The sequence below is a fragment of the Mauremys mutica genome, chromosome 2 (genome assembly GCF_020497125.1).
Source record: "Mauremys mutica isolate MM-2020 ecotype Southern chromosome 2, ASM2049712v1, whole genome shotgun sequence".
In the NCBI taxonomy this organism is placed as follows: domain Eukaryota; kingdom Metazoa; phylum Chordata; order Testudines; family Geoemydidae; genus Mauremys; species Mauremys mutica.
Window position 1 is genome coordinate 70,124,749 of NC_059073.1, and position 144,179 is coordinate 70,268,927.

At 42.6% G+C, this 144,179-nt stretch overlaps 2 protein-coding genes and 1 pseudogene across 3 annotated transcripts; 1 reads left to right on the top strand and 2 right to left on the bottom strand.

Moving 5' to 3' along the window:
• Nucleotides 1-1,362: 1,362 nt before the first annotated feature.
• TGS1 (trimethylguanosine synthase 1) lies at nt 1,363-48,872 on the bottom strand. The gene is made up of 13 exons (XM_045006352.1): nt 48,654-48,872; nt 40,858-40,922; nt 39,117-39,295; nt 35,923-36,784; nt 33,620-33,740; nt 32,772-32,858; nt 31,734-31,908; nt 27,741-28,086; nt 26,258-26,440; nt 25,082-25,225; nt 22,826-23,042; nt 20,814-20,892; nt 1,363-1,680 (listed from the first exon to the last, which is right to left on the bottom strand). Exons 1-13 carry the CDS (start codon nt 48,752-48,754, stop codon nt 1,564-1,566), a joined length of 2,676 nt encoding a protein of 891 aa, XP_044862287.1. The 5' UTR covers nt 48,755-48,872; the 3' UTR covers nt 1,363-1,563.
• A 1,715-nt stretch (nt 48,873-50,587) lies between these two features.
• On the bottom strand, nt 50,588-69,415 carry LOC123364323 (annotated as a pseudogene).
• Nucleotides 69,416-96,794: 27,379 nt separating this feature from the next.
• LOC123364524 (transmembrane protein 68-like) lies at nt 96,795-141,900 on the top strand. Of its 2 annotated transcripts, XM_045006731.1 has the most exons (6): nt 96,795-97,110; nt 115,056-115,220; nt 121,739-121,932; nt 129,184-129,244; nt 129,716-129,855; nt 141,370-141,900. In XM_045006731.1, the coding sequence occupies exons 1-6, from the start codon at nt 96,795-96,797 to the stop codon at nt 141,472-141,474; spliced, it is 981 nt and encodes a 326-aa protein (XP_044862666.1). In that variant the 3' UTR covers nt 141,475-141,900. The 2 variants fall into 2 exon arrangements, with proteins under 2 accessions (XP_044862666.1, XP_044862667.1); XM_045006732.1 differs by lacking the exon at nt 96,795-97,110 and having other exon boundaries at nt 114,822-115,220.
• Nucleotides 141,901-144,179: the final 2,279 nt, after the last annotated feature.

Below are 144,179 nucleotides of genomic sequence, written 5' to 3' on the forward strand. Positions count from 1 at the left end.
TCCCCAGCAAGGTCCCCTTGGGGTCTCTCGGGAAAGATACTGTTGTTCAAGAATCAACTCCTCAGAGATTCTACCCCTTTCTACTGTACGGGGGCCACATGGGTCTGCATTTCCCCTAGAGGCCTGAGTTAGGTATATCAATAGAGATCCCGGAGGTCTGATATAGGAAGTGGTAGCAAGGAGAGGGAGTTGGGCCCAAAGGCCCCTTACCACACTTCCTGGCATTGGCAGTGTCCCATGGGGTGTCCAGTGCCCTCCATCTACAGTCTGAGGGAAGGGGGAGTAGATGGATGAGCTCAACAGAATGTGGCTGCAGGTGTGGTCTATAGGGACTCAGGTGCAATCTTCTATCGGGCACACTGCCCTTCTGGATTCTCCCCCCTCAGAGATGGGGGAGGGGAGTTGCTTGCCTTGGATCCAGTTCATTTCCAATCCTGATTGCCTCTTTCCCTTCCCACGGCAGAGGGCCAAGCCAAGCCAACCCTACCTGGTTTGGGACCACACTCTGCCCACAGAGCCAGGTGAGTTCCCCAATGAGACATTCAATAAGGGGGAGTAAGACACAGACCTTTCCTTATGCTTATGGCTTTTCTCTCTGAAGCCTGCAGGGGCCCCAGCCACTGCAAACACCTCAGAAGGGGAAGCAGGCAAACGCAGCCCTGGGACACAACAGTGAGTCACACTGCTAGTTAGAAATTTGAAATAAAGTTTGGAATTTCCTTCAGAAAGGTTCTGCAGCAGCAAGGGCTGAGTGAACAACCGGCCGCTGGGAAGGCAAATAGACTGGAGGGAATTTCAGGGGGAAGGCTATTGCCCTGCTGCCAGGGACTGACAAATCTGGTCCTGCCCACAAGCCTCAAGCAGATTGAAGTACCCCTGGTAACAAGTCTGTGGACCCTAGCATGATGAACAATGACCACATAAATGTTTTCTAGCTGAACTGAGAGCTGCTTAACTCTGACTTTCGTAAGTCTTTGGTAGGGTTTCCCATATAGTAGCTTATTATGTTTAATTATTTAAGCATGGACTATAGATCTTTATACATTTTTTTTTCAGAGAAACTCCATTTTCATTATTTGTTTCTGGAATTAGTTTGTACTAAGTATTAGATATCTCTCAATTTGTTCTGAATATTATGCAGGGTTGGAAAATTGATAAGCACAAAAATACCTAATATAAAATATAATTTAGGTTCTGCATGCATATTTGAACAGAGCCTTGAACTCCTCTTAGACTGGTATTGTGACATGTATCATTCTGAAGGCAGCTTTCCCTAGATTTACAATAAGATCTTTGATAATGAAAACTACTAAAGTTTTATTTTGTTATTTTAATTAAAGAAATGCATCAATGTCAAAAATCTTATTATAAAAGTATTTTATTGACTTATTTGCAATGAACAGGATGAAAACATATTTCTCTAAACAAAAAATGAAAGGAGAAAAAAATTAGAAGAAATTTAACCAAAGCCAACAATTAGAGACAAAGTGAAATCAAGTCTATATTATTAGGAAGCCTAGAACACCATGATCCATTTCTTAGTTGGGTATATATGCACTGAGTTCAAGATGCATCTCGTCTGATTAGGTCACCAAAATAAACAGTTATTGTCTTCAATTTATTATTGAGAAAATTTTGTTCTATTTCAACTTGACCTCCTGGCCCAGCTAAGGAAGCAACCTAAAAAGAATAAAAACAAATAAAAACAGAAAAACAAGCAATTTCAAAGCATGTCTTTCATTCATCTCACATAACCAAACATCATCAAAAGTGTTTTCTTTGCTACTATTAAAACGGGGACACATTCCTCAGTAACACTGAAAAATTTCCCCCTAAATATTTAAAGGTAATAAAAAAAAAAAGTAATAATTGGAGATATACCAATCTCCTAGAACTGGAAGGGACCTTGAAAGGTCATCAAGTCCAGCCCCCTGCCTTCACTAGCAGGACCAGTTTTTGCCCCAGATCCCTAAGCGGCCCCCTCAAGGATTGAACTCACAACCCTGGGTTTAGCAGGCCAATGCTCAAACCACTGAGCTATCCCTCCCCCCTTCATAAACAACAAACAAACAAACAACAAAACAATGGCTGATTAGTGTCTATGTGCCATTTGTTCCTCTGAAAAATCTCCCCCCTTCATAGCTATTAGAACAGTAGGACGACATATGTGGAAAAATGCCTGCTATTGTTTCACACTTCAGTGTTTTTAAATAACAGGTTACCATAAATGTTAATTCTGGGGTACAGGACCCTCAGTGTTTTGAGAGCACTGCAGTTTGTCCATCTCACTTGAAGCAAACAGCAACAGGAAGGCACCAAAATGCCAGACAGTCCCAAAATTTTATAGAGTATGAGAGCTAAATCTTAAGAATCAAGGAAAGGATGAAAGATTGCACAGGAGTTGACTGCTCAAGAAAAAATATGGGATGAGAAAAATGTGCCACAAAAAAACCCTTGACTAGACACTATTTTTTTTTTTACTTTAAAGTCTCACACAATGTTTAGAATAAAACAGCTAGCAAACTGACTGGCTGCTGTTGAATGTTCCAGATAGAAATCCTGGTCCCATTAAAGTCAATGGCAAAATGTCTACTGAATCTACTGATGTTCAGTTACTATGCTTTGTACATCCTTAATGCTCCACTAATTTTAAAGGAATATTTACAGGACAGTAGCAAAGAGAACTTGCTGCAGCAGGTGCTCTCATTCTATGACTATAGCATTCAGTAATAGTGTTCTTCCTACTTCATATTTACAGTATGCAGTACCATTGTGCCAAGTGTGAGCAATAGGAAATACTTGTTTATTACAGCAGTACATCTGATGGACTACCACAAGAAGGAAAGAAAAAATATAGGGAAGGTAACTGAAAATGTATCTTTAAAGAAAAAAAAGAAAAGGTATCCCTGAAGACCCTGATCTGGCAATGTGCATGGGCAGGCAGTTGTGCCGATACAGGGCCTCCTGATTTCAATGCGGTTCCACACATGTGCTGCAGTCTGCCTGCAGCTGTTAAACGACTGGGTAGCACCCAATATGATAAATTGATACACTTTACTGTCTTTGCCTCAGTTTTGCATTCAAATTGCTCCCAAGAAAGCAAAGGTACAAAGTGATTCTATGCTGACTAAAATGTTAGGGTCATGGACTGCAAGCCTGCAGTAGATTTTAACTGACCTTTAGACCAAGAAGTCCATGGTAGCAGCTGCTAAAATGCAAAGTTAAGTATGCACTGTTACCTCTTCTATACTCCTTTGAGATTTATACATGAGTTTATATTTAAATATGCTGAACTTCCTCTTATTTTTGTATTAGTAAAAAAACAGCTACTGTAATGGAGAGGAAATAACATTAATTTAAATTCTACTTTGAACTTTTTTATGCAAATCAATAATTACCACATATTAATCTGAAACAGATATTTATTTTCTTACTTACAGCAGCAGACAAGAACAAAAGCATTAAAAGCTTTTTCATCCCCCAGTTTAATGTTAAAAAGAAAAAACACTGTTCCTGTCAAAATGCAACCTAACACTTAGGCAAAAAAGCAGAAGCTGACCGAAGTATTTATAAATAGCATAAGAATCTGAATTTGGCAAGTGATCAGGAATGTTAAATGTTCTGACTTATTTTTTCTTACTTGAAGTTTTAGTGGCAAAGTTGTTAACATCTGAGGGCAAAACAAATGTAAGGATGTTAGTTTTGTGCTACTCTTCTTTAAGAATTCTGTATGAGAAAAAGCAGTAGTAATCCCTTCAAAAGTGTTGGAATACGTATGTTTTGTAATTAGATTTGTTTAAGTTATTACATCAATATTTTGAAAGAGACTACTCAGTATGAGAGCAGGTACCTACACAATGCCAGAAAAAAGGCATTTCAATATTATTTCAACACACTTAGGAATACAATTTGCAGCATGAAATGTTTCTGTGCATTACTAATGAATTCCTGCTAAGCAACAGAAGCATTTAATAAAAATGTTTGATAAAGACAAAAAAGGGACCGATTTCCTTAATTTTTCCAGCTTCCTAGTAAGCCAAATGGAAACTACACAACAGTGTATAAATACAAAGAAAAATAAAATGTTGGACTTAGCTGAAATGCAGGCAGGGGCGGCTCCAGGACCCAGCACACCAAGCGCGTGCTTGGGGCGGCATGCTGCGGGGGGTGCTCTGCTGGTCGCCGGGAGGGCGGCTCCGGTGGACCTCCTGCAGGCGTGCCTGTGGAGGGTCCGCTGGTCCCGCTGGTCCACCGGAGCCGCCCTCCCGGCGACCAGCAGAGCGCCCCCCGCGGCGTGCCACCGTGCTTGGGGCGGCGAAATGGCTAGAGCCGCCCCTGAACGCAGGACATAAGCGTTGAAGAAAGGTGGCACGTACTGAATCACATTTGAACAATTACACTGTGTGTGGCTATTTATAGTTTCATACTATTAGATCCAGAATGAGTATAGTTACAATTTCAGTCAATCACTAAAAATACTTAAACAAAATGTGACAAGATTCCTTGAAGCCAATTAAATATACAAGTATAAACAATATAGGAGCAGCAAAGAATCCTGTGGCACCTTATAGACTAACAGACGTTTTGCAGCATGAGCTTTCGTGGGTGAATACCCACTTCTTCGGATGCAAGCCTTGCATCCGAAGAAGTGGGTATTCACCCACGAAAGCTCATGCTGCAAAACGTCTGTTAGTCTATAAGGTGCCACAGGATTCTTTGCTGCTTCTACAGAACCAGACTAACATGGCTACCCCTCTCTGATACTAAACAATATAGGAAAATTAAACAAAATGTAGTATAAAAGTCTCAAGATTCCAGAATGTCATGAACTACACAGGTTGTCTGCTCAAATCCCACCCACACTCTATGCTAATTCCTCAACCTTCTTTTTGTTGAGGGGAGGTCCACAGAAACAAACAGAATTCAGTACAGAAGTGCTGCTCACTCATATGGAACAACCTGCATGTGGGAAAAAAAATCTAAGAACATTTTCCGATTATGTTGATGTACAAATTACTCGAGATCTAATTACATAAAAGATACTTGCTGGCAATTCTAATTAGCAGGGTTCAATGAACCCTGACAGTTATAGAGGGGGAAAAACCCCAGCATTACACAAGACTAACTACACACTAATTGACAAATGCTTTTAAAAACTACAATCACTGCCTTCCTCGATCCGTATTCCCTCCTTTGTTATTTCCAAACATTCTGTTCTTTCATCTCCCATTATTCTTAGAAATATCAACATGCACCTCCCATTCTTAGTAAAATTATTAAAAAAAAAACAAAAAACCCCACCAAAAACCCCACAATTTTTTGACATTCTCCTTTGTACTCCAGTTACATTTTAAATAAAATATAAGGGGATGTGAAAAAGGAAATATGAGCACAAAATTAGATCTGGATGGCTACGTGATCTTAGAAAATGATTACAAATTATGGATCTTTTTAGGTTAGCAATTAAGGTAATGTGCAAAGTTACTATATATGCTGAAAGTATCTGATCCAGCATGGAATGTTTCTCTGTCCTCTTCTTTTTCTCCTACTTTCTTCAGACCTGAATTCCTTAAAGCAGCTAATCTAGGCATCAATTTCCTCCACTAGCTGGACTTACAATGAATAGACTCCCCTAAAATGTTCAACTTCTTTGATTGCTCACACTGCCATTTTGCTTTCTCTAAAGAATCAGTCTTACAACAGTGCTGTAGCACCCATGTCACTTTATACAATATGCAGACAGAAAATTAAAATTAATATTCTAACAACCTAGAAGCTAACAAAAATCCTAACCTGTTAAGGAAAGATAATATTCTTTAAATGCTTTGGGCTTTACACAGAATACAATGAAGTTCCAAATACCCGCTATCCTTGCAGGCAGCATTTTTCATGTAAATACTTTAAAGACTCAATGAAGAATGACAACTATGTATGGAAACCCCTCAAAACTCTGGTGTTATTTAAAAACTGAGATAAGCCCAAACCAAAATCCAAGATCCAAGCACCTTGAATTTTAGCAAGTCTGAAATCCAGAACTGATCCTGTGATTCTTTCTATTTTGTCTTGAGTCTTCATTAAATACTAGAGAAGCTGAGTTTGTTTTATAGATGAGATGCATTTTAAAAGCGAAGTATAGTAAGTATTGTTATCTGGCAAAATCTATGAATCTAAGTTCTTCTCCTGTGCCAATCACTGCACATTCAAATTAACATAAGATCTCACTGTCTCTCACTCTTTGCCTTTAACTATTTGGAAGGGAAGTTAAAAGAAATATATCTCTATATAGATCAGAGGGTCAGGCTTTGCTATGTCTTAGTCTTGGACCTTGTCTAAAAAGCAATGCTAACCAAAGGGATCAGCAGCAGTTTTAAGGACCAACTCCTCACAAAGCTACAGAGATAGAAATGAATGTCATACAACATCTGAAAGCTGGATTCAGCTACACAACATTCTTTTCTATGCCTTGTAGGTTATGAGATAAACTATAATCAAATCTCATGCTTCAGGGGGTTGTCTGCAGGGGTCAGGAAGGAATTTTTTTTCCCAACGCATAACTAGCTAGATGTGTTCTGGTTTATTTTTTCTCCCCTTCCTCTGAAGCATCAGAGGTTGGCCACAGCTGAAGACAGGTCACCGTATAGGATGGACCCGTGCTCTTGAGGTGTTCAGAAATACCTCTTTCTAGATGCCTGGATGGTGCGTCTTGCTTACATAGATTGCCAGATTTAGGTTGGGAAGGACTAGCAGGACCCTTGGGAGTTTCTCCTCCTTCCCCTGCATTGTGGGGTGTGGTTTGCCTGCTGGGATCATGCAGACATATCTCACCTAATCAATTTCCTGTCATTACAGGGACCTCAAGCATTGGTGATACTTTAGTCTGTCCTGTTCTCTGCCAGTTGAGTCTTCTGAGGACTGAAATTCTTATTCTAAAAAAAGCCTTTGGGCTTAATATAGGGGTATATGGAGGAAATGTAATGGCTTGTGATATACTGAGGATCATACAAAATGATCTGATGGTCCTTTCTAGACGTAAACTCTATGGAAAAATATTCTATGAAAAAATGCAGTGGGTGCATGCCTAGAATTTGATACTTCATGCTTTAGACGTTAATGTTGCCATGGAAAATGTGGATTAAAATGCTGTGGACAGCTACAGTCTTGGCTTATGCCTGTAAAGAAATCCTGCTTTCACTGCACGTTTAATGAAACAGAATTGGATTTTGTTTTGCACAAGACTTTAGCTGACATCCCTGGGCAGTTTGCCTAAATCTTTCCCTTAAATTCAGAGGGAACTCCCGTGCAGCCACTGAGTAATAACTTATCTGCAGCCATCTTAGAAACCATCATCCTTACAATTTTTGTCATGCTGTTCCGGTTATTATTCCAAACATGAGTATTTTGTTGGCTCTGTCAGCTTTACATAATTATGATTCATTTGGCCAACAAGTCACCAATTAATAGCTCCCCTTCCAGTAAAGTCTCTTGTGTTCATTTTTCCTCACCTTATCCAATTGCTTGTGAAGTTTAATTTTTTTTTATAAAGGAGAGTTAAAGAGAAATGAGATTTGCTCAAGTGCTAAAAGCTGAAGCACAAGTCATTAGATGTTACCCAAAAAACAGAAGTAGCACTGCTCCTTTTCTTCTGTAGTATTAAACTAATATGCTGTACTAAAAAAAAAAAAAAAAAAGCAGCTGAAGAGAAGAATTTTTGATGAATATTTTTGTGGCAACTAACAGGAAAAGACCTTTCCTCTTAATTAAAAAAAAAAAAAGCTTCAGTTTATGGAAGCCAAAGTTCTATTAAAATATCATTGGGAAGCCACTGATATAGAAATTAAACTAGACTCTCGCTTCATGCTTAAAAGCAAAAGTCCACCCCGCTCTTGATGAATATTTTACACCACTATTTTTTAGTTACTTCAGTATTTACTGATAAACTGCTGGTGCAAATATCTTACAATGTAAATAGTGAACAGCAAGTTAAAAAGCTTCAGAAGATCTTTAGTGGACAATATTTAATCATCAGCACAAAGGCAACATACCTGACACCCTTCAGAACCCCAGGAAAGAGTTACATTCTGGCCTCCCAATTTAACGTATACGCATTTTCCCTCTGAAACCACGTTTACTCAATTTACAGAGAGATTTGTCTCTGTCTCGAACCCACTTTGATTCTCAAATTAGTTTTTACTAGTCCTTTTTGTTTGAACAATACAAGACATTTTATCTGTAGTTACTATGGACAGGTTTTAACAATATCACTATATCCTGTATTGCCTAGTCTTAATAGATCAAATAGAAGCTCAATACTATCTTGATTGATTTGGCTTATTAGGATAATATAAAGGTGAAAGGCCTCATCTGAAAATTTGTGCATCCTGCTGCTTTTGCAAGAGAACAAGCCACCTAATTTTATTTTTTCAAACCAAATAAGAAGCCTCTCGGGATGTAGAAGAATCACTCTAATCTTTGCAAAAACTTTCATGAAAAATATGTTTCTAGACCTAACACGATTGATCATAATGTCAATCACTTACAGAGTGTAACTCCACATAATTCACCACCTAATTATTATATATTATTTGTATTAACATAGCACCCAGGGGCCCCAATTATAGATCAAGACCCCCTTTGTGCTAGGTACTGTACAAACATGGAACAAAAAGATACTCTCTGCTCCATATGGCTTAATATCAAAATCTATTTTAAGTGAAAATATTTGAGTAATAACACTGGGAGATCTAGGCCTGTTCTGCACTACAAAGTTAGGTCGATGTAAGTCACCTTGTGTCAATATATTTATGCATGTGTCTATGTTCAAAATTTGCCTCTGGCTGACATAACCATCCCATAACAGAGAGACAATGAAAGCACCTCCCTGAGCAGCACAGAGCCAAGGTCAACCTACTTTGGTCAACGCAGTGTGAGTGTAGACTCTGCATTATTTAAAGCAGTAAAAGCAGCAAAGAGTCCTGTGGCACCTTATAGACCAGGGATGGGCAAACTATGGCCCGCGGGCCGGATCCGGCCCTTCAGGGCTTTGGATCCGGCCCGCGGGATTACCCCTGGTGGTGCTGCGAGCCCGGCGCTGCTCTCAGAAGCAGCCCCCGGGCTGGGAGGCAAAGGGCTCCATGTGCGCACGCAGAGCCCTCTGCCCCCCCACCCCACCCAGGGGCCGCAGCACTTCCTGGAGTGGCGTGGGGACAGGGCAGGCATGCAGGGAGCCTGCCCTGGCCCTGGTGTGCGCCACTGCCACCCCGGAGCCACTTTAGGTAAGCGGCACCGGGCTGGAGCTCAAACCCCTCCTGCCCCCCAACTTCCTGCCCTAAGCCCTCTGCCTGTACCTCGCACCCCTCCTGCACCCAACTCCCTGCCCTGAGCCCCTTTCTGCACTCCTGTGCATTCCAACCACCTGCCCTGAGCTCCCTGCTGCACCCTGCACCCCGTGCACCCCAACTCCCTGCCCTGAGCCCCATCCTGCACTCCGCACCCCTCCTGTACCCCAACCCCCTTCCCTGAGCCCCCTCTTACACTCTGCACCCCTTCTCTGCCCCAATCCCTTGTCCTGAGCCCCTTCCTCCACATCCCGCACTCCACCCGCCCTGCCCCGGCCCTGCATACAATTTCCTCACCCAGATGTGGCCCTCGCCCCAAAAAGTTTACCCACCCCTGTTATAGACTAACAGACTTATTGGAGCATGAGCTTTTGTGGGTGAATACCCACTTTGTCGGATCTCAAAGCCAGTTAAGACTGACTTGATGGCGAGACAGAGTGCTGAGATGTGATAGGTGGGTCAGCACTCTGATCACTGTGGTCTGAATTGGTTTCCCCAGTAATGGCTGATTGAATAAATAGCTAATCAGCAGGAGAGGCTAAGGAGGTAAGGAACTAATTAGACCTCAACAATTAGACCTGAACAACCCTGATAAAAGCCAAGAAGGAAGTGTTATGTGGCGGGAGGAGGACCTGGCTAGTTGAGTCTAGAATGAAGGCACTCCTTAGAGAGAGGGAGACCTCCTCTCCTTTTAGGGCCTTAGCAAAGAAGGGCTGAAAGAAGTAGAGGTTAAAACTGTTATGTTGCACTGAACTGGGGCTGGTGAATGGTTTTAGAATAAAATGCTGCCAACATACAAGAAGAAAGTGGGTCTGAGCAGTTTCTGGGGCATCAGGACAGAGCGTAGCTCTGTCACAGATGGGCAAAATCCACTTACTTCATTATTCCCTTCTAGACTGTAAGTTTTTCTCTGAAGATAGTGAAAGCTGGAGAGATGTTAAAGGAAACTACAGAGGGACCAAGGAGACCATAGAAGGAATGGGAGGGCACGAGGAGTTGCCAAGGAAGTAAGGAATTACAGCTAGATGTGGAAAATATCTGGATAAACTGTCTTTCTATACAGCTTAAAAGATAGCAAAGCTACACAAAGTTATTTGGGAAAATGGCTTTTGTATGGAAAATCTATCTGTGGCTTAACCTTTATGGAGGATTATACTATATTCATCCTTACAATCCTAACAGACGCATGCTGAGAAATCTTATCTCCTAACTACCAGCTAAAGAGCTCTAATAGAGAGCTCTGTGAAGCAATGTAATGGTTTAACATAAATCAGCATTTGTACACTGCTTTGAGGCTACCTTCACCCTCACACCCTTTGTAACAAAGAAGGTCAAAATGAGAAATCATTATTACTAAAGCTTTCTGAAAAGAATCCTGCTCCCTCTCTCACCCCTGTAAAATTTTCATTGGGGGTGGGGGAGAAGAAGAGAACCACTGTTGAAAAGAATCAGTGCAGATTACTTTAGAAGGCCAATGAAAGTTTGCTTGTTGGGAATAACAAGGGTGCTTTCATGGTTGCTAACCCAATTGTCATTAGTCTTGATAGTTAAAGATTGCAAATCACCTTTGCTGAAATAATGCGGAGTTGGTTGAATAAAATCCAATGATAGGGAGACAATTTACAGCAGGTTAATTACTGTATGCTGAGACCAAGATTTTCCAAAGGGACTAGTGATTTTGGGTACCCAATTTGAAACACCTTAAAGCAGTGATTCTCAGACCTATTTGATCATTCCTCCCTTCTCTGTGTCTGTAGTAGTTTACACCCTCCCTCCCCCACCATATAAGTACATATACAGATAAACAAAAAATCAACATGCAACTCTCACTAAATATTAAGAACAGTAAGGCATTGATTTAAACAGAGCCAACAATCCATTGTAACAAGAGGAAGAGCAAAACTGTGATTGTGGTCAATGCTTACAATTAAATGTGCTCACTACATCCTAGCAAACGGATTAATGTATAGATGGTAACAACCTTGTATAATGCTGTGCAAGCTTAATAGAAATCCATCAAAATGCACAGCCCCATCTAGAGTCAAATGCACAGCACCATCTGAGGACCTGATATGTCTGGACGAATCAGCTTTGCTAATTATTCATTGCTTTGGATAAAATGTGCACAGTACATTTCCCGCCCCCCCCCCCCCGGGGTAACACTTCTCATGCCCTCCCCCCCACAAATATATTCTGTGTCACCCCTCCCCGGGGTGGGGGCAGGGGCACAGTTGGAGAACCTTTGCCTTAAAGGGACCCAATTTTCGGAAGGTGAACGCTTAGCACTTTCTGAAAATCAGATTTCAAGATCTCAAGCTAAGCACCCAAAAACAGAGGCTCCCAAAAATAGATACTCTTGCAAAATTTGACCCAAATGATTTTAACCTGTGAAAACTGTTTACTGGACTAAGGGCACTTTGTAACAGTTGTTTTTAATTGTTTTACAATTGTATGCCCTATTTACAGAACTGAAAACAGACCGGGTTAGGAAATAAGGACAATTCATGGTAACGCATATTATAAACGGTCTTTTTACGAAGAAAAAAAAAAGAGTAAATATTCACTCATAACTACTAACTTTGAATGCAATTTGATGATTTCCAAATTTCAGAAGCTTCTTGGTAATTAGCCCCCAACAACACTGGTAAAAAAATCATATTAAGTTGATACTTGAATTGGAAAACCAATTTTACCACCTGTGGGTGATTGGCACTAGGTGTTCTCCCGTCGTTTTATTAAGCTATTCCAATTCTTTCTTTTTGCCAGGTTAAAAATCCTACACAGTTTTAATCAGAGGTGTCACATGCAGGATTTCAGTAGAATATATGAGGAGGGCCACTCCACAAAACCAATTTCATTTTTGCCATTTAATGATAGAATAGATGTCTCAGAGTTAACTTTTGTGTTGTTTAAAATAACACTGGACAGAAACCTCATGAATGTGTCATGTTAGGACCTAACCGTGATAAGTTCTCCTTCTAAGGCTATGTCTACATTACGCACCTTTTAGCAACACAGCTGTGCTGCTAGAAGTTGCACAGTGTAGCCACTCTTTTGTCAGTAAAATTTTTGTCATTCAGGGTGTGTACATTTTTTTCACACCCCTGAACGACAAAAGTTTAGCGATGAAAGCATCCAGTGTAGATGAAGCCTAAGAGTCAGATCATATATGGGCGTACCAGAAAGAACATCTTCTCCAACCTAGGTCAAACTCTTAGCAAAGGTATTAACAATCTGAGAGAAAGGAAAACAGGTCAATATTACTCCTGGGGGAATTCTGTGCATCTGCGGATGCGCAGAATTCATCTGTCTCGCATAATTTTGTTTCAGAGTAGCAGCCGTGTTAGTCTGTATCCGCAAAAAAAAAAAAAACAGGAGTACTTGTGGCACCTTAAAGACTAACAAATTTATTTTGTATTTTCCTGCATAAAAAACATTTTGCCTAAGAAGAGCTGCAGTTCCATCTTTTGCCCACCAGGCGGTGTTCATGCCGGCTGTTTTAGTGCCATAGTGGCCTCTGGTGGGTAAAAGGCAGAACTGCAGCACTTCTTAGGCAAAATGTATTTCATGTGGGAAAATACAAAATTCTATGCCTAGTGCTACAGAATTCCCCCAGGAGCAGAATTCATCACAGCACCCTACCCACAGATCCAAGTTAGGACAGAGTGGGGCACACAAGGCTGCTGGGTGGGTCACAGACTGGGATTCAGAATGCCAAGTGTGGGGGGGGGGGAAGGAGGGGGACGGGACGACACAAACTGGAGCATTGGCTCAGGAGTAGTGAGGTGACAGCATTAAGCCTGGGGATGGGGGAGGGGAGCAAACATGCCTGACTGAAGGGGAGAGGCTTGGGGTCAGCCAGGGTCTGCATGGGGCGGCTTCCTAACATTCTAACAATCCTATCTCCTCCCCCACTCCAAAGAAAAATCTCTCACCCACACCCAACACCCTCCAGGTTCACTCCTAGGCTCCTTCCCTCTCCCTCAGCTCCTCTGTTACCCCTGACTCCCACAAGCCTTTGCACTGCTTCTGACATGTGCAGGAAATACAGTTCTATATTGTAATTTAAATGAATTATACAAAGTTCTGTATTAATATACATAGTAAAGAATCTATTTGTAAAAAAAAACAAAAAAAAAAACAGAATCTTTTTTTTTGTCCGCATTGTTAGACATACTTGCTGACAGATATTTTGAAATAAATTAACAAAATAATTGTAACTCGCATGATTATATTGTGTTATTTTCCCAAATAGAATATGCAGAATTTTCAAATATAGTGTGCAGAATTTTAAATTCTTTTGGCACAGAATTCTCCCAGAAGTACAATATGCACAACAATATGCTCTTTCTCAGCAAGTATAAAAGGTTGCAACATTTCAAGAGAGAGTAGCAAAATCCCCTAAAGAAAAAACAAGCTATGAAAAGAGCCAGCACTACTATCTTAGGGGCAAGTTCTGCTCCCTCATCCTGATGGTTTTACTACTTGGTTTGAAAAAAACACTGTAAGTGAACAAGTCACCAGGAGAAGTCAGTGAGGTTCTTCAACTAGCTGAATGTTCACAGAGTTTCCACTGTGCTTGATTTTGGAAACTGTAAAACAGACAAAACAAATACTCTAAAGAGAACAAGGAAGTCTCTTTAAAGCTGTGACTCTAATCCTTTTCTTTAAACCTGTCTCTCCGGAAGAGTTTTTCCAGGTGAAATTTTGTGCTATGGTATGTAAACGTACAACTAGAAGCCAATTAAAGTGATCTCTCAATCCAAGCCTTGTTAAATCGTTTGATTGATAGTTTTGATACTTTGAAAATGTGAGTTCTGGACTTTTTTTTTTAAAGAGAGAAAATATACTCAGCGCATTAAAACCCTGAAGCAAGGAGATTCAGCATCATGCAGTATGTCACACATACAAAGAGTGTAGGGCTGTCAAATTATTCAAAAAATTTATCGCGATTAATCGCACTGTTAATAATAGAATACATTTATTTAAATATTTTTGGATGTTTCCTACATTTTCAAATATATTTATTTTAATTACAACACAGAATACAAAGTATACAGTGCTCACTTTATATTTATTTTTTATTACAAGTATTTGCACTGTAAAAAAACAAAAATAGTATTTTTTCAACTCACCTAATACAAGTACTGTAGTGCAATCTCTTTATCATGAAAGTTGAACTTAAAAATGTAGAATTATGTACAAAAAAACCCCTGCATTCAAAAATAAAACAATGTAAAACTTTAGAGCCTACAAGTCCACTCAGTCCTACTTCTTCAAGTTCAGCCAATTGCTCAGACAAACAAGTTTGTTTACATTTGCAGGAGATACTGCTGCCCTGAAAGTGAGAACAGGCATTCTCATGGCACTGTTGTAGCCGGAGTCACAAGATATTTACGTGCCACATGCGCTAAAGATTCATATGTCCCTTCATGCTTCAACCACCATTCCTTGGAACATAAGTCCATGCTGTCCTGCTCGATAACCATCCAAAGCAGTGTGGACCGACACATGTTCATTTTCATTATCTGAGTCAGATGTCACCAGCGGAATGCTGGTTTTCTTTTTTGGTGGTTCAGGTTCTGAAGTTTCCACATTAGAATGTTGTTCTTTTCAGACTTCTGAAAGCATGCTCCACACCTCGTCCCTCTTAGATTTTGGAAGGCACTTCAGATTCTTAAACCTTGGTTTGAGTGCTGTAGCTATCTTCAGAAATCTCACATTGGCACCTTCTTTGTGTTTTGTCAAATCTGCAGTTAAAGTGTTCTTAACATGAACAATGTGCTGGGTTATCATCCAAGACTGCTATAACATGAAATATATGGCAGAATGTGGGTAAAACAGAGCAGTGGACATACAGTTGTCCCCCCAAGAAGTTCAGTCACAAATGTAATTAACGCTTTTTTTTTTAAACGAGGAAGCATGTCCTCTGGAATGGTGGCTAAAGCATGAAGAGGCACAAATGTTTCACATATCTGGCACGTAAATACCTTGCAATGCCAGCTACAAAAGTCCCATGCAAAAGCCTGTTCTCACTTTCTGGTGACATTGCAAATAAGAAGAGGGAAGCATTATCTCCTGTAAATGTAAATAAACTTTTTTGTCTTAGCGATTGGTTGAACAAGAAGTGGACTGAGTGGACTTGTAGACTCTGAAGTTTTGAATTGTTTTGGTTTTGAGTACAGTTATGTAACAAACAAAAAAAATCTACATTTGTAAATTGCACTTTCACGACAAAGAGATTGCACTACAGTACTTAGATGAATTGAAAAATACTATTTCTTTTGTTTATCATTTTACAGTGCAAATATTTGTAAGCAAAAATAATATCCTCTTTGATTTCAATTACAACACAGAATACAATATGTATGAAGGGGTAGAAAAACATCCAAAATATTTAATAAATTTCAATTGGTATTCTACTGTTTAACAGTGTGATTAAAACTGCAATTAATCGTGATTAATTCTTTTGAGTTAATCGTACGAATTAATTGTGATTAATTGACAGCCCTAAAAGAGTGCTTAAAAACAAGGAAATTAAGATTTATAATTAGCACAAAAAGAAAGAACTTTTTTTAAAAAAAGGTTAAAACAGGTCTTTCATATTTTACTGGGGCAGTTCATCTTCAATTTGACCTAAAAATGCAACCCATGAAAAATTATTCTTGTAACAAGACCACAATCATAGGCAGGTAAATTTGATGGGATTTTAAAAAACCAAAAGAGTTTATTGTACATGTCTTTAACACTTTTCCCCATGTTTTATTAACATTACTGCTCCCTCTAGAGATAGAAGAATGAACTGAAGAGAAACAATTTGATTAACTGTACCTTACCAAGGGCGAGTCTACTCCACTAGTTTGTCAAACAACAAAGGTTATCTTCCACATATGCACATAGAATTAATACTGCTTATCAAATCTTCTCCACGTGCTGGCCATGTACAGCATAGCACAAATTGGCTTGGTACATTATGGATTTTTTTTTCTTCCTCTAGTTAATAAATAAAATAAACAAATAAAATAAGGAATTGGCCGCTCCTGTAGGCAAGATACCAGACTTGAAGGACCAATGACCTGATCCTGTATGACAAATCTCCCAAGAAGCTTTCTGCGGATGGGACTGCCTATTCAACTTCTTTTGCTTTTTTGTGTTTTGCCACCTTGTACACTCCAGCACTAAACAAATGTTATGTTATTTAAGTAATAGTGAGGGGAAGGAAGAATGAAAACTAAAAACAATTTGTTTGTTTTCTTATATCCTGAACAAAACATTCTAAAAAACCCCCTGCTGTTTACAAACTGGGATGGGCACAATTTTTCAGGAATAATCCTTCTGCATTAGTACTTACTATGACACTGTATGGAATATGGGTGACCATTGATATTATTGATACCAGTATTACAAAATTGCTATGAATCTTACAAGATATGCCATATGGTATCAGTGGCAAAGTTATAATGGGCTAAGTATGATAATCTTGTTTATATATATGTATCATCTTTGTATCATGAGTTATAATCGGCCTTCTGGCTGGGAAAGCATTATCTAAAGTTGTATCTGCATCTCAAACTTGTGCTGTGTTTCTGGGTGACACCCTCAGACAAACTGGCATCAGCACTATCTAGCCTGTTTGATGGCCCATCAAGGGCAATCAGTGGTACAATGAACCCATTGAGAGAAGCCTGGGGCTATGCCTGAGACAGCAGGACATGTTTGGACATGTCTGTGGACAGGGGACTCCCAAGAGCTTTTCCATGCCCATGTGCTGTAAGCTTGTGTTTGGGACAGAGGATATATCCTTTGCCATGTGGCTTATACAAAAAGGGAGCTGCATCACCTCCATTTTGTCTTCAATCCTGCTTCTCTGATTGCTTTGACCATTTAACTCCTCTCTTTTTGTTCTTTTCTTTTCTAATAAACCTTTGTTTTAGATACTAAAGGATTGGCTGGCAGAGTGGTACTCTGGGTAAGATCCAAACTAGTATTGATCTGGTAATGTGGCTGGCCCTCTGGTGATCAGAAGAACATTTTGTGTAGTTTTAAATACAGTTTAGAATAGAGTTTTAAATAACTTCTCACTTTACTAGACCTATTTGCTGACTGGGAGCCAGAGACTGGAATGCAATAAAGGGGGCTCTGTGATTTCTTTTTTTCTAGCTTCTTGGTAACCAGGAGCACACTTTGTGACTGATTGGTGAATCTAACGACAGTGTTAACCTGGTCTTTTTCTTCTCTATGTGGGTAACATGTCTTTTTCCTCTCTATGTGGGTAAGTTTTAGGAGAATCTATTCTCCTTTTTGCAGCCTGCCCCGCCCTTGGCATTTTCAGTGTGGGCTACCCTAGGCACCTCGGGTCCCACTTACCAAAGATCTTTTCACATTACAGACAGAGCTGGTAGTGATGCCTATAGTTGAGGGAGCCTAACACTATACAATTCCATTTTCAACTGCTCGTAAAACTCTGCCAAAGCTTAATTTTTCAGGCAGAAGTTTTCCATGCTTGCTCTTTGTCTCAAGGTGAATATTTTATTTTAAAGCAGTGGTTCTCGAACTAGGGCCACCGCTCGTTCAGGGAAAGCCCCTAGGGGAGCCGGGCTGGTTTGTTTACCTGCCGCGTCCGCAGGTTTGGCCAATCATGGCTCCCACTGGCCGCGGTTAGCTGCTTCAGGCCAATGGGGGCTGCAGGAAGCAGCGCAGGCCAAGAGACATGCTGGCCGCTCTTCCAGCAGCATCCATTGTCCTGGAGCGGTGAACCGCGGCCAGTGGGAGCTGCGATCGGCCAAACCTGTGGACACGGCAGGTAAACAAACTGGCCCAGCCCACCAGGGGCTTTCCATGAACGAGCGGCGGCCCAAGTTTGAGAACCACTGCTTTAAAGTTTCAGCTCAAATTGTTCAGCCACCATGCATCATAATAGTATAGGAGGATGTAGTTAAAAACTGTTCTACAGAAGGCATGCCTCATTCAATGCACAGGATGGACAGTAAATGAGACAGAGTTGTAAGAAGAGTATGAATGTTCTCTTGTGGTTAAGGCAGTAGAGTGAGACAGAAGAGGGCTGGGTTCTATTCCTGACTCTGCCCAAGGCTTCTTTTATGATTTATAGATTCCGAGGCCAGAAGGAATCATTGTGATCATCTAGTCTGACCTGGGTAACACAGGCTACAGGACTTCCATTAAACAATTCTTGTTTCAACTACACATATCTTTTAGTAAAACATCCAATCTTGATTTAAAATTTCCAGTGATGGAGAACTAACTTGACAAGATCTAACTGACAAAAATCTCTCTTTGATGAAATTACACGTTCGGTGGATAAATGTTATTGCACTGATGTAATAAACTTCTGCAAGTCATTTGACTTGGTATAGACTAAACTTAAATTCAGAAACTAGAATGCTACAAAATCAATATGGCACATATTAAATTGGTTAAAAATTGATTAACACGTCTCAAAATGTAGCTAAACGGAATTAACATCAAGCAGGTATTTTTCTAGTGGGGTCGTACAGGGATTGGTTTTTGGTGCAACACTACTTAACATTTTTATAAACGATTTGGAAAAAAACAAAACCACTGATAGTCTGCAGATGACAAAAGATTGCAGGAATGGTAAATAATGAACAAGACAGGTCACTGATACTCAGCAACCTGAATCACTTGGTAAATTGGGTGCACAACATGCATTCATTAGCGCCAAATGTTAGGTCTATATCAAGGGAAAAAAGAATGCAGGTCATATGTAAAAGATAGAGGACTTTATCCTGTGAAGCGGTGATTGAAAAAGACTTAGGGGATCATGGTGGATAATCAGCTGAACGTGAACTCCCAGTGTGATGTTATGATCAAAAGGGCTAATGTGAACCTGGGATGCGTAAACAGGGAAATATGGAGTAGGAGTAAAGACATTATATTATCTCTGTATTTGGCACTGGTATAACCACTATTGAAATCGTGTGTCCAATCTTGGTGTCCACAATTCATAGGGTGACCAGATAGCAAGTGTGAAAAATCAGGATGGGATAGGGGGTAATAGGAGCCTATATAAGAAGAAGACACAAAAATCGGGACTGTTCCTATAAAATTGTGACATCTGGTGACCCTAACAATTCAAGAAGGACGCTGAAAAACTGGAGAGGTTTCAGAGAAGAGCCACAAGAATGATTAAAGGATTGGAAAACACACTTTATAGTGATAAACTAAAATAGATTGAGATCCTTGAGTCTAACAACGAAAAAGAAGGTTAAAGGATGACTTGGCCAGTCTACAAGTATCTAAATAGGGAACAGAAATTTGATAACAAAGGGCTCTTCAATCTAGCAGACAAAGATATAAGAAGATCCAATGGCTGGAAGTTGAAGCTAGACACATTCAGACTGGAAATAAGGTGCACATTTCTAATAGTGATAATAATTAACCACTGGAAAGATTTACCAAGGACTGTGGTAGATTCTCCATCACTGGATATTTTTAAATCAAGATTGGATATTTTTTAGAAAATCTACTCTAGTTCAATCACAGCTATTGGACTTGAAACAGGAATTAATTCAGGAAGGTTCTACGGCCTGTGTTATGTAGGTGGTCAGGCTAGATCACAGTGGTCCTTTCTGGCCTTAATCTACAAAGTCTGCATAGATTAACGCATACTGTAAGTGGAGGAAATAAAACCAATCACTTGGAAGAGATACAATGCAGAACATCCACTATACCTATTTACCGAATGTTATTAGCATATCCCAACCAAAAGGGGTTATTTCACTTCTACTAATACTGACAATAACTGCTCCACTTTAGTAGGCTTCTTGATAGCCAATGAATTTCACATTGCACATGATGTAATTTTATACTGAAAATTCCTGTACTAAGTGTACACTGCTAGAACAAGTCTTTTGTTTATATGAATTTTTCATATCTCTGGATCATCTAGTCATTTATGTTCATGAGCTGCCTATATGTGAACAAGCAATTGTATAGGTAACTAATGTCAGCTCCGCTGATATTCTAGAGCCCAAAAACATTGTTTATTTTGTACATTACTTAAGATGCTACTCAAGTTGGTATTCCAGGATGTATAATGATTTTCTTCAGCTTTATGTACTGAAAATCTGAATACTGAGCTTTGTTATTCAACAACTCTCCTCAAGTCCATCGCTGGTTAAAGACACATGCTATAACCAGTTTGATTGATATGAAGATGCATTAGTTACACACCCTGCCAGAAACATAGGAGTTTGGAGGAGAGCGGCACACAAAATTGAGAGAGTAACGTATTGTTGTTCTAGAATGCAGTAAGGAAAAACAAACTGATATGAGTTATTCACTATCCAGTTTCCCAATATGTTAAGATACGCTGTAAAGGTAAAAGTTATTAACTATAGTCCTCTACTACAACAACTGATTCATTTGAATAAGGTTAAAAGATAAATTTATATCAGCAAAGTTGCTTCTGAAAGCTGCTTGTGAATGATAACTTACCTGGTCAATGTCAGCATTGCGTGGCAGGAAATACACAATGTTGTTTGTGATCTTCTGGGACAGCTTGAAAATTTCAAATGTAGAGGCCAGTAAAGGAAAAAAAAAGCTTGACATGGGTTCATTTGCTATGTTAGAATATCCCCCATCTAGTGATTAGAGACTTATTCTTCTAATTAGTCTATTGGTGCTACGCATTAGAACTCTTTTGAAATGTCAGACCTAGCACTACCAAAATGGATAAACTCCTCACATTCCATAAATTTGCCCAGATGTTATGAAGTGTTTCATGTGTCAGAGTTTCACTAAAATTGTTTCTTACAATGAATATAGTACCCGTTAAAACTGTCACACATTTTTCATTTGCTGGCTATTTTCTATCCCATATTCTGGCTTGATCCTTCTAATTAATCACACATATATAAAAGATTAATTGAAAGTTATACACACACACATATTCATGATCAAGTTACCAAGAGGCCACCAGGTTGCTACAAAATATCAATACAGAAATGATCCAGTAACAATAAGACTGTTTTGTGCTATTGATTGGCTTCCTAGGATACAGGCATCTGCTATGTTTTAGACAGTCTGGAAAACGATTCTAAGTAACTAGGATGTACTATTCATAAAACGATAAGAAAATAGGTAACTAACTCTGAAACACAGCCCATGTGTTTTTGTAGGTAATTTCTTGACTTAGGGAAAGTTTGTCTGGTTACATGAATTTATATTTTTATATGAAATATTTTAACACACTGGAAAGGAGCTCAAGCGTATTAGATGAATGTTTTATAAATAATTTATAAATGGGAAAAATGTTAGTAGAAATTCTAGCTTTTAAAATATTTTTTTCAATTTTGAACAAAATATCTTAAGTATATATGTACAGTTTATTTATATTTAATTAAAGATTGCCTGTATTTTTAAAAATCTGGCTATCATATCATCTAATGAACATGCAGATAATTAGGGTACCATGTTTGTTTGGGAGCTTTTTACTAGAATTTAGAAAGCTGATATATTTCTGTAGCTCACAGATGGGTCTTATCACATGCTTTATGTATTACTGCCTACATGAAAAAAAAGCTTGTTTGTCAAAAAGCTACCAAAAAATTACCAGTTGTTCCAAATTCAAGTCCCAGCCTGATATCGAAACAAAGCAAAATATTAAGAATATCTTGGTTTTATCATCAGCATGACAAAAGCCATTAATAGTGATGCACTGATTTAAAGACCTACCATAGTCTCATTAATTTTTTTGAAATAGAAGTCTGCTTTGCAGACAACTTTGCCTACTCTCGCCCACTCCAGTTTTTTTAAGTATATTTGCATGAAAAAAAAAGGCAACAGTTGTTTAGGAGTCTTCATATGTTCCTGCTGCTTAGTCCTCATTTGAATTCTTAAGGCCAAATCTTCTGGAGAAAAAGGAGAAAAAATCTGTCCCATAATCCTCTGGTTGCAACACCACAACTGATTAATGTGAAGATGATCATGTCACATAAGATTGTGGCCTCAAGAAAGAAAACAGAGGCAGGAAACATATGAAAAATCCTAAGCAACAAGATCATGTTTTCAAACAAATATACTTCATAGTTTTTTTTTAATTGAAAGAAGAAAAATCAAAAGCGATATCAACAATTGTTTTTGATAATTTTTGGAGACACGAGATCTAAACCCATCGCACACCGATCTTGAAGGTAGATGCTCCTGAGCATTAACTCCAGCTCTAACACTACTCTCTGCATGGGCAAGTCACTAAGGACCAAGTTTCGTAAGTGTGTCCACTAATTCTGAGCACCTCAATTTTTGGGTATCCAACATCACACATCTAAGGCCTGATTTTCAAGCGTGCTGTGCACCTGCAATTCCAAATCAAGTTCAAATGAGCCCAAAGTATCAACAGAACAAGACAGAATCAAAGAATCACACATTGTTTTATCCTGCTAAAAGAAGTGAAGCTCTTGTTAATGTGTGAGAGCTATTGCTGTGAACATATGACTTTGAAAGGATATCCATCAGGCGATATCATTGTTCTAACATCAAAGATTTCTGCTGTGGCATAGTCAGGACCCCCCCACGGAGGGCTGAGGAACACAACATCTGATTTTATATGAGAAGCCAGCAACATGAAGTCTCCACATATGAAGTCTATCTGATCAGCTACTCCATACACTTCTGCATTATTGCGGGCAAGACTGATCTTAACAGGGTCAATATCAATCGCAATCACTGAAAATAAGGTGAAAGGAAAAAGAATTAACACTATGAAACACAAGCTGACAAAGCCATTGGGCAGATGTCCATACTGCAAAACAAGATGTTCCTTCGATTAAGGTGCTATATTGTAGTTCTCTGAGGTGCATAACGCATTTATAAACCCACTAATTTTGTGTTCCCATTCGGGACTTCTATAACTTTTGTAATATACCAATAGCCAATTATCTCAATCTTGTTGCTAAAGCACACCAAGCTATATTTCCTCAAAGGGGCAAATTCTTACCCTCCAACACTGCAAAGCAGAGATTCCCAGACGCTGCAGAAACAGTAGAGTGTCATACTGCATGAAGGAGGGAAAGCAGGTGAGATCTGGGAAAGCTGGCTGTGGTTGTACATACCCTGCATGCTGTGAAGCACCGTTCTGCAATGACTCCCTGTGCATCCCTGAGCTGGGGTATTTGGAACTGTGCATCTGCTACTATGTTGATCTACCCACTCAACATTGGGCTGGAGCCCTGGTAGGTAATGCATTCTGGGAGGGCAAAGACTCCTTTCCTTGACATCAACAGAACCCCCTAGGATACATGGCTCAAACTCCTTGGCTGGCAGCTGATCTCACCCCAAGAATAAATGAAAGACAGGCTGCAAGAGATGACACTAATCAATAACTCTTCTGAAAAGTAAACTGAAACTATGTGCACCTGGTACAGCATGAGAGCTGTTATGATACAGTATAAACATTTACACAAAACTCAGTCACAAAATATAAAGGAAATAACTAAGTTTAGATGAAAAGAATAGTTACAGAAATAACTGAATGTGAACTGCCAAATTTAGCAGAGATCACATCATCACCTGCCTTCCCCAGAAAATATTCAGCACTAGAATATGAATCTATTTTACACCCATGAATGTTTAGAGAAAGATTCCATGGAGCACAATATTTAGTATTATATGTTTTCACTGAAGAAGTTGCTTTCACTCCATTAGTGCAGTAGCAATAAATTATCAATGTAAAAATACGCTTAGTTTAGATTAACATTACTTTGCAGCAACTGACTCAGCTGCACCAGCATGTGCTCCCATTATTGGCAGTATTTTATAGACCATATGTAATGTGCTTATAAGAGCCGTACAATTGCATACTGCATGGTTGTCATGGAAAAAAGAAGCTGTAAGCTGTTCTTCTGACACACACACTGCTGATTAGCTTAACTTTCTGTGCCTCACCAGAATCAGATCAACTGAATAAAAAAAACCTAAAAGATTCTTGGGGACTGTGGGATTATTAAACCTAATAAATGATTTCTTGAGAAAAACTATTCTTGGGAACATCTCTTATACACTGTTTTTCTTAACCTCTTGGAGTGAGGAGCATTTTCCTCCCAAATTCTTTTCATCTCTTTTTTGGTAGGGAAGACTAGATGGCACTTTTCTCAGAGCCAGTCAATCATGCCCCTTAGTTACTCATAGGTATTGTCCCAGGAAGTCTATTACAAGCTGGACCTAACTTCCACAGCAAATTCTTTAGATTTTGCACCACTCTGATGTGGGAGACTGGAAATTTTGCAGCAGCTTCATTCAAATTAAAAATTAAGGGTCTTCATTAATTTGTATTATTCATTTTTATTTTAATCTGTACTGTAGCCCCTGTGTTATTTATTTGTATATTAAATTATCCCAGCCCAATCCCTACAGAGCTATGGGAGTCTACTTGGGATTGGGATATACACATCATAAAGATTAGCTATTTTACTAAAACACGTGATAAATAAAATAACTTTGAATAATGCAACAAGTGATCATCTTTGGCTAAAATAAATTGATTAAAATACGTATGGCAGAAATACAAGAGCAGCCCTGTTTTTTTCAAATATATAAACAAAAAGGTTGACATGCTTATGCTGGAGTAAAAAAATTCATCAATAGTACATATTGCAGTAGAACATAATGAATAAGGTAAAACACATGTAGAAAGCCTGTATCAAGACTACTGGCAGAGAGACCAGGGGATGGGGTGGGGAAATCACTATATACAAACAGATGATTACCTCTTTTTGATGCCAAGGCAAACTGAATAGCATTTCCTCCAACTCCACAGAACGCATCCACTACTATATCACAGTTGAAGGACTGCCTGACACGGCTTGCAATATGCTTAGCAATCTTCTCAGGTGTAACAGAAAACCAACCCTCTGATGGAGGCAGTGTGGGAAGGGATGGAAAGAAAATTAGTCAATTGTTTCCAAAATCAATCATTCAAAAGAACTAAACAGAATCTGAACATTAAATTAAGCTCAGCAACTTTGGCACCATGCATTTTACTAGGGAATTATAGGATTGATCCTGTAAGGTTTTGAATACTAATTCGATACAGCAGTTTACTTTAAGTCTAGGGGTAGTCCCACTTAAGTCAGCCTACTCATGTAATTACAGCTAAACATGTACTTCAGTGCTAGACTGAGCCAAAGTGCTCAGCACCTTGTAGGATCAAGCCCTACAATACTGTGATGAAAAGATAATGGTTTGTACTTAAGTCACAACACCACCATTCTTTTACAAACAAATATACAGCAGATCCGGAATGTATGTTAAAATTAAAACAGAGCTGAAGTAAAATGGCAGAGAAGACAGAATATGGGGTTTTATAACTGAAGTTCTGTATGCCTAATATTTCTCCTTATATTTACATGGGGACTGCTTGAAAATGGGGGCTGCTTGAAGTAAAATGATAAAAGAACAACAAGAAGTTGTTATACAATCACTAGCCTTTCTGCAAATCTATGACTTTTTCCCTTGGAGAACCCATACAGATCTATGTAAAGCTGTATTTTAGCAACTGACTAAATTTAGAGCATTTAATATGCAAACATGACATGTAATCAGCATATTTCAACACTGGAAGTTTATTTGGCCATATACAGATTACACCTTTTGCCATCTGATTTCTGAAGACCACTGCTGACAAAATATAATCAAACAGAATATGTAATTACAGGCAGCAAAGTTTTCAGAAAAGATCAGGTCTGACATATGTGGCAGATCCTCAGCAGAGATCAACATAGCTCTATTGAAATCAATGAGCTATGCTGATCTGCACTAAATCACTATAAATTTTTTCATAAATTATTATTCACTTCTGCTTTGTTGTTTCTTATCAGATGATGAAAGTTCAGGGTTAAATAGCTTTACACTGCAATGTTTGCATGCTCCAGCTAATAGCATACCTCTATCTAATTTAATCCCCTCATCAAACCGAGAAAACAGTCTGTAACGCTGTGCCCAGTATTTGGCCAGCTCAGGATCAGCAGCAATCTCAGCAGGTAAAGATGGTGGTGTGGTTCTGTTCTTTTTTTTCTTCTTGTTTTTCTTCTTTTGGGTATTTCTTCTTTCAGTTGGTTCAGCTACAACTGAAAACACCAAATTACAAAGTTTAGCATCATTTCAGAAATCCTTAATTTCAAGGGTGCGGACTGTAGCATGTAAGTAATATATGGCAACAATTATAATGCCCTATCTAAGCATACTGCTGGATTACATATGCGGTCATTTGCAGGATTCTGCAGGTTGGTGACCTGAGTTAGAGACGCTCATGGTTATGTTTGTGCAGGCTGCAGTGTTCCACACCAAATTTCCAATACAGATATAGCTAGGCCACAAACCCATTATTAAGACTGAAAGGGGAATACTGATGAAGCGTCTTGTGGTGGATTTGGATTGGCAGGACAAAGGGAAGAGAATGAGAGCTCAGAGTGGCATTAGGAACTTGGGGTGAATTTACAGTTGGAGCACCACCCCCTGACAAGCATCTCTGATCTGCACTCCCGCCACAGTGTCAAACCCTTCTGCTCACCAATGTCAAGTCTAGTTATCTTGGCTGCTTGGTTCCTGTACTTATCGCCCCGACTTAACTATTAGGCTGACTGGTTAACTGGCATAGGGGTGAATCTCAGCAGATTTACCATTCTTTTCAGCGGATGGCAATATAGTCGACATTGCATAATTAACAACTGTTAACCAAATCAGAGGGCAATTTAGTGACCAAGTATAAGGAACTGAATTATACATTGTATTTAAACCAGAAATCAAAACTGATCTACACAGAAGAATTATGTAATACCAGTCTTATATTAAAATAAGGAAAACTGCAACCACAGGAATAATGGAATGTATATAGAATCCTCAGTAATTCTATTCCTTTGGAGTACAGTAAGTGTTAAATAATTAAAAAAAGAAAAGGCTCATAAAATACTGGATTTTTTCTAGAAAATAAAGTCATGTTAGTATTGACACATTATATGTTCTTTGCAATAACATATCTGAGACCCCAAACTCTTGACAGTCCAGACATTTCTGTTTTAATTGAATCAATCCCTACTAAGGACTCTCCCTCACTACTGAAACAATGCAGCTGCAATGAGGGAGTTCACTGGAGTAAAGAAGATTGACAATTTGCTGTTCATTACAAGCCACAAAGAATCATTAAAAGCAGTGGCAAGGTCAGAATTTATTCAGAAAAATGCCAAAGCCACCTTCACCTGCACTAGCACTGCACAAACCAAATCTCAGTTTGCAAGATTTTGACTGAAAAATTTAAGAATATAGTAAGTTTCATTAAGTAAATATAAAATGACAAATAGATTGGTAACGAAACCTTACAGGATAAAGTTTATAACCAATTTGCCTCCAGTTATTAATAACTGTACGTACCTTGACTCACACTTTCTGTTTCTACCTGAAGATAATCTGGAATATCCAGAGCAACTAGCTGTCGTCCAGAATGACAGTCCTGTCTTCCTGAGCTTTGAGAGATAGAGCCACTTGCTGCTGCGTCTTCCTTCTCCTTTTCTTCAAGGTTATTTGTTTCAAGTTCATAACTAACAATGCTGGAAGATAGCGGGTCATGCTTTTTCGCACTGAGATTATTACTTTGTGAACTTTCCTGTTCCTCTGAGTCACTGCTTATAGAGGAGTCCTGCACCTTATCCTGAGCAAAGGATTCCTGGGACATAGCTTCCTCCACAGGTTCACTAACCTGTTTTAGGAACTTCTCTACCTGGAATTGTCAAGTATCACAAATAATTAGATTGCACCATCATCACGATGAAAAAGGCAGTTTAAAACAGTGGTCTCAACCTTTCCAGACTACTGTACCCCTTTCAGAAGTCTGATTTGTCTTGTGTACCCCCAAGCTTCACCTCATTTAAAAGCTACTTCCTTACAAAAATCTCACATAAAAATACAAAAGTGTCACACTATTAATGAAAAATTGCTTATTTTTTCTTATTTTTACCATATAATTATAAAATAAATCAACTGGAATATAAATATTGTATTTGCACTTCGGTGCATAGTATACAGAGAAGTCTAAACAAGTCATTCATTGTCTGTATGAAATTTTAGTATGTACTGACTTCGCTAGTGCTTTTTATGTAGCCTGTTGTAAAACTAGGTAAACAGCTATACGAGTTGATGTATCCCCTGGAAGACCTCTGCGTACCCCCAAGGGTACGTGTACCCCTGGTTGAGAACCACTGCTTTAAAAGTCTCTTCCACTGATATAGCAATAGTTCATATTAACGTATTATATACCCTAAAAAACTGTTGAAAATGTTAAGTTTGCACATTTAAAAGTGAATGTGCAAACTGCTTCTTTGGGCCAATGAATCAATATATGATCAGATTAATTCTTCAATATAGAATTATATATAATAATACAAATTTTTCTTTACAACTTTAGATACGCATTCTCTGTGTATGCAGGAGACAAAATCCATGCAATTAATTAATATAAGTAGTACAATAATCCAATTTCACACAATTCATTAGAGATGAAAACAAAGAATAATATGAAAAAAAACTTTCTGGCATATGTAGGCCAAATTTACAGCTTTTTAGTTAACTGTCCCATCCTGTGAACTGCATTTAAAGAAGGCTGCAAAGTGCATGTAAATGAGCTCCACATTAGCAACCTCATCCGCTGAATTGTACCTAAGGAAGGCTGCGTGTAGTAGGAAATTCCATCAAAATAAGTTTATTCTCTCTTTAGAAGACAGAGAGAGAGAAATCCTCAATGTGAAATGCCCTGGAAAAAAACTACCAGAATGCCTTATCTAATGTTAACAATTGGAGCCCTGATCCTTCAAAGATCTCCACATATGGGGCAGGGGTCGCTTGCTAAAGGAGTGGGGGGGATCAGCTTATGTGGCCTGCATCTTGCAGGAGGTCAGACTAGATGATCATATTGGTCCCTTCTGATCTTGAATTCTATGATTCTATGATTCTATGATATGGTTAACCTTAACATTACCGCTATTATCTTTGCAAGACTGGGCTTACATCAGCAGGAGACAGCCCCCCTCATGTAAACCGTAGGAAGTACAGTAACTCCTCACTTAGCGTTGTAGTTATGTTCCTGAAAAATGCAACTTTAAGTGAAATGATGTTAAACGAATCCAATTTTCCCTAAAGATTTAATGTAAATGCAGGGGGTTAGGTTCCAAGGAAATTTTTTGGGGGCAGACAAAAGGCGTTATATACTGTACTGTACTGCACTGAACTGTGGTGGGGAGGTGCCCCTGGCTTACCCCTGGGACTCAGGGCTGAGGGTGCAGGGTCTGAGAGGGAGTTAGGGTGTGGGAGGAGGCTCAGGGCTGGGGCAGGCAGGAGGTGCAAAGCACTTACCTGGGGCAGCTCCTGTTTGGTGCAGGGGGTGTGCAGGTGGCTCTGCGCAGCGCAGCACCGCCCTCATGGCCGCGATTCTGGGAGCCATGATTCTGGGAGCTGCACCCCCCCCCCCACAGGCAGGGCCACCCGGAACGCAGGGGCTTCTCTCCGGCCAGCTTTGAAAGTGAAAGTGCCGAAGTGCTGCTTCTCCCTGGCTGCGTGGCTGCCCCTGCTCCTCCTGAGTCCTCTGGCCCGTGCTCACAGGGCTGCATTCCAAAAGGGGCTTAAGAGCTGCAGGCCAGAGCCCCAGGCCCCCTTAGCCCAGGACCCTAAAGCCCCTGTGTTCTGGGTGGCCCTGCCTGCCCGGGGGTGAGGGGAGGGGAGGAGGGGGGACGGGTAGCTTCCCTGCTCGCTCCCGCCCTCCCTCCCAGAAAGTCCTAAGCGCCGCCAAACAGCTGTTTGGAGGCAGGGGAAGCACTGGGAGGGAGAGAGGGGGAGAAGAGGAACTTAACTTTAAACGAGTATGTTCCCTAATGGAGCAGCGACATAACTTTGAAACAACGTTAAGCAGGAAGAAGTTAAGTGAAGAGTTACTGTATACCATTATTTTCAAATAGCTACATATTTCTTTCTTAATCCCCCCAAAGTGGAATTTTCCCCAGAATTACACTGGCTTCAGGTGCAGGCAGGGTGGGTAATACTCAGTCTTAGATCAGTGAGTTTAGTGACAAGTTTAAGGTTCAACGCACCACTAACCACCAGTGTAGAAAATAAATTTTGCATTAGGAGAGTTGGAAAACCTGTGAGCCCTAGAAGAATGTGAGATGATAAATCTTAAAAAGGAGGCTGTTAACTAGAAAAATCACTTGTATAACAAGTTTCTCTAAATATGTTACTAATTCCTAGGAAAAAACTCAGTAGAGTTAAGGTTGAGATTACATTACAATAAGTACAGGTAAACAAACCCAACAAGACTACTGAAGTTATCAAAATAATATAACAAGGGAGAAAAAGTGATGACTAAAAATCAATGGCTACAATCTACAATAGTGGACAATCTAGCAGCTTCTGTTGAGTAAGGCTGAAACCTAAACCAATGATTTGGGTGATCACAGCAACAATATAGCAAATGTTATGGTGATGGACAGAAGAATGGATACAGTTTTGGGGGGGTATTTTTATGTGCAATAAAAAAGTTATAGAGGTGTATAGAATTCACTATAGCATACAAATATTTTTTCCTCCCTATTAATGCATGTATTTCAAAATGCAAACACATGCATTTAAAAAATGCAGGTAATTCAATAGTCAATAGCAGTGGTGGATAATGCATGCAGCCTATCAGGATAATCTGATTGCAGGCCGTGAGACATTTTGCTGATGCTGACCACCCACAGGCTCCGCCCCCCCACAGCTCTCTGTTCCCAGACAATGGGAGCTGTGAGAAGTGGCAGCCAGCACGTCCCTGTGGCCCCTTCGCCTGCAGGCTTCACGTCCCACAGCTCCCATTGTGCCAGGAACAGAGAACCGCGGCCACTGGGAGGTGGGGGTGGTGGTGCCTGCAGGTGGTCAACATCACCAAAATATCTCGCAGCCCGCAATCAGATTACCCTGATGGGCTGCATCCGGCCTGCAGGCTGCAGGTTGCCCACCACTGGTCTATATATAGAAACATAGATACACATTACTGAACAAATGAGGAATCTAGAGGTAAGGAAAGCTGTTTATATAAGATGGCTGTTAAGATGACATTCTTAAAAAGTGACATTCTTCAAAACAACTCATGAAGAGTTTTTCACTGTTTTGAGATGCTTCCTGACTAGAGTGCTTTTTACTAAAGAAAGATGTGTAAGCAATAAAGAGACCCAGGTTGATGCTTAATAATGTGCATTCATTTGATCTTTACTGGCCTAAACCTTCCCGTTTTCACAGTTCAATAATAGTTATCAGAACAAACATGGATACATCTATGGTACTGCGGTTAGGGTGCTCTGCTATACCAGTGCTAATAAATAAACGTATAAGAAATATTTATACCTTACTCAAAGTTTTACTTTTCTGGCAAGATAACATTTCTGACTCTTCTGTGAAGAAGATGTGTTTGTTTTTTCTCTTGACTGGTTTGCGCATGTCCAAGAACTGGGATTTGAGCTTTGCATTTTTCTCCAGATACTGGACCTTTCTGCAGCTAAAGTTTGAAATTCCCCCATATCTGCAATCAAAAAGAATTGATTAAGAACAGAAGTTTAAATATGTGGGATTCAGCTGTTACGAAATGTTAGAGAGAGACTGTCAGGGTTGACCAAACATTATCTTAAAATTACACTTTTCAGCCTAAATACAAATTTAACTATCCATATCTCCCCATAAAATTAAAATATTTGCATATTACACAATGTATGTTAGTGACACCTTATCTTACAGCAGCCCCAGAGCCAAGTAAAATGGACACCATACTGGATGGAGCCAAACTAAAACATCCTCCCCCGCAAGTTTGTAGACCATGCCATGAGCCAATGGAAACTGTTTTCATGATGAAATAAAACAGTTGCATTAACAGGACGGTGGCTTTGTCCTAATATAACGAAGCCGCAATAAGTTCCTATCTGGCTCCTAACTAGACACCAAACTTTTAAAAGCTGATTAACAATCAGAGCCCTCAGGAGCACAGAATTTAAGAGACTAATTTATAATTTCACAAAACCAAGATATCTATAAAACCACAAGCATTTTAACAAAAAATGATTTATACTTTAGGATGCCATCTAATTTAAACCTTTGTTATTTGTTACCTTCACTTCAAAGCACTTTTATTATTCTCTAATTCATCTTTAACACTTTGCATCCCTCCTTTCCACTCCTATAACACCTAGAGTCAAACCTACAGTATTATTAAGCACAAACACTAATTTTCAAAACAACCTTCAAATAACTTAATAGTCAAAAGGAACAGAGATTGCTGGTACACTTGAAAATAACACTTGAAAAATATGGGGCAGCTAGTGCATAAAAGGAGCTAATTTTGGGGGGAGAGGGAGGGAGACAGGGACACTGAATTTGCTTATAAGTCATTACTTTTGTCCTGTACCATGCTTGAGTCCCAGAAGAGAACAGGTTTCCTCGGGATCTGCAACAGGATTTTCATCTGCATCTAGTTCATGGCTATAAAGAAACCCAGACATCGGTTACTTTCTGTAAAAAGTTACCATTTTTATTACAGTTCCTACTAAGAGAGGAAAATTCCCATTAACACTGGCAGACTCCACAGCCTGTACTCTTATCTTCTGGGTTTCAAAAGCTACATCATGAAGAAACCCAAATATTAATGAAGTTTTAATATACACATCAGTAAGTATCACAGACAGTGACCTTCCATTTATATCCTCCAAGTCACAAGCTAGACAAGGGCAATCTGTCCATATGAATGGAGATAATAGGCTTTTTCTACCTCAAGGCATAAGCATTTCTTGTTCTTATGCTACTAAAATGACATTAACACATTAGCATCACCACCTAAACTAGTAACTACTTAATACTGTTCCCATTCCTTCTCTCACCATCCCCAAAAATAAAAAAGCAAGTTTTTATGCCAATTACATAAAAAAGTCCATTCTCAATGGAAGGTGCATCCCATCCAATTTAACAATCTAGTGACAAGTGTATATATACCTCCCACAGAGTTTGAAAGTCAGGGCTCTAAATTCTTTCCTTGCAATAAAGAGAGAGAGACCTCCAACCAACATAGAAGCTCCATGCTGTCAGATGGGAAGGTAAGGAGGCAGGAAAGCCGATTATTATTACTTGCATTGCAGGAATAGCCAACAGATCCGATCAGGATCAGAGCTCCATTGTGTTAGAAGCCCTTCTAATATATGGGAATACACAGAAACAGATTTTAGAAATAGAAAAAACGAATTACTTGCCTCCTCTTGACTTTGGCATGTCTATATTCAGGTGGCTCCTCCTCTTCTTCGTCTTCTTTCTTATCATTGTTGTGTGATCCTCTTTTGTCATTTGAATTTGGTCTAGATGGCTCCTGTGAATCTAAAGAGGCATAAAAACTGTTTTTGTTTGTCCAATCATCTCTTCTCCGGTGTACAAAAAACTAAATATTTTGGAGCTTTTTTTTTTTTTTTTTAAAGTAGACTTATATGTTATGTTTCCTCTGCTGTTTTAAAGGATCTTTAAATATTTAGCAACATCAGTTTTAGAGACTCAAAGGTTTCCATATATGAAAAGTCTATACAGGACAATCCCCACACGGCTTCCCTGCCCTTTTTAAAAAAATAACCGCAAGATAGTAAGTTAGGATTTTCATCCCTTCTCTCATCTTAATGGTTGAAAGCAAGTCTGCCAGGATAGTTCAGTGACATTGGCTAACGAACTCACAGCAGCACTCAAACAAAACTCACTGGCAGTCCCAGGATTAGCAATGTAAGGAGAATAGAGGGCATTCAGAAGGAAAGGAGGGAGGCTGCTGAGATTCAGCTCCAAGCTCCTGTCTCTGGTGTTTCTGTGAAGCTGCCAGGAGAAGGGGGAAAATCTGTTCGCTATTTACACTCCTCAGCAGTGGCTACTACAGGTTTCTGCATCAACCTCCTAACACCTCAGCCACTGCTAGTCTTGCATGTTCCACCCCTCCTCCTAACCAGAAGAAACCACAGAGCAGTACAAAAGGGTTATACGTGCTGTCCCTGGGGAGTGCAGGGAGGCAGAAGGCAAGCAGCTCCTGGAAGCATGTCCCCGCCTCCAGCTCCGAGGCGCAGCCAGTCGGCTCTGTGAGCTGCCCTGTCTGCAGGCACCACCCCTGCATCTCCCATTGGCCGGGATCCGTGTACTACATAGGAGCCGGGGGGGGGGGGGAGGTCATGCCAGCTGCTTCCTAGGAGCCACGCGGAGCAGGGTAAGCACCCAACCCCGCTCCCCAGCTGGAACGCCGGAGCAGGGCAAACCCCCAACACCGCTCCCTAGCAGGAGCTAAGGACCAGGATAAATGGTTTGACGGGCCAGATGTGGCCCACGGGCCGTACTTTGCCCACCTGGCTTATATAGTACCACCAACTTGATTTGCTCATAGCTAATAGTTTATAGAGCAGTAAAAAAATGGATGCCTTGTGATATTACATACACTGAATCAAACAAAAAACAGATTATCAGGTACAGCATTTGGGGGCCAGACATGAGAAGGTGGAGTGAAGAAAGGATTGTATGTTCATAAGGACTTTCCTTCAAAATTGATCTTTCATAGGCCAGATTTATTAACACATCTATTTCTGTTCTATTTACTCCAACCTACTGAGTGAGATATATACTAGGAGGAAGCCAGTTGGTCTGTCTTTTTACAGTAAATGCTTTGTTAAATGGCATGTTGGGGAAATGGGAGGTGCCATTAAGTCAAAAAATCCAGTTAATTAAGAGGGTGGGAGTTCCCAGATCCAGTACCCCGAAACACCCCCTGCACCCAAACTCCCTCTCAGAGCCCATGCCCCACACTCCCTCCCGAAAGACCAGTTTATAGAGCTTTCTGGTTTGTAAAGTGCCAGATAACACAGCTTTTCCTGTATATGGATAGTACAGTAGCTGCATACCAGAAAGACTTAAAATGAGGAAGCACTAATACTGTTATCCCACCACTTCTCTAATACAGCCAGAGATTTATTAAAAAAGAGATATTCCATTAAAACACTTTTATCCAAAGAACGCGTTCAATAATAAGGTCTAAGAGGAGAGAGATGAGGCTTAAGTCAATCAGACAGAAGAAAACAGAATTAAGTTGTTAATCATTCTACAAAATACTCAATTCCCAGGGTTAAACTGAGTAACAGAGACAGGGCTAAGGTCGGTTCTTGTGTTATATCAGGGGTAGGCAATCTATGGCACGCATGCCGAAGGCGGCACACAAGCTGATTTTCAGTGGCACTCACATGCCCGGGTCCTGGCCACAGGTCCGGGGGGCTCTGCATTTTAATTTAATTTTAAATGAAGCTTCTGAAACATTTTGAAACTTATTTACTTACATATAACAATAGTTTAGTTATATATTACAGACTTATAGAAAGAGACCTTCTAAAAGGATTAAATTGTTTTACTGGCACACAAAACCATAAATTAGAGTGAATAAATGAAAACTCGGCACACCACTTCTGAAAGGTTGCCGACCCCTGTGTTATATAGATCCATCTGGAGGAATATTACCAGAATCAATATTAGCTAATCCTACACAGACCTGACTGGTTTACGCTTTTATCTTCAGAAGATGCACTTTTCCTGGTTCCTCCATTGCATGATTCCTTCTGGCTCGAAACACAAGGACACTGCCTTATACTACTAGTTGAACTCAGGTTTTGACGGCCATCATAAATTGTTAGGGCTAATTTGCTCTCCTCCACTGCCTCCAAATCCAGATTTATGTTACTAATCCCAGAGAGGATTTCATTATGGTACTCATCACGTGAACTAGGGTTTTCTTTACAACTGATGCTGGAGGGAGGATAAGAAGAAAGTTGTGAGTCCAGCACTTGATGAGATACAGCATCTGTACTAACACAGTCTACTTCTCCTGGCGGACCTGTTTCGAGTTTAAATGCATTGATTTCTGTGCCATCATCTAGGCTGTCAACAGTCCATCCTTGACTTGCCCAGTACTGAAATTGTTCCCAGTAATACCAGTATAGTTCGCTATAATGCTGCTTCCACTTTTCCTTGGTGTCAGGAGAGTTCCAAGGCTCAGAGTTAGGTGCATTCTCAGACAATTCTACTTCCATGTTCTTCTCCAGCCAAGTTTGCCACAGAAGACCTTCTCCATACTCACTCCAATATTTTTCCCATTTCTCTTTCAGCTCACTGGGTAAAGCATCATTAATAGGGCAATCTCTCTTTTCACAGTTGTCCTCATTCAGAAGCTGGCATGGTTTTTTCTCCTCAGTTTGTTCTGTATGTAAAGCTGGATCATCTGAAAAAGACTGGTTATGGTCTTCACAATCTTCTTCCCAGGTTTCCCGCATGATCTCATTCAAGCGCTTTTGCTGCAACTTTTTCTTCTTTTTCTTCTTCACTATCTTATTTCTCTTTCTGGAATTTTCTGATGCCTAAAAATCAAAGAGAAATAAAATGTGTTTTTAAAAAAATGCCCAGAACCAAGTAACTCACAAGAGAGAATTTATTCTTTCCTCCTTGTTCTGTCTTCAGGGACATTCCTGCTTCTGCCCTCCATTCATTACTCAGAAGGCTAATGCAAGTATTTTTTCCACAGATTCCGTGACTTTCCACAACCTCTGTGAAACTGAGCCCCTGCAACAGCCCAGCTACTGTGGCAATGGGGGACTCTCTGCAGCTACCAGCTGCCATGGGTGGCGGCCTCCCCCGCAACTCCCACCCCTGCAGGGAGACAGGGGATCCCCCTGTAGCTCCCAGCCCTGCAAGGCAGGGGGATCCCCCGGAGCACCGCAGCCCCGGCAGGCAGTAGGGTATGCCCTGGAGTGCCCCAGCCACCAGAGGGGACCCCCCAGAACTCCCCAGCCCCAGCAGGTGGTGGGGGACCCCCAGAGCTCCCAGTCACCATAGGCAGTGAGGGGATCCCTGAGCTCCCAGCCCTGTAGGGTAACAGAGGATTCCCTTCACCCTTACCCCCAGCTCCCAGTCACTGGACAGGGGAGCTACTGCTCCCCACCCCTGCATGCAGTGGGGCAGGGTGCTGGACCCTCCTCCCTCCCCATTCTGTCATGGATATTTTTAGTGAAAATCAGGGACAGGTCACAGCTTCCATGTTTATTGCCCGTGACCTGTCCATTACTTTTATTAAAAATATCCATGACAAAATCATAGCCTTACTCATGAGATCACTGGTAGAAGATACTAAGGAAGCTTTTGGAGAGGAGCAGGGGAAGACATGAACTTCTGCCACAGCAAATAACCCTTCCATTTGCTGCCCAAGATACAAGGCAAACCTGACAAAGCTATCTAATGGTGAAGGAGAAGAGACAGGGAAACAACTAATAGGAGGAAAAAAGTAATAAGATGGTCAACTTGGTGTTAAACTCATCATTGGTATAAACAAATGAAACTCCATTCACTTTGGTGCAGGAATGCTTGTTTAGATAAGCAGCGAATTTGACTTGTAGTCATTTTTAAAAGCCATCGACAGAGATCAAGAAATTGTTTCACTAGTGCCGGACAGTGGATCTTTGGCTAAATCCATGAAACTATTAATTTGGCAGTAAGATGGAAAGAGAATAATCCTTTTTCACTGACTACAACTTACTAGGGCCAACAGCTACAAAAAAAACCCTTAGTCTGCACAGAAGTACGTCCCCAAACTTATTTCTGAATCACAGTCAGCTTCACTCAGCTTTGTAGTGCTGAGGAAAGAAGCTTCAAAGTTCATTTGCATCAATGGCTGAGACTTTCAAAAGAACAAGCAGTGTTCAAGTTGTTAAATTGGAAACCCATTTTCAGTTGCTGTCAAAGTTCAGCTAGAACTGAAATGCTGTGATCCAAGTTTCGCAAAGAAAACCTTACTCATTTTTCCTTAATGCCTGCTGGATAAAAGACATCCAGAGTTACCTAATGGGGTTGTTATCTGTACAAATATCTTTGGAAGTACCTATATTTTAGAACAAAACTTTTCTATTATGAATCTGAAAAAAGTCAAATATGAGAGTTACTTAAACTCAAACCTGCTCTTCAGATTGTGTGTGGCCACTTCAGAGGCAAAAGCTGGACCATCGAGAAGTTAGTTACAGAGAACGAATACCAGTCTTTCACTGATGTTACTTCCTTCACAGCCCTCATACCATAATTTATTTTAACATACACTTTGTAAAGCACCACCACTCTTACCAATGTTCTATAAATTAAAAGTACTGTGTATTCATTTCCCATTCATAGTTTGTATACCACTGTTTTTAATATTGTGTTTTGATCAATTTATTCACTAACTGGTTCATTCAAAAAGAACAGGAGTACTTGTGGCACCTTAGAGACTAACAAATTTATTTCAGCATAAGCTTTCGTGGGCTACAGCTCACTTCTTCAGATACACAGAATGGAACACACAGACAGGAGATATTAATACATACAGAGAACATGAAACGGTGGAAGTATGCATACCAACTGGAAGAGTCCAATCAATTGAGATGAGCTATCAACAGCAGGAGAAAAAAACCTTTGAAGTGATAATTGAGATGACCCATAGAAGGTGTGAGGAGAACTTAACATAGGGAAATAGATTCAATTAGTGTAATGACCCAACCATGGTTCATTCAAGAAATTAATCAGTTCCTAGTCCTACAACTTGCTCTGTGGACCAGCTCCTTCACGCATGTGCAGAGAGACCCACATCACACAGCATTCAATTTACTTTCATAGCCCAGAGTCTGGAAATACAAAGACGCATAAAAAGCACAGTAAACTGGGGTTTACCACAAATTCCTTGTGAGCTGATAGTCCTCCAAACTGAAGTGGTAACCCCATACTCCTCATGAGTTCAGCCTCCGAGTCCAGTTCCTCCTCTTCCAGGCCCAAAGAATGATTGTTGTTTGAGTTTTTTGCCACACTGGGATGATGATTCCCCTCCTTCTCTTCCTCTGTTTGCTCTTCTCCTATAAACAAGTTATATTAATTTACAATTTCATAAATTGGTTTCAATCCTACCCAGCTCTGCTCTGTATCTTTCTGATGGAGAATCAGGAGATTTGCACCACAAGTTTCTTTCCCCAGTTACATTCCATAACAACATTTGAAAGCTGCTTAGTAGGCACAGCTTTCTCCATCTCTTGATTTAGTTGATCACTGCAGCAAAATCACTTATCTCCAACTCATCTGAAGTGACTAATTTTGTTGATTTTTTTTTAAACACAGCAGCCAAGAAACACATACATGAATTCTGAACTTTTGAATGATGTCATTATTTCAATTAATTGTAACAGAATAAGGGCCTCGGTTTTTGCCCGCATGATTTTTGCCCCTGCAATGAACTGCACTCAAAATAAATTCCCAAGAAAAAGCATGAATGGAGTGGGGACATAGAATTGTGGGTGCAATTCACTACAGGCACAATTTTGTGCCTACAAAATGGAGACCCAGTTTGAAAATCAAGTCCCAGCTGTTTAAATATTTATAAAACACATACTGCCTGATAGTATCTGGCCAAAAATCTAAAAGCAAGGGAGAGAGTACAGAAAGTAAATGCTTCACAGGACTTCTTTTGGCATATCATTAAACCATGGAAATGGTCATCAACTTTACGAGTGTACCATAAATGGGGTAACAAAGATCATACAATTTTACAAAACACGGCGTGCCAAGAATGTCACTAAATCATCTCAAAAAGGATACAGACAGCTATCAATTTGCTTTTCTCTCAGTCTTTACATTAAAAAAAAATTGACATAATTACAAATTTGTTTAGTGCTACAAAAATCACTGCCAAAGTAGACACTGCATATTAATGAGGCTGGCTAAATGCAGAAATTTGTAATTCTGTAGAGAAAATTGATTCTTAAGCATTTAAAAAAATCATAGTTTCTTAGCTCAGAATATATTTATTATGCAGATAACATGTTCATGTACTAAAATGTGCTCTCTTTCCTTTCACCTCTATGCTTTGGTTGGTGACTGGCCCCCGAATTCATCCATGTACCTAAAACAAGTATGATTGCCTCCGTTTCTGACCCCCACCATTCTGACAACTCCAAGTTCTTTCATTCTCAACATGTGTGGAAAGTTTAGGCTCCTCTCTAAGCAGAGCTTTTGCTTTACAAAATATTTTCTATCTGGGCCGGGTAGGAGTGACAGGATAGTAAGGAGGAAATCAGATGTCAAGGGAACCATGTTCATGTAGGCATCTTGATGGGGAGTGCTAAGGATGGTAGCCAATCAGAGCAGAGGAAGTTACAGTTGCCAAAACACAATGTACACTTATAATTATGTTATCCTTATGCAGGTCAGGTCCTCTTAACAAACGCATTGAGAAATGGATGAAAAATGAGTGTATGATTATGGGTTAGCAACTATACAGCACTACCACACCCTGAATAACTAATGTAATCTACATAATTACACATATTACCACAAAGCACATATTTACTACATAATTAGTCATTATTTTAGCCACTTGAACTAAAATCAACCCTGGTGTCTTTAATTATCAAGCATACTTTACCTGTACTGTCATAGTCTTCTTTACCATAAAACCCCTTTAGTCCTAATTTGTACAATTTTCGATCCCTATAAAACAAATGAAAAAAACCCAAAAATTAAAACACATCATCATCAAGGGCATAAAAAGAAACAGAAAAACAACACAACAACCATGAAAAGGCAACACCACTGACGAATCACAGAATAAATCAGCAAGAACAAGAAAAAGCTGTAAAGACTGGCTGAGAAATAAGGGCCTCCTCCACCTGCTAGATAGAAGGAAAATCTAATGCCCCAATTCTGCAATGAACTGTTCACGGGGTGCCCCTTGCAAGATCAATGGTCATTCATGGCAGTATCAGGGCCCAAGTGCTCAGATTTCTTCTGAGAGGGTGCTGAGTGGAATATGCCTTGTCACCCCCAATGCTGCTCCTAGCACAATGCCAAGCTCGTTGCTAGCATCATTTTTTACAATGCAAATATTTTTTGCTTACAAATATTTGCACTGTAAAAATGATAAAATAAATAGTATTTTTCAGTTCACTTCATACAAGGACTGTAGTACAATCTCTTTGTCCTGAAAGTGCAACTTACAAATGTAGGTTTTTTTTGGTTACATAACTGCATTCAAAAACAAAATAATGTAAAACTTCAGAACCTACAAGTCCACTCAATCCTATTTCTTGTTCAGCCAATCGCTAAGACAAACAAATTTGTTTACATTTACAGGAGATAATGCTTCCCTCTTCTTATTCACAATGTCACCCAAAAGCGAGGACAGGCATTTGCATGGCGCTTTTGTAGCCAGCATTGCAAGCTATTTACGTGCCAGATATGCTAAACATTCATATGCCCCTTCATGCTTCAGCCACCATTCCAGAGGACATGCTTCCTTGCTGACGATGCTCATTAAAAAAATAAGCGTTAATTACATTTGTGACTGAATGCCTTGAGGGAGAATTGTATGTTCCCTGCTCTGTTTCACCCGCATTCTGCCATATACTTCCTGTTACAGCAGTCTCGGATGATGACCCAGCACATGTTGTTCATTTTCAGAACACTTTCACGGCAGATTTCACAAAATGCAAAGAAGGTACCAACGTGAGCTTTCTAAAGATAGCTACAGCATTTGACCCAAGGTTTAAGAATCTGAAGTGCCTTCCAAAATCTGAGAGGGATAAGATGTGGAGCTTGCTTTCAGATGTCTTAAAAGAGCAACACTCCAATGCGGAAACTAGAAAAGCCAAACCATCAAAAAAGAAAATCAACCATCTGCTGGTGGCATCAGATAATGAAAATGAACATGCATCCGTCTGCACTGCTTTGGACTGTTATCAAGCAGAACCCGTCATCAGCATGGACGCATGTCTTCTGGAATGGTGGTTGAAGCATGAAGGGACATGTGAATCTTTAGCGCATCTGGCACGTAAATACTTTGCGATGCCGACTACAACAGTGGCATGAGAACACCTGTTCTCACTTTCAGGTGACATTGTAAACAAGAAGCGGGTAGCACTACCTCCTGCAAATGTAAACAAGCTTGTGTGTCCGAGCAATTGGCTGAACAAGAAGTAGGACTGAGTGGACATGCAGGTTCTAAAATTTTAGATTGCTTTATTTTTGAATGCAAGTTGGTTTTTTTTACATAATTCTATATTTGTATGTTCAACTTTCATGATAAAGAGATTGCACTACAGTATTCATATTAGGTGAACTGAAAAATACTCTCTCGTTTTTTACAGTGCAAATATTTGTAATAAAAAATAAATATTAAGTGAGTACTGTACACTTTGTATTCTGTATTGTAACTGAAATCAGTATATTTGAAAATGTAGAAAACATCCAGAAATATTTAAACAATAATAGAATACCATTTATTTAACAGTGCATTTTTTTAAATCGCTTGGCAGCCCTAAGTCTTGATCACTCGCTTTAGTACGTTAAGGCCACTGTAGTGAGGAGGTGTGGCCCCTCTCAGAAGTGGACACGGAGGGAGCACTACAAGCCACCTGGTGGGCGGTGCCAGGAGGGCCACATCCTGCACGCCAGAAGCAGGGGGGGACAGGACAGGAAGGGGAAATATAAAAGGCCAGCCCAGCAGCTGTTAAGAGGGAGCTGCTGGAGGAGACAGATGTTTCTTCCCCGCTGCTGGAATGAAGCACCAAGGAGAACCGCTGCTGCCCCAGGGACCCACAATGTTCTCAAAGTGGAGGAACTGCTACCACTACCTCTGGCAGTGTATCTCAGGGAGACTGAGGACAACCCTTGAACACAGGTATGCCCGAGGCAGAGAGAAGGAAGCAATGCAGGAGAACCGGGCAAAAGTCTGGTGGAGAGTGAGCCTCAAATCAGGTCAGCATGTTGTGGGCAGATCCCCGCTGACCCAGTGGCAGACTGCTCCGCCACTGTTAGGGCCCTGGATTGGGACGCGGTAGAGTTGGGCAAGCCCATGTCCGCCCCGCCACTGGTGTGGCAGTGCTCCCCCTCCTTAGGCCAGGAGGCCTGTGCTCCTCAGCTCACCCCGTACCTGAGCCCCCAGGGACTGAGTGTGGCGCTCACCCCTACACTGGGCTGGTACTACAGAGCTGCCTGATTGCCGGTCAGAGCCTTGGGTGGTTGCTGCCCCACCCTGCTTAATGGCTGGGCGAAGAGACTGTTACCACTCTGCCTGGTTACAGGATAGAGCCCAGACTGTTTATGGCCTCGCTCCGTTTGAAGGATGGGCCCCTTGAGAACTGCTAATTCCCCCCTTTTTTCCTTTGCTCGGAGAAGGCTCTAATGGACCCAAACTGCAAGGAGGCGTGCCCCCCCCCCCCGCCACGTAGATGCAGAGGGATAGCCATGCCAGCTTACAGCCACTTGATGGGGGAAAAGGTAAACTGGGTGAAAGCTGAGCACCTTGGTTGGCTGGAATTTTCTTGAACAAACAATGTACACATGGATACCTTGTATACGACACCATCAATGTTTGTGGCAGTCCAGACAGCACATTAAACAAGTTAAGCGACTCTGGCTCTGCCCCAAAGAGTTTGACTTAAACAAACTAGACAAATATACAAAACTTAACTTAGAAGGGAGTGGGGGAGGAAGAAGCACATTCATAGACATTAAACCTCCTCTCCCAACACAGAGAAAAGATGCGCAGCCACTAAGCCTTTCCCTTAACTAAAGTATCACAGCTATTAAGCCCCCTCAAACACTTTCCCCACTCACACCAAACAAAACATCCCACATTAAATGCCCATGTAAATAAACCATTTCTCCCCTCAATAAAAATCCCTTTCATAAGCCCTCCCACACAAATCTTGCTGAGAATATAAAACGTTTTATGCTAATGAGGAGAGTTGACATCATATCTCTGTAGAGGCCCCTCCCTTCCCAAAAATCCTGCTCTATTCCTCCTCCAACTGCTGCTTATGAATCCCTTATGTTTGCTACGGGGAGGAGAGGCCATCTGCTCCCCACCCTCTCCACAGGATCTGAGAATCTGTAAGGGTCCTAGGAGGGAGAGGGCAGCATGGCCAAAAACATTTTGATTGGCTGGAATCTTCTGGAACAGCAGGAGTTAGAAATAGATTTCAATCTAAGCGTAGACATTCAGTTCTAAGAGATACTTGATAATCTATTATGCAGAGTCAGGGGAAGCCAAAATAATTTGCATGGACATTTTTTTTTTTAAATAGACATGAACATGCAACAACTGCCAAAGTTAAGTGCAACCTCTGGTTTTCTGAGTATGTGACACATGTAGGTAGAATGGAGAAACATTTGTTGAATTCTTGTGGTATATGTCCAGCTGCTGTCAAAGATAGATTACTGCAGTCAAACAACAAAAAGGGGAAAACTGGAGTGCATCAAAATTTGGTTTTCTTTTGTGCATTCTCCTTCTACTTTGTCTTTGGCAGCACCATCATGAAGTCTGGAGTCTTTTGATGAGGACAGTGATATAAGTGACAATGAAAGTGAAGCTAATTTAATTTCTTCATCTTCTAATACGAATTTTGCTACCCCATCTGCTTCAGCATCAAAAACTTCTACTCCTGGAAAGTCATCCAATGTTCATCAAACTGGTATCAAGAGATTTTTGGGTAGAATACCCCATGACCAGAAAAATAAATTTCACTGTGTTTGCTAGATGTCTATATGAAATGGCATAAATATAAAAATATGCTAGAATGTTTTCATAAATTGTGTCCAATTTACAAAGTACCTATTAGGAAGCAGAGTGCAGGCAGTCTTCTGAATGTCAAAGAGAATTATGAAGAAGAGAGTTGGTTTTATCGCAAAAGCTCCTCACATGTCTCTAGTATCTGGAGCAATATTTGCAATGAGGACATCATCACCTTCATGATAACAACTCCACAACAAGTGTTTACTCATTCCAGTGAACAACTGAGAATCACCCCACGCAGCCCAATATATTGCTAACCAGTTAAAAAATATAATCAATGAATTGGATCCATGGAAGGTTATTTTGGTTGTGACCTACAACGGAGTAACATGAAAGCTGCTTGGACTTTTAGTTGATAAATGAGAATACAGACATTCTGTGTTACTGATGTGCTGCTGTGACGTTATTGATATAAATTGGGACCATATAGAACATGGGTTGCAACCAAGGTCCTGTAGTGGCACCAAATCTTAAGTAAAGGGGGTCATATAAGGTGTCTAAGACCAGGTTATGGGTTGCTGGTTATGATTATGCTGTCTGTATGTCTGTGTATCATTTTGTAGTTGAAATTATAAGTATTGGCTCTGTACTGTCTGTATTTTGTATTATGCTCTGCTTTTGGGAAATATCCCAGACAAGCTGGTGTTAGCCCTGCCTAGCTGGCTTGATGGCCCATTAAGGACCATCAGCTACACAATTGACCCATGGAGAGAAGGCAGACACGCCTTGTGACTCAGCAAAGTATGCAGAGACTTGTCCATGTGACTGCAGACTCCATTTTGCTGTAATTTTCCACAGTGAGGACAAAGAGATTCTTACACCTGGAAAAGTCTATATAAGGCTGATGCATCATCTCCATCTTGTCTTCAATCCTGCTTCTGACCTCTGGAGGAACTTTGCTACAAACAGAAGCTCTACACAAGGGACTGAATGACCCATCCCAGTGGGGAATGTATTCCAGAGACTTAATTTGAACCTGCAGTTTACTCCATCACTGCTGCAAGCCTGAACTAAGAACTTTGCCATTACTGTATGTGATTGATTCCATTTAACCAATTCTACCTCTCATCTCTACCTTTTTCCCTTTGTAAAAAAACCTTTAGATTTTAGATTCTAAAGGATTGGCAACAGCGTGATTTGTGGGTAAGATCTGATGTGTATATTGACCTGGGTCTGGGGCTTGGTCCTTTGGGATCGAGAGAACCTTTTCCTTTTATTGGGGTGTTGGTTTTCATAACCATTCATCCCCAGGACGAGTGCACTGGTGGTGATACTGGGAAACTGGAGTGTCTAAGGAAATTGCTTGTGTGACTTGTGGTTAGCCTGTGAGGTGAGACCAAAGTCCTTTTTGTCTGGCTGGTTTGGTTTGCCTTAGAGGTGGAAAAACCCCAGCCTAGGGCTGTGACTGTCCTGTTCAAGCAATTGGTCCTGATTTGGCACTCTCAGTTGGGTCCCGCCAGAATCGCTCCGTCACAGCTGCCTATACGATGTACCTTTTCATTGGTGAGGTTGAAGAGCTGACAACTTTCTTATCACATCTGTCAGAACTAAAAAGCATTGACAAGCTTTTAAAAAACAAACACGTTTTTCAGCATAATTTAGTACAGTACTCAGTCTCATCCATTCCAAGTAAGTCCTGTGGTACCCTATGGGCATCTTCTATTAAATGTCTCAAAGATTTTCAAATACACAAGAAAGCTCTTCAATCGGCGTAAGCGATGTTGTCCCCGAGTTATCTGCACTGACATTCCTGATGACAATGAATTCTGGATGTGAAATTCAAAATTAATTTTACTGCGTGAACCCTACTTCAGTCCATTCCGAATACGGAAAATAGTTCTACATCAGGGGTCCTCAGACGTTTGTACTGGTGACCCCTTTCACACAGCAAGCCTCTGAGTGCGACCCCCCCATATAATAACCTCACGACCCCCTGCGGGGTCCCGACCCCCAGTTTGAGAACCCCTGTTCTACACTGTCTGATGCCAAGAATGAGTTCCTGAAAGTTAAGAACATATTTGGGAAAACACAGTCCACTTATAAAAGCTGAAGAAAAAAATAATCACAGAAAAATCAAGTGATCATTCCCACCGATAATGCTGCCTAGCTTTTTAACCTATGCTTCTAGGGCCAAGAACTTACTGATGATTAATTTGTTTCAACCGGCGACCTCATACTGGCTATTGCAAATTTTAAAGGATAGTCAAATGAACAAACACCACTAACAAGGTAAGAAAGTATAAAGCAAAAGGTAGACCAGTCATAAAATAACATGGAGTGCAGTCTCAGCAGTAGAATGAAAACAGATTTCTCCTTCACTGTGGTGAGGGTTGTGTCCTCCTTGCACTATAGTTACAGTGGCAGATTTTCTTAACATACGTATTATTGCATGTGCAAAACAAAACTGGTCCATTTGAGGAACCATCCATTCAAAAACCAGAAACTGAAGACCTCCTCTTTCTGGGAAGCTGGTGACAACATATCATAATTTAAGACTGGAGAACAAAATGTAGATGAAAAGTTGACTCAATATGTCAGATAAAGAGGAAGGAGATACTGACGAATGCGATGATGAGGACAAAGATATAGACAAAGCCGTTGAAGCTGACAAAGAAAATGAAGATAAAAAAAGAAAGATGCTTGAAGAGTTGACCAGCTGCTTACCTAGCAGGCGTGCATTTAAAAATGACTTTTTTCTTTTATAGTTGCTATGTGTTTGTTTTATTGCTGCTTAAATTTTATTTTTCTTTGAAACTACTCAGTCTTGAATAATGTTCTCATTTGTATGCCACCTAACATGGCTAAAAAGCCACTAATAATTATTCTTTCATTTGTAAAGACATTATTTTCCTTTTGGAGATTTTTCTGCGTTAAAATAACATAGTTAAATAACTTGCTGTTTGTAATACGGCTGAGCCTACTGGAGACCAAAAAGACTTGCCCCTGGTCTACATTACAGAGTTATATCAACATAAGGCAGTTGACATTGACCTAACTCTAAGTGTATACACTAAAATGTAGATCCCACTGATATAACTTGCCCACTACACCGACTTATTAACTGAAGCATAGCGCTGAAGTCGATGTAGTTTGGTTGATGCAGTGTCAGTGCAGATACTGCTTTGCTCACATTGACAGTTGCTGCCTTTCAGAAGCCATCCCGCAATGCCCTATATAGACAGTTAAATTGGTAAGCGCTCCTAGTGAGGACATGCACGGCCAACACAAGGAGCATAGTGTGGACATGCAAAAACAATTCAATTACTGCGGTGGCTGTATGTCAATGTAACATAGGCCAACTTAATTGTGTAGACATGATCTTGTTCTTTTTGTTACCATTCTAATATGATAGCAATTTTAAACATTTTATCATTTTTGACACTCTGAAAATATTGGACCAATGTTTGGCCAGTCCCCAGACCAATTATTTCGGGGCGGGTCCAACGCCCAGCCCTGCTGTGGAGCACACAGGTATCTCCCCTGCTGACCTGACATTTCTGGTGACACCCACTAGAGAGGTGAAGCCCCGACCCTCCCCGTGCACAGGGAGGGACCCACGCCATGGAAAGAGGCAGCCCCTGCACTAGCGCCCCCAGGCCCGCCCAGGGAGCTGAGGTGCCGCCCCCGGGGGAGGGGCCCGTACTCACTCCACAAAGGCCCGGGAACAGAGGCACAGGATGCTGCCCGCTCCCTCGTCCGCCTGCAGCAGCAGCTCCGCCACCAGGCGGCTCCGCGGCTCGTACGGCATCCCGCACGCGGCCCGCGGGAAAGGCGGGGCGCAGCCGGCACGCGCCGTTGTACAAGTCTGGCGGCCGCCGTGGGTCAGCCCGAGCTTGAAGCGGGGGCGCTGCGCACGCAACGGCCCCGCGTTCCTTCCGCCGGAAGCGGCCTCAGCGGGGTCGGGGTGTCGCACCCAATGGGGTCCGGGCGGAGTTCATGGCTCAGGGCCGAAGTGGGAGCCGCCGCGGCGAGGGTGGGAGCGGGAGCCCGGGCCGCCCGGCCTGCAGCTCACCCCGCAGCGCGCCGGGGCCGCTGCCTGCGCTTGGGCTCCCTGGCTGAGCCTTTCGTCACCGGCGCTTCCCGCGTTAAGTGAAGCGCAGGGCGCCCTGCTGGCCCTGGGGCAGAGTCCGTGTCCCGGGCACTAGGGGATGAAGCCGGTGGCCGCCTTCTACTCCTCGGACATTGTCCCCACGGGCTTCACAGCGCGCGGCTTTCCTGCCAGACTCGCTCCCGCGCCCTGCAGCGCGGTAATTGCTACCAGGCTTTTTTGTTAAGAATAAATTCTTCTGTTATCTGAACATTGTTGGACGCGGCTTCTCAAGTCCCTACAATAGTGATTTCCTCTCCTGAGATAAGGTGCTGTTCTAGTACTGGAGTCCTCTTTAAGTGGGCAGAGGTGTCTTGTATACAGGACATTTCAAACATATTGTTTCTGTCCTTCTTTGTGTCTTTTAAGTACATGTTGGTCTCTCGGTGATTTCTGCATTTGTTATAGGTATTTTATCTTCTCTCTCTTTATATTTATGGTGTATTTTTTCCTTCCTTAAAGCTTTGTTAGATGGTGCACAACTCTTTAACAGGTTCACCAGACTGGAGGAGGACATGCCTCCACTACACCTGTTTCATTTCCATCCCTGGCACTGAGTGCAATGACAGTTCCAAGGGGACAGCGGTACTAGCCTCATCATATGCTACACTCTTTCAATGGATAGTCAGCAGCATATATCTGGGAGCCCCTGCCAAAGAGATGCTCCCTCATATCATCTCCTCCTAATTTAGGTGTTGTGTAATTGTCCATTTCCTAGCAGGCATGTGAAGCCTAACTCAAGGCTCAACTCTAATATGGTAGAAACCACAGGCTAAATAGATCACCAAATACATCATGTTCAACTGTCATGGGACCAGTATGGTCACTCATCAAAATGGTCAGTTTTTTCATCATTGTTCTGTCCCTGTAGAGTGTCTGCTACCTGTTTACTTCTCCCTCATTGCTCACAATTGTGCAGAAACAGACATATTTTAGATGAGGAAATGAAGCAGCCAAGGGACAGAATGTATTACTAAGCTGAGTGGGAGGAAAGGAAAATAGGGAAGCTGCCAACTCCCTTTCTCACATGGGCTAGCCCTACTCTGACATCTAAGACCTTGTCTTCACTCAGGGGAAAAAAGGCATATTCTAAACTTGAGTTAACTAACTCATGGTAAAATCCTAGGGAAGACAAGGAAGTTTTCAGTTTTCAACATGTGTTAGCAGGTCGACTTGAAGAGGTGCTATGAAGACTCACCTTTAGTGTCCTCATAGAGTAAGCAGAACACTACTTATTCTTGACCACTTGAAGGTATAGGAGAGGTTCACTACTCATGATTAACTCAAAAGTGCATGTAAGGCCTAATTCAAAAACCATTGAAATTAATGGAAAGACTTCCATTGCCCTCACTGGGCTTTGGATCTGACTTTTAGTGGAAAAATGAGTGATCATTGGGGATGACATTTGGTAAATAGCATTGTATATGATCTAGAGAAGAAATCCACATATGATAAATATAAAATCAGTTCAATGGAAGTGAATCAATTCTGGCTCCAATGGAAACTTTATTTTTAGGGCTTTATCTATTGTACATATCAAATTGATTTGAATGACTAAACAAGTACATTTAACATTGAGAGAAGAGTTATTGCATTTGATTTTGACACCAGAACACTGGTCTGTTTCTACACTTTAAAAATCAGATTTTGAAGAAGACAAAACATCTAAAGACTTCTGAGGTGCATTTGTTTTTATGCAAAATGACCACTGACTTTTCAAACTCAGTGAACACATTTTAAGTACTAAATAAAACACCTTGTACTAAAAGACAAATTATTTCTAATTTTGCTCAATAAGATTTTACTCTTACCATTTTCATCAAGTGGCTATTACATGAAGATTAAATTTCAAAGGACAACAGGATAAACATTTGTCTGCCCTTTTAGGACATAAAAATTAATAGATACTAACAATCAATGGCTGTGTAAAATAAAGGCAAAATGTATCGATATTGGAGAAGTAATGTTGACATCACAGGACACTGGAAGCTGAGCAGGGAAAGGTTTTTTAGTCAAACTGGTTAAAGCACTGGGGGAGGGTTGGGGAGCTGTTTGTTCTTTTTGCTAGCACCTATATAACAACATAATGGAAACACTCCAACAAAGGAACACCCCAAACTTTCAATGAAGAACTCACAGGACACATCCGATATCCTCTAAAAGTTCTCCAGCAAAACCAGAATCTACGTTTTATGACCTTTCTAAGCTTAAAAAAACCCCAATAGATCCAAACTCTTTTTGGTAAAATTTACTCTTCTAAAGCGTCTATACCTCAAAGAAGCAAAAAGGGACAAAAACCCAATTATTTCAAAATGCTTTGCAGGAACTGTTTGATCTGTCATATATTCAAACATTTTGAATGGTTAAGCATTTGATTCCCTGTGCACAAAAGCAGGATATAAATGATTTGCACATTTAAGTTTGATAATAGAAACTGGAAAGAAACACTGGAAATCACTTTCTTTGTTTTAAGTACGTTACAAAGGAACAGCAAGGCTTTGATCTTCCTTATTTCTCAGCCCAAACTCATTCATTCATGGGTACACAGGAATGCAAAACTGAGCCATAAGAAGACAGCCACCTCTGTGGTGGATAACATTTAAAAATTAATGTTAAAATCAAAAGTCTGGTTTTAATTATCATTTTGGCAGACCAGGGGTAGGAGCAGTTGTCGTTCCTACTTGTTTGGGTAAAATCTCCATAGAGCAATAGGATAATTGGATACTTTCTATCTAATGTATTTTCTGTCATTATATAGGTATATAGGCTTCCCTTGATTGCAAACAGACAAGTGTATATAGTTAAGATTCTTGCGATTTCTGCATAAAGAATATTGCTTTTCACTGCTTAAATTCTAACCCTTCAAGTTTAAGTCAAAGACAAATAAATTACAAACTAGAAATTCACAGCAAGGAACATTTTCTGCAACATAAATGACAACATCACAGTAAAATGCATTACAACAGTAATGGAAAAATGTGAGCAAAAGAGCACTAGTCAACCAAGTGCTGTTTCAAACATTCTTGCTAAATTTTATTCTGCTCATTATACTTATTTAGCACTTGGCACACAAATTATTCTAGAACAAAGTTACTTTTATTCTAGAATAGAGCATCTACAAGCGGAGCTAATCTAGAAAGTTTTCGTGGGTAGACAAGCCTTTAGCAAAGCGGGGAAACCAACTATAGCTGGAAGTGATCTACTTTATATGGGGAAATCAACACCAAAAAACCCTTTTTTTGGTTTGTTTTTACCCTTTTTCTGCTGGTAGGAAAGGTACTGTTTATGTCCGGAGAACATCAGGTGAGACACAGCAATAATTACTGAAGAATTAACGATAATGCTTCTTAAAAGAAATCACAAGTTACAGTAATACATGCAATTGTAAAGCTCTTTTACTAGCAAATGCGTAAATGTTTCAGTATATTTAAACACACTAGTCATCTTTCTGATGTTTATCGAATCGTTCCAATAGAGCTCTTAGTATATTTCCTGGTGTTTTTTGGTGTCTGTCTCTTAGAGATTGGATTGCAGTCTTTGCCTGTTAAACAGAAGAAACAGAGAATTTTACTTCTTTATAAGAACACTGCAGCTCATAGACTCACTATCATGCTTGCTAACGATACATATTTTTAATAATCTGTGGAAAATGCTGTTAGGAGGGGGAGAGGAGGAATCCCCCTCAATATCCTTTAAAACTCATGATGAGAAAGTATTTCATATTTAGCTATTAAAAGCCCCCAGTATATTTGACTATAACCCCAATCCTGCAATGGGGTGTGCCCTCAGGGAGCTCACTGCAGGATTTGGCTATATCCTGGTCATGCCCAATGTTAGCTAAGCATGTGAACTCTTCGTCAGACCACACAAGCAAATAACCTAGGGAGAGAATGGAGGAAGAAATTAAGTAAAGGAAGGCTGGGAAAGTCTGGAGGGGAGAAGACCATGTCTGTATTGAATTTACTGACTATCTGAAGGGAAGATACAATACTATATATTCAGATTATTTACTATTACCAATGGCTCTAACAATTTTTACTTCCAGACAACAAATATTTATACTATGGTAGTACGCAAAGACCCCAATCATTATTGAGACCTGTACAAACAGAAAAAGAGAGAGCCCTTTCCCTGACTTCTTATCTATAGAGACAACAAACACATGAAGGGTAGGGGATGGGGATATGCACAAAGCCAAATGAATAACATGAAGAATTGACTCATCTTTGCTTACAGTTACGTGCATTGTAGGGTTGTTTTTTTAAATTGGTTTTACAGGAAGGGTGTAGGAAAAGGATAGGAGAATAGTAATAATCACAGCTTGTCATCTAACTAGCTATGAGAATGAGGAGTACTGGTGGCACCTCGTTCTTTTTGCTGATACAGACTAAAACGACTACCACCCTGTAACTAGCTATGATTAGCATGCTGGCTTTTGTAAGCATTGTGGCAGTGGAGAGTTTTAAGGAGGATTTTGGAGAAGGATGAGGTAGTGGCTGATCAGATTTTATCAGGGAGTTTTTCCCCATGCAGAAGAGGCTACCTGGGAGGAAAAACTGAAATATTTAAGGGAGAAACTGAGTGGTAGATAGTAAAGACTGGGGATGCTGGAATTCAGTAGGTCCATATATTAACAACTGAAAAATGTTTTCAGAGGTGTGATTGTCTATTTTTGAAGGCAAAAAGAGACCATAGATTCTGATCCTTTACTACACATTTTGAAGGGTTCTGATATGTATTCATGAGGTTTAGAGGTCGGATTTAAATAGTAGATGTGTCAGATAGGCTGAGTTGTTACGAAACCTTTGCCTATTTCTGCCCTGTGTAGTTCCACTCCCAGACTGATGCCTCTGTCTTTTTATAAGGCTCAGGTGTTTAATAGAGCATCAGCTGGCTTCCTTGTCTCTACCCTTCAGTGTGGGAAGCTGCTAATTAATTATTGCACAGGTTGGGCTGGCCCCATCTCCCTTTAAAGAGGCCAGTTACCTGCTGACAATCAAGTTGCCTGAAACTGACTGCCTTTGCATCACGTTTTCCACTCCACTGAATAGAATAGAATAGGTTTCCCAAACCCTTTCACTCTGAGTAATGATTATGTGAATCACCTCCCTTCTCTTTTGCAACGAGGTAACATCCCTGTGACAAGCTAATTGCTTCCAGGGAAAAGAAATGGGGAAAGCTTTTAATGAAATGTTTACTTCTTTCAATATAATTTAGCAGCTGGTAACAAGTCCAACCAGCACCAGTGCTAGCTCTCCATAAATAACCGGCAAGTACTCCATGTATCATTGTTTGGAAACCTCTGGTGTAAATTATTGAGGGAGAGCAGCAGGGAGGAGGGTTTTGAGATTCAAACCAGAGCTGGTTGAAACTCACAATTTCCATTCTACAGGAAATTGTGACATTTCAAAATTGCCTTTTGTCCCAATTGGAATGAAGAAAATAGAAGTTTCAGAATTTCCTGCAAAACAAAAATGTACAGAAAACTTTTTTCAGAAATATCAGCACAACCATATGAAAATGTTTATATATATATCAAAACAATCAAGTCAAAATTAATTACTTTGATAATTGTGTCAATTTTTTTAATGAAATCGATACATTCCCGCAAAAGTTTTTTAGTTGGATCAGCATTTTCTATCACAAAACTGTTCCATCATAATTGTTTTTACCAGCTCTAATTAAAACAATGTACAAATCTATGAAAGATTATGACAATTTAAGACAATGAGGTCAGGAGCCAATGGCAGCCACCGATTACCAATTACAGTCACTAGCATCTGTTAGTGGGCAATAGTTCACTATGTGACAGATGACTATAAAACTTTTACTTTATAAAAAACTATAAGACATTTTATTTTTGCCTTATGCCCTTGAAAAGCAACAATTTAAATATAGAATACTTGAGATTTGACTATTCAGAAAATCAAATTACCTTTTCAGCTAGTTCTGCAGCAGTTACATTTGGATCATATGGTATGGGATCGCCAATATATGTGCGAAATTTGACTGGGAACCCTCCATATAGAGGAACTACTGGCAATCGAGTATATTCATAAAGCCACCTAAATGACCCTGTGAGTTTAAAAAAAATTGTAAATGGCGAGCGATAGGTTAGAAGCTAGCTGAGTTCCTTAATCCAAAGAATGCCTGGATTGCTAAGGGTACGTCCATACTGCCCGCCGTGTCGGCGGGTAGCAATCGACTTCTCGGAGTTCGATATATCATGTCTCATCTAGACGCGATATATTGAACTCCGAATGCGCTCCCGTCGACTCCGGAACTCCACCACCGCGAACAGCGGTGGCGGAGTCGACGGGGGAGCCGCGAACTTCAATCCTGCGCCGTGAGGACGGGTAAGTAGTTCGAACTAAGGTAGTTCGACTTCAGCGTAGCTGAAGTTGCGTACCTTAGTTCGAACCCCCCCCCCCCCAGTGTAGACCAGGCCTTAGTTTGCAAAGTGATGAGCATTTTACCAAAGCCATGACAAAATAAGCAAGACAGTTTGCATGGCATAGAATCTTGGGGGATGGTGGGGAAACAAACCCTCTACTTACCCTGGCTTTACCTCATACATATTTGATATGCACCCTTATTAATACAATAAAAAAAAGTTACCAGAGTTAAAACAGAAGTCTCCATAGATTTACAAGTGTATTTCTAACATATAGTATATATTGCACATATTAAAAAAATCCTAAACTTGAAGGGATACATATGGATTATATCTTACATATTTTTCCAAGTGTCCTGTATCCTTCCCGAAGATTCTGTGTGAACATAGGGATGATGGGCTAATAAACGAGAAAAAAGAAGTGGTGAGGATTTGGACAATATTTCAGTCTAATTTTTTAAAAATCCATCATCTCTGAACTAGAGAGGCATTCCATCTATCACATGATCATAGCAAATGTTATCATCTCACTAAATTGAAATGAAACTGATAAATTTTTATTAGTAAATGAAAGAAGTCATGTGTTTGTTTAGAAAAACTACAGCTAGTTATGTACCATGGGCCTGATCTAACTTAAAAGGGGAGATTCTCAATAAGAATCTTTCCATTGACTTCAAGGGGTGTTGGATAGGGTCCCAAAGTACACAAACACTAAAACAATATTGATAGTTAGCATAAAATTTAGAAGCAGAAAGAACGGATTGCATAAATGTGCAGAACCATTCCAAAAGGACTGCGTCAGAGACATAATCCCAGGGCCGGTGCTACCATTAAGGCGAACTAGGCAGTTGCCTAGGGCGCCAAGATTTGGGGGTGCCAAAAAGCGGTGCCCCCAATTTTTTTTTTACAGCAGATCCTCCCCGAGCGCACGGTCGCTGCTCCACTTCTCCTGCCTCCCAGGCTTGCAGTGCCAATCAGCTGTTTGGCGCCGCAAGCCTGGGAGGAGAATTAGAGCGGAGTAGCGTGCTCAGGGAGGACGTGGAGCAGAGGTGAATTGGGGTGGGGATGTGCTGCACGGCTCCCGGGGGGGGGGGAGCCTCAGGACAGGGGGGGAGCTGCCGTGGGGGTGGGGGCACCTCAGGGTGGAGGGGGGACAGGGAGCTATCGCAGGGCTGGGGTGTGTGTGCAAGGTGGAAGTTTCGCCTAGGGCGCGAAACTTCCTTGCACCGGCCCTGCATAATCCTGGTGGATTTTGTTTGTTTTTTGTGGTTTTGCCTAAAATAGCAAGCTCAAAAAATATCCGGATATATTATTGGCTGCAAACTCTTGCAGGTAGGCAAACCAAATGAAGCAAAAGTCCTAAAGGAAATTTGCACAGATTCTGCAATTTTAGAAGAGCCGATATAGATGGCATGAGGTGGGGAGAAAAAAATGAGCTCTCCATCACTATTCCCTATCCACTACTGTCTGCCTTATGGTTGGTTAGCCTCCCTACTGACTGCTGATAGGGATCTCTGAAGCATACAAAATAACACTCTCCTCAGTGCTGTTTCATTAGGGGCAGGTAAATTTTGCTATGCTTATTGTACAAGAAGTATTCTGGTACAGGAAATATTTTCTCCCAAAGCTGCATAGTGGTATGAGATAATACTAGATAACGACATTTTATATAGGTTCTCATAAATATATAACATACATATATAACAAATGAGACTATTGCTTTACAGATAATATATTACTTGGTTGGAGATGATCAATTGAAACACTGAAATGCTCTATTCAAATTGCTCTTGTGTTCACAACAGTAGTATCAGAGCTTGACAAGACTGCTGTTGTACTTGCCACAGAGTTGTGGTTGTGTATTTTTCAAGATATGTTGCTATCTCTGTTCAGGTTTAATATTATGCAAATAAAAATGTTAACTAAGTTTGAATTTATTTGTCACTGACATTACCCAGGGTGTAATCTGGACCATGAACAGCTGTGTCCCCTCAGTTCTCTACCCTTAGGTGCCTTTTACACTGCTTTACTGTGCAAGTTACCACTTCCGGTCTGCTCATACACAGCCTCCAGCATGTAAATTACTCCCAGTTATAGTGTATGAGTGCTCTAGCCAGCCGCTCATGCATTACACTGCAGAGAAACACCAGCAAGTTCCCAGTCCCAGACTTTCCCAGAAATGTATGTCTTGTACTGCCCACCTCTTTCATTGACAATACAAGCTCCTATAAAGTATGTCATTTTATTAATAGAAAATGACATGCACAAATCCTGTTATCCCAAATACACTGGTTTAGATAAAACAATAAAACAAATTTACTAACTACAACAAGATAGATTTTAAGAGACTACAAATAATGAGGCATAAAACTCAGAATTGGTTACAGGAAAATAAAAGTATAATTCATCCAATGCCTAACTTAACAAGCTACGTGAATTCAAAGCCAAGGTCTCTCTCCCCACGTTTCAGCAGTTTTACTGGCTGAATTTCTTTCAGTCAGGATCCCTCTCCCAGTCCAAAGCTATTTCCTTTTTTCTTCAGGTGTTGTGGATTGTTAGAGAGAAAGGGAGAGATAATTTGGCGCAGCTGCTCTCCCTTCTTATAGTTCTTTCTCCTCTTTGAGGATCATCTCCAGCTGAGGTTCAGGAGACAAAGTCTGGGTGGATGGGAACCCCCAGCTGTTTTTTTGTCAAGATGTAAATTTTCACGCACATCCTCTTTCCTGCCAAAGAATGGCCACTTAACCAGGTGATGGTCCATTTGATTTTGTTGACACCCAACTGAGGCATTGGCTAGCCTTTTGTCTCTGAGGAACTGGTTTGTGGCTGCTCCCCAGACGTGGAATGTCAGTGATACCATACAGAGGAATCTTATAACTTGACATGCAACGTTGCCACACATATTTTACCAGGACAATAATGATCAGCAAATTATGAGTTTTCAAATTATGCCTCACAGGGCATACTTTGTACAAAATTTATCATATTCTTGTAAAAGGGGTGAACATAGAGGTACAGATTGTGTGACTGATCATGACTGAGTGCTGGGTATAGTCCCCTGTTCACTGAAGGTGCTGCAGCACAGAGAAGGCTGCAGGTTTGACTGGGTCAATCAACACGTTCCTAGTGGGAATTACTGACCCTGGGTGATAACTGCTGGGCTAATGAGACAACTGGCTCAGTAACTGGGTGGATATATATTTGGAAGGAACAGGTAGTCTTGAAAATCTCAGAGAGTGACGAAAGCTTTGTGACAGGCTCCTCCTGTTCAATACCTGTGTCCAATACTGTTTAGAAAGCAAGGATTAAAGGTTCATGTGGTGGAAGAGAAATGGATTGTGTGTGTGGTTTTGAGTGAGAGGCCACGAAAACAAGCTAGTCAGCACTGCTCACGGGGTAACTGAAGAAGCACCCTCTGACACTGAGGGCAAGATAAATCCATTATCTTATAAAACATACTTGAACTATTTTGTTAGTCTTTGGATCCCATGTTCAAGATAGAAAATACATCTGTATATACATGCAGGAGGTGGTACTTACCACTTTTGCATCTATAGCCACCTGAGCAAAGCCTTTGCGATTACCCCACAAGAGGTTGTAGTTTTCATCACTAAAGAATGCTTCTCGAACTCCGCCTGGCGAGACACCCAATAAGTGGCCATTCTTCAGAATTTGAACACATTCTTCTCTTCCACCATGCATCACACCAAAAATATCTAAAAGCAGTTTAATACCTGTAAGAAATATGTCCAGTTTACATTATAATGGAACTCTAAATCACCTTATATTAAGAACCTAAAAAAAAAAAGTGGCTAAACATCATGTGAAGCAGATAGGCCTGCATGTGAAAACTGAACCCCAAGCCATGATTTGTAAGAGTGACAGACCTTTTTTCTAATAGCATTAGTCTAACCTTTCACCCAGATTTGTGTGTTAGGGAATTTTGTTAAAGTTGAATTGCTGATAGTCAATGAGAACCAAAATATAAAGAAAGAAGTTAAATACCTGTCTTTGGAAAAGAACTATTGTTTAGTCATAATAACAAGGGATTTTCCTTTGTGTGCATGACTGACTGACAAAGTAAGTGAGGATGCCATGTGTTGACTAGATTGCACATGCACCATCCCCGCAGAGCTATTTAGCATTCTCCATCCTGGAGCTGAGCAGAACGCTTCCTGTAGCTGTTCACCCCAGCTACTGACAATTGTTGTGTTGCTAGGGATTGAAACTGAAGGCAAGGATATTGTCTTGCCTGTACTTTCAATCTCCACACTGCAGGTGCTCAGGCAGCATGGAGGATAAGGAAGTTGCGGGACTAGATGCAGAGTGGTGAGGAATTTGGGTAGGAGACAGACAGGAACTAGGAAGGAAAGGGAGCCAAGAGGGAGGACTGAAACAGGCTGGAAGGTGGAAGAGAAGGCTGGGGAAAGGGCAGGCTGGAGGGGACAGAAGTAGAAAGTTTCAGGCTAGGCGTAGAAGGATCTCTTACTATTATAACACACTCCTCACCAAAGCCTGGACTGAAATGTCAAATTCCTGAGTCTCAATATGTCTCTGCTGTCAGTAAATATCTCTAAAAACCCCTGGCTAAATGTATGTCTCATTCCCCTCTAGTGGCTTGTCCACTTAAAGGATGACAACCTACTACAGTTATCAGTTACTCTGTTAGCTCAAGTGGCAGAAGTCTATGCTGTAGATCTGAAGGATCCAACCATGCTGATGACCTTTGTGCAGAATTTGATGACTCATGATGAGATTTCTATTTATTTTGAATTGTGCAGTTTTAAAACCTCAGGGAGTTACATGCAAAAAATGCTAAGTTTGCAAAATCAAGCACTAATAAAGAAATGCCACACTTAAGGATGCCTATGAAACCTAATTTGCCCCCCACCATGAGTATACTTATGATACAGTCTCTAATTACGTTACCACAAACTATTTTCTTTCCATAGGACTCCTGCCTCAGCATGTATAGGATAGACCATACTCATTGGATAGGTAATTATTCAGTATTTTGTTTTAGCTGTGTCATCATTCAATTAATGGCCACATGACTTACTCATCATGCATTCTTCAGACTCTGCTCTGAATACAACATTATAAAAAAAGCCCTTGGAAAATTCATGGCATTGCCATTGGGCTTGGTCTCCCATAGCGCCCCCTTGGGGTATGACAGTGTGTTGAATACACCCAGCCTCTGGTCAGCAATGCCTGGGTGGTCAACAGCATGGGCCCAGGTGTGGGAGACTCAGCCCTCTGACTGAGTCCCGCAGAAGTCTGTTCTTTCCTGGGCTATCAAAGATCCAAAGGAAAACAACCGAACACACAACAAGATTCTCTTCCTTCAGGAAGCCCCTGGCAGGTCATAGGCCTGTACAGCCTCCACAGGTGAGTTATTGGTAATAGTGCCAAAGTAATCATTCTGCATCAGGCCCACCTTCTCCTCAGAGGGCTCCAGCAGGAAGTAATTGTTTGAGCAATCCCTGCTCTTAACCAAACTCTTCTCTGGGAGATGCTCTTCTCCCACATATGCCACTACCTGAGCTATGGTTCTCCCTTTTAGGCCATCCCACTCATTGAAGATTGAGGTGGGGTTAAACAGTCTGGCCCAGAGCTTTTCATTAACCCTCACTTGGCCAGTCCCAGGTTTGTATGCCCATCACAGGCATTCATCACTTCAGTATCTGAGTGCTACACAGAATTTGAAGAATATATCTACATAATAATCCTGTGAGATGAGGCACTATTATTATCCTCATTTTACAGATGAGGAACCGAGTTACAGAGAAATTAAGCTCCGAAGTGTCCATTAATTTGAAGTGCCCACTTTGGAAATATATGGCCTGATTTTCAGAGTATTTAGCATTCTATATCACTTTATATGTTCAGTGCACAGATCCCATTGACTTCAGTTGCAGCTGTGAATGCTCAGCACTTTTACAAATCAGCCCTAGGGCTCCCAGAAAATGCAAAACACTGGGCTCCCAGAAAATGCAAAATGCACAATTAGTGACTCCCTGTGAAAAGTTTGGTTTAAATGACTTGCCTAGAATCACATAGGAACTCTGTGGCAGAGGCAGGGATAGAATCTAATTCTCCAGAGTGGTATTCAGCTGCCTTAACCATGAGACAATCCCTTCTCATTCTGCAATGCCCTACCTCTTTCACAACACACCTTCCAACATTTGCAACAAATAGGGCCAGGGTCTTACAACCAACAGCCTACACAACTCTAATGCATTTTCAGAGCATAGTCTATCTTGTGTACTGAATAAGGCAGAGGTCTTGTGGAAAAATAGTATATGATCATGTAATTAGAGACTGTATCATAATGCGTACGCACAAAGGGGACAAAGTAACGTTGCATGAGCAACCTTAATTCTAACATTTCCTAACTTTTGACTGCTTGATTTTTCAACCTTTATGTTCTTTTAACATAGCTTTTTTATTGTAATATCAATAGACCTTGAGATTGACAGTACCCTGTTATTTTGGGGCTGATAGCTAAAAAAGGTCTGCCACCTTCCCAAATTATTAGATAAAGCGGAGAAGGAATTATTGTATTTGGCAGTAATTAACCTGATAATTAGATTAATCAGGTTAGTATCAATGGACCAATCTTAATTTGATTTGTTTATTTTATGTTATTGTTTGATTTTTGTTTATATAAAATTGGAAAGTTCTGTGAACTGGATGTTTCTTATCCAGACATCAGTACCTGGGATGGCCAGAAACCCAGGGTAGTAATGAGCACAAATCAAATAAGGTACCTATTGGTAATCCACACAATCTCTCTTTAGTCCTCACATTCAACCAAAGTTAGCTACACTTTAAATATCGATCAGACAAGACATTTTGTTATAGTCAATAGCAACAAGTCTAGCATAACAAAATCCTCCGATATTATTGGCACTGAGACTCTGACATGTTCAGCCACCATTGTATGGAAAGGCATTTGCACTTTCAAACTATAGCAAAAATTCTGGCTACAACCTGGGCATGAAGCCATCAGTCCTTAGGGAAATTCAACTAGTACGGAATGCTCCAGCACATCTCCTCAGCAACATGGACTACAGTGATCACGTCAAACCTGTCCTCCACTACCTACACTGGCTTCCCATAGAATATCAAGTCATATTCAAGATCTCAGTTCTTATCTTCAAGGTGCTCAATGGCTTGGCTGAAGACTATGGTCAGCAATGTCACTCCTCAGCACAATGAAACGTTCCACCTTAAAGGTAAAGTTCATCTGTGCAGACCAGGCTTTCTCTGTAGAAGGGACTCTCATGGGAACTAAGGACCATCACAGACCTCCCCATCTTCAGTACCAAGTGTAAGGTGCATTTCTTTCACCTTGCTTTCTCTAGCATAAACAACATAGCACTGTGTAGATTAAAAAAAAAAGAAAGAAACAACAAAACCCCCTACTGCAACAGAACGCCACACTGTACACAAAATTCTCCCCCTGAGAAGAGTGTGAGAGAATAAACTCTGTGACAAACTACAAGTGATGTTAGTCTTACCACTTAATGCACTACTGGAAGGCGCTTAGATACTATGGTGGTGAGGTCAATATAAGAACCTATATGGTATAAAACAGCAGAGACGGTCTGTGCCTGCTGATGGGGGTGGGGGGGCACAACTGTAGAACAGCTGGAGTCACGCTCCCTGAGGCTGCACCCCCACCCAGAAAGCAGTGCCCCCCCCTCCTCCTGGAAAGCAGCAGCCCCTCCCTGCAGCTCCCAGGCTGTTCCTCCACCTCTGCTTCTCCCTGCCTGGCACAGCTCTCAACTCACCGGTTCAGCTGCCTCGCAGGGAGGGGGCCTGGCTGCACCATGTGACCGAGCAATCTGTGGGGGCATTTGACCCCCACATGCCCCCTCACATGTTGCTTCAGTTGTACAGTATACTATAGTATGATGGACAAAGTTACTGTCAAGAGAGGCCTTTGTCCTACAATGAATAAAACAGCTAAGATGGATGGAATACTACCAGAGGAATTTGGTAGTGAGCAGCCCTGATCAGTGCAAGCTGATGTCTTTTAGAACATCAGTTGAAAGATACAATACAAGAAATCTTGAAATATACCTGTTCCAGAAAAAGTGCTGACATACATAAATATTGCCAGGTAAATTCATCCCTACTGTATTACTGGTGGTTTCGAAAGACTGCTGAAAAGGATCTAGGGCTTATACTGCATCACAAATTGACTATGAATGAACAATGTCACGCAGTTGTGAAAAAGGCTAATATCATTCTGGGGTGTATTAACAGGAGTTTCATATGTAAGAAATGGGAGGTAACTGGCCCACACTACTTGGCATTGATGAGGCCTCAGCTGGATAATTGTGTCCAGTTCTGGATGCCACACTTTAGGAAAGATATGGATAAATTAGAATGAGTCCGGAGGAGAGCAACAAAAATGATAAAAGGCTTAGAAAACCTGACCTACGAGGAAGGTTAAAAAGACTGGGCATGTTTAGACTTAAGAAAAGAAGACTGAGGAGGAGACCTGGCAATAGTCTTCAGATATGTTAAGGACTGTTGCAAATAGGACAGTGATCAACTGTTCTACATGTCCACTCAAGGTAAGACAAGATGTAATGAATTATCTGCAGCAAAGGAGATTTAAGTTAGATATTAGGAAAAAAATTCTAACAATAGGGGTCATTAAGTTTTGGAATAGGCTTCCAAGGGAGATTGTGGAATCCCCATTACTGGAGGTTTTTAAGAACAGTTTAGACAAACACCTGTCCGAGATGGTCACTCTAGGCTAACTTGGTCCTGCCTTAGCACAGGGTGCTAGACTTGATGATCTCTCAAGGTCCCTTCCAGCCCTACAGTTCTATGATTCTATGAAGACTCAGGCATGAAACCTTCAGCATTTAGCAAACTACAGCTAGTACAGAATGCCACAGTGCATCTCTTCAGCAACACAGGCTACCGGGAAGATATCAGATCTGTCTTCCACTCTCTATACTGACTTCCAATAGGATATTGAATCAGTCCTGATCTTCAAAGAACTCCATGACCTGGGCCCAGGATATGTGAAAAACCATCTAAAGTTCTGGAATGAAGACCATGGCTGATGACTGCACTCCTCTGGCACAATGGAACTCTCAACAATAAGAGTAAAACTTGTCTATGCAGGAGAAAAAACTTTCTCTGGGGGGAGTCTGAGAATTTGGAATGAACTCCCCCAGGAACTAAGGACCATCATAAACATCATCAATTCAGGTGCAAGGTGTATTTCTTTGACTTTGCCTTCTAAAAAGTCACACCCTACCAAAACAAGATACTCCACTGCACACATTTCTCCCTCTGGGGAGATGATGAGAGAATAAACAACATGTGACAGATATGTAGTCACGTGGCTTAATGCACTACTGGAAAGCACTCAGATACTAAGGTGATGAGTGCAGCATAAAAACCTCTGTTGAATAGAATAGAAACAGAACAGTTAATATGTACACTTGGAGGACAGATGTCTTGAGGGGAGGAATGTTGATACATATGACACATTCCTACATAAGTAAAATATAACATTTTATCATGCCGATACAGAAAGTTTCTTTATTAGAATAGTTTATATATAGGGCCCTACCAAATTTACGATCCACTTTGGTCAATTTCGTGGTCATAAGACTTTAAAAATAATAAATTTCATGATTTCCAATATTTAAATTTGAAATTTCAGGGTGTTATAACTGTAGGGGTCCTGACACAAAAGGGGGCTGTGGGGGGGTCACAAGTCTATTGTAGGGGGATTGGCTATTGCTACCCTTACTTCTGTGCTGCTGCTGGCGGTAGTGCTGCCTTCAGAGATGAGTGGCTGGAGAGTGGCAGCTGCTGGCTGGGAGCACAGCTCTGAAGGCAGCGCTGCCACCAGCAGCTGTATAAACATAAGGATGGCACAGCATGGTATTGCCACCCGTACTTCTGCACTGCTGCCTGCAGAGCTGGGTTCTCAGCCAGCAGCTTCCACTCTCTGGCCGCCCATCTCTGAAGGCATCACAGAAGTAAGGGTGGCAATACCATACCATGCCACCCTTATTTCTGCGCTGCTGCCTTCATAGCTGGGCAGCCCCATCTACATTAACCTTATGATGCCCCCTCTGACCCACTTTTGGGTTGGGACCCCCAGTTTGAGAAATGCTGTCTCCTCTTTGAAATCTATATAGTATAGGGTAAAAGTACACAAAAGACCAGATTTCATGGGCCGTGACGTGTTTTTCATAGCCATGAATTAGTAGGGCCCTATTTATATATTAGTTACAACTTTGAAAGTCAATAATAAAACTAGTTTAATAGTGCATTCTTTTCACTCACAACAGCCTTAATTATACCAAAAATATTAAGTGGGATACTTAACAAAAGAAAGAACACTGCCCCTTCTTTATCTTAATGCCACATGCAAAGTTTTTGGAAATCTGTGAACCAATAGCTATTATGAACTTCAGAAGACCTCAGATTTCCTCAAACATTTGAAATTACACTATTTTTTGTAGTACACACTGGAAAGCAATCTGAAAGTGCCTGTATTAATGTATGTATCTCTAGTATTAATGTATGAATTTCACCAAGTATCTTTGAATTTAAAATATTTCTAACTGTCCTCCCATCCCTTCACCTGCCCAGTACAATGAAAGTGCTTTACCTGGTATTTTAAAGGTGAAGTGATCAGCTACTGAGTGGCAGAGTCTGCCCTTCTGGTTACATAATTTAGCCAGAAAGTACAAATAGTCTATAGGTGTGGCACCATGGTAATAAACAATCAGCCCTGGTCCTTCTGGGATGTTTTCCACACCATGAAGCTCATAACCTGTGAAGTACACAAAGTCATTCTACCAGTCATGCTGTGATTTAACGTAAGTTCCTTACTAGATACCAGCAGGAAGTTATAAAGGAAATTGCACCAAAGATTAACTTCTCATTTGCCATGTCACTGATATCAAGGTAAAATTGATTATAAGGTGATGTTGTTACTGAAGGAACTGTGTAAGAGGGAAATAAACCTCTACAGCAAACTGTCTTTGCTTCACAATAGCTATTATAAAGGCATCTGCTCAATGGGCTGTAGCCTTTATGATTCAGTGAAGTGGGGAAGAATAGGAAACATGAATATGACCTTATGACCAGAACAGATCCTGCCTGAGAGACCTGGGGTTCTGGGAATCATGAACAAGATCGGGGGCTGGGGGGAAGGTTAGCCATTCATTGGGGGGCAGGGGCAAAGAGATCTAGGTGGATATTGCCTTGCTTTTTACAGAAACTGGGAGTTTGGTGTGGTGAATCAGGTCCAAGAGCACCTTTCTTTGGGGTCCAAAGTGTACCTCCCATTACATACCTCCCAACTTGGATGGCTGGTGTTCTACTCCCCATAAGCCATCTCACCGAGATGTCCATACCTGCACCTGGAAGGCATACAGCTGCAAAGCTAGATACCACCAGATCACCCAAGAATCGGTGTCCTTTGAAATATTAAGCTAATGCAATAGGGAACAATCTGTAAAAGACAGTACTGGAGGGATAACATATTAGCCCTAGGACTGTTAAATACTCCTTCTCAATTCTGTAATATTTAGTTTCTTATGGAAAGTGATTTCAGTTCAAATATAGCAGGAAGTGTTCATAATATTGAAAGGCTTAAGCATCAGTTTGGAACACAAATGTCTGAGTGAATGACAGGGCATTGACACAGGATTTTTTTTTTATCATAAAAAAGACCTTGTCACACTGAACCAGCCAGCAAACTTGCTCTGGAATAGTTAAAGGAGCAGCCAGCATGGGGAAGGAAGTAACCAGCTAGTATTTGTTTGGAGACCAGGGTTTTCTTTAGTGCTGTCACTTTATATAAGAGGGCTTGGATTCATGTTTAAAGAAAAAAAATCTTGCTTACCATGCCATAACTTTCCATACAAGTCCCAAAGACATATCACCATTTGCCTGCCATTGTCCCATAACTTACTGGAATAATCCCCCTTTAGGTGATTCTTTCTCTTGTAAACATGAAGGAGAAGACTGGAAAGGTAGAGAACACCAAACAGAACGATATGAAATGCAAGCAGCATTATAAATGGAATTAACAGCAACAAGAAGTAGAACACCTAATCCAGATAGTCTTAAGGTGCTCCAGACCAGTCAATTCTTCCAATATGTAAGTCAGATAGGTCATATAGTTTACAAGTTTCTGCTCTGAAATACTGGATTTACTTCTGCTTAGCATCTCCTGTTAAAAAGAGAATGAAACAAACTAAGTCCAAAACTCTTCATAGTCAAGGCAGTTTTCTTAGCTTTTCCACTAGGAAAAGATGACATTATCCTTTATTCTTCCTACTAGCAGAGAAGTTCCACACATTTTAATTTAATTTAAATGGTGTTCTTAACATTAACTGACTGTCCTATGTAAACTAGGACTTTGATATATGGGTAATACTATGGTTACATATAAATATGTGTTATTTTTTATTTATATTAGATAGTGTCCCATTGTACTGGGCACTGTAATTAAGCACATATTACGATACTGTCTCTGCTCCAAGCAGCTTCCAGTCCAAAGCTCTGATCCCACAAATGTATGCTTGACTTCAATAAAAATACTCATATGCTTAAAGTTAAGCATGTTCATAAGCATTGTCAGGATCAGAGCCTAAGACTACAAGTGGGTGGGAGGTGTCAGGGCAGTGGGGTGTCAGGACAGATGGGTGGGAGGTTTTGGGGCAGTTGGTTGGGGGGTGTCGGGACAGTGGGGTGTTGAGGCAGTTGGGTTTTGGATGTCGGGGTGGTTGGGTGCCGGGGCGGTTGGATGGGGGGTGTCGGGGCAGTTGGGTGCCGGGGTGGGTGGGTGTGGGGGCAGTCGGCTGGGGATGTCGGGGCAGTTGTGTGTCAGAACAGGTAGGTGGGGGGTCTCAGGACAGTTGTGGGTGTCGTGGCGGTTGGGGGGTGTAAGGACAGTTGGGGTTGTTGGGGCGGTTGGGGGTGTCAGAGCAGTTGGGGGGTGTCGGGGCGGTTGAGGAATGTCAGAGAGGTTGGGGTGGTGTCGGGACATTTGAGGAATGTCAGAGTGGTTGGGGAGGTGGGGGCAGTCGGGGGGTGCCTGTGTGGTTGGGGGTGTCAGGGCAGTTGGGGGTTGTCAGGACAGTTGAGGGGTGTCAGCGGTTTGGGGGTGTCAGGGCAGTTGAGGGGTGTCAGCGGTTGGGGGGTGTCAGGGCAGTTGAGGGGTGTCAGTGGTTGGGCGGTGTCAGTGGTTGGGGGGTGTCAGGGCAGTTGAGGAATGTCAGAGCGGTTGGGGGTGTCAGGGCGGTTGAGGGGTGTCAGTGATTGGGGGGTGTCAGGGCAGTCGGGGGGTGTCAGCGGTTGGGGGTGTCAGGGTGGTTGAGGGGTGTCAGTGGTTGGGGGGTGTCAGGGCGGTTGAGGAATGTCAGAGCAGTTGGGGGTGTCAGGGCAGTCGGGGGATGTCAGTGGTTGGGGCTTTCAGGGCGGTTGGGGGTGTCAGGACAGTTGAGGGTGTCAGCGGTTGGGGGGTGTCAGGGCAGTTGAGGGGTGTCAGTGGTTGAGGGGTGTCAGTGGTTGGGGGTTGTCAGGGCAGTTGAGGGGTGTCAGCGGTTGGGGGGTGTCAGGGCAGTTGAGGGGTGTCAGTGGTTGGGCGGTGTCAGTGGTTGGGGGTGTCAGGGCGGTTGAGGAATGTCAGAGCAGTTGGGGGTGTCGGGGCAGTCGGGGGGTGTCAGTGGTTGGGGGTTTCAGGGCGGTTGAGGGGTATCGGGGCAGTTGGGGGGTGTCAGGACAGTTGGGTGGGGGGCGCGAGGCATCAGGCTGGGAGTCAGGAGCTCGCGATCCCTGCGCTCTCCTCACAGTTGCCGGCCATGGGTGTGCAGACGCCCCTCCCCAGTGGCTGCCTGGCTGGCTGCAATCCAGCAGAGAACCCGGCATCAGCATGAGAGGAAACAAAGGGGGCACCTGGCTACCTGTAGCTGTGCACTGCCACAGCATCCCCTGGTGTGGGGGATGACGTACTACAGAGGAAATCCCATAGGACTGCAAGGCGAGTGTGACATCCCAGCTGGAATGCAGGAAGGTGTGACAAAGCTGCTGAATGTATGAATGTCATGTGAAATTCATGAGACTTGGAAGTCCTGCTCATCAGCCCTCCTTGAATTCCTAAAGCAAGCCCTGTGCACAGTGGTATGGTCAGAATGGACAGGTGTTGGTTATATTGGGTGGGCAGGGCTCAAATTTGCATATTTTTGAAAACAGGTTTATCTTTAAAATTTACTTTCCTAGCCGTTATTACATCCACTAGAAAGATAGGTGAAATAGGAGATATCCTTCTGTAAATATATCAGTGTTGAACAATCCATTACTTTTTATGAAACAAAGGCTTTTTTCTAAACACAATTTTGCACTGATTCAGGTATGGTCTCCACTAGGAGATTAGGTCAGTATAACTACATTACTCAGTCGTAGGACAAAGCTACACCCCTGATGTGTACCTCAGCAGTTCTGATTCTTGTATCCCCTCTGAAGCTGTGGCCCCTGGCTCCTTGGGAGCAGTAGGCTGTATGTCTAACACCTCAAAGAAAACCTGCAGTGCTGAGTCTCAGAGCCTGGGTTAATTGACTTGGAAAGATTACCAGTATGTTTAAATTTACATATTCTGTTGTAATATATTAAAAACTACATAATTTACTGTAACTTTTTAAAATTACAGTTTTTCTCCAGAGAAGATATTACAAAATACATACATAAATAATCCTATAACTTTCTTAAAACATATCTATGTCTTATCTAGTCTGGACGTCGGCTGTCATTCTCCCATTAGCAAGGGGAAACAGATGTAAAACCAATTTTGTGATGTTGACTCCCTCTATAAAGTAGATCATTTCCAACTATAATCAGCAGAATGGCATTGGCAGGGGCTGCGCTTCGTGGTGGCGGAGCTGAACTGCTCCACACCTTCCCGAGACGTTCAGTTTGGGTGGACAACACTGCTCCCTGCCCTCCAAACTATGCCCATGTTAAAATTGCTGGGCATGGCCCCCTGGCTTCTCTGGTTCTGACGCCGTTGGGTCCACCTGATCAAGAAGAGGAAGAGCATCTTCATGCACCAACTTGCCAACCTAGTGAGGAGGGCTTTAAATTAGGCTCAAAGGGGACAGGTGACAAAAGCCCACAGGTAAGTATAAAAAAGGGTGACTAGCAGGGTGGACCCTGCTCTGGGGTTTTTAAGGGGTTTAAAAGTGGCCTAGCAGGGCTTGAGAGCTGCTGCTCCAAAAAGGCTGAGCTGATTAGGGAAGTAGCTGCAGCTGGGGGCCACGCCCCAAACTGAGGAACAGAGCCTTATAAGAAGGCAGGGAAGCCAGAAGCTAGACAGTCTCTCTCTGGCTATAGAGAGAGATGGGCCTAGCTGCTGGGAAATAGAGGCCAGGTACCTGAGTGCAGCAGGGCTGGGGAAGGCTGAGGAGCTGGGGAGCTCCAGCCTAGAAAGCCCCAGGCTGCGGCCTAGCAGTGGGCCAATAGATACTGTGGGTTGCAGAGGGCGGCCCAGGGGTAGGACAAAGCAGCAGGTCCAAACCCAACTTTGCCTGTGATGAGTAGGCTGATATTGCAGTCTGCCCTAGAGTGTGGGGCTAGACAATGACTGGCAGTAGCCAATACTGAGGCAAGGTAGGGATAGAGGGTGGGGGGTTCCCTGAGAGAGAAAGGGAGACCCAGAGAGAGAAAGGGGTCGCTGCTAGGGGGCAGCGCCCCATGTAGAAGGGCACGGGGTCCAGGGAGGGACACGGGGGCCTAAGAACAGGTGGATCACCAGCCTGCAGAGGGTGCTCCAGGGCTGGACTGGCCTAACTTTGGAGAGCAACCAGTAGGAGGTGCCGCAGGGGTGAGTCGACCCGTTTACAGTGACCTTTATAGAGGGTTAGCTATTGTAGAGGACATGGACATTATCATAGGGTCACAAGAACAACAAAAGGGAAATAAGTGGGGGAATCTGCTCAACATCTTAGATATTTATACACAAATGCAAGGAGTGTGGGGAATAAACAGGAAGAACTGGAACTATTAGTACATGAGCTATGTTATCACTTAATTTGCATCACAGAAACTTGGCATGCTAAGTTTTATGATAGAATATGATATGGAGGAGTATAGCTTGTTCAGGAAGGATAGGCTGGATAAAAAGGTAGGAGGTGTTGCATTATACATCAAGATTATATACACTTGTTCTGAGGTCCAGAAGAAGGTGAGAGACAGACTAGTTGAGAGTCTCTGGGTAAAGATAAAAGGGGTAAAAAAACAGGGGTGATGTCATGGCAGGGATCTACTATAGATCTCCAAATCAGGAAAAGAAGGGTTTATGAGGCATTTCTAGAACAAACAACAGAAATATCCAAAACACAAGACTTAGAAATAATGGGGAACTTTAACTACCCAGACATCTGTTGGAAAAGTAATATGGCAAAACACAAGATTTCCAATAAATTCTTGGAATGTATTGGGCACAACTCTGGATTACAGAAAGTGGAGGAAGTAACCAGGGGGGCAGCCATTTTAAATTGGATTCTGACCAACAGGGAGGAATTGGTAGCAAATCTGAAGGGTGAAAGCAATTTGGGTGAAAATGATCATGAAATTATAGATTTCCTGATTCTAAGGAAAGGAGGGAGCAACAGAATATGGGCAATGGACTTCAAATAAAAAACAGACTTTAACAGACTTGGAGAACTGGTAGCTAAGATACCATGTGAAGAAAATCTAAGAGAAAAAGGAGTTCAGGAGAGCTGGCAGTTCCTCAAGGAGACAATATTAAAGGCACAACGGCAAACTATCCCACTGCAAAGGAAAGACAGAAAGAATAGTAAGAGGTCAATATGACTCCATAAGGAGCTCTTTAATTATCTGAAAATCAAAAAGGAATCCTACAAAAAGTAGAAACATGAACAAATTGCTAAGGAGCAGTACAAAAGAAAAGCACAAACATGGCAGACAAAATCAGAAAGCCTAAGGCACAAAATGAGTTACATCTAGCAAGACACGTAAAAAGCAAGAAGAAGAGGTTTTTAAAATACATCAGGAGAAAGAGAAAGACAAGGGAAATTGTAGGTCCTTTACTTAGGGGAAAGAAGATCTAATAAGTGATGACATCAAGAAAGCTGAGGTGTTTAATCCAGATTTTGCTTGAGTCATCACAAAAAAGTTTAATGGTGACCAGATATTCACCAAATTAATAACAACAAGGGGGAAGGAATGCAAGTCAAAACAGGGAAAGAACAGGTTGAAGAATATTTGGATAAGTTAGATGTACTCATGTTGGCAGGGTCTGATGAAATTCATTCTAGGGTACTTAAGGAACTAGCTGAAGCAATCTCCGAACCATTAGAAATTATTTTCAAGAACTCTGGATGACTGGTGAGATCCCAGAGGACTGGAGAAGGGCAAACATAGAATCTATCTTTAAAAGGAGGGGGAGGTAGAGACGGAAACTGGACTCAGGGAATTATGCATCAGTCAGCCTAACTTTGATACCTAGAAAAGTTGATATTTTTTTCTTGATAAGATTTTACTCTTGCTGTTTTAAGCAAGTGTCTGTTGCAAAAAGATTGTAATTTAAATACAGCATTTTCCCCTTTAGGGCATAAAAATTAATAGCAAATACTAAAAGGCTGTGATTGGGTAAAATAAAGGCAAATATGGGTCTCTACTGGAGAAATAGTGCAATGCTGACATCACGTGACACGAGAATCTGACTAGAGACAGATTTTTAAATTAGACTGTTTAAAGCACAGGATGGAAGGGGGAGTTATATGTTCTTTTTGCTAGCACCCAATATAACATAATGCCAAAGGATTGCCCCAACCTTTCAGTTAAGGGGAGTTCACAATTCATGTCTGTGATCCTCAAAAAAAATTCTCCAGTAAAACCAGAACTGAGATTTTTTTTGAAGTTTCTAAAGTAAAAAAACAAGCAAAAAATCCAAACTGTTTTTAGTCAAACAGACCCTTCCAAATTGTCCATGCCTCATAAAGAAGCAAAAAGGGGCACAAGCCCAACTATTTAAAAACACTTTGCAGGTCAGTTTTATCTTTATGAACTCCTTTCTGTTTTGTGATATGTTTAAATCAAGGGTTCTCAAACTGGGGGTCATGAGGTTATTACATGGGGAGTCACAAGCTGTCAGCCTCCACCCCAAACCTCACTTCACCTCCAGCATTTATAATAGTGTATAATCAGTAAGACTGACTCATAATCACTGCTGTGGCCATTGATCGGAGGCAGTGTCTGCTGTATCCAATGCAGCATGGAGACTGGACTTTGCCACCAAATGACTTTTGTTGATTAAGAAGACAGACTGTTTTCTGGCCACTGGTAGAAGTGTGGTGGAAAAGGGTGTCAGCTCTTGAAGATATGGAAATTGTACCTGACCATATAAGTCTAATAGTTGATGACCCAAAACTGTAGCCTCACCGAAGAGTATGCCTGGCACTGCAGCCAAATAAATCAATTCTTGGTGTAGCTCTGTTTTGTTGCAACTTCTTGTTCACAGCTGTCACAACCAGTGATAATGGCACTGGGTGTGTGTACAAGAATTCAGCCCCTGAGGTTTCTAACTAAGGTGGTCATGTGATTCCATCTGAATCAACAAATTCACCTGCCCATATTCTTTCCTAAGCTGCATGCTTCCAAGATGGAAGAAACTCTCCACACCTTAGACATTTGATGTGCCCATGCAGTCTATCTTCAAAGGACAATGCAGTTCAGATTTGCACCAAGATTCTTTGTCATTTGGGGGCAATGATGAAAGGCAAGGTAATCTTGACTCAGAGACTATCAAAAATGGATTTCTAACTGTGTAAAAACTTGTTATGAGGTAACCAGAGTAGATTCATCCAGGGGCGGCTCTAGGGATTTTGCCACCCCAAGCACGGCAGGCAGGCTGCCTCTGGCGGTTTGCCTGTGGAGGGTCCGCTGGACCTTGCCATTCCCTCCCTAGGTAACCCATTCTAGTGCTTCACCACTCTCCTAGTGAAATAGTGTTTCCTAATATCCAACCTAGATCTCCCCCACTGCAACTTGAGACTATTGCTTTTTGTTCTGTCATCTGCCACCACTGAGAACAGACAGAGCTCCATTCTCTTTGGAACCCCCCTTCGGTAGTTGAAGGCTGCTATCAAATCCCCCCTCACTCTTCTTTTCTGCAGACTAAACAAGAGCAGTATCTCAGCCTGTCCTCTTAAGTCATGTTCCTCAGCCCCCTGATCATTTTCATTGTCATACTTTTTTAATTTACTGGCAAGAATACTGTGGGAGACCGTATCAAAAGCTTTGCTAAAGTCAAGATATGTCATGTCCACTGCTTTTCCCATATCTACAGAGCCAGTTATCTCATCATAGAGGGCAGTAAGGTTGGTCAGGCATGACTTGCCCTTGGTGAATCCATGTTATCCTGATCACCTTCCTCTCCTCCAAGTGCTTCAAAATGGTTTCCTTGAGGACCTGAAAGATATACAAAAACCAAACGCAGTGTTTCTTCTCTCTAGATATTAAATGTACTTCATTAGTCATTCAAATCTAACTTTTACAAAGCCCTAGATATAAATACAGTTTCAGTTGGAGCCAGAGTTGATTCACTTCCATTGAATTGATTTTATATTTATTATGTATCGATTTCTTCTCCAGGCTCTTTATAATGATATTTGCCAACTGTCATCCCCAATGATCGCTCATTTTTTCCACTAAAAAGCCTGATCCAAAGCCCAGTGAAGTCGGTGGAAGTCTTTCCATTGATTTTAATGGACTTTGGATTAGGCCTTAAGTACACTTTTGAGTTAATCATGGGTAGTGAACCTCTCCTGTACCTTCTAATGGTAATGAGTAAGTAGTGTCCTGCTTACACTACAAGGACACTAGAAGTGAGTCTTCATAGCCTCTCTTCCCTCTCTTCAAGTTGATTTGCTAACTGCCTTGTCTTCCCTAGGATTTTACCCTGAGTTAGCTAACTCAAGTTTAGAATATGCCTTTTTTCCCAGTGAAGGCGAAGCCTTAGAGATGTCAGAGTAGGGCTAGCCCATGTGAGAAAGGGAGTTGGCAGCTTTCCTAATTTTCCTTTCCTCCCTCTCAGCTCAGTAATACATTCTGTCCCTTAGCTGCTTTGTTTCCTCCTCTACAAGATCACAGCCTTTCCCCAAAAGATTTGCTTTACACTGACTTGAAGTATTACCTAAGCTAGTCCTGGGCTTCTGAATAGGAAACAGTTTCAGATACAAGATTCCACACAGGTAAATTATTTATATCTGTTGCACGAAGCAGTCATCTGGTATGATCAGAGCCTCAAGATCTTCTTTCTACATAAGAGTTTTTGAGATGGGGCCTGAGAACTGCGGCATTTAAAAATTGGTTTGACCTTGGAAGCAAGAAGAGCAGGAACTATCCATGGGGAGTAAGCACAAAGCAAGGGTGATAGGACAACTCGATAAGACCAAGGCTGAGGTATGGAGTCTGGTAGTCTGAGGCTTTAGTTCAAGCTGAATAGAACATTAGGGGCCTAACCACAAAACCCACCAAAAACAGTGATTTTGTGACTAGCTAGTAAGCCACATTATCTGCTCAGAAGTCATGAGTTCAGTCTGGGCCAGCACAGCAGCTGATCTGTAAGGTCCTTAGTTTTCAGTTTTTATTGTATTTAATTTTTCCCAGGAATTTATCAGTGTTTATTACCACAACAACAAAAATTGGTGAAAATCAGTGCAAAAAATTAATAATATTTTTCTGGGTAAATATCAGGGTTTATTTTGGTGGCTGGAAAGACAGGGGAACAAGGTATTCAGCTTTGAATTCCATTCATCAATGTGGTTTGCTGCAGAACTAAAACAGAACTCACAACACAATGCCACCTCTGAGTTTAAGAAAACAATATATCTCTAATCCCCAAATAAAACTTTTCATTTGCATAAATAGTTTACTGTTGTAGATTTAGAAGTTTTAGCCTATAAATATTTACATTTAATAATTGGGCCACACCATTTGCAGTGCATACACACAACTTCATCCTTTTCTCCTGTTTTTGTTTTTTTTAAAAAACTTACGAATACTTCTTTGTGTTCTGAAATGTATTCTGATACAGGTTTTTTTTCTTATCATTTTAGTCTGTCAGATCTTTAAACGGTTATCTGCTAGCAGCTTGAAATGTCTAACTGGTGGGTGTGAGATTCATCAGTACATTCAGATGCACACACACTTCATAGCTAGAGTGTGTGCCTGTTTGTTTGTTGTGTGTATCTTCTAGACTAATACATAGCCTTACTTCAACAGGCAGCTTTGCATATACACACAGACTAATGTATTATCGTTATATATATATATATCTCCAATGTATTGTATTTTCCTAATAAAACAAGTTTTTATATATATATATTTGAATGATACAAAAGTAAGGTGAAAATAAGAAAAACCTGAATAATACTTTTTGTAAAACTTGTGATTTTTTTGGTAAAATCAGTTTAAACTGAAAACAAAAGGGCTTACTTATCTGCCACCATAATTACATAGGTGCATCTGTGGGAGGTGGGGCTGCTCTGTAGTTCGCCTTCAGAGCCATGTCTGGTATTGCAACCACTCTCCACCTTAGTCTGCAAGCTTTGGCTGACTGCTTGGAGCAGTGTAGCCTGTGCCATAAACTTGGCATCAGCCTCTAAACAATCAAGTATCAAAATAGCAACTCAGGATTTAGCTGTCTGCATCTTTAAACAAAGACAGGGGGAAAATCCCTTAAAAATGCAAGTGTGTAGGCCAAAGCCCTGGCCTGGGCCTGGGTTAGCCCTGAGGAGATCTTCCCCTAGATACAAAGGAGAGAAGGAGAATTAAATCTAGATTTACCCGGAGGAGGGGGGAGGAGGAAGAGACTAAAGCTTTCCTTGGAAATCAAACCAAACTTCTTGAAGAGTCTTGGATCTTTAAGATCCTTGAATTGATGTTTTCTTAATCTAATCCTTCTTTCAATAAAGCTAGACTCACGAACACAAACCAATGGCTAGAAACATTTCTACTAGAGCTCTAGATAGAGAATTCTGCAAATTCTGTAGAATACTTTAGAATGGATAGGGCATCAAAATTTTAGCTGAGTAGTAAGGGCTTGATGGAAATTCCTACTTTTCAATCTCTGTGGCTAACATCCATGCGAGGGGATTGAAGCGTTTAGATTGCTGTGGAACAGACAATTTGAGGTTTTAGGAAGCAGTACTGGATCTCTTATTAAAAGCATGATTAGTTCATTGGGACAAGAAAGGCCAACCAAAAGCTACAGAGAACTGTCTGGCCTTGTATAAGAGTCTATTGAAGGACCTTTAGGATCAGAGGAAGAAGAAAGGAGAGGACCATCTGTCCAGTTCTCCAAACCTGACAAAGAGCCCTTGGTCACCGTGCTCAAGGTGTTCAGCTTTGTCAACAGGATGATAAACAGCAATCTGATGTCAATCTGCCCCCTGTTCCCCGATGACCCGTTTGCAACCCAGATCTTCCAGACCCTGAACAATGTTGACACCTGACCTGACTCCAAGTTCCGACTACAGAATGGCCTCCTGTATTGCAAGGACTGTATTTATGTTCCGGAGTGACAACCTCAGCTTCAGGTACTTGAACCTATACCAAGATTCAAGGAGTGCAAAACTGCCTTATCTGTGGAAATGGGTAAGGATGCTATCACCTGAATTCTATCTTTATTAACAGACTGTCCTTTTCCCATAGAAACTCCTAAATACTAGATTTGGCAATCTGTGCCTACTCTAACAATCACAAATGGCACTCCACAGGAAAGTGTCATCATCCCTACCTTAATTCTATATAATGATAAACAATCTCCCACCAAGGATGAGTGCAGGAATAGGCATTTCCTTGTTTTCAAATGACTGTGCCATATGGGATAAAAACAGAAACCAGGAAATATCTGAGAAGCAAATTAATAAAGCACATAGGAAACATGGGGAAATGTGAGGCTTTACATTTTCAATTCTCAAAACTAAAGGAAAATTTTAAAAGATTGCGAGCTGTCTCTGTATGGATAGCTATTAAGTATAGTTAAAAGCTACAAATTCTTGGGTGTGACATTTGCTAGCAAGCTAACATGGAAGGATCACACTGAAAATATTGTAGATAAATGTAAACATAAAATCAATCTACTCAAAACTGTTTCCAGAACCATTTGGGGCACAGATAGGAAAGCAATAGTAAAGCTTTTAGAGCATTAATAAGAATAGGCACTGAGTGTGGATGTCAAGCATTTAATTCAGCATCAAAAATGAACCTAAGGAAGCTAGATGCAATTCGAGCCCAGGCATTATGCATTGTATGTGATGACTTTATCATGACCCCTTTGTGTGTAGTGCAGACAGCTGCTGGTGAAATGGCTGGAATATTAAAGAATGAAAATGCTGGAAAGTCAGTGGACACCATGGAGGGAAAAAACAAAAATACCTCATGTTAATATAATTAAATTATGGACAAAGAAACTAGAGAAAAGACCTCAAAGAAATTGGCACATATAGCCATGAGAAAATGAATTATAAGTGGAAAATCATGCCTTCCCCAAAATAAATGTGGAACTATATAAAGGGGGAAAGGAGAGCGAAATGTATTAAATGTAGCAAATCAATATAAAATGATATATGGGGGTGGGGCAAACATTTCCAGATGTTTACAAAGAAGTCTGAAGATGAGAAAACCAGGTGATGGGGACAGCATTCTGCACCCCAATACTTGGAATAAAGAAATCGATTAGACTATCAAATTTTGTAGCCATTGTGATGGTCAAACTAGCAGGGATAATGTTGATGTTATAGTGCATACTGGACATGCAACCTATCACCACTGTCATCTTGTGAGATTCACTATCAGGACTGCTGGCAATCAAAAATGGGAATTCAGATAGCAGAAATGATATAATTAATGAAAAATTGTTACTGGCACAGATGGGAGTAAATATTGAAATAGCCTGGATCCCAGCCACATGTAGAGATAGCAGGAAACAAGGTAGCAAACAGAGTAGCAAAAAAAATGCTGTAAAAATGCAAAAACTGTCAGTGTGATCTCACTAAGGCCTTGTCTCACTATGCAGCTTTTAGCGACAAGGCTGTGTTGACACAGCCTTGTTGCTTTAAGTCAGTGTGTGTAAATGCTCTCTGTCGGTATTTTGTTGGCACTTTTGCCGATCAAATACTTCCAGCCCCGCGAGCAATGTTAGCTTTGTCAGCAGGGGAGCGCTTCTGCCGACAAAGCTGCGTTCACACTGCCACTTGCTTAGGCAAAACTTTTGTCTTTCGTGGGGGCATAGGTGCTGACTTTTGGGTTTGCCAGTGGATGCCCACCCTAGGCCCCACTCCCTCTCCACCTCTTCCCCCACCTGCTCACCGCTCGCTTCTTTTCCCCCCCTCCTCCAAGCACCTCTGCCAGTTTTGGAGGGAGGCTATTCACATTAGAGAGACAAGGTGAGTGAGTTTATATCTTTTATTGGACCAGCTTCTTCAGGAAGAAGAACTCTGTGAAAGCTCCAAAGCTTGTCACTCTCTCTCACCAACAAAAGTTGCTCCAATAAAAGATATTACCTCACTCACTTTGTCGCTCTAATTTCCTGGGAACAACCAGGCTACAACAACACAGCATACAAAAATGCAGGATTCACATGAACAGCACAGAGTGAGCATCACACCAGGGCAGTATTTTCAGGATTCATCTTAGCATAATGTCATCATCACATCAAGGAAGTAGCACTACCAGCACAATGAGATAAATATAGCCATGTGTGCATGCCAAAAATTCACAGTACAAGCACACTGGGATCCACACAGCAGGATAGTAGTGTCAGTTTAGCTCTCAGTTTAGTGGGGATACAGTCAGGGCCTGAGTCCAAGGGTTCAGCTAAACACAAGGGCACTGCAAATAGCTGTACTAACAGCAGGATCTACACTGGCCCAATAAGAGGAGTTGCACGTCAGGGCACTAATTCCAAATCCCAGTGCAAGGCAATATGGGATCCAGGCACCAGGTCTTTAGTACCAGAATTTGTACTCCCAGGAGAGTGAGATGGAATTATAGAAGTTACAGGGGCAAAAGCCCTCTGTGATCATCCTGGCTCAGTCCATCTCCCTGCCAATGCAGGGCTGATCATTACTGCATGTTTTGTCCAGTCTCCTTTTAAAAGTCTCAAGCCTTGGAGTTTCTAGCTGACACTCTATACCAGGGGTTCTCAAACTGGGGGTCGGGACCCCTCAGGAGGTCGCAAGGTTATTACATGAGGAGGTCACGAGCTGTCAACCTCCACCCTAAACCCCACTTTGCCTCCAGCATTTATAATGGTGTTAAATATATTAAAAGTGTTTTTAATTTATAAGGGGTGGGTGGTTGGACTCAGAGGCTTGCTGTGTGAAAGAGGTCACCAGTAAAAAAGTTTGAGAGCCACTGCTCTCTGCTATACCTTGGGGGAGTGGTGTACTGTGCTCTGTAAGCCCCATAGTCATCATTTGTATATATTCTTTATATTCCATATAAAGCATGCCATGTAATGTATCATGGGAAAGGTTATGATTTGCTGAAACCCACTGTTTTGTTGAAATATGTATATCATTAAAGTGTATGAAATTATGAGATTTTGTTGTATGGTGTTAATGAATATGCTGCAAATTTGGGAGTAGCCCAGAAGGCAACAAGGCCCTTGACCAAATGGCTGAGTGGATGTTACACAACCATCACCAGCCATTGTGGAGGAATACCAAGATGAGAGCTGCCCTGACTGTTGAGAAGCGATGTGGAAGCTTGCAACGCCTGACAGCTACCGGTCACTCGGAAATCAATTTGTTGTGGGCAAATCTACTATGGGGACTGCTGTGATTCAAGTAGCCAATGTAATCACTGATGTTCTGCTATCAAGGGTAGTGACTCTGGGAAATGTGCAGGACATAGTGGATGGCTTTGCTGCATTGGGGTTCCCTAACTGGGGTGGGGCAATAGATGGAATGCATAGCTCTATCTTGGGACCGGAGCACCTTGCCAACCAGTAAATAAACTGCATGGGATACTTCTCAATGGTGCTGCAAGCACTGGTGGATCACAAGAGACGCTTCACCTACATCAACATGGGATGGCTGGGAAAGGTGCATGATGCTTGCATCTTTAGGAACTCCGGGCTGTTTGAGCAGCTGCAGGAAGGGACTTACTTCCCAGACCAGAAAATTACTGTTGGGGCTCTTGAAATGCCTATAGTTCTTCTTTGAGTGCTTGCTCATATCCATTCCAGTTAGGTGTGTGTGAACCACGTGCACGTTCGGCGGAAGATTTTTACCCTAGCAACACTCGGTGGGTGGGCTGGGCGCCCCCTGGAGTGGCGCCGCCACGGCGCCGGATATATACCCCTGCCGACCCATCCGCCCCTCAGTTCCTTCTTACCGCCCGTGACGGTCGTTGGAACTGTGGAGAGCGGCTTTGCTGACCTCCACATCCCTAGCTTCTCGTAGTTATTTACTCTTTATCGTGTTTATAGTTCAAGTGCTTGTAGTTATAGTTAGTTTTAGTAATTATATTCATAGTTAGTGTATATAGCTGAACGGGGGATTGGGGATTAGCCCCTTTCCTCCAACCCGGTGTGGGCCCATGCCCAAGGCACCGGGATTCAAACCGTGCTCGGCGTGCCAGAAGCCGATGCCAGTAGGGGATCCTCACGACTCCTGCCTAAAGTGCTTAGGAGAATCCCACCTGACGGACAAGTGCCGCATTTGTAAGTCGTTCAAACCAAGAACGAAAAAGGAGTGGGACTTCTGATTAAAGCAGCTCCTCATGGAGTCGGCACTTAGTCCTGCGGCGCCGGCAATGACCACTCAACAGACTGCCTCGGTGAGGAGCGCACCTTCGGCACCGGCTCACTCCGGTACCGAGAAGGACTCCCGGCACCGACATCTGCCGGCACCAGCTCCGCGGCACCGCTCCCTTTCCCCGACTGGGAAACGCCATAGTAGGAGCACGCATCCAAGTCCGTCCGTCAGACCCCGGTAACTTCTGCGGCACCGTCAACACCGGCACCGCAGTTGGCAGCTCCTCCTAGCGCGGCACCGTCAATTCCGGTCCCGCAAAGGCCGTTGAGTCCCGTGCCACATAGCTCCCCGGCTCACGCTGTGGTTGAGCTCGCTCTCCCTTCTACGCTGGAGACCTTCTCGACGGCAAGAGAGCTCATCGTGCTGACCAAGTCGATGCAGCCTCAACCCCCGGCACTGCCGGTGTGGGTTATCCAATCCGTCGGCAAGCCGGCCCTGATAAGGCCTCCTTTTGTCGGTCCACCGGAGAGACATCATTCCAGGTCGCAGTCTCGGAGACGCTCCCACTCCCGCCGTTCCCGATCCCGGCACTGCTCGCAGTCCCGGCTCCGCTCTCCATCGCGGTACCAGTCGTACTCGCGGAGACGCTCAATATCTCTGTCACCAGACAGATACTCCCGGTACCGATCCAACTCTCGGTACCGATCTCGGTACCATGCGTCCCGCAGTCACTCCCGGCACAGGGACTTGAGATCCCGGTCGACCTCCCGGCACCGGCACGGTAGAAGGTCCCGGTCTCGCTTGTGGCACCAACAAGCCCGGTACCACTCATCACCGGTACCACCCCGGGACTGAGCACCAAGATCAGCGGCACCCCCCCAAGGTCTCTCGGCACCACCGTGGCCTTCAAGGCAACCATCGGTGTCGTCTCAGGCTGGTAGTGCTTACTACCATGAGGAACGCGGCTCTGATGCTCCCAGCCACTACCCAGAGACACAAAGCCATGAACAAGGTCCTCATCACTGGCCCTTTTGGACTCTGTGGGCATACCATGAGGTCCAAGGTGCCTCATCAGTGGCTCAACGCTCAGGCCCCTCAGAGCACAGGGTTCCCGAAGCGACAATGAGCCGTCCTCCCCCGGCGGGCACGGACGAGGATCCACTTCAGTGCAGATGGTGCCCCGCCAGTCCACGACCCCCCTCAGGACCCGTTGGTACCGGGCCTCTCCTCCTCCTCCTCACCCGATGAGGCCGTAGCAGGAACATCCTCCTCAGGCCCTCCTCCTATCGATCTCAGGGCCCATCAAGATCTCTTGAGGAGAGTAGACCAGAACATGAATTTACCGATGGAGGAGGTTCCTGAAATAGAGGACCCGGTCGTGGACATCTTATCGGCGGATGCACCCCTTCAAGTGGCTCTCCTGTTCATCCGCACTATACAAGCTAATGCGGACACAATTTGGCAATCCCCAGCTTTGATTACACCTACAGGCTGTAAAATTTACTCGGCTGGAGGCCTCCAACTTAGGGTGGCAAATCAACAAGCCCTCCTAAGTCGATATAATTTTAATACGTGGGTATCTGTGGGAAAGTTTATGGAGCTCTTTCCCCAAGAGTCCCTCACGGAGTTTACGGCCCTACTTGAAGAGGGGAAAAAAGTGGCAAGAACTTCCCTCCAGGCCTCTCTGGATGCAGCGGACTCGGCAGCCAGAACGCTCGTGTCCGGCGTAACGATGAGACGTATCTCCTGGCTACAGGCTTCAGGCCTTCCCCCAGAATTGCAGCAGACAATTCAAGATTTACCTTTTGAGGGCCAGGGCCTTTTCTCAGACAAAACTGACCCCAGGTTGCAGAGTCTGAAGGAAAATCGAATCATAATGCGCTCGTTGGGTATGCACATGCCGGTGACCCAACGTAGGTCCTTCAGGCCCCAACCATACCGCCCTTACAACCAGCCTAGGCCGCGTCAGGATACCACCAGACGGCGCGGCAGGGGGAATCGGCGGAGACAGTCTGGCCCTCAGGGAAACCAAGGTCAACCGCCCCCTAAGCCACCTACGGGGCCAAAACAAAACTTTTGATGGGACGTCCAAGGACAGCTCACCAGTTTCCCTGCCAGATCCTTCTCCCTCCTTTTTCAACCGCCTCTCCCATTTTCTCCCTGCCTGGTCCCAGCTGACCTCCGACCGTTGGGTCCTCCGCACGGTGGAAACGGGATACCACCTCCAATTTGTTTCTCTACCCCCATCCCACCCTCCCTACCCATCCCTCTTCAGGGACCCCTCTCACGAGCAATTCCTCTTACAAGAGGTCCACATGCTCCTAAATCTGGGAGCCACAGAGGAGGTGCCAGAGGACATGAGGGGCAAGGGATTCTATTCCCGCTACTTTTTAATCCCCAAGGCAAAGGGCGGTCTCCGACCAATCCTGGACCTGCGAGAACTCAACAAATTCATGATAAAGCTGAAGTTCTGCATGGTATCCCTGGGGACCATCATCCCATCCCTGGATCTGGGAGACTGGTATGCCGCCCTCGATATGAAGGACGCGTATTTCCACTTCGCCATTTACCCGCCGCACAGACAGTATCTCCGTTTTGTGGTCAAACAACAGCACTTCCAGTTCACGGTGCTTCCCTTCGGTCTTTCTACGGACCCAAGAGTCTTCACCAAATGTATGGCCGTGGTACCTGCCTCCCTCTGCCGTCGTCGAATACACGTCTACCCGTACCTTGACGATTGGCTCATTCGAGGGACTTACCAGTTGCAAGTATCACAGCACCTGTGTATCGTCAAAGACCTCTTCGGGAGGCTAGGCCTCATGATCAACGTAGAAAAGTCTACTCTGACTCCAACGCAGAGAATAGACTTTATTGGGGCAGTTCTGGACTCCAATCTGGCCAGGGCCTGCCTTCCTCTGCCACATTTTCAGGCAATATCTTCGATCATTCGAAGTTTTCAATCCTTCCCGACAACGTCGGTGTGCACCTGCCTCGGCCTATTAGGTCACATGGCGTCCTGCACCTTTGTGACCAAGTACGCGAGGCTGCGACTTCGGTGCTTCCAAACCTGGCTTGCATCACTATACCGTCCACACAGAGACAATCTAGATTCGGTGATCACTATCCCCAGGTCGGTTCTCGACTCCCTCACTTGGTGGTTAGACCCCACTCTAGTCTGCGCAGGGATGCCGTTCCACCCACCTCAACCCTCGGTGGCACTAACCACGGACGCATCATCTCTGGGTTGGGGTGCCCAACTCGGGAACTTTCACACTCAAGGCCTCTGGTCGCCCCAGGAGCTGGCCTTGCATATCAACGTGAGGGAGCTGAGGGCAGTCCGTCTAGCATTCCAGGTGTTTCGGGTCCATCTCCAAGGCCACTGTGTATCAGTGTTCACAGACAACACAATGACCATGTTTTACATAAACAAGCAGGGCGGGGCACGCTTCTCCCTCCTTTGTCAAGAAGCCACTCACTTGTGGGACTTTTGCATAGCCCACTCTATCGATTGGGTAGCGTCTTTTCTCCCAGGAGTCCAGAACACTCTGGCAGATCGCCTCAGCAGGTCTTTCCTGTCTCACGAGTGGTCGATCTGTCCCGACGTCATCCATTCCATTTTCCGGAGGTGGGGCTTTCCCTGCATAGACCTCTTTGCCTCCTGAGAGAACAGGAAATGCCAGGTGTTCTGCTCCTACCAAGGATGCTCCCCGGGCTCCCTCTCAGAAGCATTCCTCCTCCCGTGGACAAGGCATCTATTTTATGCCTTCCCGCCATTTCCCCTCATTCACAGAGTCCTACTCAAGCTCCGCAGGGACAGAGCCAACCTGATCCTCATTGCTCCAGCGTGGCCGAGGCAGCATTGGTACACCCTGTTGTTCGACCTCTCAGTGGCAGATCCGATCCCCCTGCCACTGTGGCCGAACCTCATAACGCAGGACTTTGGCAGGCTTCACCACCCAGACCTGCAGTCCCTTCATCTCACAGTATGGCTCCTATGTGGTTGAACCAATCTGAGTTGTGTTGCTCTCCCTCGGTGCAACAGGTTCTCTTGGGAAGTAGAAAGCCTTCCACTAGGATGACTTATCTCGCAAAGTGGAAGCGTTTCTCACACTGGTGCGCTCAGAGTGACTTAGTTCCCGGACAGGTGTCTATCCCTACTGTCCTCAATTACCTTTGGTCCCTGAAAGAGCAGGGCCTGGCGGTCTCTTCTATAAAGGTACATCTGGCAGCTATTTCCGCCTTCCAACCGGGCGAAAGTGGCCGTTCTATTTTTTCTCACCCCATGGTTTCCAGGTTCCTTAAGGGATTGGAATGGTTGTACCCACAAGTTAGGTGCCCAACCCCCACCTGGGATCTAAACCTGGTGTTGACCAAGCTTATGGGGGCCCCCTTCGAGCCTCTGGCCACCTGCTCCCTGCTGTACCTTTCCTGGAAGACGGCCTTCCTCATCGCTATCACCTCGGTGAGGCGAGTCTCGGAGCTTCGTGCCTTGACGGCTGATCCCCCGTATACTGTCTTCCACAAGGACAAGGTACATCTATGGCCACACCCCTCTTTCCTCCCTAAGGTGGTGTCTGCCTTTCACATCAATCAGGACATCTTCCTCCCAGTTTTTTTCCCGAAGCCGCACTCATCGCGCCGGAAACAACAACTACATACTTTGGATGTCCGTAGAGCTCTCGCTTTTTATATAGAGAGAACAAAACCCTTCCAGCGTTCACCCCAGCTCTTTGTAGCGGTGTCGGACCGTGTGAAGGGCATGCCGGTCTCTTCCCAATGAATCTCGTCTTGGGTGACATCCTGCATCCGAACGTGCTACGACTTGGCTCACGTTCCTGCAGGCCATCCCACCGCTCATTCTACACGGGCGCAGGCCTCTTCTGCCACCTTCCTGGCTCATGTCCCCATCCAGGAAATATGTCAGGCAGCTACCTGGTCATTGATTCACACCTTTGCCTCACACTACGCATTGGTCCAACAGTCCAGAGACGATGCAGCCTTCGACTCAGCAGTTTTGCTTTCTGCAATGTCTCACTCCGATCCCACTGCCTAGGTAAGGCTTGGGAATCACCTAACTGGAATGGATATGAGCAAGCACTCGAAGAAGAAAAGACAGTTACTCACCGTTGTAACTGTTGTTCTTTGAGATGTGTTGCTCATATCCATTCCAAATTCGCCCTCCTTCCCCACTGTCGGAGTAGCCGGCAAGAAGGAACTGAGGGGCGGATGGGTCGGCAGGGGTATATATCCGGCACCATGGCGGCGCCACTCCAGGGGGCGCCCAGCTGCCCCACCAAGTGTTGCTAGGGTAAAAATCTTCCGACGAATGTGCCTGCGGTGTAGGGATATTAAAGAAGGTTTATATTAAACATGGTTTATATGAGAAATGATTTATTGATTTATTGTTAATTAATACTTTATAACTTAAGGTTTATGTTAGAAGTAAATTTGTGATTCCCAACATTTAGCTTCTAACCTGCAAGCCACCAGCTGTGTCTGTGTAAAGCCTGCTCAAAGAGATACTTGGTATAAAACTTGTTAAACATTAATTATCTCTAAGTAAGCCAAAACAGTAGCTGTTATAGTGTATAGATAGAGACCCCCACCCTCTGTAAGTTTTCATCTCACTTTATCTTTGCTTGTTAAAAGACAGGGAGTCTCACATAAATTGGTAACACCCCAAAAGGTAAAGAAACAGTGAAATAGATGTAATTAAGATAGAGAATGTATGTGAATGCATGCCTAGTTTAAACAATAAATGAATGGTTAGGGAGTCACCAGCCTGAAGAATTCAGTGTCGGCTGAAGAAGGTGTCAAGTGGGATCAACCAGATGACCCCCGGAGGGCAAACTGGAATCCACCCACCACACCTCAAAGGAAGGAAAAACAAAACATCTAATAACATGGAGCCAGCCATCTGCTGATTGATTTAGCAACAGCAGAATGAAGCAACTCCTATGAACTAACATAGGGGAAAATCCCTATAAAACTGGACTCTAAAGACTGAGGACTTTGAGTCTATGGTTCTGCTGCCAGCCTCCAGGAGCATCAGATGCATCTGACACAGACTCGGCTCCATCCTCATGACCAAGATACCTGGCCAGTAACTTGGCATGAGCAACATCTAGGCTGGTAACTATAACATCTATACAGAACCTGAATGAATGATTGTGTGGATGAATATATGTGTGTGTGTGTGTGTATAAGGAATAAGTAGTAATAGAAACAAGTAGGAAAACATTCTTTTGTTTTGTTATGGTATTTACAATAAATGTGGCATCTTTGCCTTATCCCTCTTAATAAGATCCTACTGGTTTTTATTGGTATAACAGCGGCGCGCACACACCTAACTGGAATGGATAGGAGCAACACATCTCAAAGAACAACAGTTACAATGGTGAGTAACCGTCTTTTATCCTTGGAGACCCAGCCTACCCCTTAATGCCATATATTTGAAGAATGGATATCTGTGACCTGAGTGACTATGCATACAAGGTGATATAATAAACTTACGGATGCAGTTGAGCCTGGCTGTATGTTTACACATGGGACTAACGGGGGAGTGAGAATTACTCCTACTCCCTTGCATGGATTATCTGCCTCATCAGACCATACACAGGGTGATGCTGAAGAGAGTAGTTGCTGCTGCTCCTCTTCTCACTGATGGGAGAAGACGCTTGGCTCACCACACCCAGTGCACCAGCCACTGCAGCTAGGTGGCATGGAGGAGACGTGCAGGGGCAGCTGTTTTCCCCTGTGGAACAAGGGGGAAACCGGAGCTACACTGTGACTTTCATAGGTGCTCCTGGGGCAGTGCAACTACGTGCTATCCATTACTTGCACAATCCAACCTCTGTGAAGGAGAGATTTGTAGGATCCCATCTCACTCAAGGCTCAAAAAAGCTCACTCAGTAAAGCGAGTCATTGAGGCCTCAATGGAGCAAAGCATTCAGGCATGCAGTAGAAATAGTCACCTGCTTAGAGTTACACGCATGCTTAAATGCTTTTTGGGTTGGAACCGCAGAGTGTTTCTTAGGGCTCGGCTACACTTACAAATTTGCAGCGCTGCAGCAGGGTGTGAAAACACACCCTCTCCAGCGCTGCAAATTGCGGTGCTGCAAAGCGCCAGTGTGGTCAAAGCCCCAGCGCTGGGAGCGCGGCTCCCAGCGCTGTCCGTTATTCCCCACAGGGAGGTGGAGTACGGACAGCGCTGGGAGAGCTTTCTCCCAGCACTGGTGCTTTGACTACACTTAGCGCTTCAAAGCGCTGCCGCGGCAGCGCTACCGCGGCAGCGCTTTGAAGTGCTAAGTGTAGCCACAGCCTTAGCAATATAACACTATTCTGGCCATTTGGTAAGCAGCTCCACATGGCAAGATTTAAGTGTCAGTGCCAGAAGGCATTACAGGGGCAGGCGGTGCAGTCAACTTCCACAATTTAAATTGTTACTTTGCGAATGTCGCAACAGTTTGAGCTTTTCTTAAGCCTCAGCTCACGCAGTCCTGCAATTGCATAAGAATCAGTTCTCATTTTTAATAAAAGCTTCTAGCACTCAAAGTTAAGAAAAAGAGCTTGAAAAGAGCTTCATTATTAAATATAATATATCACAAATGAAAGAAAGGGGTAGTTGATAGTAATGAATATAAATCAGAAGCTAGGACCTGTAGAAAACTGATAAAGGAAGCAAAGTGACACAAGGAGAAATCTATGTCCAGCAAAGTTCAGGACAATAAGGACTTCAAGTATATTAGAAAGAAAAAGAATCCTGACAATGGTAGTGGTCCATTACTAGATAGATATGATAGAACTAGCAATAACAATTCAGGAAAGGCAGATGTGTTTAATAAATAAATATTTGTTCTATATTTGGGGGAAAAACAGATCATATAGTCTCATCTCGGGAGTATGCTAAATAGCAACTACTACAGTTAGACATTTTTAATTCAGCAGTTCCATATAAATTTCATCCAAGAATTTTAAAAAAGCTGGCTGAGGAGTTTGCTGGACTGCTAATGTTGATTTTTACTATGTCTTGGCACATTAGGGAAGTTCCAGAAGACTGGAAGAAAGCTAATGTTGTGCCAATATTTTAAAAGGGTAAACAGGATGACCCATGTAATTATAGGGCTGCAAGTCTGACATCAACTGGGAGTGGCTGATAAAGAATTAAAGGAATGTAATATGATTGTTACCAATCAACATGGGTTTATGGAAAATAGATCCTGTCTAACCTGACTTCTATTTCTAATGAAATTATAGGTGTGGGTGATAAAGGCAATAGTGTTGATGTAATATACTTAGACTTCTGTAAGGCGTTTGACTTGGTACTGCATGACATTTTGATTAAAAAACTAGAACAATATAAAATTAACATGGCATGTATTAAATGGATTAAAAACTGGCTAACTGATAGGTTTAAATTGTAATTTTAAACAGAGAATCATCATCGAGTGGGTGTGTTTCTAGTGAGGTCCTGCAGGGATATATTGTTGGCCCTATGCTATTTAATATTTTTACCAAAACCCTAGGAGAAAACATAAAATCACTGCTGGTAAAGTTTGCAGATGACACAAAAGTTGGGGGAGTAGTAAATAATTAAGAGGACTGGTCACTAGTACAGAGCAATCTGGATTGCTTGGTAAACCAGGCTCAAGCAAATAATAGGTGGTTTAATATGGCTAAATGTGAATATATACATCTAGGAATGAAGAATGTAGGCCATACTAACAGAATCGGGGAAGGGGGGGCTCTATCTTGGGAAGCAATGACTTTGCGGGTCATGGTGGATAGTTAGCTGAACATAAACGCCCAATGTGCTGCTGTGGCCAAAAGGGCTAATACAATTCTTGGATGCATTAATAGGGGAGTCTTAAATAGGAGTAGAGAGGTTATTTTACCTCTATTTTTGGTGTGACTGCTTCTGGAGTCCACAATTCTAGAAGGGTGTTGATAAATTGGAGAGAGTTCAGAGAAGAACCACAGTTTATGAGTACTTACATGGGGAACAAATATTTAATAATGAGCTCTTCAGTCTAGCAAAGAAAGGTTTAATACAATCCAGTGGCTGGAAGCTGAAGCTAGACAAATTCAGACTGGAAATAAGGTGCAAATATCTAACAGTGAAAGTAATTAACCACTGGAACTATGTGCCAAGGGTTGTAATAGATTCTCCATGACTGCTATTTTTTAAATCAAGACTGTATGTTTTTCTAAAATATATACTTTAGGATTTACTTTGGGTCAGTTCTGTGGCCTTTGTTATACAGAGGTCAGACTACATGGTCACAATGTAGGGACTTCTGGCCTTGGAATCTATGAAAAGATGAGCAAAGTAACCTAAAAGCTCAGAAACCAGAAGGCAAAAAGAAAGGAACTCACAATACCTTATGTTTTTAAAATCTCATGGACTTTAAGCCAATCATGATTTCAGCATTGCCAACCCCAAATGTTCAAAAATCATGAACCAGGCTCACCAAAAATCATGAGATTGACTTTAAAATTATGTAAAAATAATAGATTTGGTGTTTTTATTTGCCTTCTGCTTGTTGAGACTTTAGGGAATATTGGTGTCACATTCTGAAGCTGTCTTCACAGCCATGAGGACTAGAAATGTATTTTTCTAAGAATGAAGGCTGAAAGCATCACATTTCCACTTGACTCCAGGAGCTGAGGCTTTAAGGAAAACAATAATTAGCAAGAGAATCATGACAAAATCATGAGAGTTGGTAACACTCTGATTTTTGGGGTGTCTGGTTCATTATTTTTGAATGATTAGGGATAGCAATACAGGGGGCCAAGTTTTTATTTAAACAGTTATTAGCACATTTCAAGAAAATCTAAAGAAAGGCATTTGGGTTTGACACCAAAAGAATAAAATAAATATATAGTCACCCATGCCTTGCAGAATCATCCAGCCAAGGGAGCTTTTACCTAGTCACAGAGGAAGACTCTTGTGATAAAGATGCAAACAGATATCTTATTTCCACTTGTGATCAAATCAAAGCAAGAGCTGAAAAGCAGCTAAGCCCTCAATTTTTGGCTTTATCAGCTAAGGGTATGGCTACACTTGCAGCTGTACAGCACTGTGAGTTAAACCTGTCTTTGTACAGCTGAGTAGGGAAAGCGCTGCAGTCTGTCCACGCTGACAGCTACCCGCGCACTGTCATGGCCACATTTGCAGCATCTGCAGCAGCATTGGGAGCAGTGCATTATGGACAGCTATCCCAGCGTTCAAGTGGCTGCAACGTGCTTTTCAAAAGGGTGGGGTGGGGTGGGGTGGGGTGGAGTGTGACTGGGAGCGTGGGGGAGAAAGAGAGTGGATTTTTGGAGCCGACACTGTGTCAGCAGCTGCCTTGCAAGTTCCACCCCCCTCCCCCACCCCTCTCTCACTCACTGAAAGCAAACAGCAGCTGTTTGTTTTTTCCTCACAGACCAGATAAGCAGCCGCCCGCCCTCCAGGCTGCTTCTCTCCTCAAGCCCCCTCCCTCCCCCTCTCTTCAAGCAAACACTAGCTGTGGGCATTCCAAAGGGAGCCCCCCATGCCTCTGCTCATTCATAGCAAACAGGAGATGTGTTTGTGTTTTTGAAAACCATCTCCGGGAGCCCAGAGTTCACAACAAAACAAAGAGAGACATCACAACAAAACAAAGAGAGTAATCTTCAGTTAAAAGGATTATGGGAAGCTTCCGGAGGGCAGTCACAGTGTACTAAGATTATTCCCTGTTTACACTGGCGCCCCAGCGCAGCAGCAGCAACAGCAGCGCTAAACTCTTTATTCCTCTTGGGGAGGTGGAGTACAAGCAGCGCTGTTGCCACGGAGATACAGCGCTGTATGTGCCTTGCCAGAGTGGAAGGGGAGTGAGTTACAGCGCTATAAAGCCACCAACAGCGCTGTAACTCTCAACTGCAGCCAAGGCCTAAGGCTTTGGCTACACTTGCATTTCAAAGCGCTGCCGCGGCAGCGCTTTGAAGCGCTAAGTGTAATCAAAGCACCAGCGCTGGGAGAAAACTCTCCCAGCGCTGTCCGTACTCCACTTCCCTGTGGGGAATAACGGACAGCGCTGGGAGCGCGGTTCCCAGCGCTGGGGCTTTGACTACACTGGCGCTTTGTAGCGCCACAATTTGCAGCGCTGCAGAGGGTGTGTTTTCACACCCTGCTGCAGCGCTGCAAATTTGTAAGTGTAGCCAAGCCCATAGTCGACAATGTTTCTTTTTTACAAAATGGAAAGTGCATTTCTCCTATGCCGCTGAGGAATCCAGTTGGTCAAAGAAGCCATTCAGCATTGACAACTTGTTTTCCTTTGGTTTCCCAATGTTAATCATATTGCCAAGGTTCTAGTAGTTCTTAGCCTGTCTCTGGAAAGAAATACTGTAGTATGTGACCATTTCCCTCCCTCGCCTTGCTTCAGCCAGAGCTGAGCCATAGAAACAAGATACCCCACGCTGCTATCAGAGGCTTATGACCTTCGGGGCCAGTTTTTATCATTGGGGATGGAAGGGAGCGGAACAGTGGTTGTCTACACTAGGACCCTTACAGTGACTCGGCTTTGCCGCTGCAACCACCCCGTTGTAAGGTGCGTGGCCGCTCTTCATCACTGGGCGCGAGCTCGCCCATCCACAAAATAAAACCACCCCCAACCAGAGCGGTAGCTCCGTCGAGGCTCCCGCAGACTAAGCTGCTGTCCGCGCCCGCGCTCCTCATCGCTAGAACTTTTGTCGTCCCGTTTTTTGTCCCAATCCCGGCTCAAGGTCGCTCCGAAGGCCAGGGGGGCAGGGCCCAGGATAGGGCGGGCTCCGCTTGTGCCTCTGGGCGATTTTCACAAGCACCCGAAACTGGCACCAGCCCTTCTACCGGGTGCCGCCCTCCGGCCCTGCTCCCCCGGCCGGGACCCAGCGGCGCTGGAGACGAAGCGGAGCGCGGAGCTCAGAGCCGGAGCCCGGTGAGCTGCAGGAATCCTTGAGCGCGGGGGACTCTCGGTCCCGGGGGGCGGCTGGGGACTAAGGCGCGGGCTCCACGCGGCGGCTGCTCCGCTGACGCGAGAGCGACAGGGCACAAGGTGGGGAGCGAGCGCGGCCAGCGGAGCAGCCGCAGGGTCCCGGTTCCCCGGGCTGCGGTGCAGCCTCTGCCCTGCGCGGGCGCCTCCTTCCGCCTTGTGCCTGCGCCTGGCGCGGCTCGCGCCAGTACAGTAGTTACTTTAGTTTAGTTTGTGCATTTGACAGAAGGGGAGGGGGCTCTGCCAGGGGCAACAAACAAAAATGATGCCGAGAAGCAGGAGAAAGCTCGTGTTGGAAGAGAGGTTGGGATGATCGGGACCGTTTAGAGATGGAGAAAAAAGAGGCGCTAATTTGCTAAACTTCTCTCAACCCAATCTTCTCTCATAAGGCAACAATGGGACATTCAAGGAAATTAACAGGCTCACATTTAAAAGGGATAAAAGGATCTTTTACCTAATGCATAAGTAGCATGTGGGAACTGCCACAATATATCATCACAAGAGTTTAGTAGCGCGCGCGCGCGCACACACACACACACACACACACACACAGTTAGACGTTTATATGAATTCAGGGAACATCTGCAGTAAGGTTAGGTAATATTTAAGAAAACTGGAAGTGATCAACTCTTATTCTTCAGGGATTAACTAACTTCTAATTGATGGGCATTGGATTAGCTCAGGGGTAGGCAACCTATGGCACGGGTGCCAAAGGTGGCACATGAGCTGATTTTCAATGGCACTCACACAGCCCAGGTCCGGGCCTCCAGTCCAGGAGGCTCTGCATTTTAATTTAATTTTAAATGAAGCTTTTTAAACATGTTAAAAACCTTATTTACTTTACATACAACAATAGTTTAGTTATATATTATAGACTTATGGAAAGAAACCTAAAAACGTTAAAATGTATTACTGGCACGCAAAACCTGAAATTAGAGTGAATAAATGAAGACTCGGCACACCACTTCTGAAAGGTTGCCGACTCCTGGATTAGCTGAATGATGAGTGTTCTGTAGAGTATAAAGAAGACAGACTAGGAGCAGGTTATTCCATAAATGCCCACTTCAGTGTTTCTTGCATCTTGTAATGGTCACTGAGAGAGACAGAACACTGGCCCAGATGAAACACTGGCCCATCTGGCAATTCCTACATTCACATGATTGCATTCTGTGTATAGACAGTTTCACCAGTTCCCTTTTGCAGCCAGTCAGGTTCTCTTGGTTGGGTTTTCCATGGAGCAAAGGGAAGAAAATATAGTTAAAGAGTAAAATGTGATTGAAAACCCACAAACACTGGCATATGGGGTCAGGGGCACATATAGGAGCTGAAACTATTTCTAACTGACTATTTTTAAAATTGATTTGACTTAAAGTTGACAGTGTCTGTATAAGGATATTTGTCAAATACCATGGCAGGTTTCCAATGTAAGAGTTGTGGGAGTTGCACTTTTACATCAGTTTATTTGGCTTATTTATCTTTCAGTTATTAGCATTAGCATTTGTAGAAGCTTCTGACCTTGAATATAAGCTTTCCTGTAGTCTTAATTTTAGAAATATTTCCTATGGTGAGACTATTAAATATTACCAATCCAAAATTGCCAGGGGAGTCCTGCTTAGCCATGCACTGGAGCATGCACAGTGCAGATATTATATTACAGTAATTTAGCTGCTAAATTTGAAATCTCTACTGAGCATGGATGAACTGTGATTTTTCAAAGGCTTATAACTTCACCAAATTTGGGTGGATTTTCATGGGGATAGCAAAAGGCACATTATTGACACAAAGGCCACACCCTGCCAAATTGTAAACCCTAGCTCAAAAGGTTTAATAATGGCTTCCATTGGGAGGGAGAGAAGCAAGTGGGGAGAGGACTATGTAGGAAGGAGCAGGTTCCTTATTTTGATACCTTGACCACCTTCCTCTCTGATTGCTAGTTTTCCTACTGCCTCTATGCAGTCCTCCTTCATACTCTTTGAATACACCTTCCGTGTCCATGTCTCCTCTGACCCATTAGTTGCTGCCTTGTCAGCCTCATTTCCTCATCCTCCCCGCCTCATTTGATCTTCAGCCCTGGAACAGCTCATTTGCTCACCAAGATGATGACTCATTGAATCTTGTTCTGAATAAAAACTCTTGCATCTCAGGCTATTCTTTCAGTGCTCCCTCTCTCTAACCATCACCTAATGCCCATCAGTGCTGCTCCTTACCCCCTTGCACAGGCTTTCCATGACACTTGGTCCATCACTGGCCACTGCCAGGATTCCTCTGCTGTAGTCAGTCCCCTCTTCTGCTGATTTTCCTCTGTCACTACTGCAATGTGTTTAAAAATAATTATATCAAAGTCCTACTTCACTTGAGAAAAACAGGATATTAAGAACATAATTTAAATACAACAAAAGCATGTCTGTAACTTTTCTGGTAGTAGTAGGAATAAATGAACAGCGTGTTCTCTCTTTCTAGGGGCAAGGTTAAGAAGCTGCTTTGATTACGAAGAGAGTTTGACTCAGTTTGCCTAATTCTTTTAACAGAAGATGTTAAGTAAAAGTGAATCCCATACTTCATGGCAGGAATCAATGATTAGCTCGACCTGGCTGACTTACATATTAGAAGAATGGACTGGTGTGGAGTACCACTGTTTATACTATATCAGCCTAATCTTGTGTGTGTTGCATCTAATATTGTTTGCACCTATTTTAATTTTTATAATTTTTACTTGCTTTTTAAATTTTCTCCTGCACATTTACAAGAGAAAGAATGGCCTAGATGAGGATTTCTCCAGTAAGTCATGGGACAACGGAAGGTTCATGGTGGCATCCATACTTAGTATGTGTGGAAAACTGTGGTATGGTAAGATATTTTTCTCTCTGAACACTATTATATTGTGATATGCTATCATTTGATTATTAAAAACTGGTATCCTGAACTTTTTGTGGCTGAGCTATAGTTACACTCAGATGGGATTCACTGATAGATATGAGAATTTCTTGACATTTTCCTGGGCATTTTAAGCCATCATAGATAATAGGAATGATGGAGGCTTTCAGCTAGACCACTGATTCTTATCCAGCCCAAGTTGGTAGTAACAAAAACTTTTATCAGCTGATGCTGTTTCTTACTCTCTGGCTGTGTCTACACTTGACTTCTATGTAAAAATGTTCTTATCATCATTGTGACTCTCCCTTTTGTAGCAGCGGTGGGAAATTTTAAAGAAAAAGCCTACTGTAGAAAATGAACATAAGTACTGGTGTGGGTTTATAAATATTAGAACCGTGAGACACATGATAGATTGTAAGTTTTTGCTTAAATTAAAATTATAGGCATAGTGAATGAAGTTAATGCAGTAGATACAGAGCCTGAAAAACTCCTCTGATCCAGAAAGTTTCAAATTTCTATGACTTCTGCTATCTAGAGGCTGATATAAAAGATGAAACCCACAGAGACCAGGGTCAGCATCCTAGAAGAAACTTCTGCATCCTCCCCTTTCCCAACAGATTGGGGTTAGGAGGCCTGGCCTTCTCAGTAACACGATAAACAATTTCAAGGCCTGCAATAGGTGCACTGGAACCAAATTCTGCAGTAACAACCCCTAAATTCAGTGCCAATATTAATAATTTATTCACACTTTATTCTCCATGTTATCCCCTGCCACAGCACACACAAACAGACCCTGTCATTTATAGCTGAAAATACTCCTTGATGTTGAATTGAATAGTGATTATTTGAGGTTGGGATTTTGATTAAGCTCTCCAAGTGACCCAGCTTGATTCCCAGGATTTTGTCTCCTAAAATGTTGGCAAGGCAGTCTGAGTAAGAATGTCTCTCTTCCACCCCCAGTGTGTATCAGGGAAAGTGGTGCACATAGCTGGCTTCATTGGGCCTTGGCTGTTGTGCCTGGGCAGCCCAGCCCACCATCCTACACTTCTGACTCCTTCCACTCCTTGGCACTCATGGGGAGAGAAGGAGGCAAAGTTCCTGGGGCCCTGATTGAGATGAGCAGAGCAGTTTACACCTCTTACAGGTATTGTTTCAGACTCTCTGTAGACTCAGCCCTGGTCTACACCGGGGGGTGTCGACCTAAGATACACTGACTTCAGCTACGTGAATAGCGTAGCTGAAGTTGACCTATTTAGGTGACGTCTACTTACCGTGGCGTGTGCTTGGCGCTGAGTCCACTGCTGCCACTCCCCGTTGACTCTGCTTGTGCCTTTCGTGGTGGTGGAGTACCGGAATCGACGGGAGAGTGCTTGGGGTTCGATTTTGTCACGTCTACACTAGATGCGATAAATCGATCCCCGATAGATCGATCACTACCCGCCAATCCAGGGGGTACTGTAGACGTACCCTCAGAAAGACATTACTGCATTGATTTACTCACTTCACATTGTCAAGGTTATCTCTGCAAACATAAAGGCTAGAAACAATTAAAAAAGAGAGCGCTGGGATTCTGGAGCACAATTGTGTGCCAAGGAGTAAATTCTGCATCAGATTCTCCAATCATGGAATACACTTGACCCTGCTTGGGCGTGAAAGTAGGCAGCATATTTTGGATGTACGTTTGTGAAACAATATGGCAGCACAAAAGACCAATGCATCACATCTGAAACAGGAAGTTGTTAATAATACATCTCCTACATGGTTTAGTGAGACTATTTATCATGTTACTTGCTGCTCAAAGTGCACAAGTTTTGGTGTGGACCAGAGGGGAGTGTTGAAGCTTCCAAGAATTTCCAGACATACGCTAGTTTTGAGAGGTAAAACTAAAACACACAGGCATCAACACTTCATTTAAATGAAGGGGTTCACTTCTTTTGGCATTGAATTCCCTCCCCCCTTCCCTGCCCATGAAAGTGTAAGGCCTTTGTAGCAGAATCAGTGTATTTCAGCTTCTCAGAATATGTCTACACTACAGTTAAAAACTTGTAGCTGGCCTGTGTCAGCTGACTTGGGCTCGGGCTCAGTGGCTATTTAATTGCGGTGTAGCCATTCGGGTTTGGGCTGGAGCCTGGGCTCTGGGACCCTGCGAGGGGGAAACCAGTACTTAGGTTCTGTACAAATAGATGGGAAAGCCACTTATTCCTTTTTTCTAGTTTTAATTTGTGAGTAATCTGCTACTTTTATATAGTCTTTTTAGACTAAAATTACACTTTGGGATGAACTGAGATGCTTTTTTAAACAAGTACAAGGAAATAGTTAAGATCATAAATCCATAACTAAAATACACTGTGAAATAACATAGTTGAAAAATCATTTATTTCATTTACTTGTCAGGACCTCTGTAATTTTTTTTTATTTTTTATTCTTTTGGTAAACATAACAGTGCAAACATCTAAAGCAGAAAAGGGAACTGAAAAATTTAAAGGACTCTTGTTGTGTCACTGTCAGTTCTTGCAGGAGAAATGCAGGACTCTGAACCTACTCTTGGCATGTTAAAACTGCCCCAGAATATCCCCACACTTGGCATATTTCTTTTATTAGGAGACCATCTTTTGTTAAACCAACCAGCATTTGACAGGTCCATGACTCATCTCTATATCTTTAAACATGTACTTTTTGTAAATTTAAAGTGGTATGGGTATTTTGCTGGTAGTTTAAGTTCTTAAACAATATTTTTTCTTAATTTTCTTTTTAAAAGCCTTGGTTCTTATTTTTAAAAGCAAATATCACTTCTTAAAGCAGGTAACCCTGATGTCTATTAGGAATAAAATCTAAAGAGATGGTTTTTGACAAACAGCCAGGTGTGAAAGTAAAGTGGTATGGGCCGGTACAGTGTACTGGTAAAAAGTGGCTGGGGTAGTACTGTCCTTCAGATACCTTAAGCACTGAGTGATCACTGAATGCAATACTTGACCACCCAGACTTCTTCTTTGATGGGAGCAGCAACTGATCCTTTCCACCAGTGCTGAGGGCTTTTGGTTCCTTTCCTCCTCCATCAACCACTATCTTTTCATCCTTTCCCTCTTTCACCCAAAAGAAAAGAGATCCCCCTGCTTGCGTTGAAGTTCAATGACTTAGCCATTAAAGATAGTCCCATTTGGCTGAATGAGTGTGTTCTATCCACGCCACCTTGAACATGTCAAAACTCTCTTCTCCACACCTACTTCCCAAATAGCTTCATTTTGAAGGGGGTCTAAGAATGTTTTCTCCTATTACAGCATCATTGGAGAAGACGTGGGTTAAATAAATCGAAGATCCTTTAACTAAGCTTTACTAAAGTGATACCAAGCCCAATAGGACTCAAAGCTTACACATTTTCTGCAGTTTCAAAGACCAGCTTTTCCTTCCTACACCTCAGCTGACGCAGTAGGAAGTCTATTGGAGTTTCTGATTTGTGGCTGAAAAATTGGAAGTGTGCTCACAAATAAGAGTTTGGATCCTCCTCTCTTCATCTGAGAGCCACCATTGCACACGTAGCCATGGTCTGCACTGCCCTGAGTGTCATTCCTCAGCCCCAGCCCCAGAAGAAGTCATCAGCTAGGAACCCCCAGTTAGGGTGACCAGATGTCCTGATTTTATAGGGACAGTACTGATATTTGGGGCTTTTTTTATATGGGATCCTATTACCCCTCAAACTCTGTCCTGATTTTTCACACTTGTTATCTGGTCACCCTACCCCCAGTGCAGAAAAACATCAGAAGCCAATCAAAGACAACTCCCAGCTTTGTTATACAGCTTGGCCTGTGTTGTACCCAGATTCTTGGCTAACTCCTATGCAAAATTCTGGAATCTTAAAAACACAGGGCAGGCAGCACCAGATAAAGATCCTACTAGCAGAAACAACCTCATTCAAGCACCCTTTGATGACACTTTATTGTTTGGAGCATCTTTAGGCAGAGCTTTAAATGACTTGGACAGAACTTTTAATGACTTCTTTGGATCTCAGCAAAACATTTTCTCCATTTCCATCATCAGAGAGTTAAGAGGGAAGTTCAGGCCCTTACCAAAACAAAGAAAATTAATTTACATAAAGACTTTGCTGATTTTTAATTTTGAGATGTGAGTTTTTATTTTAGGATTATTTTTATTTTTGGACTCTTTTTCCCCTTGTTCTGCATCTCTGAATTCATAGTGAATTTAGTTTTTTATTTCTTTCTTTCCTTCACGGGAATGTTTGTGCAATTCTTGCTACTGATTCTTGCATAGGCCAAACAAAAAATTTAATTTGAATATATTTCTGTTTAATATACTTGTGTGATTCAATGCTTCCTGCTGCTCCTTCATGCCAATTATATAGGATATTGAGCCCACTTCCAACCTTTCCTGCCCTGATCCCCACTCTATTAGTGCTATCACTTAAGCACTGACCCATGTCAGACAAGCATAGAGAATTCTGCACAAAGAAATAAACAGTCTGAACTATGCTGTTCATGCATACAAATAGTTACAACCAATTTAGAAATCATTCAGGAAAAAGATTTAGGTGTAATTGTGGACAACTCAATGGAAATATCTGTGCAGTGTACACAGATTGGATGGCATGCTCTAATTTTGAATATTACATTACATTATGGTTGCCTCTTCTTCTAAAAAATGATATAGGAGAAATAGAAAAGGTACCAAGAAGGCTATTGCAGATGATTAGATGCATAGAAAACTTCAGCATGATGAAAGATTACTCAGATTATATAGTTTTTTGAGTGGCTCTGTATATTCCCACTTATGGGTACTGCTCTGCCTAGTGGTGTCTAAGCAGAACCCTCACCTGGCAGTGTACCTTAGAGTACACTCACGTGCCCCCTCACCCGTCAACATCTCCAACTGTTTTGAGAGTGAGGATATAAGGGGTGAGGTGACCTGAGCTCTTCACCACCTCAGTTCCTTCGAGCTGCATGCCTGGATGGTAGTGAACCGCTCCAGTCTCTTTGGATTGGGAGTCCTTTCTGCTTGAAGTGTTCTTTCTTGTAGCTAGTTAGTGTTAGTATAGGTATAGTCAGTGCGTAGCTTGGTTCCAGGTTATGGCAGAGCTGAGGAAGAAGGTGGGATTCAAGAGGTGCACTTTATGCCCCATTGTCTTCCCCATGTCTGACGACCACATGTGGTACCTCAAGTGCATGGGAAAGGGCTGCTCTCCTTCTAGGTGTTCTATTTGCCAGACTCTTAGACTCAGAGTCTGCAAGGACGGAGAGACTCAATTACAGCTCCTTCTTCTCATCCCTCTGGATCTGGAGAGTTGTTGGATCCAAGGTCCAAGAGGCCAGTCTTGACTTCTGTGGCTTCCAGTAAGTCAAAACAGTTGAAGTGCTCCAGGAACTGGAGCCTCATGAGGTCCAGCTTTGGTTCCCTCTGCTCCTCCAGTCAAGCCCTTAAAGCTACCTATGTCAGAACCGAGGGCCACGTGGTTGGCTTCAGCTGTCTTGCATCCAGAGAAAAAGTCGAGAGATGAGATGGCCACTCTCAGCTGTGCTGTATCCCATGCATCAGACTTCTTGGATCCATTCAATTCCAACAGAGCCTCCACGGCTTCGAAATCCTGGTTGGTTCCAGTCTCTTCTTCAGAAACTAGCAGGATGGATTTGAGTCTTATATTGGATGTGATTCTGTCCATGTCTTTGTCTCTGGCTGTTACAGTTACCAGCAAAAGAGGCCTAAGGACAAATCAGCCACTGTTAGCAGTGCCAGATCTGTTATATCCTTGGGGCAGCCGGTGTAGGAAGCAATCACTTGAGGCCAGAGAGCAGGCAGCTAACCAAAACCTCCATTTTATTTACATATATACAGAGAGCTCCTCAGCCGGTTGAAACCGGTTGAGCTAACCCATAATAATCTAACTCAGTTGCCATAGCAACAAAACCATGACAACCAAATACACAACATATTCCTCCCCCCCTAATAAGAACATCCCCTAAATAAAACACACACTAGACTAGAGAAGGAGGGTAGACTGCCTCCATTCCCGGCTAAACCCTGGGGATTATTTTGCCCCATATCTGTGGGTTTGCCCTAGCTAAAGATCCAGCCGATGAGGAGGCCTTCTGTCTCTAGGTGGATTACGGCGAACTACTGGTGTTATTGCACCCGAAAGCACTAGGGGCTCAGGGTCCGCAGCACGAACAGGTGAGGAGGTGGTATCAGCTCATGCTGGGCAAAGGGGTATCTCAGCCGCCGGCAGTAATGGAGGAGAACAGTCAGAAACAGGTGACTCGTGATTCGATCCCTCACCAGAAGAGGTGAAGTCAGACCCCTCAACTGCAGATGGGTCCTGAGGACTGGCATGACCTGGCAACAGCTGATCTACATGTCGCCGCCAGGTAAGATTCTCTGCAGTCCGGACTGTGTAGGAAACAGGTCCTGTTTGAGTGATGACTGTGGCCGGAACCCATTTAGCTCTGGAAGTATAATTCCGAGCCAAAACTGGCTGTCCCGGGCTAAAGGTTCGGTCTTTTGCTCTGGGTGCCCATCTGATGACTTGATATTGCTGCTGATGTTGCACAATTTGTCGGGGTTCAGAAGGTTTCAGCAGATCAAAGCAAGTGCGCAGCTGTCGTCCCATCATTAGAAAGGCCGGAGATGCGTGGGTCGTAGCATGAGGTGTGTTTCTGTAGGAAAGTAAAAAGGTATCCAGACGCTTTTGAATGGAGTGTTGTCCCCTTGCTGATTTCAAAGCGTTTTTCATTGTCTGCACAAATCTTTCAGCTAATCCGTTGGTGGACGGATGATATGGTGCTGACGTGATGTGGTGTATCCCATTTGCTTTCATAAAATTTTGAAACTCCTGAGAAACGAACTGCGGTCCGTTGTCGCTCACAAGTTGTTCTGGCAGACCAAAACGACTAAAGAGTCCTCGTAGTTTTTGGATAGTACTCTCTGCAGAAGTGGACTGCATTATAGAGACTTCTGGCCATTTAGAATGGGCATCTATTGCCACCAAGAACATGCTTCCTTCAAGGGGGCCAGCAAAGTCAACGTGAATATGTTGCCACGGGTTTTCAGGCCAGTCCCATGGGTGTAGGGGTGCCCACTGGGGTGCATTCCTCACACCCTGACATGACATACAAGCTTTTGCCTTCTCTTCAATAGCGCTGTCCAGTCCAGGCCACCAAAAATAGCTTCGTGCAATTTCCTTCATGCGCACTATTCCACAGTGACCGGAATGTAGCTGTTCTAACATCTGTGATCTCAATGGTGGTGGAATAATGACACGTCTCCCCCACAACAAACAACCAGATTGGACCGATAACTCCGTCCGCTTGGACATGTAGGGAACAAGGTCGGATGAGACTGGAGAGGTTTGTCGAGATGTTCCATGCATCACCAGGTCCATAACGTGGGACAATACTGGGTCAACGCGAGTTGCCTTCTTTATCTGAGTAGCAGTGATGGGTGTATTCTCTACCTGTTCAAAGTAGAAGATTTCCTTTTGGTCTCTTTTGTGGAACCTATATCTTTCAGCAATTACCAGTGGTTTTGGGGAGAAATGAGACCCCAGGATTTCCACAATGTCACTGTAAGATTTAGTCTCAGGCTTAACAGGGTGTAGTAAGCTGCGTAGCAGAGAGTAGGTTTTAGCCCCTACAACAGTTAAGAATATTGGCACCTTCTTCGCTTCTGTAATGTCATTTGCAATACCAAAAAGCTCAAAACGCTCAGTATACACATGCCACTGCTCTGTATTCTCATCAAAAGGCTCCAGGGGCCTGGTCAGAGTAGCCATGATTTTTAGTTTCACTTTCACAGTCAGTGCAAACAAGCAGCTTTTTTGTTTGTTTGTTCTTTACCTTAACTTCTACTTCCTTCTGTTACTGGAGCAGCACCGGAGTCTCACCCTCGTCGCCAGTGTTATATCCTTGGGGCAGCCGGTGTAGGAAGCAATCACTTGAGGCCAGAGAGCAGGCAGCTAACCAAAACCTCCATTTTATTTACATATATACAGAGAGCTCCTCAGCCAGTTGAAACCGGTTGAGCTAACCCATAATAATCTAACTCAGTTGCCATAGCAACAAAACCATGACAACCAAATACACAACACCTTGTCTGTGAAAGGATATAAAAAAGTAAACTCTTAAAGGGTTCATTGCCAATACCTGCCTGACCATGTTGAAGCCAACCAATATGGATCTAAGCACCCCTGAGTTTTGCCCAATTGTAAGTATCTTGATTAAGTGCTTATAAATGTTATGTTACTGTTTGGATGTAGTAAATTGCTTATTATTTAGGCTTTTTAGGCATGTTTAGAGCAATTGTATCAATACCATTTGGCCTCTGAATTTAATAAAGTAATTTATGGTTAAATTAGTGTTGTAATACACTGCCTAAAAAATAATTCCAACGATCATGCATTCAAATCTGAGGTCCAGTGTTTCGAGACAAAGATGGAGGCAGCAAGTTACTTAGATTTAGGTCTTGATGTAAATGACCTCTTCTTATGTTAGCTCTGGAAGCATGACAATTAGTGGTACTGCTGACATCTTAGATTAGGCAAAAAATAAGATGAAGACAACTTGGGACAGAATTGCCTCTGATAACGAAAAGAAAAAGTAGAAGGTCTCCTCTTATCAGAAGAAATCAAGCCCAGAAAATGGGCTGTCGATCTTGCCTCCTTTAGCTATTCCAGCAACTCATCTGTCTTTTCTCTGAGAAGATCATCCCCTTTGAAGGACAGATTCTCTAGTTTAAGTCTGGTATCCAGGGCTAGAGAAGAGCAGCAAACCCAAGCATGTCTCCTCATAGCAGGAGTCAGTGTTCTAGCAGCAGAGTCCGAGGAATCAAAGGAAGCTCTGAGTCCTTAGCCACATTCTGGGGAAAGAGTAACAATGTCCTCTGTTCTTTTCTTTCTTTCAAATGAAAAAGTAGCAGATCTCAAAATCTCTTTTTTTGCCTCTTTCTGGAGACCTTTTGTTTCACAGTTGGATCCAAGGAACAATCAGAAACTAAACAGTGAACTTCAGCTATCACTATCAGTGCATCCTTTGGAACCAAAGATGGAGCTGGAATTGTGGCCAGAGCATAAGACTTAGATGGCACCAGATCCAACGCAGGATACAATCTATCTTTCTAACTGCCAGAGCTGAAGGTAAAGATCTAGACTTTAGAATCGTAGCAGTTCTGTCATATTGGCTGGAGCTGATAAATCTGAGGCATGGGATCTTGTTGTGTATTTGGTTGTCATGGTTTTGTTGCTATGGCAACTGAGTTAGATTATTATGGGTTAGCTCAACCGGTTTCAACCGGCTGAGGAGCTCTCTGTATATATGTAAATAAAATGGAGGTTTTGGTTAGCTGCCTGCTCTCTGGCCTCAAGTGATTGCTTCCTACACCGGCTGCCCCAAGGATATAACACTGGCGACGAGGGTGAGACTCCGGTGCTGCTCCAGTAACAGAAGGAAGTAGAAGTTAAGGTAAAGAACAAACAAACAAAAAAGCTGCTTGTTTGCACTGACTGTGAAAGTGAAACTAAAAATCATGGCTACTCTGACCAGGCCCCTGGAGCCTTTTGATGAGAATACAGAGCAGTGGCATGTGTATACTGAGCGTTTTGAGCTTTTTGGTATTGCAAATGACATTACAGAAGCGAAGAAGGTGCCAATATTCTTAACTGTTGTAGGGGCTAAAACCTACTCTCTGCTACGCAGCTTACTACACCCTGTTAAGCCTGAGACTAAATCTTACAGTGACATTGTGGAAATCCTGGGGTCTCATTTCTCCCCAAAACCACTGGTAATTGCTGAAAGATATAGGTTCCACAAAAGAGACCAAAAGGAAGATGAAACAGTTGTACAATTTGTAGCCATTTTAAAAAAGCTAGCAGAACACTGTGAATTTAAAGAAATGTTACATGATGCCCTGCGTGACAGGTTAGTGTGTGGCCTGTACAGTGAAGCTATACGGAAGCGCCTACTGACAGAGGCTCAGCTTACCTTACAGAAGGCTGTTGATATTGCTGTCTCCATGGAACTGGCTACAAGGGAGGCACAATACATCGGTGCACCCCCTAGGGTGCAAAAAGTGTCACAAGAACCGACCCACAAAACTGTGCAGAGTCAAGAATGTTACCGCTGTGGTAAGCCGGGTCACCAGGCATCAGAATGCTGGTGTAAGGACCTGGTGTGTCGACACTGTGGCAAAAAGGGACACATTGAGTGTGCCTGTAAACAAAAGAAAAAGAGGCCTGTGGTCTGGCCGACAAAAAGAGGAACCCTGCATACCCTAGAGCAGACCCAGGATGATCAAGGTGACACCTCATCGCAAGAGGAAGTGCCACTGCATGTTTTGTCTTTGGCAATAGGCTCACATGAATATTGGGTAACCCCGTTATTGGATGGCAAACGTATACGCATGGAACTGGACACCGGTGCAGCCGTCTCACTGATCTCCGAGACTGTGTATAAAGAAAAGCTACAGCATCTTCCGCTTAAGGCAACAAAAACTGTTCTGAAGACGTATACGGGAGAAGCTGTGCCTATGCTGGGCACTATTGATGTTAAGGTGGAGCTCAATGGACAGGTGGCTAAATTGCCACTGTTTGTGGTGAGAGGTAACTACCCAGCCTTAATGGGTAGGTCTTGGCTTGGGAAGATTCAACTGAACTGGGCAGAAGTGCACCGGATGACTAAAGAAGAAACCAGTCTAACCCCTATACTAAGGAAACATGCTGCTGTTTTTGGAGATGATTTGGGAATCACTGTGACATTGAACATTAAACCTGGCAGTCCACCAAAATATCTGAAAGCCCGAACTGTGCCATATGCCATCAGGCCAAAAGTTGAAGCAGACCTGGAGCGCCTGGTCACCAATGGAGTCCTAATACCAGTTACCCATAGCTCATGGGCCACTCCTATCGTTCCAATAGTGAAGAAAGATGGCTCTCTCCGGATTTGCGGGGATTTTAAAGTCACTGTCAACCCAGTGTTGTGTGCAGAGCAATACCCGCTTCCCCGCATCGATGACCTCTTCGCAGGCCTGGCTGGGGGACAAAAGTTCAGTAAGATTGATCTGAGTCAAGCATATTTACAGATGCACGTCGATGAAAAGTCCCAAGAGCTGTTGACTATTGTGACTCATAAGGGGCTTTATCGATACTGTCGTCTACCCTTCGGAATAACATCTGCTCCCGCCCTGTTCCAGAGGGCTATGGACCAGATCTTGTGTGGCTTGTCAGGAGTTCAGTGCTATCTGGATGATATCCTGGTCACTGGAAGAAATGAAGAGGATCACTTAAAGAATTTAGAGGCTACCCTACAAAGACTGGAAGAGTATGGCCTACGAGTTCGCAAAGACAAGTGTGAATTCTTCAAGCCCTCTGTTGAATATTTGGGACACATCATTGATTCTGCAGGTCTTCATAAGGCCCCTGCAAAAGTTAAAGCTATTGTGGAGGCTCCCCCACCTCGAAATGTAAGCCAGCTGCGCTCGTTTCTAGGACTCCTGAACTATTATGGAAAGTTCATTTCACAGTTAGCCACACTGCTAAAACCACTTCATGAGCTCCTTGGGCAGAACAAGGCCTGGAAGTGGACTGAAGCCTGTGATGTTGCGTTTAACAAAGCTAAGGATGCATTGCTAAATTCTGAAGTTCTAACGCACTTTGATCCATCCTTACCACTGCAATTGGCCTGCGATGCCTCCCCTTATGGAGTGGGAGCAGTCGTGTCACATATTATGCCTTCAGGAGAAGAGAGACCTATTGCTTTTGCTTCACGCAGTCTAAGCAAAGCAGAAACTAACTATGCCCAAATCGAACGTGAGGCATTAGGAATTGTTTTTGGAATTCGGAAGTTTCATCAGTACCTGTTTGGGCGAAAATTTACTCTTCTCACAGACCATCGACCTCTGACATCAATTTTTGGACCTTACACAGGCATTCCCCCATTAGCTGCTAGTCGTATGCAACGTTGGGCATTGTTACTTTCAGCACACACATATGAAATCAAATATCGGAAATCCACTTTACACAGCAATGCAGATGGCCTCTCAAGGTTGCCTTTGCCGGTCAAACACCAAGATAGTGCCCACAAGGAAATCTTCTACTTTGAACAGGTAGAGAATACACCCATCACTGCTACTCAGATAAAGAAGGCAACTCGCGTTGACCCAGTATTGTCCCACGTTATGGACCTGGTGATGCATGGAACATCTCGACAAACCTCTCCGGTCTCATCCGACCTTGTTCCCTACATGTCCAAGCGGACGGAGTTATCGGTCCAATCTGGTTGTTTGTTGTGGGGGAGACGTGTCATTATTCCACCACCACTGAGATCACAGATGTTAGAACAGCTACATTCCGGTCACTGTGGAATAGTGCGCATGAAGGAAATTGCACGAAGCTATTTTTGGTGGCCTGGACTGGACAGCGCTATTGAAGAGAAGGCAAAAGCTTGTATGTCATGTCAGGGTGTGAGGAATGCACCCCAGTGGGCACCCCTACACCCATGGGACTGGCCTGAAAACCCGTGGCAACGTATTCACGTTGACTTTGCTGGCCCCCTTGAAGGAAGCATGTTCTTGGTGGCAATAGATGCCCATTCTAAATGGCCAGAAGTCTCTATAATGCAGTCCACTTCTGCAGAGAGTACTATCCAAAAACTACGAGGACTCTTTAGTCGTTTTGGTCTGCCAGAACAACTTGTGAGCGACAACGGACCGCAGTTCGTTTCTCAGGAGTTTCAAAATTTTATGAAAGCAAATGGGATACACCACATCACGTCAGCACCATATCATCCGTCCACCAACGGATTAGCTGAAAGATTTGTGCAGACAATGAAAAACGCTTTGAAATCAGCAAGGGGACAACACTCCATTCAAAAGCGTCTGGATACCTTTTTACTTTCCTACAGAAACACACCTCATGCTACGACCCACGCATCTCCGGCCTTTCTAATGATGGGACGACAGCTGCGCACTTGCTTTGATCTGCTGAAACCTTCTGAACCCCGACAAATTGTGCAACATCAGCAGCAATATCAAGTCATCAGACGGGCACCCAGAGCAAAAGACCGAACCTTTAGCCCGGGACAGCCAGTTTTGGCTCGGAATTATACTTCCAGAGCTAAATGGGTTCCGGCCACAGTCATCACTCAAACAGGACCTGTTTCCTACACAGTCCGGACTGCAGAGAATCTTACCTGGCGGCGACATGTAGATCAGCTGTTGCCAGGTCATGCCAGTCCTCAGGACCCATCTGCAGTTGAGGGGTCTGACTTCACCTCTTCTGGTGAGGGATCGAATCACGAGTCACCTGTTTCTGACTGTTCTCCTCCATTACTGCCGGCGGCTGAGATACCCCTTTGCCCAGCACGAGCTGATACCACCTCCTCACCTGTTCGTGCTGCGGACCCTGAGCCCCTAGTGCTTCCGGGTGCAATAACACCAGTAGTTCGCCGTAATCCACCTAGAGACAGAAGGCCTCCTCATCGGCTGGATCTTTAGCTAGGGCGAACCCACGGTTATGGGGCAAAATAATCCCCAGGGTTTAGCCGGGAATGGAGGCAGTCTACCCTCCTTCTCTAGTCTAGTGTGTGTTTTATTTAGGGGATGTTCTTATTAGGGGGGGAGGAATATGTTGTGTATTTGGTTGTCATGGTTTTGTTGCTATGGCAACTGAGTTAGATTATTATGGGTTAGCTCAACCGGTTTCAACTGGCTGAGGAGCTCTCTGTATATATGTAAATAAAATGGAGGTTTTGGTTAGCTGCCTGCTCTCTGGCCTCAAGTGATTGCTTCCTACACCGGCTGCCCCAAGGATATAACACAAGGGATGTCATTGCCAATTACTGACTTCAGCTAAAATCCAGTTTGAGACTTTTCACCCTTATTTCCAGTTTTAATCCAGATAAGATTTACAATTTCCTTTCTCCCTTTCTGTTTCTTCCCTATCTCATCCCCTCCTTCTTGCTGACCAACAGTTTTTCCGCTGTACCTGGTTCACATAGGCCCTAATTTTTGAGATAACACTGGTGTGTTGGGTGGGAAGGTCCATGTTGGCACCTTCTAAAACAGATTCTCTTTGTGTTATTTAAAACCATCTGCAATCACCCCTCTTGGTCAGAAGCCTTCTTTTTAGAAACTTCCCTTTATTTCATTAGTTATTCTTTGAACCCTACTTCATTGTGTCTGGCCTTATAACTAATTATTTTCAAGGTCTTTCTTTTACGTGCAAATTAGGGCCCTGCTTTACAATACATTCCTTTAACCAAACTTAAGCTGACTTTAATTTTATATTTATTCTACAATGATTGAGTGTCAAGATCCAACCAGTCAGGGCCATTTCCTCCCTCAGTTTGGAGAAAGGCTAGCCCATTTTGTAGACACTTGAAGGCAAATTACATAAAACAGATTACTTATGGACATTATAGAAAAGGGCTGTGCCATTCAGTTTGACAGACTACACACTTCCAATTTCCCCCCATCCTTCCCTTTTCAGGCAACCTTCTCATGAGGCTATGTTACTTTCAGAAGTAGATAAATTGTTTTTAATAGGGGGCAGTCAAGGAGGTGACCAATACACAAGTCAGGGGTGTTATTCCCAGTACTTTCTGGTTGTCTGGGCCGGGGCATGGGCACAGAGCTGGCACTAAGCATAAGCAGACAAAGCAATTTCTTAGGGCCTCAACCAGCTCAAGGGGGCCCCCTATTCATTCTTTTTTATTAGAACTTAGCTGTTTTAGTATTACAGAGAGGTGCCAAAAATATTCCTGCTTAGGGCCCCCAATGGACTAGCACCAGCAATGCATGGGTGACCTGGCCTCAGGGTTAGCATTGCGTGCAGGCCAAGGGTCCAGGGACCAGGCGGAAATTACCAGGAATCAGGCAAGGTTTGAATGCCAAGAGATCAGAATTGAGAGACAAACTGGAGGACAGGGATCAAGAGACAATTACCAAGGCTCAGGCTGAATCAAGATGCCAGGAAGTCAGGATCAGGTGAGAAACCAGAAAGCAGGAAACAGGTGGCAGTTACTAAGAGTCAGGCCAGATCAGGAGGTCAGGATCAGAAGGCAGGAAGAGATAAATACCAGAGCAGCAGTCCACGGCAGGGTGAAGCGCAATTGTACTTCCTGTTTCCTTCTCTCTCTTAAATAGGAGCTGTGACCCAATCAGGAGCCTTAACCTAACCAGAGCGTAGGGACGTGGTTTATGCCCCAGTTGGGCTTCATGGACCCCAGTCCCAGCTGCTGTCTGTGAGCTTCTAGGTGGAGGACTGGAGTGAGATAACTCCCAGGACTCCTGGCTTCAATACCCGTGGGGCCTGACACTGGTGAGGAAAAAGGATGGGGGGTTCCATCCAATTTTTTATTTAAGGAACCTCAACAAATACATTCAGAAGTTTCAGTTCTGCATGTTAACTTTGGCTTCCATAACCCCTTCACTTTTGGTCATGGATTGGTTCACAACTCTTGGTTTAAAAAAAACATAATTTCATATATTGATTCACCACATTCATTTGAAATACCTTCATTTCATATCCATCAGAGAATTAATTTGCTGATATCTTTCCAAAATGCACATTCTAATAAAGAGGAATCTGTTTTACATACTTTGGATGTGAGAAGGGCCCTTGCTGAATCTGGTATATTATTTGTGTCTCATGCTAAGAATCATGTGGGTTTTATGGTTTCTTCTCAGACTATTTCTAGATGGATTAAACAATGTATTATTGAATGTTACATATTAGCAGAAATTCCTGTACCTACTTCAGTACAATCACATTCTACTAGAGCTGTAACAACTTCTTTTGCTTGCCATAAGCAGGTTCTCCTTGCTGAAATTTGAAGAGCTGCAACCTGGAATTCTGTACACACTTTCACCAGGCAATATGCTCTGGATCTGTTCGCTATGGCTGATGCTACATTCAGGAGGGTGGTGATTAAGTCACTGTTCAATGGGGACTCTGTTCCCACCTCTGGACTATTATCAGCACTGCTTATAAATCAAAACCATAAATTGGAATATAGTAGAAATAGAATAGGTCCAAAAAAGGACACTGCAGATGACGAGAGCCATGGAAAAGCTTGATGAAAAATTTGTTGAAAGATTAAAATGATTAAGAGTATGTAGTTTAGAGAGAAACTATTGAACAGTATAGAGAAAATAAATGTTTTTACTCATGATTTCACTTTCAAGTTCTAGATATTTTCCCCCCACTTTAGATTTGCCTTGAGTAGGATATTTTTTTAATCTCATCCATGTGTCTCTCCTCTAGGTCTGAAGTGTTTTTAGTTTTCCGAGCTGTAGCATACACAACTCTAGAAAACTATGAGAAAGCTTATTCATTTGAAGTGGTGCTCAATATTCTGTAGGTTCGTTGGTTGCTAATAACTATTCAAGTGTGACATAAACAAAAAAACCCATCAAGTTAGAGAATAGCCTGGATCTTTAGTTGAATACTGTGATGGACTGTACTCCTGTACTCACACTATTGTAATAATATTTGTACAAAGTATGCCTTGTGAGGTATCATTTGAAAACCCATAATTTGCTGGTCATTATTGTCCTGGTAAAATATGTGTGGTGATATTGTATGTGAAGTTATAACATTCTACTGTATGATGTTACTGAAACATGTTCCAAGTCTGGGGAGTGGTCAGACTAGTTCCTCAGAGACAAAGGGCAAGCTGACACATCAGCCAAGTATAAACAAGGTCAATAGGCCATTACCTGCTAAGTGGCTATTCATTGGCAGGAAAAAGGTTATTGGCAGAAAATGTACATTTTAGCAAAGGTTCCTGTGTACATAGTTTTCCCAGCATCATGCTCCCAGGTAGAAATGCTTCTCAAATGGAGGACAGGACTATAAAAAAGGAGGAAGACACCCCACAGGACCCCACCCAACCTCCTCTCTCACTCTCTGTCCATCAATTCACTGCACTAGAAGGAAAAAAGGAAACAGCCATTACACAGAAAGGGTTCTGACCTAAGGAGTTTGGTCTGTAAGACTGTTGAGAACATGTGGTAAGAATAACTTTGCTTTGAATTTAACATAGTTTGTTAAATTAGGCACTAGTTGCATTTTATTTTTCTTCTAACCATTTCTGACTTTTATGCCTTATTCCTTGTATTCACTTAAAATCTGTTTCTTTGTAGTTAATAAGCTTGTTTTATTGTTTTATCGAAACTAGTGTGTTTGAATTGAAGTGTTTGAGAAACTCCACTTGAGATAACAAGATTTGTGCATATCATTCCAATAGAATGATGGACTTTGTATAAACCTGTATTGTCCAGAGAGAGGCTGGACAGCAGAACACGTACATTTGTGGGGAAAATCTGGGATGGGAGTATGCTGGTGTCACCCTACAGTTTAATTCAGGCTGGTAAAAGCCTAGCTGTGGCTGGCAGGCTGCAAGTGCACACAGACATAGCTGGGAGCGACTTACATGCTGGAGGCTGTTTGTGAGCAGTCCTGATGGGAAGCTACAGCCGCAAAGCAGTGTAAAGGGCACACCAGGCAGGCGTGAAACAGCTACTCGCCAGTCTAGATTGTACTGTGGGAAGGCGACAAATGCCATTTACAGGTAAGAATTTTCCCCCTGATTTCTGACTCCTCTTAAATCATGGTCACAATTACAAAAATAAGAACAATGACTCAAGACTGCACCAATACTTTAGGCCTCTGTGGGCTGACGTATGGTTCAGCGATGCAGGAAATCAAGAATAAGGCTGCCATTTTCTCACTGCATTTTGATTATCAAGTGAAATGTTTGACTATCAGAACCAAGAGTTAATTGTTACGCTAAAACTTACTCCTGGTGCAGCTTCCCCACATATCGTCAAGAGTTTCCACAACTCTAGTAAGGAGTTAATGTTATACCACAGGTTGACTGGTATAAAGCTAGTATTGAAACTATTGTACTTTGTACTCTTGACAGGTTATGAGCTTCATGGTATGGAAAAAATTCCGGAAGGACCAGGGCTTATAGTTTATTACCATGGAGCCCTTCCTATAGACTACTGCTACTTTATCTGTAATCTTTATATACAGATGGGAAGACTCTGTTACTCAGTAGTTGATCACGCCTTTGCTAAGTTACCAGGTAAAGTATTTTTATTGTAAATAAGAGAGTTAGTAATATTTTGAATTCCGATATATTAATTCATACCATTTTAGAGACACATAGATTATTACAAATATTAAGACTTAAACAAAATGCTTTCCAGGTATACACTACAGAAAATAGGATAATTTGAAGCATTTGAGAACCTCTGTGGTCTTTTGAATTTCCTTATAGCTAAAGGTTTCTAGATTTCAAAAAACTTTGTGTGTAGCTTTAACATAAAAATGAACTGTTCTTTCTGTTTTCGTTTTATTGGTATGATTGACTGTTGTAAATTGGAAGAATGCAACATTTAATGAGTATTATTGGCTCTTTTTGAGCAAGTCCTAAAATATAAACTATTCTAATGAACTTATTTTCTCAGGGTGAGAATAGAAATCCTTAAATAGAAATCCTATGAAGCATCCAACTCTCATTAAGGTTGTCATTAGGAACCAGTAACTTGCATTGCACAAGAAAATTTGGACTCAGAACGCAAATCTATCCTTGATGTAATTCCATTGAAGTTAATGAAGTTGTACCAAGGGTGAATTTTGTCTACAGTCTTTGTATGTAGTCTTCCAGCACGTTTTCTTTAATAATTTTGTTTTTGTGGCTTCTTCCAATTGATGTTCTGAAAATCAAGATTGGTTACCTTTAACTGAGGTTCTTCAAGATGGACTCTGCATATTCACATGAGATGTGTGATAAATAGGGTAATCTCCTGAAATATCCTGGATCAACTTTACTGCATCAAGTTTTAAAATCTTTGGAACCTATTGTATTAAATGAATTGTTTATGTATCCTTGCGGGGCAGGGATTGTGTGTATTTCCATGGGAAGGGTAAATATTGCTCCCCCAGAATTAAGAACAATATGGGGTGATTAGTCAAAATCGCACAGGTTGCAAAACCTCTAGGGAAGCACCAGCCACTAGCAACGTTTGCCTAAAGTAGTTCAAACTGGATTCTTCAGGGACCAAGAGACAAAGGAAGGGTTTTTGGTTAAATGGTCTGGTGGTAAACTGACTCAGGGCCTTCTTTCTGACCCAGCAGTCGGACAGGCTCTGTGCTCCACAGAAGGTCCCAATCCTTAGGGAAGGGTTGGAAGGACTTTGGCCTACTTAGGCCCCAAAAGACTGGGTTCCTGTTCTGAGCAAAGGGTGTTATGAACTTGAAACCATAGGAAAACCCCTGTGTGTGGTCTGAAGGACTGCTCCTGCCAGAGCCCTTATTGGATTTGGAGTGATCTCTAGTAAGCGTATTAGCACGCATGCAGGTCTTTTTCTGTTTTTAATACGTTTTCTCTGTATTGCTTTTGTGTTCAGACTAAAACAAGTTTGTTTAAAAAGAGATGTTTGGTAGATTAATAGTGGTAATTACACTGTTAACCATCTCTGAAGAGAAGGCAAAACAAGCCTGCTTAGGCAGCCTGTGTTTTGTTGGGGATAGTCACAGTAAAGACAAGGAATGGGTCAGCCTGGAAATACCCTGGTCAGAAAGGAGAGAGATGCATGTCTCCACCCAATGGCTCAATCCAAAGGCAATGGCTGGGGAGCCAGAAGCTCAAGAGTGGGTGCCCTTGCTGGACCACTGAGGGGAAATACAGGTGCCCTGAACTGTGACATATATGATGGCTGTGTGTGTGTGATATCTGTATGAGTGAGAATTGCATAAGTTTCCACAGCAGTGAAACTAAGTACCCTAGAAAGGAGAAGTACAGAGAAAAGTCCCAATCTTTTTGGGAAAGCCTTTGTGAAAAGAGAAGGGGAAGCTGAATTATGAACAGCTGAGGAGACATTAGCTGGTTGAGCTGTGCATAGAAAGGCAGCTCAGCATTGAGGACCTGATGAAAACACAGCTATTAGGTTTGCTGTATTCTAATGAACAGAAGAGGAATAATGGTCCCGGTCTGCAGGGAACTTCCAGCCCACTGGCAGAGGGTACAGCCATCAGGGTAAATCTTGGAGCCAGCTCCTTGGAGGGAAGCAGGTAAGTGGCTGGCAGAGGCACTACCTCTTTTCTACCCAGTCTGAGTGCATCACTGCAACTGGGATCAGAGATGGATCTACAAGTAGATCAGGAGAATCTGCAGCTGGAAAGGGACAAACTGCATCTGGAAATGCAGCAGCTAGCAGACCGGGAGCAAGAGAGAGAAGACTAGGAAAAACAGTGTAAGTACAAGAGAAAAGAAAAGGAGAAGTAGTACCAGCATGAGGAGAGAAAGAAAGACAAACAGCTTCAAAATCCTTATCCAATAGGCAGAACTAGTCCTCAGGTACTTGTCCTGGTGGGTGGTATAGACCCCAAATTACTTCCTCATTTTAGGGAGGGGGATGACATAGATGTGTTTCTAAATGCTTTGGAAAGGGGTTGTGAATTGATAGGTCTCAAATGTAATTGTTAACACGGAATTATCATTGAGTGGTATATTTCCAGTGGGGTCCCACAGGGATCGGTTCTGGGCCCTATATTATTTTACATTTTTATCAGTGACCTGCAAGAAAACATAAAATCATTTGTGATAAAGTTTGCAGATGACACAAATTGGGGGAGTGGTAAATAATGAAAAGAAAAGGAGTACTTGTGGCACCTTAGAGACTAACAAATTTATTTCAGCATAAGCTTTCGTGGGCTACAGCTCACTTCTTCGGATGCATAGAATGGAACACACAGACAGGAAGTATTTATACATACAGAGAACATGAAAAGGTGGAAGTACGCATACCAACTGTCTGTGTGTTCCATTCTATGCATCCGAAGAAGTGAGCTGTAGCCCACGAAAGCTTATGCTGAAATAAATTTGTTAGTCTCTAAGGTGCCACAAGTACTCCTGTTCTTTTTGCGGATACAGACTAACGCGGCTGCTACTCTGAAACCTGTAAATAATGAAGCGGACAGTCACTGATTGAGAGCAATGAGGACCACTTCATAAACTGGGCATAAGCAAACAATATGTGTTTTAATATGGCTAAATGTAAATGTATACCTGTAGGAACAAAGAACATAGGCTGTACTGACAGGATGGGAGACTCCATCCTGGGAAGCAATGACTCTGAAAAAGATTTTGGGTCATGGTGCATAATCTGCTGATCATGACCTCCCAGTGTGATGCTCTGACCAAAAGGGCTAATGTGATCCTTGAATGAATAAACAGGGGAATATTGAGTAGAGAAGCTATTTTTTCTCTGTATTTTGCACTGCTGTCACTGCTGCTGGAGTACTGTGTCCAATTCTGGTGCTCATAATTCAAGAAGGATGTTGATAAATTGGAGAGAGTTCAGAGAAAAGCCACAAGAATTATTAAAGGATTAGACAACATGCCTTATAGAGAAAGTTAAGGGGTAACTTGATTATAATCCATAAGTACCTAGCTGGGGAACATATGTTTAATAATAGGCTCTTCGGTCTAGCAGAGAAAGGTATAACACAATCCAATATCTGGAAGATGAAACTAGACAAATTCAGACTGGAAATAAGGTGTAAATTTTTAACAGTGAAGATAATTAACCATTAGAGCAATTTACCAAGGGTTGCGATGGATTCTCCATCACTGACAATTTTAAAATCAAGATTGGGTGTTTTTCTATAATACATGCTCTAGCACAGTGGTTCTCAAACTTTTGTATTAGTGACCCTTTTCACATAGCAAGTCTCTGAGTGACACCCTCCTCCCTCCTTATAAATTAAAACCACTTTTTTATATATTTAACAACATTATAAATGCTCGATGCAAAGTGGGGTTTGGGGTGGAGGCTGAAGCTCGCGACCCCCCATATAATAACCTTGCAACCTCCTAAGGCCTTCCAATCTCAAGTTTGACAACCCCTGCTCTAGCAATTATTTTGGGGAAGTTTGGTGATCTGTGTTCAGTGGCCTGGATCTGAATGTCTTGTATCTGAATATGTTCCTCCTCTTCAGACAAAATGTTTGCTGTCACAGAAGGCAATTGAGGGTGATAATTACCTTCCATAACCAAATCTTAGATCCTCAGATTCAGAAAAGGTAATTGTAGTGAGGGGGCCTGGCCTCCCTCCAAGACTGACAGGGAGGAACCACTCTCCATCCCCTGGTAGGCAGAGCCAGGCAAGCCGTTCCCACCCTGCTGGAAGCAGGGTGGTGGGAAAGGAAGTTTAAAAGGTGGGCCCTGCAGCTCAGTTGCGCAAGAGCCAGAGAAGGAAGCAGATGTTGTTTGTCTGCTGCCAAGCCCTGTGCCTGAGACGGAGCTCTGCTGCACTGAGGACCCAGAGGAGATGGCAGGACTGCTGACAGACCGGGACTCAGAGGAGCTACTGGGACTGCCTCTGGTTGTGTACCTCGGGGAGACGGAGGAATCCCAGGAGACAGAGATACATGCCAAAGGGGTAGTAGGAAGTAGCAGAGGGATGCCAGATGATAGTCCAGTTATGTTGGCAGAATTCAGGTCAGCATGTTTTGGCCAGATCCTCGCTGACCCAGTGGTTCTGGGCCGTGGGCTAGGACCCTGTGGAGTAGGGTGGGCCTGAGTCCCCCTACCCTCTGCAGCTGCCCTACCCCTGGGGTGGCCACCTACTCACCTTAGGCCAAGAGGCCTGTGTTTGCCCACTGTCTGCCTGAGCCAGGAGGGTAAGCAATAGACTGCTTACTGCTCTGCCCTGCCCAGAGGGTCAGAGCCACTTTAAAACTGCTTATTGTTCTGCCTTGTCAGAGGGTCAGAGCTCTGAGACTGCTTATTACCTGCCTGCAATTTGGCGGCAGGTCTTTCCCTCTGAGAGGGACTGAGGAACCTGCCACCGAATTGCTGCCAAAGAGCCCGATGTGCCGCCCCTTCCCCTTGGCCGCCCCAAGCACCTGCTTGCTGAGCTGGTGCCTGGAGCCGGCCCTGGGCCCAGGGTTGGTTCCCAGTGGGGTGGGCGGGCCAAGGCTCCCCTACCCCTGCCCTCACTACAGGAGGGACTTGAACCACCGGTGCTCCTCACTGTATCTCTGAGCAAAGGGCAACCAGGACTATGGATGGTGGGGTGGGCCCTAGGTGCACTAACCACTAACCCACCAAGGACTCTATTACACTACCTTTACTGCACTAGTATCTAGAGGTTTGTTAATTAAATACAGATTTCCCTAGGAGCTAGTGGTTTGTTCACCTATGCTATTCTCCTTAGGATCTGTTTACTCCCCATAGTGCTCATTGTGGTATGTATGATTCCACTTTTGTATTCATTTAAAGTTAAGTGTCTTTGTAAGAAGTGTCTTTAAGACAACTGAAAACAGTTGGTGAGGAACATCTCACTTTCAGTAATCTTTATTTCATTTGTAACTCTCAAATTCAAAGACCAAATTGTGAACTCAGAAAGAAAGAAATGGTTGTAAAATTTCCCAGTATACATCTATAGTTTCAAAAATTCTTACTATGCTTAGCATAGTTATGTTATTGAAGCAAATTAGAAAAACAGAAAATCTGTTCATGCTACCATTTTTAATCTGTCTCTGGGTATTCGGATGTATATCATGTTTCCCTGTGTTGTGACTCTTTGCTCCTTGTCCTCAGACTACAAGACGTTATAGCCTATAATCCAAACAAAAATTATTCATTTCACAATAAAGTAATACACCTCTACCCCGATATAATGCTGTCCTCGGGAGCCAAAAAATCTTACCGCGTTATAGGTAAAACCGCGTTATATCAAACTTGCTTTGATCCGCCGGAGTGTGCATTCCCCTCTCCCCACAACCCGGAGCACTGCTTTACTGCGTTATATTCGAATTCGTGTTATATCGGGTCACATTATATCGGAATAGAGGTGTAGTAAAGTTAGGCGTATTATCATGTGCTGTGTGTGTATATTTTTCTGGGTGAGCAACTATGTGTGACTTTCTTTTAACTCATTCAAGTCAGGGACGGCATGTACATGAAAGGGCTATTCAAGTTCAAGCTGTAAATTTGTAAAACATTTCTTATTGCCAGTTGAGCCTGATACAAAGTCTCAGAAGTTTTTTAATGTAGCAGTGAAACTATGGACCAAATTCTTCAGCCTTTGTTCAGGCAAGATTCTCAATAAAGTCAAATATTGTCTTTACATTTGTACCCATCAACAGCTACCGAAGCAGTAACTGAAAAATACACAGTCCATTCAGCACAGTCCAGTCACCCTGCAGAAACTCTTCTGGTTTTTTATTCCATCTATTTTGCCAGTTCTTTTCTCCAGTGTTGAGTAAAGGTCTCTTGATACCTTCCTTGTCCATCATATTGATTATTATGGCTGGAACTCTGCCACACTTGGAAAGTGCAAGTACATTTCCATGCTACTGTGGATTGAAGCTGTAACCCCTAATTGTAGCTGAATATTTATACTGGATTTGTTACTGATGACTATGAAATCTCCAGTTTTATCAGATATGTAATATGTAGACACACTTAAAATTGCTGAAGGGGTGGGTGTTGGAGAGTTTTTCATTAGATTTTATTTTCAATATGTGCAGGTAATTATGTAATGAGGTTTAATGCACCATATTGATCTCTACTGGTTATGTTTATTGCAGGAATACAACTGTATTTAAACCTGTTACCTGGAGTGCATAGTGGAAGAGATGAAAGTGTTGAAATTCTGAAGAAAGGCAACTTATTGAGTGTCGCACCAGGTGGAGCTCGAGAAGCATTGTTTAGTGATGAAAACTACAACCTCCTGTGGGGTAATCGCAAAGGCTTTGCTCAAGTGGCCATAGATGCAAAAGTGGTGAGTGGTTCTTGTATGTGTCTATAAATATGTGTAATCCACTGATCAATGTGTGTTACACATGTATCAGGGGGTAGCCGTATTAGTCTGTATCCACAAAAACAACAAGGAGACCGGTGGCACCCAAATAAATCTGTTAGTCTTTAAAGTGTCACCGGACTCCTTGTTGTTTTTGTGTGTTACATGTCTGTCTCTGTGCCCAAGCCACAAAGAATGTGAGTCTATTACAGCTGCTAGCTACAGAGACTAGCTCTTTAACTGATACTTTCAATATTCATGCTTTTCGCTCTGGAAGGCCCTGATTCAATCTCCTAGATGGTAGCCATCACATTAGCACATATGTATACTCTACAACACAGGGATCCAAAGATGAATCAAGTAATTCTGATTTCAAGTATGTTTTGTAAAATGGATTCTCTTTCTAGGATTATAAAATGTGACCTAAGAAGGTTCAAAATCAATTATTTTTATATTCACAGGATTATTATAGTCTAATGTCAGATATAAAAATAGCAATCTTGTGAGATTATGTACTTAAGGGATAATAAAGTACTTTGGTTTTAAGATGAATGGTCTCCAGTTAAGTAGCCTCTTATTTATCTGTAAAAAAAACTATTGCCTTATCAAGACTAAGCTTGATAAGTTTATGGAGGGGATGGTATGATGGGATAGCCTAATGTTGGCAATTAATTGATCTTTGACTATTAGCTGTAAATATGCCCAATGGCCTGTGATGGGATGTTAGATGGGGTGGGATCTGAGTTACTACAGAGAATTCTATCCTGGGTGTCTGGCTGGTGAGTCTTGCCCACATGCTCAGGGTTTAGCTGATTGTCATATTTGGGGTTGGAAAGGAATTTTCCTCCAGGGCAGATTGGCAGAGGCCCTGGGGGGTTTTCGCCTTCCTCTGCAGCATGGGGCACAGGTCACTTGCTGGAAGATTCTCTGCACCTTGAAGTCTTTAAACCACGATTTGAGGACTTCAATAGCTCAGTCATAGGTTAGGGATTTGATACAGGAGTGGGTGGATGAGATTCTGTGGCCTGCATTGTGCAGGAGGTCAGACTAGACAATCATAATGGTAGGGAAATATGAAAAAGAATACCCAAAGCTAGCACTGAATTACAATTAATGATGGTATGGTGCAAGCTACATTCTAGAGAGAGATTATAAATTTACTGAGATAGATTCTATTGATGCTCCAGAACAGAGAACAGAAGGGTGTGCTGTCTGCTGGGTGCTAAGATACGGGATGTGGACCTGAGGCTGAAAAGGATCCTAACGGGAGTGGGAAAGAATCCGTTGATTATCCTTCATGTGGGAACAAATGATATGGCTAGATTCGCACTGGAACGTATCAAGGGAGACTATGCCAGACTGGGGAAGATGCTTAAGGAAATCGAGGCTCAGGTGATCTTCAGTGGGATTCTGCCTGTTCCTAGAGAAGGGCAACAAAGGTGTGACAAGATTATGGCGATCAACAGATGGCTCAGGCAGTGGTGCTATAAGGAGGGCTTTGGGATGTACGGCCACTGGGAAGCATTCATGGACAGAGGACTGTTCTCTTGGGATGGACTTCACCTGAGTAAGGAGGGAAATAGACTTCTAGGATGGAGGCTCGCCCAACTGATTAAGAGAGCTTTAAACTAGGAATTTGAGGGAGATGGTTGGGAGATGTCCAAGTAATCTCCACGCCGGAATTTAACATTGAGAGGGAAGAAAACAAAGTAAGAGAGGATACAGCCGTGGGCAGAAGAATGGACATAAGGAGGAAGGGTAGTGTAGATACCAGTCTAATAGGTGATACTGGTGGTAGAATGTCTGTGCCTAACCGGGCAAAGAATGTCAGTGAAACCAAATGGCAAAAATTAAGATGTTTGTACACTAATGCGAGGAGCCTAGGTAACAAAATGGAGGAACTAGAGCTACTGGTGCAGGAAGTGAAACCGTATATTATAGAGATAACAGAAACTTGGTGGAATAGTAGTCATGACTGGAGTACAAGTATTGAAGGCGATGTGCTGTTTAGGAAAGACAGAAATAAAGGCAAAGGTGGTGGAGTAGCATTGTATATCAATGATGAGGTAGACTGTAAAGAAATAAGAAGGGATGGAATGGATAAGACAGAGTCTGTCTGGGCAAAAATCACATTGGGAAAGAAACCTACTAGAGCCTCCCCTGAGATAGTGCTTGGGGTGTGCTACAGACCGCCGGGATCTGATTTGGATATGGATAGAGACCTCTTTAATGTTTTTTTAATGAAGTAAACACTAATGGGAATTGTGTGATCATGGGAGACTTTAACTTCCCAAACATAGACTTGAGGACAAGTGCTAGTAACAATAATAGGTCTCAGATTTTTCTGGATGTGATAGCTGATGGATTTCTTCACCAAGTAGTTGAAGAACCAACAAGAGGAGATGCCATTTTAGATTTGGTTTTGGTGAGTAGTGAGGACCTCATAGAAGAAATGGTTGTAGGGGACAACCTTGGTTCGAGTGATCATGAGCTAATTCAGTTCAAACTAGATGGAAAGATAAACAAAAATAGATCTGGGACTAGGGTTTTTGATTTCAAAAGGGCTAACTTTAAAGAATTAAGGAAATTAGTTAGGGAAGTGGATTGGACTGAAGAACTTGTGGATCTAAAGGCGGAGGAGGCCTGGAATTACTTCAAGTCAAAGTTGCAGAAACTATCAGAAGCCTGCATCCCAAGAAAAGGGAAAAAAATCATAGGCAGGAGTTGTAGACCCAGCTGGATGAGCAAGCATCTCAGAGAGGTGATTAAGAAAAAGCAGAAAGCCTACAAGGAGTGGAAGATGGGCGGGATTAGCAAGGAAAGCTACCTTATTGAGGTCAGAACATGTAGGGATGAAGTGAGAAATGCTAAAAGGCGTGTAGAGTTGGACTTTGCAAAGGGAATTAAAACCAATAGTAAAAGGTTCTATAGCCATATAAATAAGAAGAAAACAAAGAAAGAAGAAATGGGACCGCTAAACACTGAGGATGGAATGGAGGTTAAGGATAATCTAGGCATGGCCCAATATCTAAATAAATACTTTGCCTCAGTCTTTAATAAGGCTAATGAGGAGCTTAGGGATAATGGAAGGATGACAAATGGGAATGAGGATATGGAGGTAGATATTACCACATCTGAGGTAGAAACCAAACTCGAACAGCTTAATGGGACAAAATTGGAGGGCCCAGATAATCTTCATCCAAGAATATTAAAGGAACTGGCACATGAAATTGCAAGCCCATTAGCAAGAATTTTTAATGAATCAGTAAACTCAGGGGTTGTACCGTATGACTGGAGAATTGCTAACATAGTTCCTATTTTTAAGAAAGGGAAAAAAAGTGATCCGAGTAACTATAGGCCTGTTAGTTTGACATCTGTAGTATGTAAGATCTTGGAAAACATTTTGAAGGAGAAAGTAGTTAAGGACATTGAAGTCAATGGTAATTGGGAGAAAATACAACATGGTTTTACAAAAGGTAGATCGTGCCAAACCAACCTGATCTCCTTTTTTGAGAAGGTAACAGATTTTTTAGACAAAGGAAATGCAGTGGATCTAATTTACCTCGATTTCAGTAAGGCATTTGACACGGTTCCACATGGGGAATTATTAGTTAAATTGGAAAAGATGGGGATCAGTATGAAAATTGAAAGGTGGATAAGGAACTGGTTAAAGGGGAGACTACAACGGGTCGTACTGAAAGGTGAACTGTCAGGCTGGAAGGAGGTTACTAGTGGAGTTCCTCAGGGATCAGTTTTGGGACCAATCTTATTTAACCTTTTTATTACTGACCTTGGCACAAAAAGCGGGAATGTGCTAATAAAGTTTGCGGATGACACAAAGCTGGGAGGTATTGCTAACACAGAGAAGGACCGGGATATCATACGGGAAGATCTGGATGACCTTGTAAACTGGAGTAATAGTAATAAGATGAAATTTAATAGTGAAAAGTGCAAGGTCATGCATTTAGGGATTAATAACAAGAATTTTAGTTATAAATTGGGGACACATCAGTTGGAAGTAATGGAGAAGGAGAAGGACCTCTGAGTATTGGTTGATCACAGGATGACTATGAGCCGCCAATGTGATATGGCCGTTAAAAAAGCTAATGCAGTTTTAGGATGCATCAGGCGAGGTATTTCCAGCAAAGATAAGGAGGTGTTAGTACCTTTGTACAAGGCACTGGTGAGACCTCATCTGGAATAATGTGTGCAGTTCTGGTCTCCAGTGTTTAAGAAGGATGAATTCAAACTGGAACAGGTTCAGAGACGGGCTACTAGGATGATCCGAGGAATGGAAAACCTGTCTTATGAAAGGAGACTCAAAGAGCTTGGCTTGTTTAGCCTAACCAAAAGAAGGCTGAGGGGGGATATGATTGCTCTTTATAAATATATCAGAGGGATTAATATTAGGGAGGGAGAGGAATTATTTAAGCTTAGTACCAATGTGGACACAAGAACAAATGGATATAAACTGGACACTAGGAAGTTTAGACTTGAAATTAGACGAAGGTTTCTAACCATTAGAGGAGTGAAGTTCTGGAACAGCCTTCCAAGGGGAGTAGTGGGGGCAAAAGACATATCTGGCTTTAAGACTAATCTTGATAAGTTTATGGAGGGGATGGGATAGCCTAATTTTGACAATTAATTTAGCAATTGATCATTGGTTATCAGCAGGTAAGTATGCCCAGTGGTCTGTGATGGGATGTTAGATGGGTTGGGATCTGAGTTACTATAGAGAATTCTTTCCTGGGTGCTGGCTGGTGAGTCTTGCCCACATGCTCAGGGTTTAACTGATCACCATATTTGGAGTCAGGAAGGAATTTTCCTCTGGGGCAGATTGGCAGAGGCCCTGGAGGTTTTTTGCTTTCCTCTGCAGCATGGGGCATGGGTCACTTGCTGGAGGATTCTCTGCAGCTTGAGGTCTTCACATGACAATTTGAGGACTTCAATAACTCAGACATAGGTTAGGGGTTTGTTATAGAAGTGGATGGGTGAGATTCTGTGGCCTGCATTGTGCAGGAGGTCAGACTATATGATCATAATGGTCCCTTCTGACCTTAAAGTCTATGAGTCTATGAGTTTATGTATACATACTGTAAGAGTGAGTGTGTGTGTCTGTGTATAAAAATATGATGAATAAGGTTGGTATTGACAATATTATTCTATCGAAACATGCCCTTGTGTGGGCTGTTGTAGAAGCAGTGGAGAGCTTCATCATTGAGAATTCTTGTTTTTCCATCTCAGAAATTTAAAGGATTAATATTGACACATTTTTTAGTGGAAGGGACTAAAATAATAATTTCTTAAAGGGCCCAATTTTAATTAAGTTCTCATTTTATAAATTATCCAGAATAGGTTTTCTGAGTCTTCAAGTCAATCTTTCGTCACAGTTACATGCTGTAAATTTGGGAGTTCTTCATACAAAGCATACAGGTTGAATCCTTGCTTTAAGTGGAAAACTGAGTAGATGCCCTACTGTTTGTGTCTCCATAATATACCCCTGTAAGACTGTTGTCCCTGAAATTACTGCCACATAAGTAGTGCAGTGTGGAAGGAGACTTAGAAAATATAATTTGGCATTACCTGAAAATACAGAATTATTGACAGAAAATGATAAATGATACCAAAAACATTAATGGACTGAGAAATGGTAAGTTCTCCCTGCAGGTAGATTTGTCACCTTTGCACTCTCCTGACCCTGGGGCTACTGGGCCTCAGTGTTGGTGACGCTTTGAGTATGCTCTATTTTAAATAGGCAGCCCTTGGCCTCAAAGGACCATAATGGCAACCATGGATCTCCAGGACGTAGACACCTGCTGGTCATGCTTCCTTTTTCCCAGCTACCCCTCCTCCCCCATGCTGGGGGTTGAAGGAGAAGGTGTAATGAGAGCTGCTCTGATGTCTCTGGGTCACCCAAGGACTCCTCATAGGCAGAGGAACTCCACATGTGATTGGTTAAGCCAGCTTTAGGAAGAACTGGTGCAAAAGAGGATTGGGCTGTTTTTTCTAGCAGGCAAATATACTATAGTAAGAACATGGAAGTTATGAGTCTCCCCCCATCTTGTAGTGACTGGTTATGAAGCATAGGGCATGTGATGGAAATGGAGCATTGGACTTTTAACTTTAAATTTTAAAAAAGATTGTAGATTCCCTTCTTAAATTATGTGGTAGAAAATCCGCAAACCCCAAAAGAGGGAAGGGGACAAAGTGACTATTTTAACCGGAAATTGGACTAATTTAAATTCAATCTTAAATCAGTGGAGTAGAGTGCAGAATTCTTCAGGTGTACTGTTGACGTGTTGTAGGGATGTTGCACAAGAAATACACTCTCTGTTAAGATGCGGTCTACGCTATAAAAAAGTTTAAGAAGCCCCTGCTCTAATTCATATCTCTGATAAACCTCTTGGGATAGGAACTGAAGGGGAAGCAAAGTTCTATGCTATGCCACGTACATAGTTGGCACTCGATCTATAACAACAGTAATGAAGACACTGTCACCACATAAGATTTAGGAAGAACCTCTGCTGTGAGGTGATGTGACCTATACTAGCTCAATATGTGTTTTAGAAAGACAATAATCTGCATCATATTTGAGGAAAAATTATTTTCTGAGAAATTACAACTTAAAACTATTTAGTATTAAAGGCATTAGAAAGGAAACATTAGTTATGCATTATCATCCTTTCTTGTTCTCTGCCACAACATTTGCAGGCGTTTCATAGTAAAAATGGGACTCTTACACTGCATAGTCTGTTTTCTATAGGACTTTTGCAAGATTTTGTTACCAACATAATATATGTCTGGATGATTTTTTGTCTAACTCACTAACTCTGACTTCTTAGGCACTGAAAAAAATTGCTGAACAAACTCATGAAACTGAAAATTCTGTGGAATTTTTTTTTCTGCTTCTAAATGTTATCCTGTCAGTATTGTTTTGGTGTTCATCCTTTTAACAGCAACATGTGACATCGGTTCTAAGAACCCTCAGAAAATGAAGTCTCACCTGGTACATAACTAGCTGTAGTTTTTCCTGACAAACATGTGACTCCTTTTGAGTTTCTAGTCATGATAACTTATCAGTTTCATTTTGATTTAGTGGGATGGTAAAGTTGCCTATAACCACATGATATAGATGAAGAATGTCTCTCTACAGAGATGATGAAATATTTAAAACAAAAACTGAGGTTGAACTATTGTCCAAAGTCTTACAACTTCTTTTTCCTTAATTCTTAGCCCATCATCCCTTTGTTTACACAGAATATTCGGGAAGGATGTTGGACACTTGGAAAAATAGGTGAGATTTACTTCATATGTAGCTTTTCACGTTCTTAGAGTTTTCTTTTATTTATATTTTCAAAATCAACTGTTTCTGGGAAATACTAGTCTTGGGAATTTCTTTAGACTATTTTGTTCTCTTTCAATTCTGGAACTGTTTCTTTGTGATGTAAACCGAAGTGCACACTGGTTAGCTAATCTGAATACTGTATGCATTTATTGGACTAAGCATTAATTGTTCTCTACATGGTGACCCATTTTAACCTGGTAATGAATATGCAGGAGGTAATGTAAGAGTAGATAAATATTTTCAAGATTATGTGGCCTGCATATTGTTTGACCTACTTTATGTAGCCTTTCATCAAACCCCTATCATTTAAAATTTGTTAGTTGCAATCCAGAACCATTGTGATTCAGGGACTCTGCTGGCTTCTATGGTTCTCTCTCAAAATGTAACACCACCCCGTCCCACCTTTTTTCTAATACACAGGGTTTTTTAGGTGGTTCTATGAACGTTCTCGATTGCCACTCATTCCTGTATATGGAGGGTTCCCAGTCAAACTTTGCACATATGTTGGAGATCCCATTCCATATGATCCAAATATAACAGCTACGGAACTAGTTGAAAAGGTAAGTTGGGTGTTCTCTTTGAAACTTTTGGGAGCCTACAGTCTTAGTTTAAATGATGTTGAAGTGGCCCATTTCAGACAGTTAACACTACTCATGACCACTTTCAAAGTTATTTTTCCTCCCTTGGTATCCTGCTGTTAATTGAATTGTCTTGTTAGACTGACCTCACACTTGGTAAGGCAACTCACATCCTTTCATGTATTTATACCTGCTCCTGTATTTTCCACTCTATGCAGCTGATGAAGTGGGTTCTAGCCCACAAAAGCTTTGCCCAAATACATTTTTTAGTCTCTAAGGTGCCACAAGGACTCCTCGTTGTTTTTGTTGATACAGACTAACACGGCTACCACTCTGACTCCTAAGTTGTGAACCCTGTGAAGATGCACTCCATCAGTCAAAGAAATGAAAATACTTCTGTGAAGTTAGTTTTCGATGTAAGCAATCAGTTTAGTTGCCACTGCGATATTATCTGGATCATCCCTAAAGGGGAGGTGGTCCATTAAATAAATTGTCTCCTCAGGTGTATCCTACCTTATGAAAAACATTGGGGACCCACCATGTCTTGAATAAAAAAAAAAAAAGCAAAAAAACTTGTGTGGCACAAAGTGTGTTGAATTTAGGTATCTTGATTATAATACTTCTCATTTTATTTTGATCTGAGTGAAAATACTTCTTAGGTTCCAATATCAGACCCCAGTCCAAACACATCTATAGTCATCTGAGCTGTGCCGCTCCTGAAAGACTGTGGGTCTGAATGACCCAGGAGAGACTCATCAAGTTAGCATGAAGTTTTTCCTCTGGGAGATCCAAAGGGGAGAGGAGAAAAGGATTTACTGCTGCAAACTGTGGAACACAGTGGGAAGAGGAGAGCTAACACAAATTTCCTATCTCCAACCGCCTGCTCTTATTCCCATTAGACTCTTCACCTATGCTCTGCCACATACAGTTCTTCATCTCCAAATAGGAACAGCACTACTGTGTGGTCAGGGATAGGTAGACAACCTCAGTAGACTGGTTTTATTTTTGTGGTGATGTTAATATAAAAAATGCCTTGCAGTGCTTTGGGGCATGAGAAGGGGCATAGTTAATATGTGATGTATTTATTTCTTTTTTGGTTGCAAGAGATTAAATTTGGAGGTCAGATACAGTTCCCTCACTGCATTTTCTTGACTAGTAGCTCATTCAGGAAGTCGTTCAGGGCAAACATTCAGCACGACCTGCCCAGCAATACTATAGGAGTTTTTAATGGTCCATGGCTGTCAAGTCTCCTCTTTAACATCTTAGAGAGTGAGTGTAGAAACCTGAAAAGAACAGTGCTCCTGTATTCTTCCCTCCCAGACTTTGCCTCTCCCAGCCTCCCCCCCCCCCGCCACCATCTCTCCCCGGCCCCACCCAAATTATAATCAATACAATAGGGAAGAAAAGACTTACCCTGTTGGGTTGTCTGGAATCTGGAAACTATGTGGCAAGTGTATTAATGCAAGGAGGAAGTGCAGAACAGCTATATAGGCATTCCACAGCCATCAAGAAGGGATAAGCTTCCCTGTAGCCTACACCCCAAACCACAGATTCCCTTGCAAAGCCTTTGTCTGCTTCGTTTCATCAGAGGCAAGTCGTTAGCCACAAGGCTTGGGGGCAGCAGAGGTGATGTCTTGCATCATAGCTCCTTGCCCTCAGGCAGCTCCTGTAATCTTTTTCGGCGGGGGGCTAGAAGGACTGTACAATTATTGCCTCTTTCCTCCTGTTTTTTTTTACCCTTTTCTATTTTGTGGTATCTTTTGATTCTGTAGTGATAAGTGCAGCATAAATGCTTACATGGATAGAAGACAGTTGAGGAACTGCACAAAGCAGTTTCTAAAACCAAAAATTAATTCAAATATAGTCAAGCCCTGGCTGACTTTCTGAAGGAGCAAAATACCTTTTCTGCTCCCAGATTTCAGACTGAGCCACTCATTTGGATCTGGAAATACAGGAGCAGATAGTGTCCCTCACCAGCATAAACATGATTTCAGCCACTTACAAGTTCAGAGAAGCATTTGTTTCCCCTTAGATTCACATAATCAACGTCCTGTCTCCCCTTCCCCTCACCACCACCACCACAGAGGGGAATGGCATCCTGAGTGTACAATGGGAAAAGCCAGGGACCTGAAGGAAACCAAATATATTAGAGTCTCCCTTCTCTCTGCAGCACCTGCCCTACCTCAACACACATTGACATTCCAGTGTCCCTCAGCCGCAGGCCTGGACACCTGGCAGGGGCGGCAGGTTATATGGGCTCGTGGTGCCCGAGCACCAGGAATATTCAAGGCTGGAGGCTATGCTCCACCAATAGTTGGAGCTGGGTTTCTCCCCTGGCCCTGCCTGGAGCAGTCGCCAGCCCCTCCCCCACCCCAGAGCATCCCCTCCCCCCCACCCCCAGCCTCGGAACTTCCCTGCCTGAAAGAAAACAGCCTGTGCCTCTCCCTTGCTTGTGCTGCTGGCTGCCTGCTGCTACTTCTGCCTAAGGCTATAGAAAGCAGCGGCTGGCAGACTGTTGTGGGGCACCTCAGGAGGCACCTCAGGAGGGGGAAGGGGAGAGAGGGGGGGAGGAGGCACACATGTGCTTGGGAGCCCTTTCTCCCATCCCCCAGCACCCACCTGGAGGAGACGCCAAGGGGACGTCCGGCCAGGAGATGGACATCTGGAGTGGACCTCACTCACCTGAGCAGCTGCTGGGGCTTACAATGTAAATTTGTAATACTTTAACTTTGGGCAGAGGCAGGGGAATATCTTAACGGTTCTCTGCATAGCATAGGCAACTATTTGTTTTGCCCTCTACTGATCCCTCCTGACTTGGAGGGATTACCTCACCATTTTTTTCCAAGGACATTTTTCTGTGGCATGTTAAGTTTGTTTTGCAACAGAAATGACAGGTAACTTTAGCCTTCAATTCCCTTTCTTTGGTATTGGAACTGACTAGTGATGTCTCACAAGGCTGTATCCTAAACTGAAACTCTTCAAACACAATCCCAATTTATCTAAAAAAAATATAAAAATCTAGCCTTTCTTTGATTTATGGGCGAGAGGAACAGCGGGAATAACAATTTGTGGGTAGTCTCGGGGACTGTTTGGAGGGAAACAGAGATTTATCTCAGGATATCACATAAGGCTGCAATACTAATTTAATCTTACAGTGATTTTATCAAGTCCTCCTGTAAAGAAGAATAGAAAAGTCTATTTCTAATGATAAATATATGGAAATAAAATCCCTGAGGCCAGCAATGCTCTGTTCCCGTCCTCTGTTGCCCCAGAAATTGGTCACACCCACTTTCGTTTAGAGTTCAATCTATATTTTATTACAAACCCTTCTCCCAACACCAGTACAGTGCAACATCACAGTTTTTAACTCCTACAGTTTTTAGTCCCTCTTTACCAAGACCTTAGGAAATGAGATCTCCCTGTTTTGAAGCTGTTTCAGTCTGGCTCAGCTAGTCCAGTCTTCCCCTCTTGTAACACTTCCTTCCTGGTTTAGCAGGTTAGTCAGCTGAGGCCTAATTAGTTCCTTATCTCTGCAGCATCGCTTTCTGATTAGCTACTTGCTCAATCAGCCATCACTGGGAAACTAATTCAGGCTAATTCACCCATCAGGCCTCAGCACTCTGTCACAAGAAACTAATAGCAAAATGGTTTCACATTTCAGGCCATCTTGAAATATGTAAACTCAGAGATAGTTTCTCTTGATTTTTTTTAAAATGGAAAATAAATCAAAGAAAATATATTAATACAACATGAAATTAAAGACAGAAAAGGTCAATATTTGCACAGTGACTTGAGGAGATCTTCCAAGAGACAAAAGAGAATTAGATGCCAGTTCCCACTGACTTCCATTGACTGCCCTTTGTGCCTTTTGAGTCTGTCCCTGAACCTGTACTACACACATTATAGTCAAGTCCTACTCTTCAGCCTACTAAACACTAAATACCTAGCAGAGCCCTTCAAAATGAGTAACAAGGAACCACACTCCAGTCACTTTATCCCTTGCAAGGACACATAAAATAGAGACAAGGTGGGTCAGGTAATATCATTTATTGGACCAATCTCAGCAGGTGAAAGAGACAAGCTTCTGAGCTACACACAGCTCTTCTTCAGTTTGGAAAAGGTACACAGAGTATCACTGCCTAATACAAGGTGGAGCAGATTGTTAAGCATAAGAAGTAAACATATGTTGCAAGAGACCATTCAAGATGAGGTGGACAATTACCACATCGGCAGTCTTAGGACAAAGGAGAGTTAGTGGGTCATAGATTGTGTTAATGAGACATAAAACTGTTGTGTATTTGGTTGTCATGGTTTTCTTGCTATGGCAACTGAGTTAGATTATTATGGGTTAGCTCAACCGGTTTCAACCGGCTGAGGAGCTCTCTGTATATATGTAAATAAAATGGAGGTTTTGGTTAGCTGCCTGCTCTCTGGCCTCAAGTGATTGCTTCCTACACCGGCTGCCCCAAGGATATAACACTGGCGACGAGGGTGAGACTCCGGTGCTGCTCCAGTAACAGAAGGAAGTAGAAGTCAAGGTAAAGACCAAACAAAGGAAAAAAGCTGCTTGTTTGCACTGACTGTGAAAGTGAAACTAAAAATCATGGCTACTCTGACCAGGCCCCTGGAGCCTTTTGATGAGAATACAGAGCAGTGGCATGTGTATACTGAGCGTTTTGAGCTTTTTGGTATTGCAAATGACATTACAGAAGCGAAGAAGGTGCCAATATTCTTAACTGTTGTAGGGGCTAAAACCTACTCTCTGCTACGCAGCTTACTACACCCTGTTAAGCCTGAGACTAAATCTTACAGTGACATTGTGGAAATCCTGGGGTCTCATTTCTCCCCAAAACCACTGGTAATTGCTGAAAGATATAGGTTCCACAAAAGAGACCAAAAGGAAGATGAAACAGTTGTACAATTTGTAGCCATTTTAAAAAAGCTAGCAGAACGCTGTGAATTTAAAGAAATGTTACATGACGCCCTGCGTGACAGGTTAGTGTGTGGCCTGTACAGTGAAGCTATACGGAAGCGCCTACTGACAGAGGCTCAGCTTACCTTACAGAAGGCTGTTGATATTGCTGTCTCCATGGAACTGGCTACAAGGGAGGCACAATACATCGGTGCACCCCCTAGGGTGCAAAAAGTGTCACAAGAACCGACCCACAAAACTGTGCAGAGTCAAGAATGTTACCGCTGTGGTAAGCCGGGTCACCAGGCATCAGAATGCTGGTGTAAGGACCTGGTGTGTCGACACTGTGGCAAAAAGGGACACATTGAGTGTGCCTGTAAACAAAAGAAAAAGAGGCCTGTGGTCTGGCCGACAAAAAGAGGAACCCTGCATACCCTAGAGCAGACCCAGGATGATCAAGGTGACACCTCATCGCAAGAGGAAGTGCCACTGCATGTTTTGTCTTTGGCAATGGGCTCACATGAATACTGGGTAACCCCGTTATTGGATGGCAAACGTATACGCATGGAACTGGACACTGGTGCAGCCGTCTCACTGATCTCTGAGACTGTGTATAAAGAAAAGCTACAGCATCTTCCGCTTAAGGCAACAAAAATTGTTCTGAAGACGTATACGGGAGAAGCTGTGCCTATGCTGGGCACTATTGATGTTAAGGTGGAGCTCAATGGACAGATGGCTAAATTGCCACTGTTTGTGGTGAGAGGTAACTACCCAGCCTTAATGGGTAGGCCTTGGCTTGGGAAGATTCAACTGAACTGGGCAGAAGTGCACCGGATGACTAAAGAAGAAACCAGTCTAACCCCTATACTAAGGAAACATGCTGCTGTTTTTGGAGATGATTTGGGAAGTATGAAGGGAATCACTGTGACATTGAACATTAAACCTGGCAGTCCACCAAAATATCTGAAAGCCCGAACTGTGCCATATGCCATCAGGCCAAAAGTTGAAGCAGACCTGGAACGCCTGGTCACCAATGGAGTCCTAATACCAGTTACCCATAGCTCATGGGCCACTCCTATCGTTCCAATCGTGAAGAAAGATGGCTCTCTCCGGATTTGCGGTGATTTTAAAGTCACTGTCAACCCAGTGTTGTGTGCAGAGCAATACCCGCTTCCCCGCATCGATGACCTCTTCGCAGGCCTGGCTGGGGGACAAAAGTTCAGTAAGATTGATCTGAGTCAAGCATATTTACAGATGCACGTCGATGAAAAGTCCCAAGAGCTGTTGACTATTGTGACTCATAAGGGGCTTTATCGATACTGTTGTCTACCCTTCGGAATAACATCTGCTCCCGCCCTGTTCCAGAGGGCTATGGACCAGATCTTGTGTGGCTTGTCAGGAGTTCAGTGCTATCTGGATGATATCCTGGTCACTGGAAGAAATGAAGAGGATCACTTAAAGAATTTAGAGGCTACCCTACAAAGACTGGAAGAGTATGGCCTACGAGTTCGCAAAGACAAGTGTGAATTCTTCAAGCCCTCTGTTGAATATTTGGGACACATCATTGATTCTGCAGGTCTTCATAAGGCCCCTGCAAAAGTTAAAGCTATTGTGGAGGCTCCCCCACCTCGAAATGTAAGCCAGCTGCGCTCGTTTCTAGGACTCCTGAACTATTATGGAAAGTTCATCTCACAGTTAGCCACACTGCTAAAACCACTTCATGAGCTCCTTGGGCAGAACAAGGCCTGGAAGTGGACTGAAGCCTGTGATGTTGCGTTTAACAAAGCTAAGGATGCATTGCTAAATTCTGAAGTTCTAACGCACTTTGATCCATCCTTACCACTGCAATTGGCCTGCGATGCCTCCCCTTATGGAGTGGGAGCAGTCGTGTCGCATATTATGCCTTCAGGAGAAGAGAGACCTATTGCTTTTGCTTCACGCACTCTAAGCAAAGCAGAAACTAACTACGCCCAAATTGAACGTGAGGCATTAGGAATTGTTTTTGGAATTCGGAAGTTTCATCAGTACCTGTTTGGGCGAAAATTTACTCTTCTCACAGACCATCGACCTCTGACATCAATTTTTGGACCTTACACAGGCATTCCCCCATTAGCTGCTAGTCGTATGCAACGTTGGGCATTGTTACTTTCAGCACACACATATGAAATCAAATATCGGAAATCCACTCTACACGGCAATGCAGATGGCCTCTCAAGGTTGCCTTTGCCGGTCAAACACCACGATAGTGCCCACAAGGAAATCTACTACTTTGAACAGGTAGAGAATACACCCATCACTGCTACTCAGATAAAGAAGGCAACTCGCATTGACCCAGTATTGTCCCACGTTATGGACCTGGTGATGCATGGAACATCTCGACAAACCTCTCCGGTCTCATCCGACCTTGTTCCCTACATGTCCAAGCGGACGGAGTTATCGGTCCAATCTGGTTGTTTGTTGTGGGGGAGACGTGTCATTATTCCACCACCACTGAGATCACAGATGTTAGAACAGCTACATTCCGGTCACTGTGGAATAGTGCGCATGAAGGAAATTGCACGAAGCTATTTTTGGTGGCCTGGACTGGACAGCGCTATTGAAGAGAAGGCAAAAGCTTGTATGTCATGTCAGGGTGTGAGGAATGCACCCCAGTGGGCACCCCTACACCCATGGGACTGGCCTGAAAACCCGTGGCAACGTATTCACGTTGACTTTGCTGGCCCCCTTGAAGGAAGCATGTTCTTGGTGGCAATAGATGCCCATTCTAAATGGCCAGAAGTCTCTATAATGCAGTCCACTTCTGCAGAGAGTACTATCCAAAAACTACGAGGACTCTTTAGTCGTTTTGGTCTGCCAGAACAACTTGTGAGCGACAACGGACCGCAGTTCGTTTCTCAGGAGTTTCAAAATTTTATGAAAGCAAATGGGATACACCACATCGCGTCAGCACCATATCATCCGTCCACCAACGGATTAGCTGAAAGATTTGTGCAGACAATGAAAAACGCTTTGAAATCAGCAAGGGGACAACACTCCATTCAAAAGCGTCTGGATACCTTTTTACTTTCCTACAGAAACATACCTCATGCTACGACCCACGCATCTCCGGCCTTTCTAATGATGGGACGACAGCTGCGCACTTGCTTTGATCTGCTGAAACCTTCTGAACCCCGACAAATTGTGCAACATCAGCAGCAATATCAAGTCATCAGACGGGCACCCAGAGCAAAAGACCGAACCTTTAGCCCGGGACAGTCAGTTTTGGCTCGGAATTATACTTCCAGAGCTAAATGGGTTCCGGCCACAGTCATCGCTCAAACAGGACCTGTTTCCTATACAGTCCGGACTGCAGAGAATCTTACCTGGCGGCGACATGTAGATCAGCTGTTGCCAGGTCATGCCAGTCCTCAGGACCCATCTGCAGTTGAGGGGTCTGACTTCACCTCTTCTGGTGAGGGATCGAATCACGAGTCACCTGTTTCTGACTGTTCTCCTCCATTACTGCCGGCGGCTGAGATACCCCTTTGCCCAGCACGAGCTGATACCACCTCCTCACCTGTTCGTGCTGCGGACCCTGAGCCCCTAGTGCTTTCGGGTGCAACAACACCAGTAGTTCGCCGTAATCCACCTAGAGACAGAAGGCCTCCTCATCGGCTGGATCTTTAGCTAGGGCGAACCCATGGTTATGGGGCAAAATAATCCCCAGGGTTTAGCCGGGAATGGAGGCAGTCTACCCTCCTTCTCTAGTCTAGTGTGTGTTTTATTTAGGGGATGTTCTTATTAGGGGGGGAGGAATATGTTGTGTATTTGGTTGTCATGGTTTTGTTGCTATGGCAACTGAGTTAGATTATTATGGGTTAGCTCAACCGGTTTCAACCGGCTGAGGAGCTCTCTGTATATATGTAAATAAAATGGAGGTTTTGGTTAGCTGCCTGCTCTCTGGCCTCAAGTGATTGCTTCCTACACCGGCTGCCCCAAGGATATAACAAAAACCAGCATCTGTATTGAGGCCATGATTTTTAGTGTCTAGCAAGGTTATGAATTTAAGCTCCCAGTCTTGTCTTTTGAAGATGTTATGCAGGTTTTCCTTTGATTACAAGGACAGAGAGGTCAGATATGGAGTTGATCATTTCAGGAAAAATGTTCACCCACTGGTGATTAGGGTATTTGTTCTTTTATTATTGGGACCAACAGTTACAACAACACTACATACAAGATATATAGTTACACATCTGCAAATGATAAATGTTATGAGACAGATTCTCAGCTGGTATGAATTGGCTGAGGTTCTGGCCTTACTGGAGCACTGTGGGGGGTTAATTCTACTATCAGAAATGTTTTTCATTTCCTGACTCCCATCCATTTCTATAATTTAGAAAATCTTGGTCAATATATGTGCCTAATCTTAGGCTCACTAATCCATAGTTAGGTGTCTAAATAAATAGTCTGATTCTTTCCACAAGTGGTGAACACCCAAGAGCTCCCACTGATCTCTTTAACTAAAACATTTTTGAATGCTAAGGGGAAGCTGTTGTATCAGTTTGGGTGGAATAAGTGGGCCCAGAGAACTGGAGGTGTTTACATGACTGTTGTTATACAACATGAACCATTTTAAACAAGGTTTGGGGTGCTGAGTACAGAGACCTCAGACTGCTTAGTTATTATGGCAAACACATGAGAAAACTCATGGTAAAAGCTGAAATGTATTGACAGAGATACACGAAAGGAAAAGAATCAAAACAAGGCAAAAAGCACTGAAATTAAGTGATTATGCAAAACAAACAATCCCTTTTTCAGAGATAAAGAATATGGGTTAGAGTCTCCTGCTCTGTCAAGCAGCCCATCTTGGTGGGGAAGAGTTAGTTTTGCTGTTCAATTTTGAATCAGGAATGATAGTCATTTTCCTGCTTTTGACAAAATAGACACAGGAGATGAGACAGAATAGTAAAAGTTGGGGGAAATATGGCTTTTGTTGATGTTTTCAGGACACAAAGAGGCTAGTCAGGGATATCAGGGATATCATCTGGTTGGTCTGGTCAGATCTGGTCAGGTCCCTTACCTCTGCCAGTCCTTCTCTGACTGGCAGAGCTGGATGGACCATCTCACCTTGTTATGCTGGGGCCATGTGGTGCTTTCGGTCTCCGGATTAGGCAGAAAGCTGAGAGAGAGAGGACAATAGTTAGATGGTGAGGGACAGGAAGGGACACACAAGAGAGAGGAGGACAGAGTTGGACCTCATATGTATCAAGTTGGGGTCTTTACTGGGGCAGTGGTGTTGGTTAGGCCTCCCCACTGGTGTGCCAAGGTCCACATGTCACAATGAAAATCCCCCAGTGGCAGTGGCAGTAGTACAAATGTTTTTTCCTTTCCCTCACAAAGTCGCTCTTTAAAAGGACCCCCAAAGGGGGTGATGGGCAGAATAGCCCATCCTTTTTTTATTTTGTCCACCAGTTAGGACTAATTTCTGAAGTACCAATTTTGGTCCATTGAGTTCCAGTTCCATACTCCTCTTGTTTACCAGACATGATTTTAAGCACAATCCTTGGGTGGTAGCAGTAGATTCTCTCGGTTTAATTCAGATGTCTCCTTTTTTCTTCTTAAATAATGTTCTATATAAGGTTACTGTGACAATTATGAACTTTTACCCACTTTCCATAAGTTAAGCTCATAATCAGAGAAGGCCCTCTGGGCCCTAATCATTACAAGAGAGCAAGGGAAGGGTCTAGGGTGAATATTTATCAGATTTTAGTCTAAGCAAAAATTACAGTGGATGTGATTTAACATGCCTGAAAAAACAGGGTTTTACATCCTAAACCTCTCATTTTATTTAATGATTTGATGCATATTTTAATGAATGGTAAACATTTAAAATAGGGTTTGAAAAGGTAATAGCTGTTTTTGAAGGGGGAAACTGCCTTCTCCACCTTGCGGCAGAGGTTTTGCTGCAGAAAGCCTATTCCGATGCCTAATTAAAAGATCTTTACCACAACTCCAGTTGAAAAAAAACCTGTCAAACTTAAATATTAAATTATATCAAGTCACACTTACAGTTTAAGGGCTCAAACCTGCAAATACAATTGAATAATTTCAATCAAATATGTAGTCCTATTGAAGCTAATGAAACACATGCATCTGACAAAGTGGATATTCACCCACGAAAGCTTATGCTCCAAAACATCTGTCAGTCTATAAAGGTGCTACAGGCCTCTTTGTCGCTTTTCACAGATCCAGACTAACACGGTTACCCCTCTGATTCTAATCTCCTGAGTTATTCATGTGCCTCAGGGTTTTCAAGATGAGGTGGTAGTGGGCTAACATTTCCATGGCACTATTGCATATGTAGATCTAGCTGTTTTGTATGCTAGGTTATCACAAGGAAAAATACACTGGTGGGTGGGAATGAGACTATCCCTCAGCATGAGATCTTGTGAAGGATTTACCCTTCCTGCCCTCTCCTCCCACAACATTTTCCACAGAGTTTTATGTATACCTGTAGCATCCTTGGGAAAACTAGAAGAGAATGATGATTGAAGTGGTGAATCTTGAAATATAAAAGGTTTCCCCCTCTTTCTTTCTCTTAACAGACAAAGATTGCCATTGAAAAGCTAAGAGACAGACACCAAAAACTACCAGGAAGTATACTAAGAGCTCTGTTGGAACGATTTGATAAACATCAGAAAGAAGACTAGTGTATTTAAATATTGTTTTTAAATATTAAAAACTGTTATTGTAACTTGTGGGAAGAAAAACTGTAGTTTTCTTAAAAGTACAAGAGACTGCAAACTACATGTATCAATCATTCAATCATATCACTGCCTTAAAATCTCTCTCTCATCTGGTCTGGGAACTTCAATCCAAATAATAAAAGAAAAGGAAATTAAGAGGTTCATTATCCTGAGAGAAATTGATTAGAGATTGTTAAACCAGATGACAGCAGACATTATTCTGACATAAAACTTAGAGCTTGTGTAGCATTAGGAGCAAACTGTGGGGAGCTGATTATAGAGGGCGTCACCATTAGAAAATGTTGGTGTTTGGTCTGTTTCCAATTGTTGATAGGAGAAAGACAGCCCATGTCCACACCAGATGAGAGAGAGATGAGGAGACATTTTGGCTATAACACACTTAACTGTATTTTAATATTTAATAAAGGTGCAAATAAATTTAGAAATAGCAAAAAAAGTTATGATTTTGTCAATATTGCCTTTGCATTAATGTTGAGATTTTTCCCTTACAGTTTTTTTCTTTGAACAAAAAGCATTTTATTAATTTAAAAAAACTGCAATTGAATTATTGAGATAAATTATCTGTACATATTCAGTAACTCCTCACTTAACGTTGTAGTTATGTTCCTGAAAAATGACTTTAAGCAAAATGATGTTAAGTGACTCCAATTTCCCCATAATAATTAATGTAAATGGGGTGGAGGGGGATGTTAGATTCCAGGGAAAATATTTTCACCAGGCAGAAGATTTTTTTTTTTTACACACACACACACACTTACTTTTAAATAATTTAATACCGTACACAGCAATGATGATTGTGAAGCTTGGTTGAGGTGGTGGAGTCAGAAGGTGGGATATTTCCCAGGGAATGCCTTACTGCTAAATGATGAACTAGTACTCGACTGAGCCCTCAAGGGTTAACATCTTGTGTTAATGTAGCCTCACACTCTACAAGGCAGCACAAATGGAGGGAGGGAAGACAGCATGGCAGACAGACACACACTCTGTGAGAGAGAGAGAGATGCGTATTGTCCCTTTAAGTACACTGACCCCACTTTAAGTACATTGCCATTTTAAGTAGATCAGCAAGTGGAGACAGCAGCTGTTGCCAGCAAGCGCCCTCTGTCCTGAGCCCTGTTGTGTCTCCCTCCCCCCCATGGAGATGGAGTAAGTGGGAGGCAGGAGCAGGGGGACACCCTGACATTAGCCCGTCTCTTACCCCCCGCACAGCAAGCAGGAGGCTCCTGGGAGCAGCTCCAAGGCAGAGGGCAGGAGCAGCACATGGCAGTGGGGGGGAGGGACAGTTGAACTGCCAGCAATTGATAACCTGCTGGGCAGCTGCTGCACAGGGAACTTAGGGGAGTGGGGAGCTGATGGGGGGCTGTCGATCCACCCTGGTTCCAAGCCCCCACCAGCTTGCTCCAATGGGCTGTTTTCCTGCAAGCGGTGGACAAAGCAGGCAGCTGCCAAACAATGTTATAAGGGAACGTTGCACAACTTTAAACGAGCATGTTCTCTAATTGTTTCGTTGTTATGTTGCTGATCAATGTTAACTGGGACGACTTTAAGGCCTGGTCTACACTACGAGTTTATCTCAAATTTAGCAACATTAAACTGAATTAACCATGCACCTGTCCACACAATGAAGCATTTTATTTCAATATAAAGGGCTCTTAATATCGATATCTGTACTCCTCCCGCTGAAATTGGTATTGCCATTTCGAATTAGGGTTAGTGTGGCCGCAATTTGACGGTATTGGCCTCCGGGAGCTATCCCACAGTGCACCATTGTGACCGCTCTGGAAAGCGATCTAAAGTCGGATGCACTGGCCAGGTAGACAGGAAAAGCCCTGCAAACTTTTGAATTTCATATCCTGTTTGCCCAGCATGGAGACCTGATCAGCACAGGTGACCATGCAGTCCCAGAATCAAAAAAAGAGTTCCAGCATGGACCGTATGGGAAATACTGAATCTGATCTCTGTATGGGGAGATGAATCTGTTCTATCAGAACTCCGTTCCAATAGATGAAATGCCAAAACATTTGAAAAAAATCTCCAAGGCTATGATGGACAGATGCCACAACAGGGACTCGACACAGTGCTGCGTGAAACTTAAGGAGCTGAGACAAGAGTACCAGAAATCCAAAGAATCAAATGGACGCTCACAGAGGGAGGGGCGACTGACGACTGTAGCTATCCCAGTTTCTGCACTCTTCAAAAACCATTTGAATTCTTGGCTGAGCTCCCAAAGCCTGAAGGGTCAAAAATATTGTCACAGGTGGTTCAGGGTATATGTCGTCAGCCCCCCCATGAAAGCAAAGGGGGAAAAATCATTTCTCGCCTTTTTTCGATGTCACCGTGTGTTCTGGATGCTGCCGGCAGAAACGGTGCTGCAGCACTACACAGCAGCATCCCCTTCCCTTCCCTTGCGGACGGAAGATGGTACAGTAGGACTGGTATCCGTCATCATCATCCCGTGAGTGCTCCTGACTGGCCTCGGTGAGATCGGCCGGGGGTGCCTGGGCAAAAATGGGAATGACTCCAGGTCATTTTCTTTAAGTTTTGTCTAATGGAGATTCAGTCCTGCCTGGACTATCATGCCAGCTGGAGGCTTCTGCCTCAGGCTGCTCTCCCCAGTCAGCAGCACCGTGCGGTTGTGCCTACTCCTT

What these genes read in the sequence shown, in the direction of transcription:
- TGS1 (XM_045006352.1), bottom strand. Translation starts at nt 48,754, where the DNA reads ATGCCGTACGAGCCGCGGAGCCGCCTGGTGGCGGAGCTGCTGCTGCAG. An exon ending in GGGGATTAAATTAGATAGAG is followed by an intron (nt 25,226 to 26,257) that starts GTATGCTATTAG and finishes TGCCTCCATCAG; the next exon opens with AGGGTTGGTTTTCTGTTACA. An exon ending in TGCCTTGGCATCAAAAAGAG is followed by an intron (nt 23,043 to 25,081) that starts GTAATCATCTGT and finishes CCTTATTTTCAG; the next exon opens with TGATTGCGATTGATATTGAC.
- LOC123364524 (XM_045006731.1), top strand. Translation starts at nt 96,795, where the DNA reads ATGTTAAGTAAAAGTGAATCCCATACTTCATGGCAGGAATCAATGATT. An exon ending in GTGTGGAAAACTGTGGTATG is followed by an intron (nt 97,111 to 115,055) that starts GTAAGATATTTT and finishes TACTCTTGACAG; the next exon opens with GTTATGAGCTTCATGGTATG. An exon ending in TGGCCATAGATGCAAAAGTG is followed by an intron (nt 121,933 to 129,183) that starts GTGAGTGGTTCT and finishes CTTAATTCTTAG; the next exon opens with CCCATCATCCCTTTGTTTAC.